We start from the raw sequence: 100,977 nt of genomic DNA on the forward strand, positions 1-100,977 counted from the left end.
GTTATCCAGGGCGAAGGTTCGGATCCCCATCTACCCTCAAGAGTTGCCTAACTCTGCACTGCTTTTTGGAATAGCTCTATGTTCCCTCTCCCAGGGGATTTGGTCAACTGGGCAGAGCACTTTTTTAGGGGAGAGGGATTCATGTTGTAGCACGATTCACTGTCATTCATGCAAAATCAGCATAATTTTAAGAGAGGGAAGTTGCTATCTCATGAATTATGAAAAAATGTATTTTTCACCAAAAATGGAGGCGATGAGGTCAAAACACACCCACACAGCAACCTGTTTCTAACAATGATCAGTTAATCTAAATGAAGAACTCTCCAGTTGGAGGAGTTTTGGGGATGTTTGCTTCCTTTTTAAAATGCTTTAAGGATTCTGGCTATGCTGGGTCTTTGTTGCTGTGTTTGGGCTCTCTAGTTGCGGTGCATGGCTTAGTTATCCCTTGGCATGTGGGATCTTAGTTTCCTGACCAGGGATCCAACCTATGTCCCCTGCATTGGAAGGTAGATTCTTAATTACTGGACCACCAGGGAAGTCCCAGGATGTTTGCTTTCCTGAGGAAAGATCTGGAAGAAATGGATGAGCCCCAGATCAGGGAGCCTGAGGGTCAGCCTTGGGAAGGCGCGCCTACCTTGAGCAGTGGTTTGGGGAGAGGTTCCAGTCCTTGGGCTCGAGCTGGGTTTATGGGGTGGAGGTGGGTGTGCCCGCCAGGGCTGGGGGCCCAGGGCGAGATGGCGTGACCTCCAGGAGGCCTAGCCCCAGCAGAACCCTCAGCACTCCTGCTCCTTTGCTGATAGACCAAGCTGCAAATCAGGAATTTATTAGGAGCTGAGACTCATTTTCCCACCCTTTATAGCCCTGATGACTCAGAGCCAGACTCTGGCAAGGGGCTTCCTCATGGTTTTAATTAGACAATTAATTTTTTATTGGGTCGTTTGATTTCCGGAGCCGATTCCACTCTCCCCCCTGTCCCCCACCTGCCTTCCAGCTGTGAAAAGCCAAGGGGAGGCCGGGGGATTCGGGGAGCATGCAGAGGAAAAATGCGAGGCCTGCCCTGGAGCTGATGTGGATTTCAGTGAGTGAGGAGGGGTGGGAACCCCTCTGTCCCCCTCAGCTGGTCCAGCACCAGAGACACTGTCCAGAGCTCAGCCCTGGGTTTGCGGGGCTGCACAAAGGCATTCCTAGCTACTCCCCGCAAGCTTCTCCCAAGCTGTTGGGCTAATTAGTAACATGGGGTTGGGGGGGCAGACAGGGAAATGTGTCCAAAATACCTTAGCGGCATTTCTGTGGTTAATCCTGGCCGTGCTTGGAGGCTGTTTACCCTCTACCCAGGGATTAGGAACCTGTTTGAGTTAGAAGGGCAGAGAGAGGCCAGGGCTCCACTCCGTCCTCCACCTGCTCGTAGGAGCTGGGCAGGGGCGCTGAGCCAGCAGGAAAAAAAAGTGAGAGAAACCTGTCTTCAATCTGTCTCCCTTTATTGATCTCCCTGCCGCCCAGCTGCTGGGCTGCTTTGGAATCTTGATCCTCTCCCTGCCTGCCTCACCCCTCAACGCTGCCCTTATGGTCAAATATCAACCTGCTTCAGAAAGGTGGGGACGAAAGAGTGGCAGGTGGTGTTTTGGCCGGGGGGATGGGCTTGGGCATGGAAGGGTCCCTTATAGACCATGCACACTCTCTCGGAGGAGAGGGGAGACCCCTCCCAGGATTCCTGATCATCTCCATCCTCCAGTGCCAAAGGGAATGGCTAGAGTCAAGGAGGAACTTCCCTCATAGAGTTCCGTAAGAGCGCAAGGCCAGTTTCTGTTGAGAGCTACGTGGGTTGGAGGCCTTGAAATGGAATTGCAGGGATCAGAGGACTGTTTCCTCAGGTGCCCTGTTGGTGGGGACATTGCCACTTGTTCCTGCACAAGGACTCCCGAAAACGTGTGGTCACATGTGCTGACATAGCCACTCAGAGCCAAACTAACAAGACCCCCGCCAAAGAACAAGCCAGGACACCATTCAAGGAGGGGACCCTCCCTGCCATCCACACTGTCCTCTAGAGGGAACGAACCCCTGAACTGGGGCACGTTGGGCCCATCCAGCACCACCCCCACTAGGGGCAGGGGGAGCACGGGCTTCCCTTGGGGCCCAGGGCTGGAATAGGCGCACATACTTACACCGGGTTTTGAGAGGCACAAAGATAAAAGGATCCGGAGATCAAAGAGCCCCTAGGAGCTCAGTGTGCAGACCTCCGGGTCTAGGATTTGTTCTGTAAAGAGACTCCCTTCTCCTTCTGCAAAAGCTCACATTGAGGGGTCCCTCTGTTAAGGCTTGTGGTGGTTCCATGCTCAGAGCAAGGGGACAGCATGAGGTGGGCCCTGCTGGGGCCCAGGCCTGTCTCCCGCTGACAGGGGCTCATCTCTGACCACCCAAGCCGTGCAGAACTCCACAGAAGGCGGGACAGGAAAGTGTGTATATGGGATTTGGGGGTGAAATGCAGATCAAGCCCAGATCATCCACTGACTTTTGTGCTTTCATGTGGCTCCAAGGTGGAAAGGATTCAGACCTTCCAGGACTCAGGGCACTGGGTTAAGGGGGCGCAGTGTGTGCATGGGGATCCTGAGCTGGGCACCTCTTGGCCAGTGAGAACAAAGGGGCCAGGGATGCAGGCAAATCCCCATCAGAGAAGTCACGTGTGTGTGAGCGTGTGTGGATGAGTGTCGATCTGCAGGGAGAGGGGAGAAAAAGAAATGGTGAAGAGCATAGGAGAAAGAGAAGAAATAAAATCAAAGGCCCTGAAATACAGAAAGAGAGGGCAAGCTAGCAGACTCGCACAAAGAGAGGCAGAGAAACATCACAGGAGCCTGGGGACTGGGCAGTGGGAGGCGGGGAAGGGAGAGCCCGGGAGGGTCAGCAGCCCGAACAGTTGGCCAGGCTCCTGCCCTGGAAGGTGGGCAGGGAAGGGAAAGGGAGGCAGAGAGAGCCCCCGCTGGCTGGGCAGGGCAGAGGCCGTGGAACCCACATCTCTCAGCTCCCAAGCAATCAGCCTTCTCCCCCTGCCCTTCTCCCCAAGCCCAGGGCTGATTGACGGGCCTGCAGCTTCTCTAGGTCTGGGTGGATTTGAATAATTAAGTCATCTGGATTCTTATGATTTACCATTTTCAATGATAAATAGACAGCGCCCAAGCCAGCCAGTTGGCAAAACTCTGGCTGCTAGTTATAATTTGTCAAGCTGCCAGTAGATTCATGTTTCATGCTAATGGAGAGAGACTCATTGACTAGGGGGAGGCGGTGACCCGGTCAGCTCTTTCCTCAGGCACCCCAGAGGTCGGGAGGTCGGGGAGAAAGACCGGGTGGTATGGATTTTCTGTAAGGGTCAGTGTAATTTTATAATAATTCAGCGGGTACACACGCTCTCACATACACAGAGGATCATGTATGCGGAGACGTGTTTGGATCTGTGCACCCGCCCCCCCGACGTGCACCTGCTCCAGTGCAGGCGTCTGGGTCCAGTGAACACAAGGCTGCTTCGGGAACACTCGTCCAGCCCCTGCACATGCACACCCTGCTGTCACCTTTAGGCATGTGGTAACACCAGGGCAAACCCGCAGACCTGTTCAGACGCCCAGAGAAACGTGACCGCCCACCCCCCTCCCGCGACATCTCAAGGATGGGAAGGCACCTCTGGGTGACCCTTCTGCTCACCATCCCAAACCCTTTATCCCACGGCTTCCACGGTTGCTGATCGCAGAGCACGACTCTTGCTCCTTTTCTAAGTTTTCCAGTGGGGGAAGGAAATGAGCCCTAGGGCCGTCTTGTTTTTCAACCGACTGACTGGGTCTCGGTAGCTGGGGGCTGGGAAGACAGAGGCTCTGAGCCCAGGCACATGGAAGGTGGCAATCAAAATCCAAGCTTTCTTTTCCATCAGTTTGTTTATTTATATATTTGTCCATACGTATTGAAGCCTCACAGTGGCAGGAATCCCATTATTGACTGTCATGACAAATCTGAGGTGGGGGCAATGTTTTGCACATAGTAGGTACGAAATAAACATTGGTGTAACGAACAGCCGCAGTTACAGACTGATCTCTTGGTATAGCAAACTACCTATTTCCCTTCTCTTCCTCCACCTCAACAAACCTTTACATCATCACTGGTTTGAGAGGCCAAAGAAGAGGTGTGGGGCTGGGCGAAGCCCCCTCGGTTCCTTGATTTGAGAAATCTGGGCCTTTCGTGCGATAACAATGCTGATTTTATACCAATGGAAGCAATCTGGTCTCAGTTTTGACCCCCAGATGCCCTTCAAATGGATCAATGAGCAAGGAAGGACTGAGGAAGGAGCCTGTGTCCTTCCTCCGGCCCAGAAGAGAATTTGAATTTGCTTGGAGTAGCTTGTGAGCAGGGCTGGAAGCTGCAGCTTAATACCATCCATCCATCGGCAGCTTTAAGGTTTGGTGGGGGCGTGGGAAAGGACTGGGCGACCCGAGGAGAAACATTTCATTGCCCTGTCCCCCAAGATCCCCACACAACACAGAAAAACACAGCAGCAAACTGAACAGAGCAGAAGAGGAGGCGGCAGTGAGCACCCAACGGCAGGAGCTGCTTCCAGCGTCAGGCTCAGGCGGGAAGAAGTGGTCGCAGCTGTCGGCTCTGCCCCGGAGATTCAAGATTCCGGATCCTGCGAAGTGAACTGGGCTCCCTCCTTCCCAGAGGGAGCCGGGCTGGGGGCAAGGAGGCTGTTCTGGGCGGACAGTCGGCGTTCCCTCCACCACCGCCAGGAATAAGAGGCCTCCTTTTTTTGCTGAGCTGCTGTGGATGGCGGTGGGTCCAGCTAATCAGGGGGCATTCCTTGGAAAGACAGCCAAGAGTCAGAATTGACCAGCTTCTCCATCCAAAGGAAAGAGGCCCCCTAAATGCACTGGGAATAGGGAAATAGTTTTTGCTTGTTTAATAGTTTGAGCCTCTGATCTGGCATTACTGACATCACCAAGGTGAGCTCTTGTAGCCCTCACTCACCCAGGCAGAGCAACGGCCTCGGGGGCACTAGCAACTCCACCCCCATGGGCAGGGACAGGTTGACTGTGGCCTGCAGATGGGTGAGGTGGGGAAGGGTTTTCTGGGGGTAAGCCACAGGGACATGACAGCAATAATCATGATTGATACAGAAAATGAGTTACTTCAGCCCGCACTTGATTAGCAAAGCTTACTCCCCCGTTTTGCCTTTCATCCTCCAATCCCAATATTTGCATCTGAGCAATGAACTCTTGAGGTCAGCGTACGTGTTAGCTTGTCTGAAGGTCTCAGAACAAAGCCTCTGGATATGAAGACACTACAAGAGCCCCAGCCTGGAGTAGATGAAAAGGGAGAGAAAGAAAAGGAAAGTACAGGAAGAAAGAAGGAAAGAAGCAAGCAGGCAGGGGTGGGGTTTGGGGGGAAAAGGGAGAGATAAAAGAAGGAAGGAAGAGCCTTGAGGAAGGGGAGGAAAGCTAACAGAGCCACACTCGAACTGCCGGAGTGAGGCCTCCCTGAGGGGAGCTGCAAGGTTTTACTGGGGACATGGCTTTCCTGCCGGTGGTTTGAGGGTTTCATCCTCAAAGGTTGCGCTGTCCATGGAAGATGTGCTGAACTCTGTGACCTGCCCCATCCCACTTTGGGGAAACAAAGGGGTTACCTAATCGGCTTTCAGTGGGTGGTTGCCACTGGATCCCATGGACAGGTACGGAAGCACAGGCCCAAGAGGCTGCAGACACACAGCCACCCCATGTCAATCTCTCCTACAGGCTGAATCTAAAGCCATTTGCCAATTAATCTGTGTGTGTAAGAGTTCAGTGAAACACTGCACACCGAAAGTCCAAATGCCTCGGGAAAGCATGTCCTCATTCTCTTTCTAGCGTGAGACGCTTTCGCTGGCTCCTCCAGTGTCTGCAAACCTTACAACAAGCTCCTTCTAAATTAATCTGACCCCTTCTGGCATGGAGAAATCCCTTGCCCTGAAAGGCAGCTTTCTGAGGCAGGGCTAGAGATGAGGCTGGCAAAGGAGGACGATTTTTCTTCTTACCAAGGGAGAAAATGAAGATGTCCCTCCTGGAATGGACTGGGCCTTACCCTCTCTCTCCTGTGCGCATACAGGCAGCCTAACCAAAGGGACAGAAGAACCCACCAGTGCAAAGGGTTTGCTTGACATAGCGACGAAACTGAGATCCAAGGTCACAGAGCCAGAGCATGGCAGAACAAAGCGGCCCAGTCTGCAGACAGTGGAAGTGGATCAGGAGACGGAGCCAGGGCGGATCTGAGACTCGAGCCTCTCTGCAGCCCTTCTTCTGCTTCTTGCACTGCTTTGGGAACCAGATCTTGACCTGCAGAGCATCCAGGCTGGCCCAAGGCAGGTGCAATGCAGGAAGAACTCCAGCTCTGTCTACTTTGGGGAGAAGCTAATCACAAGAGGCTGGCCTCCATCTCCACCTCCCCTGTGGCCCCGGCCTTGGTGGGGAGGCGGGCACTGGGGCCCGAGGAGCTGGAGAGGTGGTGGGAGGTCAGGATCCACTCCCAGGAGGCTGGGGTACTTGGGAGCCCCCACCTCAGCTCCACCGGCCTCTCTCCTCACCCCTTCCTCTCCACTCCTTCCCTCCCTCTGCTCCTCCCAAGTCTGGACCTCCTTTCTGTTGACCCAGTTCCCTCTTCTTTCTTTCTTTCCCCTTTCTCTGTGTGTTTATTCTCGATTTTCCTCCCTTCGTTTTCCTCCTGCCCTCCCTCCACTGTTTTCTCTTCTCTTCCTTCACTTTTCCTTCCTTCCTTCCTTTTCCCTGGCTTTCCTCCATTCCTCTCCATCTCTTTCTCCCATTCATTTTTCTCTTTTACTTTTTTAAACTTCTCTCTCTTTTCCTGCCCTTTGCTTTTACTTTCTAGCCTCCTCCTTTTGTGCGTGTGCTTTCCCTTCCTCTCTTGCTTTTCTTCCCTCCTCTCATACAACAAACAAATCTTGCTTCTTCATTCTGACTTTTATAACTGCTCCTTCATTTCATCTCTCTTCCCTGCTCCCTCCCGAGTCCCCTCCTCTGCCCTCACTACTGGGGCTCCCTCAAATCTTCTCTTCCCTCACCAGTCTTTTTGTTGTTCTCAGGGTTTTTTCCAGTCCTTTGTGCAGTTTCCCCAGCCTCCTTTCCATCTTCCATTGTTTATAAATCCTCTCTCTGAACAGGCAGAAGGCATAAACGTGCCCCCTCCTCAGGTCAGGGCTCTGTCCTGCATCAGCCTACCCACCCTTCACACCATTCTTTCTCAGCTTCCCTCAATGTGGGGTTCAGTTTCAAGGGCTCCCAGATGAGGCTGTTCACCCCTAGCTGAGAAGTCAGGGCAGGGTCCACAGCTCCCCAATACAGGCTTAGGGGACGCTCTGCCAAACTGCCATGACTCCATCAATCCTAGTATAAAAAAGAAAAAGGAAGAGAAGCAAAGAGTAAAAGAGAGACAGCTCTACAGACTGTGTGCGTGTGGGGGGCATGTTGGTGGAGATGGGGGAAGAGGCGGGAAAAGGTCTAGATTCATCAAAGAGGGAGGGGGCAAAGTCCAGACCCAGGCGCCTTCTCTTAGCTCACCCAGAGCTGGGACAGCTGGTAAAAGAAACCTCAGTCGGCTCCCTGTTAATTTTGGGATTGGGTGGGGATAAGACCTTCCATCCCATTCTTCTGTGCTAGAGAGGTGCACAGGGCCACAGGGTGGGAGGAAAGAAAAGGGCTTAGACTTGAATATCAGTCCCTTTCACTTCTGCCCCAGGATACGTCCCTCCCAAAGCCCATGTTCTGGAAACCTCTGAGTCCCTAGGTCCCCCTGTGGCTCTCTCAGACCTCTCAGCAGGCCCACTTAGGGGCTCCACCATGAGCAGTGTCGAGCAGTCCCTAGACTATCCGCAGAAAAACCTTGGGTGCAGCGAAAACAAACCTGGGCAGTTTGGCCACTCCCAACCAAAAGATGCGGGCCAAGCAGAGGCCAGAGGCACCACTCGCTGGAGGTGGGAATTTTCTCTCCTGGGATCCACAGCCCCTCCTGGCTTTTTCCAAGAAGCTGTTCAAATGCTCCAGCCACATCCTGCCTGGCTCCTTGGGTCAGACCCAGAAACCTCAGCACCATGAAGACCCTCCGCCCTGGCTGGGCCTCCCTTTGGCGGGCCCTAGAGTTCCCCGGGTGCTGCTAGTGCACTTGCCATAGCCCTACTCTCCCCGGCTTCACCAGACGGGGCACGCCAGCCCCGGTGTCCACACCAGCCTGCCCACTCTCCACCTGGGCCCCGAGTTCAGTCCTACTCGCTGCTCCCACCCTCTCTGACTCCCTTTTGAAGAGTCGTTTCCTCCCGGGACTTCGCTTGGGGAGGGGGACTGGAATCTCCGCCCCAGGGAAGGGGTAGGGGGTCTTTTCCTGACCCTCTACGTGGGCTGGAGGAAGTTGGAAGGTGGTTTTGCTGGGAGTGGGGAGGGGCGCTCCCCGGATTCCATCTTGGGGAAATGGGTCTCTGAGTCAAATTGGAGTTAAAAGGAGAAGAAGAAGAAATCCATGTCATTCCTAACTTAAAATCAGCAAAAGGTTCCCGGGGGCAGCAGGGGCCCCGAGAAGATCTCGAGCTGATGCTTTGGGTCGATACCCCGCCCCCTACCCGGGCAGACTACCGTTTGCGGCTGGTACTTCTCTCGCTTTCCTGGGAAAGCCCTTTGGGGATCTCTAAGCGCCTCTAAGAGTTTGCTGGGTGAGCAGGTTCGGGACCTGTCCGGGTTTTTATACATCCGTAATCAGCCGTGATGGAGAAATAAATGCATCCTTCCTCCAGTATAAGAAGCAGGGGCCCTCTCTCCCACTTCAAACCTCAAAACCCAAACTCTGCTCCCATCTCCATCTCCTCAAAAAACTTTTCTGAAGTTCCTGCAAGTTGCGTTTGGGGAAAGAAGTGATCACCTTCAGACTCTACGGGTCTCCAAGCGCCCTGTTTCTCCCATTCTCTCGTTTCAGAAGCATCCCTTTCCTCTGACATTGCCACCTTAGTCCCCAGACTCGGGTGAGGAAAGCTGCTCTGGCTCCACTCCTCTGCCAGTGGCTCCTCCAACCGCAGCCCAAATTCCACCGAGGTCGGGTAGATCAGTATCTGCCAGCAGAGGAGCCGGGATGCAGTGAGGAGAGAGGCAGAGATAGGGGAAGACAGTTTTCAGGCTACAGCGCACCCCTCCCAGACCCAGCTCACCTGTTCCGGCGGGGCTCCTCTGGATTTTAATCCATTCAAAAGTTTGTCGGTCTCTCTCATTGTCTGGGGAGGGGCGCAGACTCGGCGGTCGGGATGGGGTGGGCGCCCCCTAAGAGAGCAGGCGCCTGATTCAGATCGAGCCCCTGAGAAGCAGGACTCGGGTGCATTTTCCCCAAGGTGGGGGGCCCAAGCAGTGATCCGGAGAGAGGACGCTCAAGTGCCCCGGGTACCGGGTCAGACTACCAGCTGGGGACCGTCTAGGGCAGATTGGGCACTATAGAGAAGAAACCTGCGGAGCCGGGCAGGCTCGGGGAATTGGAAGGAGAGGGCCCTGGGTCCCTGGCGTCGTCCCTCTCTTCCTCCAGTTTGCAACCTCCCCGGTGTGTCCCAACCCACAACAATCCCCAAGCCCCTTCTGGGGCGACACTCAGGACCCGGACAACGCAGAGAGGGAGGGTGAGGGGGAAAAGTGACCCCTTTTCTTAGCCCCTCCCCAGGCCCCGCGCCACCGCTCCCCCCCACCCGTCCCTGCCCCGAGCCAAGGGACGTACAGAGAATTGCAACTAGAAATTCGATCGATTGGTACGAGGGACCACGTGGTCCGGTGTTGGCCAATGACCAGGCCGCCCGGGATGAGCTAATAATGGAAGCAATTTGTAACTTTCAGTAGCTCTCTAGGCCTGGGTACTGGAGGGAGGGAGGCGGGCGAAGGTGGGGAAATGGGTGCCCCTAGTACTTCCACCCTCCTCATTCGTGCGGGGCACCGGGATCCCCGAATCCTCTGTTTCCCCAACCCCGCAGGCACTTGCAGGGTCCCTCACCCGCTTCTGTCCAACAGCCGCTGCTCGAGAGCAAGGTAAGTGGGTCCTCCATCCTTCACCCACCCCCTCCCCCATCCTTTCTGGCACCTGCAAAAAGCGTTGCCTTGCTTGTCCCGTTAGACAGTTTGAATATGATTTTTTCTCTTAGTTGAAAAAAATATATAATCCTTTTGTATTTTTTAATATATAATTTCAGATTTGGGGAAAGATTAAGTTCAGGTTAATATACTTTCCTTAGAGGACGACTAGTACTTTTAGGATCAATTTTCTATTCTCTTCTTTTGGAGAGGAACATTCTATTTGAAGAGAGTTTACTTTAGAGATGAGTTACCCTTTTGTTTTTGCAAGTTTCACTTTTCTGATGGTGTCAAGTTGGTGCTTTTCTCCACCCCATCTTCCAATTTCAGCATTTACAAAGAACCGGTTAACATATTTCAAGCTTATTCATTTGTTTTTCTCCTCCCTCATTAGTTTTCAGCTGCTACTGAATCAACGCAATGGTTTTTTTCCTCCTAGTGTGGACCAAGGGTTACTTTTGTGTTGATTTCTCTTTTTGTTTTGTAAATGAATTTATTGTTTGGGAAACTCTGTGGGGGTGTGAATGAGGTCTCTTTTGATTCATTCTGACCCCTCTTTTTGAAGGACAATTTACTTCAAGTGTTGTATGCGTTGTCTTCAATTTTTATCTTTCAATTTTGATGTAGTTTACCTCTTCTATTAATAAAAGCCTGACCTGTTCTTGAAATTTAAAATTTAGTTTGTTAAACCATCTTTAAGATTTTAATGTTATACACTTCACCATTTTGTGTATTTCCTTACCCTTGTTCAGCCCCCTTTGCCCTCCTGCCTCCTCCATTTCAGAACTCCCACCCCCAACTTACACAATTCCCAGCATCAAATTCGATTCATCCCTGGGCAAGGAGGGACACCTGATAAGAAAATGTCCTACTTGTGTCAGAGCTTAAACTCGAGGCTCTGGGCACCTCTAGTCCGACTCCCCAAGCCAGCAAAATCAGGGAAAACAGAACTGCTATTTGACTTTTTAGTTTGGGACCAAGCTCTTTCTCCTTGGCTCTATTCTGGGCAAGTCTTTAGGACACAAAGTTGAATTTTTAGTTCTTATCTTGACCCTGAATTCTAAGCAAAGTAACAACAGATTTTTTTTCCTCCCTTAAATGTAAACTGTGAGCTCAGGGTCAGCCTCCTGGGACTCCTGCCTCCAGGGAGAGAGTCCCAGAAGAGAGACACAACATGTAGTTCCCTCTTTTACTTCTGATTAAGGTGGAGGGGGCAGGAGTTGGGGGACCCCATTTTGATCTCTAGCTCTAGCTTTGAATGGACACAAAGAATGAGCGGGCTGGCCTGGGGACTAGATCACTTCGGGTCAGTGGGGTCTGGTTTAGGAGAGTTTGGGGTAAATCCCAGCTCCAAGGACATTCTCTCTAGCATTACTGTGAAGTAAATCATCAAAGTAGTGTGATACAGTTGCAGCCTATTCCGATCCATTGCGGGTACCAAAATCAAATGATGAGAGAAATTTCATTTCCCGAAGCCCCGCCTCTGCTGACTTTGTCTGTGCCTCTGAGGGAAACAGCCCAACTTGGCCAAAGTAACATTGTCATTGCTCCTCCCCGCTCAGTCCCCAGCTCTGCCGTCACATTGACATTCCGGGCACATTCGGCCCAACCCCCGTCCCTGCTTCTCCCAAGTATGAATCTAAATTACTATTAATAAGGGGCCGCTCCAAGTTAATTGGCATTAAAAGAATTCATTTCAATTTGTTAATATTAAATGAACGCTCTGCACTTTAGCTCCCTTCTTCGCCCTAGATTCCCAGATGAGTGATGGGAAGTGGGGGGCGGGGGAGGACGAGGAGGATTTTATTTCTGACTCCAGCACAGTCCCTGTGGTGCCTCCCCGGGGGCATGAGATCCAGGCGCAGTGGGGGCCTGATTGGGGACCATCTGACGGTCTTTTTAGGTGAAATTTATCTGATCCCGTTGGAGCTTTGGGGGAGGGCAGAAGGGAGTTGAGGAGGAGGGATAGAAAGGTTTGTGGATGTTGTGGAGAGAGGGAGGGCTGAGAAGCGAGGAGCGAGAGGAAGAGGCAGAAGTGAATGGGAGTAGTTGGGGCACGAGGTTGGGCGCTGGTGAGGAGGGTAAAGTAGCTTTGTGAAGGAAGGTGCTAGTAGTTCCAAAACACCCCTAGAGAAGGAGGAGCTGGGGGAGGGTGGGATGTGAAGCAAAGCCGCTGGGGGTCCTGAAGTAGCTATCTCAGTGGGGTGTTTGTGATGAGATGAAATATCTGTACTGTTTCCACAATGCTTGGCACCTAGAAACTACCAAGAAACTAGCATAGTGGCTAAAAGCACAGATTCTGGAGACAGGCTGCTTGGCTTTGAACCTCAGCCCTTCCTCATGCTAGCTGTATGACCTTGGGCAAGTTACTTAACCTTTCCACACTGAAATTGCCTTAGTTGGTAAATGGATTTACTTGTACTAGCTCATAGGCTAGGTATAGCTCATAAGCTGTTTTGAGGATTAAGTGAGTTAATATGTGTGAAGTGTCTAGAACAGTGTTAGTTGTGTGGGAAGCACTGTACAAACTGTACAAAGCTAGTTGTTTCTGATGTAGCTTTTCTGAGCTGGGGAGTTTGGAGATGGTCATGGAACCTCTTAGAGGTTAAGGGTTCAGTGGGTTCTCTGGGATCATGAACGGGTCAGCCCTCTCACCCCATCCCTGGATCTGGTCTAATAACCCGGGTGCATGTGGTGAGGGCAGGGGGAGAGTGAGACCCGGCGCCCTGGGAGCTGGGACACCTGAGTTCTTCCCTGGCCTCTGCTTTGGCTCTTGGGTGGGTGGTCCCCTCTCAGTGCCCACAGACTTCAAACAAAGGAAAGTCACTTCCTTTTCCTCTGGAGGGCTGTGATGGGAGGATTGCTTTCTTGGTCTAATACCTCCCTGTGGTAGAGAATCAGTCCCCAGGAGTGTGGGTTGGGGGAGACTGGGTCGAGCAGAAGGGACTGAAGTTTACTAAGTACTGTCTAACCAGGTACCAGCCTCCACATCCCTGACCCCGCTGGAGAGAGCCCAGAAAACAGAGGTCCAAAGAGATGAAGTAACGCGCCAGAATCATAAAGCTACAAAGTGGCAAAGTTGGAATCTGAATGCTGACCTGCCTGATGACAAATCTTAACTTCCTTCCATTGCTGCACATTTTCTGAACAGAGAGGTGGGACTTTCTGAAGGGTTAGGTAGGACACACGTAAAGCTGGGACACGGACGAGGCCAGGACTATGGGGCTGCTGGAAGATGAGGGTGGGGAGTGGGAATGTTTCAGTCAGGGAAGACTTCCTGGAGGAGGGAAGTACAGATCAGGGTTTAGATAAGAGGGGAAGGAAGATAGGAGGTGAAGGAGAGGGATGGCAGTGGTGCATTGGTAGAGCAGGGGGGAAAATACTGGCCGTGCAAAGGCTGGGAGAGGCCAGAGGGTCTGGATCAGATTCGCTTTTCTGGCACCAGGTACAATCGGTTACCGTTTCTTAGTGCAGACTGTGCCAGGTGGATCTGTTACTCTTGTTTCATGCCTACGGTGACGCTGACAAGTGAGCTGCTCATTCCTACATCAAGAGGAGTCAGCTGAGGCTCTGAGAACTGAATCCCCACCTCAGGTCATGCACGTGGTAACTGGGTCTGCCTGGCACCAAAACCATACCTGGGCACCTGCAAAACACAGCTCCCCGGCCTGGTCTCTCCTTCCCTTCCGAGTTCTGGTCATCCTGCTGCCCACTATTTGTAGTCAGAACAGGAGTTGGAGAATAAGGTGAGACGGGGGCGGGGGGGCAGGGGGCAGTAGGGACAGAAGCTTTTCTCACATCTTTGTGAAAAAGATGGGTAATCTCCCTAGAGGAGGCCTCCAAGTCACTTCCTGGGACTCTGATCTTGGGGTGGATGGGGGACTTTATTGGGCATCACACTGTCCTCTGGACAATGGACTTGATTTCTCCTCCACAGAGGGAGGAGGGGCAGAAGAAGAGGGCCGCTCAGCTGGGGGTGGTTTGAGCCCTGGATTCAGACTTGCCGGCCCTCCACTAAGCGCCTTCTCTTCTTGTTCTGTGAGGGCACAGAACCCCCCAGCTGGACACTCCACTGGGCAGAGGGGCCAGAGGGGAATGTAAGTCGAGGAATGGCATCAGAGCCTCAAGATGTTGGTAAGTGCTTCTTTTCGTGAGCTGGAGCTGATGTACCTGAGACTGTACAGTTGAGAAATTTCTAAGGGCGAAACCGCGGTAGGATCGGATCCCAAGGTCCTGATCGACCAGGTCGAGCAGAGCCACCTGCCGTCCAGGATGGCTCCCTTCCAGACCGTCATACGATAAATAAACATGTTTTCTATTTGTGACTGTGTTTGAGACTTTTTTTTTTTAATAGCAGTTTTGCCATCATCCTTCTCCATATACCTTCCCACCTAAGAACAGAGATGGAAGGGACCTTGGAGATCATCTATGCTTGGCGAAGCCCCTTCCTGTCACCAAGGGACCTAGGTATCTTCCATCCCCACCCTCACTTCAACCTAAGAAGTTCAGCAGGACACCCGAGTTAGATGTTGGGTTGCTACATAAGGTTTTATTTGGAGAAGGAAAACCAGTTTGAAACCCCCTGGAAGTTCAATCTCCTCCCCCTATTTTTTTTAATTACAGACAAGGCCCAGAGAGAGGAAGTGACTTACCTAAGATCACACAGTTTTTCTGTCATTTGCTGAATCCAGGATGAGTTCTCTAATCACCATATCAGCTTCCTCAACAAATCACAAGGACAAAAACACCCCAACCAGGCAGGGGGGCCTGCATCTCCTCGGATAAATCTCTGGGATGGCCAAGCCATAGTTCCCTGATTTCCCCTGCGTCCTCCTGTTGGATGTCTGCCTCGGAGCCCCACCTCCCTGGGCCTGGGAACCAACGGGCTGCATCTTTGCTCCAGCCGCCTTCTCACCCAGATGGTCCAACACACAGAGCAGAGCCGGGCCAGAGCCAAGCTCCCTGCCTCCCTCTAGTCTTTCCACATGTATGTCTCCCTCCTTCCCCCACCCCAGCCCCTTCCTAGTAGCCCACCAGGGAGGAGAAGGGGGAAAACTGTAATAAATTTCCCCTATTTATACAAGAAGACAGAATGTTTCTCGTGCCAGAAAAAACACAGAAAGGGAGCTGTCAGGGGAGAAGGGACCCAGTCCCATACCTCTGGGGCCAATTTATCTTCCTGAGTCGTGGCTTGGGGGCTACCATAACACTGCCGGTGCCATCTGCAGGCTCTGGCTTGGGGGGCTGCCAGGACAGACAGTGCCTGGGCTTCGTTTTGGCCTTCCTGCTCCATCTCAACTGCCCATCTCCACTTCTCCCTTTCTTTTTTTTAAAACAAGTTTCTTGGGATATAATTCACACACATCATACAATTTGCCATTAAAGTATATAATTCAGTGGTTTTAGTGGAGTCACAGATACGTGCAACTATCTCCACAGTCCATTTTAGACCATTTTCATCACCTCTAAAAGGAATCTCATACACTTTAGTTAGCGCTCCCCCATTTTTCTTAAAGAAAAACATATTTGCCTGTGCCAGGTCTTAGTTGTGGCATGCAAGGTCTAGTTCCCTGACTGAGGATTGAACCCACACCCCCTGCACTGGGAGCCCAGAGTCTTAACCACTGGACCACCAGGGAGGTGTTTCACCGCCCTCTCTTTATCGCTCCATACCCCTGCCAGCCGTGAGCAAACACTGGTCTGCTCTCTGTCTCTACAGATTTCTCTCTTCTGGAATCTCCTATGCAGGGAATCATACACTATGTGGTCTTTTGTGACCAGCTTCTTTCACTTAGCACAGTGTTTTCCAGATTCATCCGTGTTGTAGCAGGTATCAATGCTTCATTCTTTTTTATGGCTAAATAATATTCCATTATATGGATACACGACTTTTGTTTATCCTCTTTTCTGCTGATGGATATTTGGGCTGTCAGGGAGACCTGGATTTGATCCTTGGATTGGGAAGATCCCCTGGAAAGGGGAAATGCTACCCACTCCAGTATTCTGGCCTGAAGAATTCCATGGACTATGTAGTCCCTGGGGTTGCAAAGAGTTGGACACAACTGAGTGACTGTCACTTTCACTTTCTACCTTTTGAATATTATGATTCTTCCTTAACTCTTATGTCTCTAGAGAGCTTGGACCACATAGAATGAGATCTGTGGGCAAAAATGGGCATATATATATATATATATATATATAGGAACATTACTCAGCCATAGAAAAGAAAGAAGTCTCTTTACAGCAACATGGATGGGCCTTGAGATTATACTAAGAGAAGTAAGTTATATAAAGAAAGACAAATATTATATGCTTATATGAGGAATTTACTACAAATAAACTTATTTACAAAATAGAAACATACTTACAGACGGAAAAACATTTATGGTTACCAAAAGGGAAAGGGGAGGGGCTAACTACAGGTTCAAGGTTAGCAGATACACACTACTATATATAAAACAGATAAACAGCAAAGTCCTACTGAATAGCACATGGAACTATATTCAATATCTTGTAATAACCTATAATGGAAAAGAATCTGAAAAAGTGTATATATACATATAACTGAATCACTTGGCTATGCATCTGAAACTAACACAATATTGTAAATCAACTCTAATAAATTTTTTTTAAATGTGGAGGCATTACTGGTTTTATTGTTAATTATTGGTAACAATAAAAATTGAAATTGTTCTAAAAAATAAAAACTCCAGTTCTGCCAAAAAAAAAAAAAAAAGAACCTGGTATGTCTTACATATGAGACTCCCCAATATCCAGGAAGGCAGGATCCTGGGAACATGCCTTCTTCTGTGTTAATTACATAAATTGTAATTACATATACATGGCTCACACAGTAGAGAAATTGTCTGCAATGCAGGAGACCCAGGCTTGATCCCTGGGTCGGGAAAATACCTGGAGAAGGAAATGGCAACCCAGTCCAGTATTTTTGCCTGGAGAATCCCATGGACAGAGGAGCCTGGTAGGCTACAGTCCATAGGATCACAAAGTTGGACAGGACTGAGAACTAACGCGTGCATAAGCTGAATATACATAAGCTGGCATTTTCCTTCCTCTGTAAGTGACTGAGGGAGAGCACCTCCTTCCATTCTCTAGTCATTGTTTTTGTAACATTGTTATTTGAGTCATTTGCTGTGCTCCTCAGAGTTGGGAACGCAAACCCTTCTCCAGGGATTTCAGAGACACAGAGTAGACGAATGGACTTCCACCCACTGGGGAAGAGGTTCCCTGAGTCCAGTCTCCAGTGATCCTCCAGTGTCTCGCAGCTGAAGGAAGGTTGTGTGCAGGCTCCAAGATCAAAGGAACATTCTGTTCTGGGAGGAGTGATGGAGCCTAGAATGCAGGCCTCCTGCCCCCACCTCCTTAGCCCATCTCAGTGTTGCACACCTGGAGCTCCACCCTTTCACTCACCTAGCAAATACGCACAAAGGATCCAGTGACCCCATGAGCCACTGCCCGTGCCCTCATGAACCGTAATGGTGAGAGTAAGATAGATGCAAGTGAGCGAAGTGACGAAGGTCTGTAAACATTTGTTGTAAAGCAAAGGTCTGCAAATATTTGTTGAACGAATGAATGAACAAATGATGTACTTACTATGTGCTCCATAACAAAAATGTAAACAAAGCAGAGTTGTAAATCACTTTTGCTGCCACCACCTTTTGCAGTCTGGAAAACAGCGCTACTTCTCCATCTCTCAGAGGGGTGGTGTACAAACAACACAAAATATCAGCTAATAACAACTACCAAATATTGGACTAGCCATGTACCAAGGGACTGATATATCTCACTGATTTCATCCTTTTTTTTTTTTGGCTGCATTGTCCAGCTTGCAGAATCTTAGTTTCCCAACCAGGGACTATACCCAGGCCATGATAGTGAAATCACCAAGCCCTCACCACTGGACTGCCAGGGAAATTCCCTTCAACTCTTTGAGTTACATATAATTAGCTCCATTTGGGGCTACCCTGGTGGCTGTCAGTAAAGAATCTGCCTGCAATGCAGGAGACCAGGGTTCCATCCCTGGCTTGGGAAGATGCCCTGGAGAAGGAAATGGCAACCCACTCTGGTATCCTTGCCTGGGAAATTCCATGGAGAGAGGAGGCTGGCAGACTACAGTCCATGGGGTTGCAAAGAGTTGGACATGACTTAGTGACTAAACCACCACCATCCCCATTTTGAGGATGAGAAAAACTGACTTAAAGAGATTATGTAACTATTTGAGATCACATTGGTAGTAGTAAGTGGTAGCACATTCGTATTGGACTCTGGAATGGGTTTGTTTCCATTCCCTGCTCTCCAGGACAAAGACAAATACATTTCTTTCTGAGGCCCTGGCCCAGAGGATCTGGCCACTCTCCGCTGTCCTGCCCCAGGCTGGCCTCTAACCCTCCCGCCCAGAGGCAAAGTGGGCTGACATGGAGGTGCCCTCTCCTCTCTGGAAACTTGTGTCCACTGGCTACACCTGCCTTGTGGGTAGGAAGGGAAGGACCAGTTTTGCTTTCAAAAGCCAAGCTCTTCCAGCTCTTGCTGTGTGGGAGGGACCGCGAGAGGTCTGGATGTTGTCAAGCAAAAGCTTTAACCACCCAAAGAGCTGATGATGTTGACAAGAAGGGGACCTCAGCAAGGCAGATAACAAGAACCTGAGGACTGACAGCATCCGCCAACCCCTGCTCAATCAGGAACATAGACAAGCTTGACGACAAATAAAAACTCTAACAAGTTCTAATTTTCATACGCACTTGTTCACTTCTCACAGCAAACAGAAGTATCCAAGGCTAGACTTACTACCCAAAAAAAGTTTGTGAGGCTAGAACCCGAGTGTCCCGATCAATTACACATAATGAAATTTATGTAGAGCTGACCATGGATCATGTATTCTGTTCAATATTTCATGGCTATTAAACTCATCTCTTGCCCACCACCATTCGAAGTAGGTATTAGTATTCTCCGCATATGTTTTTTATGAGGAAACTGAGGCAGAATCGTGAAGCATCTTACCCAAGGTCGCACAGCCGGCAAGTGGCAGGGCAGGGATTACAAAGCCAGCCGGCCGCCTGGCCCCCAGAGTCTGTGCTTAATCGCTCCACCAGGTGGGCCTGGTGCAGTGACTCCATTTGGGAACTTGAGTGTGTTTTCCCGGCTGCCTCCGCCCCCTTCCCCCTGCCTCCCTCAGTCTTTATGGCCCATTGGAAAAAGCAAGGCAGAGATGTGGCTCCCAGGGTGACGATCCTTCAGCTCCTCCTTGGCACTGTCACTCCCGTCTCCCATCTCTTGCCAGGGGCTCCAACCGGGAGTACCACAGACTGTTTGCCATGGATCAAGACTTCTCCGGAGAAAGCCCACAGGAAGGCTGCTGTGAGAAATGAAGTCACTTGCTGTTTCCCCAATTCCCTCATCAAGAGGAGCCAAATGAAGTCACGGCACGTTTGAATGGGGGCTGTCAAAGCACAGCCTCTGGCCAGCTCAGAGACAGACGTGGGCTCGGGCGGCCAGGGGCTGAACGGCTGCACGGAAAATCTGAGGTGGTAGACGGTTGAAATAAAGCTCCTGTAGGAGTGTTACGTGTGATTCACTCACCAGGGCTTTCTGATGGGGGCCCAGGGTGTGCACATGAGCTGTGAATAGGCTTGTTCACTCATTTACTGGTTATCCCCTTATTGGTTCAATAAGTTCTGATTATGTACTTCAGAGGCACCATGCTGGATGTCCAGGATGGGCAAGACAAAATCCCTGCCCCAAAGGGGCTGCAGTCCGGAGAGGGGAGGCAGGAGCGAGATCAGTGGTTTGTATCAAGTACTGAATTGGCCTCATGTCACCATTTGATATCACTACCCCCAAAACTGCCCTCCTCCTCTCCTCGCCCTGTGATCGGTGCAGCCCCTTCCGTCCAGCTTCTTTCTGCCTGATTCCATCTTCCTGTGAGCTGGGTCCCTGCTGGGCTGCAGGCAATGACAAGAATGGCAGTAAAGCCACAGAGATAAGGTTTCAGTGTACTAAGGGAATCCGGTGAAGCAGGCGGGGTGATGGTGTTCACCGCCTTTGTTCTCTGGGTCGCCCTGGCCCCGGAGGCTGCTTGGTGCACACGGCATCGCTTGAGTCCCTGACTTCTCAACCGGTCAGGCTTGGCCAGCAGGGGTCCTGGCAGGGAAGGGAGCGAGGAGCTGAGATATTTGTCTTCCCGTCCCCTGCGGTCTCGCCCGCCCACCTGCCTGAAGCTCTGGCAGGGGTTGTGGTTCCTCAACGGCCCCATCTTGGCTGGACAGTCGCTCTCCCTGACCCCATTTCAACTCTCCTTGGTACCTCACCAACCCTTATTGGCTCCCTTCATTCCATCTGTGCCTTGAAAATCGTATCATTAAACTCTCTTCAGTGAAACCCTTTCGAGTGTGTCATGGATTTGCTGTTGGGACCTTGACTGGCTTGTCTGGGTGGAGGTGAGGGTGGTGGGGACAGGCAGGTTGGGGTTCCAGGTGAGCTTTCTTCTTCTTCTCCAAGGGCTCCCTGGAGGAAGAGAGAGTTTTGGACCAAGGAATGGGGGACGACTCTCTGTTGAGGGTTTTCACGGTTTTCCTCTGCTGAGGAATCACGGCCTGGAGTTCTCTGGAAAGCAGAATCAAGAGGTGGTGCAGGAAAGGGCAGCAGGAGGCCTGGTGGTTGGGCCAAATGGAAGGAGATTATGACTGAGGACCAACCCTAGGGTGGCCACTCTGACAAGCTATCTTCTTAAGCCTTCACAGTTGCACTGAGTGCGTGCTTAGTGGTATCCGACTCTTTGCGAGCCTGTGGGCTGTAGCCCGCCAGGCTCCTCTGTCCATGGGGATTCTCCAGGCAAGAATACTGGAGGGGGTTGCCATTTCCTTCTCCAGGGGATCTTCCCGACCCAGGGACGGAACCCCTGTCTCCTGTGTCTCCTGCACTGGCAGGTGGATCCGTTGCCTCTGAGCCACCTGGGAATCACAACCCAGTGGCGGCTGCTCTGACAAGCTGTCTCCTTAAGCCTTCCTCACCACCTTAATTCCTTCAAGTGCCTTGTCCTCATTTTACAGGAGAGAAGCTTGTGGCCCAGAGAGGGAAAGAGGAACCGGAAAGGAGCATCGCTCTTCTTCAGTTGCTGTCCGTCAAAGAGAAGCCTCACTTTGTAATCAAGAGATTGGCAGGGAGAAGTCTCGGGATAAGTGGCAGTGTAGCACTGAAATCTGGAGCCAGACTTTAAGCTGTGTGATCTTCAGCATGTTACTTGACCTCTCTGTGCCTCTGTTTCCACAGGTGTAACAATGGGGCTGATAATAACAACACTCCCTCAGAGGGTTGTGGAGACAGTGAAGTAAGCTTAAGGTTATGAGGTCCTTAGGAAGGGCTTCCCTGACAGCTCAGTTGGTAAAGAATCCTCCTGCAGTGCAGGAGACCTGGGTTCGATTCCTGGGTCAGGAAGATCCTCTGGAGAAGGGATAGGCTCCCCATTCCAGTATTCTTGGGGTTCCCTTGTGGCTCAGCTGGTAAAGAATCGTGTGCAATGTGGGAGACTGGGGGAGACCTGGCTTTGATCCCTGGGTTGGGAAGATCCTCTGGTGAAGTGAATGACTAACCACTCCAGTATTTTGACCTGGAAAATTCCATGGACTGTATACCCCATGGGGTCACAAAGCGTTGGACACAACTGAGCGAAGTTCACTTTTCACTTAGGAAGTGCAGATACATAGTGTAGCACTATGTGTAAGTGTTTAAAAAAAAAAAAGGAGGCTTAAGCTTTCTCCTTATTTTCTACCCCTTCTTATTGCCTGCCTTCCCTGCCATCCTAACAAGGTTCTGAAAAAGGGTGAACACCTGCCAGGAGTCCATAGACAGGTCTGTTGTTCCCCAACCCCTCTGTGGGCGTGATTTTCCATACCCTGGCCCCACATATCACCATTTTGGAGAGAACAACAAGAACCAGAGAGACCCAGCTGGATCATCCGCACCAGGACCCCACAGCCAGTGGGATCAGCCTCCATGGGAGCTCAATGGCCCCCTCCCGCCAGCCGCCCTTGACTTCCAGAGCTGCGGGGGGCCTGGGAGCGCTTGGAAACAGCACATTAAGCCCCGGTTTGTGGGAACTTTAATTTAAACACAAATTAGAGAAGGCAAATGACTCTGGCAGCTAGATAAGCCATCCCGGGAGAGCAAGGACTAAGCCAAGAGAATCAGCTGAAGTAAGGCCTGAATTTAAACTCTGTAGACACCCAGAGGCCTGGGGTGGGTGGAGGCTGGAGGTCCTCGGGGAGGAACCCTGGAAGCCCCACAGCCGAGCTGCCTGGCTCCGGGCTCCACACCAGCCGCTTCCTCCTCCATTCTCTACATTCCTTTTCTGCACAGTTCCAGCCCAAGTCCTGAGTCTATCTCTACCCGCTCCCACTCTACTCTTGGGGAGAACTCCATTCCTTTATTTCATCTCTCATCCGTCTCTGTGACCGACTATTCTGAGAAAGTTCAGCTTGTTGTCTAACCTCTATCTGTTCTACTACAGTTGGAGCCTAATGTGTCCTTAGTGGTGGCGCAGGGGTTTCTATTCAGGAGGCAAATGTAGGGTAGCAGAAATAACCTTGATGCTCAAAGGCCTGTGTTTATTTCTCTGAGTCTCGTCTCCTCATCAGTACAATGAATGTGTAAGAGGATTTTGAAGGCCCTGTGCGTTCCGATTTTTCACGGGAGAATTGGAGGACAAGAACATCCCAGGAAATATCTATTGTTCTATAACCCAGGAATTCCCCACTGTTCTAGAAACATTGGTGGGTATTAGAGGTGGGTGGGGAGAGCAAGAGCAGTCAAGCCTGCCTACTGCTCTGTGGGTGGGGTCTCCAGGCTTTGCTTCCATCCCTTGGCACACAGTGAAGACCCAGGCCCAGGCCCGGGAGAGGGGCTGACTTTCCAGTTCTGTCAAGGCCTGCTGAGCCCAGCTCTGTGGGGCTGTGTCTGCTGAGATGTCGTCACTGTCCTCAGGGGTGGAATCGACATATGTTCCCCCTGTCACAGCACCTGTGAGGGTGGCTGAGGGATGGCAACCCCCAAGAGGGCGGAGTTCCACCCTCTCTGCTTAACCTTGAGAAACCTTACTATCCTGCATTTCCGGGAGGTGTAAAGTGAAGGCAGAGGGGGCATGTAATCAGAGCCCAGAGCCCTCCCACCACCCCCTCCCCCCGCAAATGGGAAGCTGCTGTCCTTCAGAGAATGCAGAAGAGCACCTCTTGGCTACAGCAAGAGAGAAGAGGGTCAGACCACAGGTAGAACTTTCAGATTGGATACTGGAGCCGACTGTGACCCCAAGAGGTCATCCCAAAGGGAAAATCCATGACCCTTGGTCTCAGAGGGTATCTGTGAGGCTTGGGTTACTGACAGGGGTGAGGCAACGACCCCAAAGGCGAGTGCCAGCCTGTGACTCAGGAGTCAGAAAGTCTCTGTAATCAGCATAGAAGGACCTTGGCATTTTCTCTGGCCCAAGGTCCTTAGGCAGAGGTGGGCAGCTGCCACTGGGGCCCAGGGCCCAGCTGTGTCCCCACTTTGCCCTCCTCCCCCTTCCCGTGTGTCTGGCTGCCCCTGGAGCCCCAGGCCTGCCCGCCATCTGGGCAGCTCAGAGGAGAGTCCACTGCCAAGGGAGTGCCAGCATTGATTTATAACCCACAACCTTGGCAGGCTCGGCTGTGTGCCCGGAACCTCCTTTGCTCAGGAAAGAGGCGCGCCTCTTAAAGGGGCAGTGCAGTGGAATGCGGGAAGTCCAGGGCGAGTGCTGAGGCAGACGGGGGGCTGGGGAGGACAAACCCCACCCCTCAGACTCTGCTGACTGTCATCCCCTAGGGAAGCTCCTCTTCCGACCATCACGTCCCTCATCATGTACCTCTTTGTGGACTTAGCCCAACTCTAATGATTTAGTTTGTTTAACCTCAGTCTCTCCTGATAGACTGTCAGCCCCATGAGGGCAGGAAGCAGAGCCATTGTGTTCATCCCTGGATGCGCACCCAGCTCTGCGTCTGGCATGTGACGCAGGCTTAGGAAGAATTTGTCAAGTACAGGAAAGAATAAGTGCAGGTGCCTGTCCATGAGGTGTGGAGAGGACCGTAGCCTTCCTGTTGCCCACTATGGTTTTCGAGACCCTGCAGCACCTGCCCCGGCTTTGATGACCTTTCTTTCAGGACCCTCCCCGACCCCTGTCATGCCAGGTGTGACCAACAAGACCAACTTGTTACCCGGATGCACTTGCCTCTCCCCTTTCCTTGCGTCATATATACCAACTCTTTCATACCATGCTTCTCATTTTCCTTCAATCTTTCTCTAACTGTCTATAACATCAGCCCCTCATTCAGATACTGTTTCCCACACCACTTATCATCAGGAAAGTGCTTCATTCATTCATTCATTTGTTAAGATTTTAGAGTGTCTATTCCATGCTAGGCATCAGGTGCTGAGCATTCATGTGTGAACAAGGCAGGCATGATCCCTGAACTCTGAGACCTTACATTTCAGGGGACGAGACTGACCGCCCCCCCAACATAAGTAAGTAAATACATAAACGCAAGTTGTGATACCTGCTAAGAAGAGGGTAGGGTAAGTTGGTGGAATGGGGCCCCATTACACTGAAGCGGGGTCAGAGAAGGTTTCTTTGGGGAAGCAGAGAATTTAGGCTGATATTTGAGGGGGAATAAGGAGCCACGTGAAGAGTGAAAGAACAGCATTCTAGAACTGGCTCAGTGCCTGAGTGTGCATCGCAGGGAGTGGGGGTGGGGAGTTTTTCCAAACTATACACCCTCATTTCCCCCGCTCCTACTCGTTCAATAGGGGAGGACCATTGTTTAACATCCTTGGAGAAGTGACCTCACTTGGAAACTGGCTAGAAAAACAATCTCAGGTTCCAGTCTAGATCTACTGAGTCAGAATCTGTATTTGAATAAGACCTCTAGTCATGCATAGTAGGCACAGGGGTGTTGAAGAAGTGCTGATCCAGAGAACACCTCAAAGGTGGGACAGTGTGAGGCCAGCCCTGGGGTGGGCAGGGTTGGGGGCAGTTGCTGAAGAATCTGGATTTGATCCGAGATGGAGTGTGAGAATGTACACGTTTGTGGATGTGCCGTGTGTGTGAGTCTGTAGGTAACTCCAGCCCCAATGACCATGAGACAACTGAGGTTTTATATCTCCAGGCCATTTTCTTCCCACAAATGTGGATTACTGGGGATACATCTTTATAACACCCCTTCTTCGTACTGAAGCTGTAAGTCAAGAGGAATTTTCCAGCCTCCGGATGGGGGCAGGGACACCTCTGGCGTAAGGCAGGGTGAAGAGATCCCTTGTTCCTGACCTCCGGCAATCCATTTATCTGACCTGAGTCTCATAAGCACATACTGATGAGTCCAATCGCTTGCTAATGGTTATGAGCTGAGACCTGGGGATTTATGGCAGAGGCCTCAGTGGCCACAGACAGGAGCGGGGCTGTGTACAGGAGACCAGGCTCTGCATGGATTCAGCTCATGGAGTCCCATGCCCAAGACCATAGTGGGAACATCACCAGCTATTTCATTTGGGGCAAAGAGCCCTGCGCTGGGCAGGGGAGGTGAAATGATCTCTGACTGGGGATGTTCCAGGGATGAAGAGTGAGTGTCTGGGAAACCAGCCCAGCATGGCTGTGTGTGTGTGTGTTTGTGTGTGTGTGTGTGTTGTGGGGGGTGGATGGAGGAGGGAGTCACTGGAGAAATGTGCACTGGAATTTGAGCCTGTCAAGCTAAGTTTCAGATCCTGGCTCTGTTGTTTAGCAGTGTGTCACTTAGACAAATGGCTAGTCTCCCTGAGCCTCATTTTCCCCATGTGCAGGTGAGAATTATAATACAATTCCATAGGTTTGTGAGAATTCAGTGAGATAATGTTTGCAGGAGCTTCCCTGGCAGTCACCAGTTAAGACTCCACACTTCCAATGCAGGGGGCGAGGGTTCAAATCCTGGTTGGGGAACTAAGATCCCACATACCTCATGGCACGGCCAAAAAATAAAAACAAAACAAAACCCTAAACACTAATCGTAGATCAAGAAATTAGGTTTTGAGCTCTGCCACTAACTTGCTGGGGTTCCATCCAGCATTGGTTCTGTCCCCAGAGTCCTCACACACACACACACCCTTTCTGGGTTTCAGCTGCCCCAGAGATATTAAGAAAGGTCTAGACCCAATGTCTGTCCACACCTCCCAGCTTTGATGTTTCGTGGTTCTAACAAGGACTTCTTGAGTTGGAGAGCTGGATGGCTATGCCTCATACTGGCCATATGGAGTATCTGCCACTGTGGCCTCAGAGACCAAGGTAGGGGTGGGAGCTGAGCAGAAACAGCACCCCCCTTTAGTGGTGCATTCCTGTGTGCACTGTGCTGGGCACTATAGTGGGGAGGTCTGGAGCAAGAGGTGTGAAAGGCCCAACAGAGGGTAGGAGGCCAGGAGGGAATGGATAGAAATGCCTAAACCATTTGTGCCTTTTGCACAAAATAGCCTCCTCCCTTCTCTTCTCACCTCCTCCCCACCCAAGACACAGAGGGCACTCACAGTCACAGCAGACCCTAACTCCTAGCAGAACTAGTCTCACACAGAGTCTGACCAAATGGGGTAGAGAACACCCACCGCTCAAACGACATGGGTAGAAACCTATGGATTCCTATACCACAGTGCACAGCAGGGTCCTCAGCCCTTCCCCTATCCCTTCATCCCACACTGGGAACAGTCTGGAGCCAGTCTCTGTGGGAAACAGACATTAACACTGAACCAGACTCGCAGACCCTGCCTCTCTTCCATCCTCTGGCCCCCTTCCCCAAGTGTTAGCTTTCTGATCTGCAAACCCTGGAGACCTCTAGGACAGAGACAGCTGTCAACTCAATGCTGTTTACTGAGCACATATTATATACTTGGGCCTCGGCCAGAGCAAGGACTGAGGAAGAAATTTAGACCTGATCCCTTTCCTCAAGTTGCCATAGCCCAGTGGAGGACAGATTTTCAACAGTAATGGGAAAACAGAGTGCCAAGGGTCAGTAATGTACATACAGGACAACAGGTAGCCAACCCATCCTTGAGAGAAGGGGTGAAGTGAAAGGAAGATATTTGAGCTACTTTGTAAAAATGTTTGTTATGGAAGATTGAGAACACCTACAAAAGTGGAACACTATGGTACGCCACTGTATCCTCATCACTAGGTGCAGAAAGGATCACTTCTGGTTCAGTTCAGTTCAGTTCAGTAGCTCAGTCATGTATGACTCTTCCAGACCCCATGAACCACAGCATGCCAAGCCTCCCTGTCCATCACCAACTCCCAGAGTCCACCCAAACCCATGTCCATTGTGTCAGTGATGCCATCCAACCATCTCATCCTCTGTTGTCCCCTTCTCTTCCTGCCCTCAATCTTTCCAAGCATCAGGGTCTTTTCCAATGAGTCAACTCTTCGTATCAGGTGGCCAAAGTATTGGAGTTTCAGCTTCAGCGTCAGTCCCTCCAATGAACACCCAGGACTTATCTCCTTTAGGATGGATTGGTTGGATCTCCTTGCAGTCCAAGGGACTCTCAAGAGTCTTATCCAACACCACAGTTCAAAAGCATCAATTCTTGTGCGCTCAGCTTTCTTTATAGTCCAACTTTCACATCCATACATGACTACTGGAAAAGCCATAGCCTTGACTAGACGGACCTTTGTTGGCAAAGTAGTGTCTCTGCTTTTTGATATGCTGTCTAGGTTGGTCATAACTTTCCTTCCAAGGAGCAAGTGTCTTTTAATTTCATGGCTGCAATCACCAATCGCAGTGATTTTGAAGCCCAGAAAAATAAAGTCAGCCACTGTTTCCACTGTTTCTCCATCTATTTGCCATGAAGTGATGGGACCAGATGCCATGAAGTGATGGGACCAGATGCCATGATCTTCGTTTTCTGAATGTTGAGCTTTAAGCTAACTTTTTCACTCTCCTCTTTCACTTTCATCAAGAGGCTCTTTAGTTCTTCACTTTCTGCCATAAGGGTGGTGTCATCTGCATATCTGAGGTTATTGATATTTCTCCTGGCAATCTTGATTCCAGCTTGTGCTTCTTTCAGCCCAGCATTTCTCATGATGTACTCTGCATAGAAGTTAAATAAGCAGGGTGACAATATACAGCCTTGATGTACTCCTTTTCCTATTTGGAACCAGTCTGTTGTTCCATGTCCAATTCTAACTGTTGCTTCCTGACCTGTATACAGGTTTCTCAAGAGGCAGGTCAGGTCGTCTGGTATTCCCATCTCTTTCAGATCATGGGGTAACTATTCTTCTGCCCCCTCCATACCCCAGGGGCACCATTACTTTGGATCTTGCTGGAGGAAGAGCCAAGTGCAGGAGGAACACTGTAGACAGAAGGGAATGCAATGCCCAGAGCCACTAAGCAATTCCTCTGACTATGCATCAAATTCAGGCTGGACCAGTAGGGCCAGAGCTGTGTCGTAGCACACGTGCCTCTGAGCCATCTTTCACAAGTGTGACTTGTCACTTTATGGAACTAGGAGTCTCTCGAGGCAAGTCTTCTTCAGAGCCAAGGAAGCGCAGAGCAGACCCGTTGAGAGCTGGGAGGGAGGCGAGTACCGGGATGAGGCCTCGCGGAGGCAAAGGCCGCAGGGCCTTGGCGGTCTGGATCGCGAGGGACTTATGCACACCGGCACTCATGGGCACGACGGGCGCAGCCGGGCCTTCCGCCCCGCGTCGGCGGCGCGCGGCCTTAAATATTACCCCGGAGTTTTCAATTATCTCTTCTTAATGGATTTGCAGGGGCTCTTTCATCAAGCGCGGGGTGGCTGGGTGTGGGGGTGTAGGGAGCGCGCGGCGAGGGCTGGAGCTGGGAAAATGGCCCATATTTCAATATTAAAGCCCTTTACGATCGTCAGCAGCATGAAAGATGCTGCAAATAAAACGGAGCCGCCCGCGCCAGCCTCTCCATCTCGCAAGTTTTAATTAACGCTGAGGGGGAGGCGGCTGCCGGGCGGGGTCGGAGCCGGGCCATGAGCGGATCGCGGAGCTTCGTGGATCCCCAGGTCCGAGCGAGAGCAGTAGGGATCCCGCCCGCATGGAGGGCCCGGCGGGAAATGCCAGCAGAGCTGACGGAGGCGAAGGGGTCCGGGAAGAGATGGGAAGGTTTCTGGGCGTCTGACCAGAAACAAACACCGTGCAACTGAAGGCAAATGGCTCGTGTTATTAAAGGGGCGGGGGCCCAGCCCTCCTCAGCGTCCTTCCTTCTTCCTCTCAACAGCAGCCCCCAACTACAGCAATCCCAAATTGGATCCCCACCCCACCCTGTCCCCGCCCGCCTCCCCCCACGGTTGCCTGCCGCCCCAACTCTGCTGGCCTGTGGCCCTCGTTTCGGGGAGGCGGACACGCTTCCTGTGACCCAGCGGCTCCGGGCCCCGCCCCTCACGGCTCCTGCCCGGGACGTCTGCTTTCTCCATCACTCTCCTGGAGGGCCCCGTTCTCCAGGCGCGGGGCAGCGCTCACAGAAGCGCCACTGTTCTGCCTTGGCAGCGGCCTGGCCTGACAGCTTGTGCCTGAGCAGCAGACCCATCCGTCAGGCGGGAAGGATGGAGCGACGTCCGGCTGCCCGCTCTGAGGACTCCCCTGGGAGCCACCTCTGGCCTTCGCCCAGACTCCTCTCTTCCCCTCTCCCCACTCCCCCAACCCCATCCGGAACTGCCCGCTCGGTTTATATGAGTACCTATGTCGTCTCTCCTCACTCCCCTCTCACCTTACACTTCGGGCCTGGAGGCTGAGGCCCAGGAGAACCACCTCTCACGGGTCACATTTAAAGGCCCTTCCCCTACCAGTATGTTTCTTCATCGGAGAGCATAACTTTGGCTTAAAAGGATCCAGGGATCTCAGTGGACCGCAACCAAAGTTAAATCAACCAACTCAGGGCTTAAACCGAGGACTTTGGCAAACTCTTTAGAGTGGAGGAATTCGAAAAATAATACAAATAATAAGACACGGTCTTTATTCCAGGGTACTTTTGTTGTTGTTATCATTGCTGTTTAGTCTTTAAGTCGTGTTCAACTCTTTTGCGGCCCCATGGACTGTCCGGCCCCATGGACTGTCCGTCCGTATGACCCTCTGTCCATGGGGTGGCAGAAGAGTGGGACACGACTTAGTGACTAAACAACAACAAAATTGTCTACGGACTTTCCCCGGGCCAGAATATTGGAGTGAGTACTTTATGCCTCCTCAGATGTTTTGCAGAAATCAAGTGCACTTCTCATTGTACTAAGGAGCTTGCAAGCACCAGATGACAAATTCTAGGTTAAAACAACAACAAAAGAAAACATCCTCTTCTGCTTTCTCTTGGTATGTGCTGTTTTCTTCTTGTCAGTTTGCAAGGATCATCTATTAAACCTGCCTAAAATAGTGCATGGTTAGAGACAGAACTCACACAACTCTATGGAGGAACAAGTACAAACTACAGATGCTTTTGGGATTAGAAAGAAGGGCTGAAAATTAAATTTCCTTGGGCTCTTTGATGATGCTAGAGATTGAAGTGAGTGGGGAGGGGCCCTGAAACAACCCCTTCTCTGAAGGAGTTCACCCACATTTGGGGTGATCAGTAGGAGAGATATCGGGACCCAGCGACTTGTCTAGCACTTTCTGTTGTCCCGTTAGAATGTTTGAATCTATGGTCATTGAAGGCAGGAAGGGTCCCACAGCTTCAACCACCAGCCCTAACACAGTGGGGAGAAGAGAGAGAAGCAAAAGATTCTCTCCTCTACCCAACTTGTAAGGGGAGAAACCAAGTTCCAGTCACTCAAATGGGGGAGCTATTATTGAGCACGTACTATGTGCCAAGCACTATACAAGGCACTGAAGATCCAGAGATAATCAGGGCATAGTCCTTGTCAACAAGATACTCACAGTCTAGTAACAGAGACCACTCATTCATTAAGAAAAAAAGTCTTGAGCACCTACGATGGGCCAGGTAAAGTTGCAGGCACTAAAGATGCAATAGCAAACAAACAGACTTGGTCCTTGCCTTCTTGGAGCGCAAGACTTGATACAGGAAGCAGGTTCATAATAGGCAGTTAGAATTCAGGGTGATGTGTGCTATGAAGGGGAAGGGAAAGTTGCCATTGAAGGCATATAAGGGGCACCTACTCTGGTCTGTGAGGGGGCATGCAAGGAGGATGTGGGGAAGCAATACCAAAGTTATCCCAAAGGGTGCATGGAAATCAGGGACAGATCAGCTCAGCATGGCAGGGTGTTCTGGGCCAGTCTGTCCAGCATCCCACCAGGAGCTGTGGTCAAATCAGGCTCGGGTCGTTTCTTCCCTCTAGGCAGGGGATGGCACTGGTCTGCACTAAGGCAGCTCTTCCGGCAGCAGCAGGGAACACCAGATGATAATCCTAACAAAGCCAGACCAGGGAATGAGGTTATCAGTTTTCCTTTTTCTGCTGGGAAGCTTCTGCCTCAGGGCTGGGTTATTTAGGGGAGAGGGGAGGGCAGGAAGGCTCTGTGGAGGGTCTTAACTCTTTCCACCTCCTTCTCACTGATAGCAGTTTTGAAACAAACCAGATTTTAAATAAAAAGAAACAGGTGATCTGTCTCGCTAGCTGCAGTGAAATACAAACCAGGTCAGTTAAGAATTGTCTTTCCCGTACTGTTTCTACCTTCCCAGTTCTAACCAGCTTGCTATACCAACCAGGGGGCAGGGGTGAGGTAGCAATCAAGAAAGGGTATTCGGGAGAAGAGAGCAGCCTTGATGAAGGCCCAGGGGCCAGGGCACCTGTGGCATCTTTGGGAAACGGCCAGTCCTTCATTGTAAAGAGTAGGTTGAAACAAGTTTATGAAGGCCCAAGATAGTAGTCTTTTAAAGGAGTGGGGACAGTGAAGGACTCCTGAGGATTTTATGGTTTAAATTTTGAAAAGTTTTTGTATAATTTAAGAAAATAGAATAATGTCACACTCTTGTACCCACCATCCAGACTTCAGGTTTTATTAAGCTACTACTGACATTTCATCAACTTTGCTTTGGAATTTTTTTAAATAAAATAAACAGGTCATGACATAAAACTGAAGCTCCTTTTTCCGCTCCTAGTACCACTCTCCTTCCTACCCAAGGTCCCACCATCATAAATTCCTTGTTTTGTTTTTTTAACCGCATACATAGATCCATGAATAGCATACTATATTGCTTCAGTGCTTCTTAAAAAACCATCCAATTGTTATGACATAATTTACAACTTGATTTTTTCACTCTGAATTTTTTAAAGTTAAGTCTTCATTTGAGGTTTTGGCAAAGCACCAACAAGGGTAGACTTGGGTTTGTAAGACCATCCTGGTGACTAACCAGAGGGTTCCAGGTGATGGGGAGTACTGAGGACAGTAACAGCAGAAAAGAGGGTAACACACTCTGAAAGTGGAACCCACACATCAGGTCACTGATTCACAAGCTGATAAGGGCAGGGATTTGTTTTGCACCTGGTGGTCTTCAGCACCATGAACAGGGCCTGCCTCACTGAAGATGCTCAGTAAGTATTGGCTCAGAGAGGTTGATGGGATGGAGGAATCCAGGATGACACCCAGATTCCCGGCCCAACATGACTGACCCGATGATGGTTCCAGCCTCCAAGATGAGGGTCCCAAGAGGCGAAGCTGGATTGCTGAGAAAGGTACATCCAGAAACCGTCTTTCTGGGCAAGAGGCAATGAGACAGCCACGCACAGGAAGGCTAATGTTAGGGAACAGACCAGACTTCCGGTTCTCAGGATTGCTGGCTATGAAGGATTTGGAGGGACCCAGAAGTTGCAGGGGGAAAGTTTCAGTCCTTCTAGGGCTGAAAAAACAAACAATTCAAAAAAGTAGTTTCCTCAGAAGGCGAGGAGTGCAGGACCCAGCTTCTGCATTACCCACAATGAGAGTTTTGCTGCCCTCTGCGCGGTGGGTACCCACAGCCCATTAGCTAAGGCAGAGGAGGAGGAAGAAGGTGTAATAAGTGATTCTAGAATCATAAAGACCTGTCAGACGCCCACACTCCTAACTTTGCTCCCACTCCATATTCATCAACAAGATGGACGGGCGGGGTGCTCACAATTGCTTCCTAGGGACTTATTCTTGACCAAATCCAATCTCTCTATTCAGAGAAGGATGTGAAATATAACCTGCTTTCCTGCTCTTAAGACCCAGAGTTCTGGCCACCACCTCGAAAGGCTACCCTCTGCAGAGAGCTCCCCCAAAGCCACTGCCACCCCTCCCTTTCCTCACCTCCGCACCCCCTGCCCCATCCCAGCCATTACCTACTCTCTGCTGCCAATTCCGTCTCTACACAGAGACCTGCTCAGTCTCATTTTTCTCCTCCTCTGACTCACTGCCTTCCCCTGGAAGCCTCCCCTGCCTGCCCTTTCTCTGCCCCCAGCACCAGTTTCCTGAACTGACTCTGCCAGCTCAAGGCTTCATGCTTATCTGTCTCAGATCCTCTTTTTAGACCCTCACCTGGCCTCAGAGGTCTTTGGGACCTGGGTATGGCTAAGTGGCCTTTTCCCACATCATCCCTGGGTTTAGGGGGGCAGAAATACTTTTACCATCCCCACTGCCCTTCTCAGGGTGGGGTGGGGGGACCAGAAGCTCACTTTAGTTTTGTCTGGTCTGGCAGAACAAGGCATTTCCTCCTCTCAGAAATGGAGCTAAGTCACTCAATTCTCTTTCCTGAGAGTATTTGCAATTTAGACTTGTTCTTTATTCAAAGAACTTTTAATGTCATGAAGTAGTGGAGTAGGTGAGAGAAAAATCTTGACCCTGGTCAGCCCAATTCTCTAAGAGCCTGTCATTTTATGGGGTGGTGGGATCCGCCTGGATCCAATCCTTAGAGTCACCCAAGGACCAATCCAACGATCCTCAAACTGGGCTGTGGCCAGTCCCCTTCCACCTTAAACTTGGGCAGGCTTCTGATATTTTTTTTTCTTTCTTTTTAAAAGTTTAATTTATTTATCATTTATTTCTGGCCGTGCTGGGTCTTTCTTGCTGCTTGGGTTTCTCTCCGGTTGTGGTGCTCAGGCTTCTCATCGTGGTGGCTTCTTTTGTTGCAGAACTCGGGCTCTGGGGCACACGGGCTTCGCTAGTTGCAGCCCTTGGGCTCAGTGGCTGCGGTTTCCTGGCTCCAGAGCACAGACTCAATAGTCATGGCACACAGGCTTAGTTGCTCAAGACATGTGGGATCTTCCCCAACCAGGGACCCAACCCTTGTCCCTGGCATCGGCAAGCAGATTCTTTACCACTGAGCCACCAGGGAAACCAAGGCTTCTGATTTTTATCAGAATCATGAGAAACGCTGGACTGGAGGAAACACAAGCTGGAATCAAGATTGCCGGGAGAAATATCAATAACCTCAGATATGCAGATGACACCACCCTTATGGCAGAAAGTGAAGAGGAGCTAAAAAGCCTCTTGATGAAAGTGAAAGAGGAGAGTGAAAAAGTTGGCTTAAAGCTCAACATTCAGAAAACGAAGATCATGGCATCCGGTCCCATCACTTCATGGCAAATAGATGGGGAAACAGTAGAAACAGTGTCAGACTTTATTTTGGGGGGTTCCAAAATCACTGCAGATGGTGCTGCAGCCATGAAATTAAAAGACGCTTACTCCTTGGAAGAAAAGTTATGACCAACCTAGATAGTATATTCAAAAGCAGAGACATTACTTTGCCCACAAAGGTCCGTCTAGTCAAGGTTACGGTCTTTCCAGTGGTCATGTATGGATGTGAGAGTTGGACTGTGAAGAAGGCTGAGCGCCGAAGAATTGATGCGTTTGAACTGTGGTGTTGGAGAAGACTCTTGAGGGTCCCTTGGACTGCCAGGAGATCCATTCTGAAGGAGATAAACCCTGGGATTTCTTTGGAAGGAATGATGCTAAAGCTGAAGCTCCAGTACTTTGGACACCTCATGCGAAGAGTTGACTCATTGGAAAAGACTCTGATGCTGGGAGAGACTGGGGGCAGGAGGAGAAGGGGATGACCCAGGATGAGATGGCTGGATGGCATCATGGACTCGATGGGACGTGAGTCTGAGTGAACTCCGGGAGATGGTGATGGACAGGGAGGCCTGGTGTGCTGTGATTCATGGGGTCGCAAAGAGTCGGACATGACTGAGTGACTGAACTGAACTGAATACTCCCTACAGAAGTTGTTTTTTAGTTGCTCAGTCGTGTCCAAGTCTTTGCAACCCTATAGAATACCACGTTGCCACTCTGAACAGAGAGTCACACTATGCAGACTTCCACCTTAAACAGGAGGTGGCTCAGCATCACTCCCAGAGTCCTTTGACTTGCCCAGTGATTTGAGGATCTTCCTTAGTGGGGAAACTCTGGGGACTTTTTTCTCTCCTCTTTTTCACCTGGACTCTTAACATTTCTCTACAATCAACATGTATTATTTACACTACATGGCAGAAATCAACACAGTGTTGTAAAGCAATTATCCTCCAATGAAAAAGAAATAAATTTAAATTTCAAAAAGAATAGAGAAGAAGGTAGGATTTTAGAAAGAGCAGAAGTTAGCCATGGTGGCAGCAGCTGCTGGGTTGGTTACAGAGCCCCAGGTAGGTGTGACCTGTGGGTGTTCTATAATTGGTCAAGGGACACTCCAGGGCCTTTTGGGAATATGAAAGCCCTGGACCCTGGGCAGCCCCAAGGCTGGGCCAATAGAGGGCACCCGCAGAGGACTAGAGTGGGTCCTAGGAGGAAAGGAAGAGAGGAAAGAGTCCATGAGACCTGGAGGGGCAAATCCCTCCCACGGTCATAAAACTTAAAAGTATCCAAGTGTTTGGCAGCCCCTGGGTTTTTCCTTAAGAATCCAACCAATGTTAAGTATTCTGCTTTGCCATCTTCTATAAAGTGTAACTTTTCACAGGGTTTATGGTTAGTGGTTTGGCTTGTAATTATTAAACAGGAAGGAATCAGAAATAAGTTGTCATAAATTTAAATTGAATACTTTGTGTTCTTAATGCTAAACTTGAAGGTTAAGCTGTGGAAACAATTGTGTTTGTTTTACTCTTTTAAAGAGTGACTAAATCGGAAATCCTGGCTCTTGTCCAGGCTCTGTCCCTGACACGAGGATTCTCAAGCTTTTCTGCCAAAGTCCTTTTAATACTAGAGAAGAATGAATTGGACCCCAGTGGTCTGGGAGCTCAGGCTTCCCTGGTGGCTCAGCAGTAAAAGAATCCACCTGCAATGCAAGAACTGAGAAGATAGGGTTCGATCCCTGGGTCGGGAAGATCCCCTGGAGGAGGACATGGCAACCTACTCCAGTATTCTTACCTGGAGAATCCCATGGACAGAGGAGCCTGGAGGGCTACAGTCCATGGGGTCGCAAAGAGTCAGATATGACTGAAGCGACTTAGCACACACGCATGGCCTGGGGGCTCAGCTTGAAGGGCCCTCACCAAGGACCAAATTCTTTTGATGCTTTAAATTTTAGCTTTAAAATTGTGCAAAATTTGCATTCTATTATAGAGTATATATATGTTTTCTCATAGTATATTTTTTATGGCTTCATGTCTTCATATAAAAATGACATTTGCCATCAAATAACCTCTGTGGTCCTCAGGGAGGCTTCTCATGTATCCTGTGATACTCCCACCAAGCGGCTTCTATACCCCAGGTGAGAAATGCTTCCGTGTGTGCCCTGCTCCCCTAGGAAGTCCCTTCTTGATTTGATTTTTCATTTGTCACACTCCCTGCCACTGTCCCAGGTTATAGCTCTAATGACTACATTTAGTGAGCACTTACTATGCACCAGGCTCTGGTGCCAAATGCTTTATATGGATTACGTCATTTAAATTCTCAAACCACCTGAAACTCGGAGAGGTGAAGTGACTTGTCTAAGGTCACAGAGCTGTCAAGTGGCAGAGGGAAGGTTCAACCACCGCTTGCTTGGAGTCAAGCAGGCCGAGGCCACTTGCCACCTTCCGGCTGCAGCACCTGGCTGAGTAGCAGCGTCCTGAGGAAGGAGACAGCTGTGGGACACCTGGGAAAAGCAGAGGTTTAGTACAGGAGTCAGAAAAGCCAGGTTTAGGTTCAGCTCGCCCCTGACTAGCTAGATTCTTGAGGGATCCTCTAAGCTTCGGGGTCCTCATCTATTAAATGGGATGAAATAGTTTGTGAAAAGGACAGTGGAAAAAAAAAGGTGAGTCTTGGAGTCTGTATCTTAGATTCCTTTCTTGCGCCTTTCTTCCTTTGGTGACTCTCTGGAAGACACCAAATCTCTAAGCCTCTGAATGTGGAAAATGACTTTCACCTCAAAGGACTGCTATGGGGATTAAAAACCATATGTGTAAAAAACCTGGGACAGAGTTTGGCATGCAGTAGTTGCTCAGTAAATGCTCTCCAAGATTAAACCTTACCATAGTATCAGTGGTAGTATCCATATTAAGAAATTGTGATTATTAAAATGAGGGGGAAATGTGAAAGAGAAACAACAAACCAAAAGATAAATCCCTTAAAAATAAGGAACTGGAGAAGGGTCTGCCTTAAGGCGCCCTTGAATAGCTCTGCTGGTTGCAGGCCTAGAGCTGCCTTTCACTGAGAAACCTTTAACATTAGTCAAAACCAGAGAAGGAGACACATCATGGTTTTGAGCAGGGGGGCTTGGTCTGTTTTTACCACGTTCTTTTTCCATGTCTACTCCATGATCCCAAAAGAAACATGCCTTTAACTCATTCCTACCACACCGGTGCCAGGCGCCCAGAACACCCGCATACAGGCCTCTCTGAGGAAAGACACTGAACCTCCCTCTGCCAGCCAGCCTGCAGGACAAAGCCAGACTGTGTGCCAAGAGAGATTCTCAAAGTCTCCACCAGGTTTAACATTGACTAAGTCTGACTCTGTGATTTGACCAACAATCCCTTAGTGTGGGCAGGATCCCACAAGACCACTTGAGGGTGTCTTGACTCCCATTAAAGGGGGCCCCCGACTTGGTAGCCACACAGGGGTACTTCCCAAAGTCCAAGTGATGGGGACTCTCTCTGAAGGGACCCCAGGCTTCAACCCAAGACCACCTTTCATCTCCCCATCAGGCCCTCACAGTCTGGCCCTCAGGGAGTTTGCCAAAGCAGGTATGGCTTCCTGGGTGGCCAAGACGCTGTGGAGGGGGGCTCTGCTCTCCCTGGGCCTTTCCCCCTTAAGCTGGTGTCCCAGGCACCTCTCCCAGTTTGGAAAGCAGATTATTTATGGTTTATTTTTGACACCAGATCATCGCTGCCCAAGTTTCATCAATTTGTCACTGTTTTTATTGTCAGCAATTGCCCATAACTGGAGCACATTTAAAATGTCATTGATCTTGGTATTACAGTGTCATAATCTGACAGTAATAGGTGTAGCCAGCACAGGAAGCCCAGGCCCTGAGATTGATGGTGTTCAGCACACCAATTATATTCTGTCCATCTAAGTGATAAAAGAGTACGTAGGAGGCATTCAATAGATAAATTAGATATCGCTCCCAATTATGTCCCTTTATTTTATGGAGTCATGTGTTCCCTTTAGAACCTTTTTTCTTCATTTGGCTTGTAAAGGGGTGCTACTTGACCCCCAAAGACGAGGGTTGCTCCCCTGCCTGCCCCACTTTGGGTTTAACCCTGAATCCCTCCCTACCTTCTAGAAGTTTCTCAGCTGGGCTCTCCCTGGAACTCAGCTGGGAACCTCCCCAGCACAGCAAGTGGTCACAGGTGTTAAGGGAAGGAGCTGGAGGTACTCGAGTGTCTGGTGGGGGGGCGGGTTGGACCAGGCCTTCGGGAAGGACTGGGAGAGCTGGTGACATTTTTCCTTCAGGTGACTCTAACCAAATAAATGAGATTGGGAGAGGAGCATTCAATGGGTTAGGGTCCTCCAGCCCTAACACGAGTGCCTTCAGATTAGGCAGTGGCCTTCAGATTAGGACAACTAGTTAATTGTTACGGCTGACGAGGAGAAAGTCAGTCAGGAAGCTTTCTGTCTTTAGGAAGTGAATTCATCCATACCCCTGCCTCCACTCTAGCTCGAGTTGAGCCAATTCAATTTCCTTGGAAGGAGACCCCAGAATCTCCCACACCCCATTCCATCGAGATTAGATGCCTTCCCCAGTTTGACAGGGGAACCTGGAGTGCTGCAGTCCATGAGGTTGCAATGAGTTGGACACGACTTAGCGACTGAACAATAAAAATAAGTCTAACTCCTGGGCAGGCAGTGGGCTCCCTGCTGGAGAACACACCCTTAAAGCGGCTCGGTTCCGAGAGGAGAACTCACCTGAGGCCCGAAATGAGAGGCAGGGGACAGAGAGAGAACAAGGGTTCACTTTCTTTGGGGCCTGGCTTATAAGAACCTTAAACTCTGAGGACAGCCTTGACCTGGCCCAGGCCCCTGTTCCCCCATCCCCCCATATCCCCCTGAAGCCAGCGGGGAACACAGAGGAGACCGAGACACCAGGTGGTAAATAGCGATCCAAGTCCATTTATTGAGCTTTGTAAGAGACAGTGTCCGTGGGCTGGGTTGTTCCCTGTAGCCTGTTGCCATCTCAACTGTTATAAATAATCCTGGCACTAAGTGTGCTGTTACACTGAAGGGAAGTTGTTCTTAGGGCGTGAAACCTGAGAATATGGGTCAGGGGAGGAGGGATGATGGGGGACAGGAGGAAGAGGTGGGGAGCCATCACCCCGAGGCTCCTCAAGTACAGTCCTGAGCTGGTGATAGATGAATTTCTGGAGCAGTGGATGGCATTTCAAGTGAAATGTTTATAGGAAATGAGTGTGATTTAAACAATGTCTTGGCCGATAAACACCAGCCAGATGGGGGGAGAGGGCCAGGCGAAGGGTGGAGAAATCAAAGGCCCAGAGGGCCCCAGTATTAAGCAGCTGTCTGAAGCGCTGCTCAAATACACACACTAGCTTTGGTCTTAACATGTTTTTAAGAGCTGGTTATGATTTCCTCGAGGGCGGCTCAGATTAAGACTGGAGTGGAGCCCCCAGCTGAGTGCCTTCAATAACTGTCCATCACATCCTCTTTAGAGTCAGCAGCCTCCTCCCCTCGGCCCAGGGAGCCTGCGACCGAGGAGGGCTGCCGGACTGCCCTGCTCACCAGCCTCTTCCTGGGCAGCCCTGAGGCCTGCTGACCTTCACACCTAGATGCTGGGCAGATTCGGGGGGACGGGCACTGAGCTCCGTGCCCAGGGAGCTCTCAGTCTTCAAGGCAAAAGAAAACATACAACCTAGAAAAGAAGAGAGAACATGAAGAGAGCAGAGGATGGAAGCCGAGGAAGGGAAAACTGTCACCAGACTCAGAATCTGGGCCCTTCTCACCACGTTGACTGCTGCCACCCTGGTCCGAGCCACTCACCTCTCACCTGGATTAGTGCCAGAACCTTTCAACAGGTTCCGTGCATCTTGACCCACCCTCCACCCCTGCAATCCATCTCAACACAAAAGACAGAAGGCCTATTTAAAATGTCAGTTCAAAAAAAAAAAAAATAAAATGTCAGTTCAGTCAGACCTGTCCTCTCCATTCAGAATAAAAATCAAACTCCTTAAGACAGCCTCCAAGGCCCTGTGTCACCGGGCCCCTCATTGCCTCTCTAATATCATCCCTTCCCCTCTTCTCCTTGTTCCTTGGCCTCCAGGCTCCACACACTTGCCTGGCACACACCTGCCCCAGGGCCTTTGCATCAGCTATTCCCTCTGCTTGGAGTTCTGTTCCCCAACATAGTTGCGGGACTAACTTACATCCTCATCTCTAGGTCTTTATTCAAATACTATATTCTCAGTGAGACCTCCTTGACTAAAATATTTAAAATTGCAGACTTCCCCTTCATCTTGATCCCTCTTTCTCTGATTTATTTTTTTCAGTAATAACTTCTACCTAATATATAATATAATTTACTTATCTAATAATGTATTGTTTATTATCTGTCTCACCCTGCTAAAATGTAAACTTGACATGGGTGGGTGTCTTTCTCTGTTTGGGTCACCAGTGTATCCCAAGAACCTAGACTAGTGCTCAGTAATAATAACTGCTTAATGAGTAAACACAAAAGATGAGATTTGGAGGGAAGGCAGGGGAAGCCATCCTAGGATGGGGTCCACTTATGTCTCATCACACTGCAGGCCATGAATGAGGACCAGAGCGGGAGGGGAGGGTCAAGGTGATGCCCACAAGTGCAAGAGTTGTGCTGGGCCATCACTAAAACTGGGGGGATTCTGTTGGCAAAGAGACTGGCCTGGATCTACCCCCTGAATCTGGGGGAAGACTTGACTTTATGTTGGAATATCATCACCTCAGTGACCAAGAAGCACTGTGGGATAATAATACCAAAGGGATGTGCCAGGCAAGAACGAAGTGATTGGAAATGATGGGTGGATGGGAATTGAGAGGTCTTCAAGGTGGGGGAGGGTGTATGTTATTGTGTATGTTCATGGAGGGAGGAAATTGAGTCGTCATCTCCAAGAGGACGTTGCATCTCCACTGAGGGCAGAAGCCAAAACCATGAGCTGCACCAAAAGTAAAAGGAATTGGAGTCAGACATCCAGGAAGACTTCCCAACAGTGCAACAGGCAGGAGAGGGAAGGCATGGAGACTGGTTCTCTGGAGAACCTGAGCAGGACCCAACTGGGTGATGCCTCAGCCAGGTGAACACTGAGGGTCCTGGGATGGCAGAGTGGGGACTTAGAGCCCTGGAAAGGGCTCCTGCCTCGGCTGGGACCCCTAACCCCTCCCTCTCACCTGCAAGGCTTCCGAGCTCCCAAGGCATGCAGTCATCTCAGCAGGGAGGGGTGGGGGAACTGAAGGTACTTGGTCCCCCCAGACCCACCAGTCCAGGTGTGTCCCTTTACCCCTCTCTCCCAAACCTCTGTGCTCAACTCAGCTTTGTGGTGGCTTTAGGGTACAAGCCAGGAGAAGGAGAAAATATCTTTGGAGGGTTCTACAAGCCAGTGGTTGCTGTGGTTAGAATGGAGAGAGGACCTGGGTGGCCTGGCAGTCCTGAGCATGTGGGAGGGAGACTTACTTGTCACTGTATAACTTTTGATGCCTTTTGAGTTCTCAACCATGTATATGTATTTCCTATTTGAAAAAAATAAGATAATTAAAATCAGACAGAAGCAATGACAACAATAATAACAACAACAAGAATAGATCCAGGGAAGTGAGACTGCTACAGCACCGAGGGGCAGTAAGGGGTCATGTGTCCAGACTGCCAGTGTCAACTCCCTCTCTTGGTCTTTAATGGCCCAGTCTCCCCCTCGACCTCTCCGTGTTATGCACAGGGCTGTGTGTATGCTACCAGTCAACCTTCGGTGAGATAATTCTAAAGCTGCATGGTCTAAAATGTCATCTTTGTCCAGGGAGTCATCTCTTTATGCAGCTCTCCTTTCTTCCCCACCCCCTCACACACACACACACCCCTGGTCTGGAGTCTGATCGCTTATCCTTCCCTTCCTGCCTTCCTCTTCTCCAGCACCCTCGACCACAAAAGTAGCTCTCCCCTGAAATCTGGCCCTGCCCCAATGAGACACGTGACCTTGAGCAAGTCATTTAACCTTTGTGCGCCTCTGTTTCTTCATCTATAATTGAGGATCGTGACCTTCCTCCCAGGGCTCTTCATGAATCCATTTGTACAACAAGCATATTTTCTGTGCCAGGTGCTGCACCCGGCACTGAGGATCACATGAGACAATGTATGTGGAGTTAGCGCAGAGACAGAGTTATTGCCATGGCTTCCTTCTTTGGATGGTTTTCTGGCCTGAGTGTTTTAACCCCCTTGACTAGCATGCCCTTGGAAGAATTCACTGTATACTCCCAACCTCTCAGCTTCCAGCACTGCTCCTGGGGTGAGGCTGACATCCTTCTCTGGATAAAGCATCAGCGGCTGCAAAAACAACCTCTTTCCCAGGCTTTTCCACTTGGAAGAGTCAGACACAACTTAGCAACTAAACAAGTCCTGAGGGCATCCCTTTGCCCACAAGAAGGAGTAATGCTGAAATTTATCTATGGCCTTTAGACTGGAGCGTCAAGAATCTCTCTCTTGTCCTGTAGGGGCCCTGTCACTGGGAGTAGGGGCTAGAAAGGGGGTACTGAGAATCTGCCCCTGTCCCAGCTCTGTTCATTTCTCTCCTCTACTGAGCCTCAGGCCTCTTCAGGAGCCAGACTCAGAGGCAGAGGCTGGGATTGGAAACTCCCTCACATTTGCCTTCCTCTGAGTATAACCTGGGCTGTGGAGAAAGATGAAACCTTCTCAAAAGACAATCCCTACCTCAGCACATATAGGAGCTGGTTTCAGAGAGAGGAAAGAGAAGTTTCCAGAGCTCTCAGAAGGAGGTTGTCCCCACTCCCTGCTTGGCCACTGACGGTTGGGTACCCCTGGAAAGGAGGAGTGTTTACTTGTAGAAAGAATGTTCTGTTTCAGTCCTGGTCATGACAAAATCCCACCAAAGTGATGATGAAGGACCACAGGGATGGAGGGATCAAGTTGAGACATATGGGGGGACTTCATGATTGTCAGGAAACAGGTTGAAGGAGAGAAGCTGGGGTGGGTTAGCAGGAACCACTCAGATACAGTCAGTCCAGAGGCAGGAGGAAGGATGGGATGATCTGAGGGCTGCCAAGGATTCAGGGATTCCATGACATTGCAGAGCTGGCAGGGACGGGAGAGGAGGCCAGAGAGATGGGCGTTCATCCGTGTCTAGAGCACAAGCCCCGTGGATAGGAACCAGGCTCTCTGGAGCCCCCCAGCATGTCAGCACCAAGGCTTATACAGGCAGACCAGGGAATCTGACTGCAGTGGACAAGTCTTTCCCTGGCAGATGGTGCCAACTCCGCACTCAGGGAAGGACAGCTGCTTTAGAGTCTCAGCCGAAAAAAGTGGTTCCAGACTGTGGGACCAGGCAGTACTTCTTCATGTTCAACCTCAAGCCTGCTGGTTTTGATCTTATGGCAACCAGTGAGGTTTGCCCATCCCCAGAAGATAAACTGAGCAGGGAAGGCTATGGGAGAGCTGGCCAAACTCTGGGCCTCACTTTCTCCCTCTGTAGAATGAGGGGCTGCGCTAGACTATTTCTAAGGTTTTTTTCACCCCTGTGTATCTGTTCCTCTTCCATTCTCTCTACTTCCTCGATTTTCTCCCCTTTTAAGTCCCTGTCTACCACTTAATGGGGCTTCCCAGGTAGCTCAGTGGTAAAGAATCCACCTACCAATGCAGGAGACTTGAGTTCCATCCCTGGGTTGGGAAGATCCCTGGAGAAGGAATTGGCAACCCACTCCAGTATTCTTGCCTGGAAAATCCCATGGACAGAGGAGCCTGGCGGGCGACAGTCCATGGGATCACTTAAGTCAGACACTGAGCAAAGAATAAACAAGTCCCACTTAATCCACTGCCTTCCCTATCTCAGTCTCTCCCCTCCCCAACCAACCCTTTCCCATTTTCCTCTTTACCCGTAAAGAGTGAGAGAGGTCACCCGAGCTGCCTTGCTCCGTCCCTGGAGCCCTGTGTGTTCTGGGTTCCCCTCCCCCACCGCTCCCCTGTCCTACTGCCCCCTTCCTCGACCTTAAGACGCCAGAGCCGGGAGACTGGAAGACCCCCTACAGCAGCCTCCGCCTTGCCCCTGCAGCGGCCCCACTGCGGGAGCCCGGGTCCCCAGCCCCCCAGCGTGGCCAGCCCGCCCCTCTCCCAGCAGCCGGTGCCGCTGCGCGCCCTCACCCCACGCTAATGCGATCTGGAGAGACCCGGGCGGGCGGCGGGCAGTCTGGCCGAGCGTCCCGGGCGGCGCTGATGGATGGTCCCCTGACAGTAATCGCGGAATGAGGACGCGCTGGCGACGCTCTCGCCCGAGGCCCCGCTGTTCGGTGAGCCCTTGAGTCCCTCCCTCCCCAGCGACGGCCTCCCAGGCGCTGTCCCCATCCCACTGGACTTTGGGGATGCCTGGCACCTCCGGGTGAAACCCGAAGCGGGGCTTTCCCTGCCCTGTCTCCTCCTCAAGGCACTGGTTTCTGTTCGGGGTTCATCCTTGGATCTACTGCTTCTGTGATTCAAGCTACCCATCTCCTTGAGCCTCAGTTTCCCCTTCTGTATAAGGGGAAATATGGTCCTTATAAGACTGGAAGGAAAGTGTTAGCAGCAAAGGAGGAAATGCTGTGGAAAATTATCACTTTTCCAGAAGTAGAAATCGATTTTTACTTTTTATTTCATGTTGCTCAGAATCATCTGGGCTAATGCAGGAAGCTGAATGAGAGTTGGGCGGATATTCACATGTAGACTGTATGTTCATACAAGAACACAGGTCACAGTGCTTAGGGCTGTCTAACAAGTGTATTTGAACGTAAAACACAATAGTATCAGTGTTGCTTCCATGTCTTAAGAAGCAGGTCAGCAGAGATATTCCTTCTGAGGTGACCACCTCAAGGCCCACCTACCCATTTAAGCCCCAATCCTCTCCAGTCTTGGGATCCCCTTCAGTCAAAGGCTGGGCTGACTGAGGGCCATGAGGAGAAGATCCCATTTGGGGAAATGTTCCTGGGCCATCTTCCAACCCCTTGCCACTCCAGGTGACCTTGAGCTCTAAGGCTCCTCTGCTCCCCCACCCCAGGGTATCCCCCTCAGGCAAGGGCCCTTTTGAGAGCTGGGGGCAAGGACCCAGAACCGATTACCATTCTGAGAGCACACCCAGACGCCTCCTCACTCCCTTTTAACCTTTCCCTCTCGTAGGAAGCCAAATTGAGTTAGTCTTGAGTTTTGATTTAATTCCCGAAATGGAGTCATAATCTGTTTAGTGTCCTTTTTCCCAAGTCCTGAGTACTGAAGTGTGTGTGGGGAGAGAGGGGGAGTTAATGAGAGAGCAGCTCTGTGGCTTGTGGAGAACCTCACACGCTTAACCTCCAAACACCACTAAACAGCAGGAGACACCAGGGCTGAGCTGCCGAAGGCCACTTCTGGTATAATGGGGATCAAAATGAGGATGACTAATACTTGTTGGGCACCTGGGAGTGCCAGTACTGAGTCAGGCACTGCCCGTAAATTTCACACTTAAGTACCACAGTTATCTTCCAGGTAGGTACCATGAATCCCTGGAGAAGGAAATAGCAACCCACTCCAGCATTCCTGCCTGGAAAATCCCATGGACAGAGGATCCTGGCAGACCACAGTCCATAGGGTTGCAAAGAGTTGGACACAATTGAGGGACTGAGCATAGGTACCATGAATAGTCCCAACTTACAGATGAAGAAACTGAGAGTGGTTAAGTAGCTTACTCCGCAGCATCCTATAGCCATTATGAAACAGCAGAGCCCAACTTTGAAACTATCAAAGACCACAAAGCCTGTGCTCTTAAGCCCATCCTGGGGTGACCCTGGGCTAGATACTCAACTGCTACAGGTACCAGTTCCCTTATTTGCATAATATAGATAATAAATGGAGGTAATAGTATACTCCCTTCACAGAGATGTTGTGTTGATTAAATGAGGTAAGGTATTCACCGCATTCACAGGAAGCATTCGATTAAGTGCCATAAACTTTGGGGTGGGGTTGGGCAAGGGAAGAGAGACAATGCAATGTGATGCAATGGGGTGACTAATCATTATACATTGTCACTATTGATAACAATAGTTATCAGGTGTAATACTCCTGGGCACAGGCAACCCTACAAGGAAAAGATCGCTATGCCTGTTTTACAGATGAAGAAACTGAGTTTCAGATAAATTGAGTAAATTTCTTAAAAACCAATTGGTTAATAAATGGCAGAACTGAGCTTATATTCAAACACTGGGCCCTTGCACTCCAAAGCAGGCAGCTCCCAGCGCCCCAGGGTCACCAGAGACTGGCCTCTTCTGGGGGAGGTCAGGGCTAAGGCCAAGAAGCCCGAGTTACATCTTCTGCCACCTGGGACCTACCTGATTTTCTCAGATGAACAATGTTTCTTTAAAAGAACAGGAGGAAAGTAAAGAAGCAGCTGAGACAGTTTCTCCCTCCCTCAAAGCCACTGTGGGGCCTCCCTCCCCTTCCCTCTCCTTCTCTCTTCCCCAGTTTCCTCTGTGCTTAAGTTTGTGGCCATTAAATAGAAGAGGAGAAAGTTTGAGCCAGGCATGAAATATTTATCAGTTAATTACAATATGCAGATTCTGTTCCTGGGGGTGATTTGTCTTTTTGGAAATATAGGAAAAGATCCTGGAAACTTGTATCCTAATTGCTTGGCCTATTATTGTAGCAACCAGGTAGAAACTCCATTTACTATGTAACTACAGATTTTCCCCACTAGCTGCCTCTCCCTCTGTCACTGGTGGTCTGGGGATCATATACTTTTCTGATGAGGGAGGAACCTTGGAGGGGTCCATTTGTCCATGCCCCTGTTTTCTCTTGGCGTGGCCCCTTTCTAAATCCCAATAGTTGTAAGAAATGAAAAGGATCAAAGTCTGAAATTCTGCGATCTCAAGTCAATCCTAAGTGACAGCCCCTTGCCAATCCCACCTGAAGCGATGTGGCTGCTGAGGGGCCCCCAAGTTGAGAAGAAGTTCTAGGCTGAGTACCCTTCCTGCTGTACTTCCCGTTACACACCGGAAAAGGGCAACATGGCAGCTTTCTAGCACCTCTCATGTCCCAGGGCCCGTACCTAATCCCTGGCTGCAAATTAGCATCACTTGAGGGGTTCTTAACAATCCAGAAGCCTGGGCACTACTCCAAATCAACCAAATTAGAATCTCAGGAAGTGGGACCCAGGCATCAGTATTTCTTAAAGCTCCCGAGGCAGTTCCAATGTGTGGCAAAAGATGTGGCCCTAGAGAGCTAACAGAAGAGAGTGGCTGCTGGTGTAGGGTGCTGCTTATCTGCACGACACCATCATTGTTATCCCTCCCTTTTAGATGCTGGAGGAGGCAATTCCTTCACTTTTATTGGAATCTGAAGAGCATCTTTTTCCCTCCTTACAAGAAGCTTGATATTAATAACCACCATTTATCAAGTTCCTGCTGAATGCTTGGATCCATGCAAATAAAATTTAATCTGATCCACACAACTGTTCCATAAGGTCAGTGGGTATGTCCATTTTGTGGATGTCTAAGACAGGTTAGGGAGTCTGCCTAAGGTCATACAACCAGCCAGTGACAGAGCTGGGACTTGAATCCAAAACCCACGCTTTTAGCTACTCAGTTTCTCAAAGCTGGAAGGGAAGTGCTTCCTAGCTGGTATCTAGGGAAGGTCCTAGGGAATGTATTGCGGAAAAGGGTAGAGAGGGGCTACACGTGGACGGGGCATGAAGGAAAGAGTGGTGGTGGGTGGAAGAGGCTGGACAGGGTCTGTGGGGAAGGGCTGAGGTACCTGAAGGAGGGTGTGGGAAGGAGCTGGCAGTCGGAGAACAGCAGGACCAGGACCGCTGAGCAGAGCCCACCATCAGGACCGGGTGGCTGGGATGGGGAGGGAACTTGTGTCAGAGGAGGGGTCTTTGTGAGGCCCGAAGCAGTGAGGAATGCCCGCCATGAATACTAAGGGCAAGAAGAAGAGAAAGGGCCAGAGGGGGCTGGGTGATGTTTAGCTGCTGGGGTGATTAATGGGGGTGAACGGAGGGTGAAACTCAAACCCTTCGAACAGAGATGGTGGGGAATGGTTGTCCAAGAACAACAGTGCACTGTTTCGTGGAGAAAGCCAATGTCCAGAGGAGGGGCCGCTGGGGAGGATGCCGGGCACAGTTGCTCCTTCCCTTTTTTCCCAAGGTCTCTTTATTTGCCATCAAACAGTAAATTAAAATATACTTGCCAGCTCCAGGGGACTCTCTGGATGGGATTCCTACCTGCCTCCTGGCTTGTGAGAGACCCAGGGACGCTGGGGTGGCCTGAAGGAAGAGCAGGTGAAATTTGGGGTGGTGGCTGAGATGCCTCCGAGGACCAGCTCCACTGGGGCAGGAAGCGGTGATGCGCTGGCTGGGCCACTGGCTTACCTGGGACCAGGCAGCATGGAGAGATGCATGGGGGCCGGGTCCCCAATGGTGGTGTTCTCACAGCAGCCCTTGCCTCCGGGAGGAAGAGAGGGCTTCTTTTCCCTGAGAAAGAGTCGGGGGAGGGAGGAGGGAGGGCCCTGCTACCAGATGTTAAGCTGGGTTTGAGGAACAGAGGGACAAGTTATGGGAAGTGGGAAGTCTGAACCCCTCTCCTCGTTTCCTTACTTCTGTCTCTCTCTAGGTGCAGCTGGGGGAGCTGCCTTGCCCTCCCCATCGCATTTCCTCATTTCCGGAGGACAGGAAAGGCAGGAAGAGGGGATGAAGAGAACTGTCTCAGTGTAGAGGGAGGTGAGCTGCAGGCAGGCATTTAAAGGGAAATTATCTCTCTGGACAGTTTTCTCTCTAGGCCATTACAGATGTGAAGCAACTGATGGATCCTACTTCCCCACCCCCAACCGTCCCAGGGTGTGGTGCCTCCTACAGGGGAGTGAGGTGGGGGAAAGGGAGGTCAGGAAAAGGAGCCCAGCGTGCCTTCAGGGGTCCCCAGAGGGCTGACAGAAGCCATCATCCCCTCAGGGCAGGGGAGGCAGACCACTCATCCCTGATCCCAAATCACTTGAACATTGCACCTGGGAGTCCTGTCGCCAAATCTTAGTTCCTGTCTCCACACAAGGTTGGCCAAGATGCTTTTCCTGTTGGAGTCTTGGGTCTAGTCCCCACTCTGTCTTTCTAAGAGCCAAGCCTACAAAGCACTTTGAAATCTGAAGTTCCTGGGAGGTGGTTTATTGAGTGCAAATACTCTATGCCGTGCACCATGAGGCGATCATTCCACATGGAGGCTGAGTTCAAGGGGCTGGCCTTAGTTTGCTTGTTCTGAGGGCAGGGGCTAACAGAGGCTGCCCTGTGCTTCACAGGGGAGAAGGAAATCAAGGAGCCCACTGGAGGGCAATGGTCAGCACCAACAGTCTTAATTATGAATTAATAATTTATAATTATTCCCCACTTGCAGACAAGCACAAGCCCATTGAAATGATTTCCCAGGGAGGAATACAGTTGGAGGGGATGGGAGGGGGACTTCAGTACAGCCATCACTTCCCTAGAGGCCCTTAAGTTCATTCCTTTGCTTCCCTAGCCAAACATGGAAGGCATTCATTAGCTTCCTTGGCCGGTTCCTCCCAACAACTATCCCCACCTCCCCCCCAAGCCACTAAACATAGTACCACACTGCCTCCAGCTCTTCCAAAGCCAGAGGGCCATCCATGCCAGAGAGACCTGAGAACTGGGATTCTGGACTTCTGGAGTCCCTCTGTTCCCTGCTGCCTGTTCTACTGTTTATATATGGGGTGTGGGAGGGGCTGATGTGGCTAGCCTCTGGCTCTCCTCCTTCTTCTTTCCATCCTCCTGCAGATTGCCTAGGAGCCCTCAGAGGGTGGCAGAAGACCTCTCCAACTTTATGCAGGAAGGGAAACAGGAAGCACCCCTTCTAGTGTGGATGCCCTTAGTTCCTGCTTCTAAATTAGAGAGCCTGATCCTGACCTCCTAAGAAGATATCTGCTGCTGCTGCTCCGGGGAAGTCTAAGTCACTTCTACATGGCATCAATTATGGTGAAAGTGTTAATCGCTCAATTGAGTCCCACTCTGTGTGACTTCATGGACTGTAGCCCACCAGGCTCCTCTGTCCATGGAATTCTCCAGGCAAGAATACTGGAGTGGGTTGCCATTCCCTTCTCCAGAGTATCTTCTCTACCCAGGGATCAACCCAGGTTTATCTGCATTGCAGGAGGCTTGTTTACCATCTGAGTCACCAGGAAGCCCAGCTATAGTGGTGGGGTCCAAACAGGGATAGGGAGGCATACCCAGCACCAGACCCAGCTCTCTGCTGCTCCTCTTCCCAACACCTACAACCCCAAATTCCCACTTTGGGGGATTAAAAAAAAAACTTAAAGGAACCTCAAAGAGCTGCTCAGAAACTCTCAGCTCCAGGGAATCCTCTCTCTCTCAGGGAATCTGAAAAGGAGAGGTTGGTTCTTTTATGCATTCACTGCCTTACACCATGAAGGGGCCTTATCTTTTGGTCCTTGGGTGATCCTTGACCACCATCTCTGATGTGGAATCACCTTCACAGTACTGGAAGAAGGAATGAGAAGATGGTGGAGGTGCATTAGGAGATCTGGTATTAGGGTTTCCAATCCCCGTTCTAGAGTGTTCCCATCAGCTTCACCATGTACCTCAAATGTGCACGTCAGGCTAAATCTACAGGTTGAAGGGAGTTGGGACAACTGGAACTTAAAAGCACCCTTTTCCAAATCTGTGGTACAAGGGTGCCCTTGAAAAACTGCTACAGGCAAGGTGGACGGTCAGCCAAACACACTGGGTGGGCATCACACACCCACCTCAAGCTCTCTCTTTCCCTGATCCCAGTTTTGGTCTCAAGAGGAGGATTAGTTAGGTGTGATCCAAGTTATCCAGATAATTAACTGTGGAAGCACCAGTTTGTGTGTGTGCTGTGTGCGTTTTAATGCCACTCCTTTGGCCTCCAAAGAGGCCAAAAAAAAAAATCTGTTCCTTAGCTCCTCCTACTTTCCATGCACCTCCTCTGCTTATACCCCAAATCCTAGCTCCGGAAAAAAATCCTAGAGGGGCAAACTTTCCTGATTTACCATTTTCCCCACCTGCAACCCTGTCCCCTCCCCCTCCCCAATTTTTTTTTTCTCTCTTCGCTTCTTTAAAAAAAAAAAAAAAACGAAGAAGAAGGAATTTTCAATAGTCCCACTTGTCAAGCGAAGACCATCTTTTAACCTTCAACAGCAGCGAAAGCCGTGTGAACTCTCGGTGAACCAAGATTGAAGTCATAAATCACGCGTACAAAGGCGGCTGCGGAGGCTGGCGCGGGCTGCTGCACCTTTAACGCTTTCTGGGGCTGACAGGCGGCGGCCCAGCTAAAGTTCACAGCGCCCGGGGAGGGCCCGCCCCCGCCTCCCCTCCTCCCGCCAGCCCCGGCCGGCCCCGGCCGGCCCCGGCCCGGCCCGCGCGCGGCAGCCCCAGCCCCGCCAGGGAGGCCCCTGAGTTGCTCCCGCAAGGGGAGAGGGAGGCGTTTTCCCTCCCGTCAGCCGGCTCCACGCCGGCCGGTGGATCTCCGTCCCCCGCGCCCCCCCGCCCCCCGCCGCCAACTCAATCCACCCCCTTCCCTCCCTGCTTGCTTTATTTAAACAGGCAACTAGATCCACACGGACACGATAATTCAGCTGGTTTTGTCTTTGGCATTTTCTGCAGGACCCCAAGAGAAAGAACTTCCACTCCCGTTCTCCCTCCAGAAGTGGCATCCTTCATCTCTGTCTGTCCAAGCCAATTATACAGATCCTTGGAGTTCCAATAGGGTCTGAGTCATTGGAACCGAGAACACCTGGCTGAAACATGCCCTGTAATTAGAAAGGATTTTTTTTCTTTACCGTTTCTTTCTTCTCTTTCTTTTTAAAAGAGGTCTGGAATGACCGCCCTTGACTAGGGTGGAGAAGCTGGGGTGAGGAAAGGGAAGACCATCACCAGGGCCCAGCTTGCGGCCCTTTGCAGACAGATCTCCCCAAGTCGGACTTGCTTCCTTTCCTCGGCCTCTCGGTTGCCTCGCTGCCTCCTCCTCCTCCGTTCGTTTGGTCCTTCCCCCACTGTCTTCTCCTCTTTTTAATTAAAGTTCAGTGACTCCACTTGCCTCTCCTCTCAGAAAGCCGAAACCAGACAGCCCAGCAACCGCGGGCCGAGCGGTCCCAGCACAACCACCGGCCCAGCCGGCTGGGCCTCCCCTGGCCCGCCTCCCTTCACCGGCGCCGATCTCTGAGACCCCGGTCCCTGGGCCATCCACCATCCCGCAGGTGTGCAGCCGTCGGCCTGGGGGATCTGAATGCTGGGCCTGGGACAGGAGTATCCTCTTACTCTAGACCCTCATATTGCACCGGAAAGTTAAGAGGGTGGCTGGGTACACCCCGACTCAGGCATCCTGCTCCCCAAAACCCGTTGCTGACTAATCTGATATGACAAAAGCCCCGTGATGGATTTGGTATATGTTAATTCACAATGCCCTTTCCTCCAGAATTTAACTATAAGTTAATACACACCGGAAACCACGCGCAAACACGCTCGTTAATGGGCTTAGGTATTAGCGAGTCCTAACGATGCATACAAATGTGCTCTGCCTCTGTAGGCCCCTCAAGATTTATGGGCCTTGAGCTCTCTGAAGCTGTAAACAAGGAGGAAAAAAAGAGAAAGAGAGAGAGACTGGGGGGGGGGGCGGGGGGGGCGGGGGGAGAGACAGAGGCCTGACTCACCCCTCCAGATTCTGGGAGAGAAGTGATCTTTGCAAGTGGATTCTTACCTATTTCCTTTCCTTGCAAGCTTGCTGTGTGGGTTTTGAAACTGGTCTGGGGGTGGTGTTTGCGGCTGAATGCTGGTGTGCGTGGGCAATGTTTTGTTTGTGTGCTAGGGTAAGAGCATGCCAGCCTACTGTGAATTGCTTTTCCAGGGCCTGACTATAAACAGGCATTTGTGGATGTATACCTGTGTGTGCACCATGCTAGGGGGGTGTGTGTGTGTGTGTGTGCGTGTGTGTACATGTGCACGTGTGACAGGCCTCCCTCTGGGCCAGGCTGCTGCTCCCCCAACCCGCAAACCCAGGGAACAAATCTCTAACAACAATCATAATAACGATAAATAATAACAATAAAAACAGTAGTTAACAGTCCCTCCCTGGCAGGATAACAATAAAATGCAAGAGGAGATATTTTGAGGAGGGGACAGGAGAAGGAGTCATGATCACAGCAACCCAGGGAGAAAGAAAGGAAGGAAGTTAGCTTCTTCCTATGCCCTTGTGGGGCTGGGTTTGGGAACCCCCTCCCCAGACAAGGTCCTCCCGCCAGAGGAGGAGAAGGCGAGCCTGCAGGCCACTCTCTGTTTCTCTTTCTCCGGTTTTGCTTTGTCTGATCGGGGAGGAACCCCACGTAAGAGGAGGGTTAGTAGCTCTGGGGATTCTTTGGAACCCCTGTTTTAAAGAGGAATTAAAGCATATAGGGTCAGGCCCTACAGGAGCAGAAAGGAAAGAGGCGATGATCACAGCCAGGGTCCAGGCCCAGCGAGTGAGCTGCCGAGGTGCCCGAGCTGGAGTTGTCCGAGAGGACCAGCCGCGGGCAGAGATCTACGCTGAAAAACATCTATGGCCTTGTCGGAGAGAAGGGAGAGCTCGAGGCAAGACCAGGGAAGTTGCCTTCCTGGGGTCTTAAAAAAAAGAGAGTGAGAGAGGGGGACAGTGAAAAAGAAAGGAGGGTTTGAGGCACGCAGAATTTTCCTTCTCGGGCTTGGAGCGGAGAGGATTTCCATAAAGGAAGAGAAGCGCAGGGTCCCGGATACGTCCACATCCGCCTCATTCTATGCAGGTACAATTTTCTGGTCATCTTATGAATTTATGTATTGGGGGGAGGATGGAATTAGAGGGGTAGAGATGCGACCTACGCTCTCTCGGGGGAGGAAGCCGTCCAACAGTTTCGGGTCTAACGAAATCCCCCTTTAAAAATAATCGTATGCAAAAAAAAAAAAAAAAAGAAAAGAGAAAGAAAATCAAAAAAGGAATACAAAAACAAATTAGCCAACTTTAAAAAGAGAAATAAGATAAAATGTTCATAACAAGTGATCTTTAAAAAATGATCATAACAAGAAATGATCATAACAAGAAAACTTTAAAAAAATTTTAAGTCACAAACCTTAGAAGGGGTTTGGATTCTTTTTTTAACAGCCGGTGACCCATCTGGTCGGAAAAGAGACGGAGAAACACTTTTCACTGAGTCACTTCTTTAAAGCCAGTGTAGACACACAGATTCGAAAGAGACCCTCGGGCGTCCTAGCATTTGAGAACCGTGCGGAGTGGAGGACATTGCCATAACCAACCGGGCAAAATAACAATAAGAGGAAAGAACTGCGGTCGGTGGAAGCACTGAGCGCGGAGCGCGCAGAGGGCCCAGGTTTGGGCTCCAGGCAGCCGCCCGCCGAGGCAGCTGCTCCGGGCGACGGGGCGCGGTGCGGGCCGGCACCGGCAGGCGACCCCGCTGGGTCTCAGCCTCCCCGGGTCGGCCTGCAGCCCTCTTCTCCCAGCCTCCGCGGCTCTCCTGGCTCTCTCGGCTTGGCTGCCCGGTCGGTCTCGGGGTTTCCTTGGTGCGAGGATTTGGGGCCTAAGACTGGGGACAGTGACTCAAGCCAGACTCTGCTTCATTTTTTCTCCCCCAGGCCTCTCCACTTGCCCAAGCTCTCAGCCACCGGTCGGCTGACTTAGAAGGGGCTTCTGGGCTGCTCCCACCAACTCCTGCCTGATTTCCCAAAGTCCAGCGACCTCCAGTCCTCTTTAGGGGGGAAACAGCACCACCCAAACACCTCTGCACTGTGTTCTCAGCAGGAAACTTACGAAGAAGAAGAAGAAGAAAGGCGGCTTAGAGTCCTGTTTACATCTCGGTCTACACATCCCTTGGCGGCTGGAGAGTTTATTTATACCTCCCACTATAACTCTCTCTGTTTGGAGGCACTGGTGGCTCTATTGACAGACTGATGTCTAGAAAATATTGCTCTATCTCGAACCATACCTAAATGTGCTGTGGTTGTGTTTACAGATTTATGCTTGAGGAAAATATAATTATTTCCATTGTATTTGTGCATATACAGTAGTTGTAAGAGCAGATTTATATATAGGAAAATATACGACTCTCTTCTAGCCATCCAGCTTTATGGACATTTGATATCCTGACAGATTTACAGCTCTGAGCAGCTATATAGATAAATGTATATCGTTGGAATTATGTATCAGGAGATATATACTTATTGATTGTGATATAGAGTAGTTAGAGCACTCACTTAGAGCCATATATGGCTCTGGAGATATTTCTATATTATTATCACTATATATAGGCATATCTATTTATAACTACATAGTTATAAAAATAGACATAAGTAATTATAGTCCTATATGTACATGCTGCTATCTCACAAGAGTTATAGACACTTGTGAATATAACTCTATAGAGATATCTGTATGTATATAAGGGTGTAATTATCTCATGATGTGTGTGTATTTGCGCTTAGGTCAGTCTATCTCTGTTCAGGCATATTTATACGCAGGGGCTGGGAGAGACTTGTTCAGGAAATGTTTTCAGAGGGCCAACAGAGCAGCTGTATCTGGCCAACTAGGAAACCAGCTAGCAGAGTTCTTTACTTATGGAGGGATGGAGTTACAGGAGGGTAAACAGAGCATGGGAAGTGTCCAGGAAAGGAGGCAAAAGGAGGGACACTGGGGCTCAGCAGGGATAGTCAGAGAGGAAAGAGGTAAACAGCGAGCACCCACTGAGAGTGGGACCAGTTTTGTGACGGGCTGGCATAGGTGGCACGGAAGGGGAGGCAGTGAACTGTCCTACCACCCAGATGGAGGTAGGATGCCCTACCATCACCACTGATGGAGTCAGGGAACAGACCTTGAAGGGCCTTAGGTTTGGCTTTTGATGAACCAAAGATTGGCTACCATTCAGCCCCTCTCACAGGCCTGGTGCCTTCTCTTGAACCCTAATTTTGGGGTCTCTAAGGAGTAGGCTTTAGAGATGAAGACATTTAGGAGGGATGGAGCAGGAAGTGGGCACACTTTTGCCCCTGCTGCTCTCTGGTAATACGGCCAGGAAACCAAGGTAATGGGACCCCATACAGCTTGCTTTAGCCTGGGCCTCCTTGCTCCTGAGGAGTCTGGTGGATGGAGGGGTGAATTTTTCAGTATTGGGCCTATTCTGATAGGAGTTTGGGGAGGTCCTCCCCACCCTCCTTCTCTGAGGCCTGGGCTTTTGGGCCTAACTCTCCTCCTTTGGGGCCCTTCTGATTTGTTGGTCCCCAAATTGGGATTCTTAGGGGCCCCTTTAGCTCCCTAATAGCCCTGCCTTGAGCCTTTATGAGGAGAATTTGACCTTAATGAGAAGGGAACATGGAACTGAACCCCTGTCCCTCACTTCTTTTCATCCACACAGCTCTCCAAGCAGCCCCTTCCGGATGCCACTGAGCCCAGGCTCCACAGTTCTTCTGCACCAACCATCCCCTGGGAAAAAAGATACTGTCAACCTCATTTCATTATTTTTTGAAAACCTGGGAGTTGCAGGCATGTTTGCTGAATGGTTTGCATGAAGGAGTTTCCTGGCTCTTAGTTTCAGCGGCCAGCAGGGCTTCCAAGATCTTTAGGATGCTGGAAGGGAGTGGAGATCCCTCAGCTGGAGTTAAAAGCCAAGCACCAGCCTCCACACACCCCTGCCCACTAGATTGGAGCTTCAGAGCATGGACTCTCTCTGACGCCTGGCACAGAGGGGTTGCCCAATAGGTACTTGTAGTAAACTGAATGGCAACCAATTCAAAGGCTTTTGGCAGAGGGAGTCTCATGTTTCCCAGCCACTGGCCACCACAGGCTAGGGCATCTGGGTGCATGGACTGGAGCCTGGCTGGGGGATCACATGGCCGCTGGCCACAGTGAGCTCCGCTGGGGCCAGTGGTTAGTGCCAGGGCAAGAGAGTAGCTCCAGCCCTAAGATGGGAGGTTAGGGACTGGAGTGAGGCACCTGGAGCCAGGAAATAGGGGAGGGGGCAAGTCAGGCTCTGCCCTCTGCCCTCAGTCTCCTGATTTTCCAGAATCCCAAATATATATTAAAACTAAACCAGAGTCAAGACCTGGGCTGGGCTAGAGCTGCCAGTGGGCCTGAGAGGTCCAATGAGGAACACCACCTGATCTATTAGGAAATATACAAATGAAATAAACATAAATCAGTTGGAGGCAGTTAGCCTGGCTGAGGAAATGCCGGGATGCTTCAGCCCTGCTCTGTGGAGCTACCAAACTGATCAGAATTAATGTTTAAAAAAATCTGAAGTGGGGCTTCCTGGGTGGCTCAGTGGAAAAGAATCCACCTGCAAATGCAGGAGACGAGACATGGGTTCAATCCCTAGTCTGGGAAGATTCCACATGCCACAGAGCAACTAAGCCCGTGCACCACAAACGATCGAGCCTGTTCTCTAGAGCCCGGAAGCCTCAATTACTGAGCCCAGGTGCCACAGCTACTGAAGCCCCCACGCCCTAGAGGCTGTGCTCTGCAACAAGAGAAGCCACCACAATGAGAAGCCTGTCTATCACAACTAGAGTGTAGCCCCCACTTGCTACAACCAGAGAAAAGCCTGTGCAACAGCAAAGACCCAGCACAGCCAAAAATAAAAATAAATAAAGTTATTAAAAAATGTTTTTAACTTTAAAAAGGTTCAGATTTTCTGCTGCAGTAACATTTAGGTTGTTTCATATAGTTATTTCTTAATTGTCATAATCCCCCTGCTTCCTTCTGGGAGTTGAGGGCAGGCAGTCACTGGCATGAGGAGAAGGCGATGGCACCCCACTCCAGTACTCTTGCATGGAAAATCCCATGGACTGAGGAGCCTGGTAGGCTGCAGTCCATGGGGTCGTGAAGAGTTGGACATGACTGAGCGACTTCACTTTCACTTTTCACTTTCATGTATTGGAGAAGGAAATGGCAACCCACTCCATTGTTCTTGCCTGGAGAATCCCAGGGACAGGGGAGCCTGGTGGGCTGCCGTCTATGGGGTCACACAGAGTTGGACACGACTGAAGCGACTTAGCTTAGTAGCAGTCACTGGCATCGGGTGAGAGAGTCAGGTTCGGAGATCCCCATCTAGTGAGGATCCAGGCCTGCAGGATCCCATCAAGGCTTGAAGCAGGGATGCCCCTGCTTTGGTTTCTATTTCCTCTAAGAACCCTTAGAGGCAGTCTGCCTGGGGTCTGGATAAGGGACTGAAGTCTGGAGAGTGGGCTAAGTTAAACCTGGAATCTCATTTCTAGTCCCCCAGTTTTTGACAGTTTCCTCTGCAGACAATCTGTACCCCCACCTTGCAACACCTAATGCCCACCAATGGATTGTGGCTACTTTCTTTACGGAAATGCAGAGAGAGAGTTGAGGGGCTGACATTTACATATGTTTGCCTAAGCTGGACTCTGGGCAGGTGTCTCTAGGCTCAGGCCAGGAGGTGGGGACGGTTTGCTATAAACCTCAGAACCTGCAGGGTTCAAATAACAACTGTCTTTGGCCAAAAGGCAGGAAACGAAGAGACCCAGGCAGTCGACTGTACATTGTTGAGCCTGGAGAGGTTGGGTCCCTTTACCTGGGCTGGAATGACTGTTAGCTGTTTCTGGGTCCCAGAGCCCCTTGAGAAGCTGATAAAAAACAATCTGCTCTGTCCCCAGGAAATACACAGTGTGGACGGTCGCCAGGATGATAGGGAGCTGGGAAGACCAGGATCTCTGGGTTGGGTGTCCCTAATTGATATATTTATTTACCCTTTCTTTCTGTGACCCATCCCCAGTTGTCTGCTTGTTGTCCTCTCTGAGTCCCCTTGCTTGGGAGTCAGAAAGTTCCTCTCAAGGTACAAGCCCTGCCTTTCTTGGCACATACCTTTTCCTGCTTTCCAGCCCGATCACAGGCACCAGGCTGAGGCCTTGCACGTTTCTGCAAGCTCCTTATCTGCTCTCCTGCAGAAACCAGGCAACTGGCTGTTAACTGAAGCCTGGTCTCCTCTGCCCAATTACTCCAGTAATTCCTGAGGGTGGGGAAGTCTGGGGGCATCTTGGCAGAGTGGAGGCCTGGCTATAAGGGGACCAATTCCCATCTCTAGTGGAAACTTGGATGCAAGGAGCAAGTTGCAATTGCTATAATAATAGTCATAATAATAACAATAATAATTTATTTAGCATATCATTAGATGTGTATTTACTGTCTTCCCTCTGCTTTTTTACAAGTGTCTCTTAAGGAATTCTCACAACACCCAGGGGAGACAATAATAAGCTAATTACCACCCTTTAGCTCCCTCTCCTCCTCCCATCCACAAAGTCACCCTCTCTGAGATGGAGTGTTTACCGAACCCCTCCCCCAGTGATTTACACCTGCTTAACAGTCTCTCCAGTCCCAATTCTTCTCTCCTGTTCCCAGCCTTTTCCATTCCTGTTCGGGAAGTTTCTCAATAACAAGGAGGAGAAGAGTTGTAAGTATTAATATTGTCTTCCTGACATCACAGTGATATTTAGGATAATGTGGGAGGAATCCAGTTCTTACTTCTCTGATTGCCCTTTTAGGGGGCAGAAACTGCCTTCACAGTTTCTAGGCAGATCAGGGTAAAGAGAGAACATGTGCTGCCATGATGCCAAAACATCTGAATCAGTGTAGGAGGATGGCCAGTCCTGCAAACATAGCAACATCAGGGGCCTTCAGACCTGTTCAGACCAGATCTCGGAGGTGCCAGGCCCCACATGCCTATTGGCTTTTTTGGCAATAGAAGCCACAGGGGCTTCCCTGGTGGCTCAGATGGTAAAGAATCTGCCTTCAATGCAGGAGAGCTGGGTTCGATCCCTGGGTTGGGAAGATCCCCTGGAAAAAAGAATGGCAAACCATTCTAGTATTCTTGCCTGGAGAACTCCATGGACAGAAGAGACTGACAGACTACAATCCATGGGTTGCAAAGAGTCAAATACGACTGAGTGACTAACAATTGTTTTTTTCATCTTTTCACAGATTATAATTAAAACACAAACCAGACACATGTTTTTGGATGACAGCTTCTAAAAGGCCCCCAGGAATCCCAGTAATGTGCAGAGCACACTCCTAGTTACTCAGTGCTCAGCCCCAACCCTGGGTGGAGAACTGACACTGCTGTCGTGGTAGTCTTGGTCAGAGACAAAGCTGCTCGGCCAGTCATCGAGATCCTGGGTGTTGCTGCTTAGACAGCCGGAACGCTGAGGGCAGCCCTCCACCTCTCTCCACCCAAGTACACAAATGCTCCTGGAAAGAAGCCAGTCCAGGGTGGAGGGTGCAAGACTCAGATAAAGTCAGTATCAAGGCAAACTGGAAAAGTTAGAATTGCATTTACTTTTTGCCTCTTTAAACCCTAGGTGACACAGTGGCCCTTCTCAACAGGTCCCCTAGCTCACTGGGTGTCTTTTCTTCTTTCTCTGGTCCTCGTGTCTTTCTGCTGCCCATACTTTCCACTGTATGCCTCTGGCCTTCCTATATCCCCAGTCCTATCAAAGCTTACTTATCCTGAGTCCCAGCTCAGTATCCACGGGGTAAAAGCCAGATTGCCAGATTAGGAAACCTTAACCAATGTGTGCACATGTACCTCCTCCCAGGAAATTGTGTGCTTCTAGGTAGGGGTCTGCAGGAGCCATTGCGCAGGTGGAAAGAAGTAGCTGTGATGATGGAATTTCAGATCCATGGCAGGTGGCATCATACAGATTTGTGTGAGGGTGGTGTACGATTTTTCTTAAAACCATATCATGAAAACAGCCACCCATCCTGTCTCTGGGGAAGACCATCTTTGCTCTAAACCTAAGGTTTCCAGGCTGCTTAGAAGAGTCTAGAATGCATTCTTCCTCTTTTATCACCCATTTTTGAGAGGTCAGACTAAGTTGGGGAAAGACTGGATTCCATGCAGTGAGAAGATTATGCATGAATTATCAGGGTCGGGGCTTCTGATTTGTTCCGAATATGGTAATTATTCATTCCATGACTCAGTCCCAATTCATGGGTAGTGTCCTGAAGCCCTCTCAATACTCATAACTATAATAGTTTCCATTTATAGAGGATTACTATATGCCAGGTGCTTTATACTGAATTTGATGAGGAAATGTAGTCTCAGAAAGGTTAAGTCACCTGCCTAAGGTCGCTTAGCCAGGTTTGAACTCTGGCTGTGTGTTTCCCCATCTGCTAGGTTTTCATAGTTCCAAATCATGCCTCCTGGGTTAAAAAAAAAAAAAAAAACAAAAACAGAATATAACCAGGGAAAGGAAAAAAGCATTTGTTTAAATAGTCTGACATCCTCGGGACGTGCAGAGGCGGCCCTGTGAGGAGCTTCTGGCTTCTGCAGTGGTAGACTCAAGTGCACATACGCTCAGGATTCCCATCGCCCTGAATTCTACTTTATTGGCAGTCTCTGATTTTTTCTTTCAGCATGATGACTAGCCTTACCGCTTAGAGTCCAACCCTTTCCCAAGATTGGAAATAGACCCAGAGTTGAGGCACCTCATCTCTAGTGGAGTCCTTGAGTTCCCACTTCCCCAGGCAGAGTCTAGCTTTCTTGTAAGGCTCAGCCAACGTGAAACTGAGAAGCATCTAGAGATTAATCTTCAGAGCCCCTCGTCTCCCTGAGCATCCCCGCTAAGCACTACTTTTCTGGTTCTAGCCTTGTTTGATAAAGTATCCCAGCGGTGCTTTTGTATTTTAAAGGATGTGATGTGCAGAGGACTGCACTTAACACCATGTGCTCTAACGGTGGAACTTAAGGCATTTCAGTGGCGGGATAATTGGGGAGGGGGAAAACAGAGCTTTCCCAGGGGCTTTATACTGCATCACTGCATAAGGCTGATCCTGCATCTCATTATCCATTAACTTCAGATGAAAGCTATAAAATTGGATCCCTTTATTCTGATTTTTGAAGCTAAGCAGAGTATGGGCTGATATTTCTGTTTTTACCTGGCTGCTGGCATCCTCCAGACATCCTCCCCATTGTCCTGTCCCATCTTGTCTTTGCCTCCCTCCCCTCAGGGGCAGAGTCCTCAAGGGAGACAGCTCCCCATGGTGTGTCTGCAGGGGCCCTGTGCGGAAGGTTGAGTTGTCAAATGAGGAGACACCACAGCTAACACCCCCACTCCTCCAACCCCCACCAACTCTGGAATGAAGATGGAGAGTTTTCTGTGCCTGGTTTGGTTCACAGAGACACATAGTCCATCATTTGATTTGCTACAAAGAGTATTCCTTCCCTGCCCCCCAGCATCCTCTAGTTTTTGCTTAGAGTTTCAGAGCTGGAAGGATCTGAGTGATAACCTAATCGAACCACTTCATTGTAAAGGAAGGGAAACTGAGGCTCAGACAGAGACCAGAACCCAAGCATTCTGATCCTCAAACCATCCTTCCCAGTATACCACCCTGTACCTGGCTCTCTTTGCATTTCAGCTAGATACTTTTGTAATTTCTTCCTCCAAAACCCAGAATTTGAGCTTGATTCCCATGGCAGAGAACAGAGACCAACCATCATGATAATGTGGACTTTCTTGTTTGGTTATGGCCACTTTTTTGGCACATGCCTTATCATACCCACACCACACTCCACAGTCCCATTGGAGTCCATCTGTGATTTCTGTGGAATTAGAAAGTGTTAGTCACTCGGTCATGCTGACTCTTTGTGACCCCACAGACTATAGCCTGCCAGGCTCCTCTGTCCATGGACTTCTCCAGGCAAGAATACTGGAGTGGGTAGCCATTCCCTTCTCCAGGGGATCTTCCTGACCCAGGGATTGAACCTGGGTCTCCTGCATTAAAGGTGGATTCTTTACTGTCTAAGCCACCAGGGAAGCCCTGTGAAATTAGAGGGCCTCTCTAATAAACAGGGGAAGACCCTGTTTCTGTGCCACCGTATGTGTCAGTGCCCCTCAATCCACTCTCTAGAGCTGCCCAAGACCTAGAGAGGGGCTGAAGGTCTCAGGGCAAAGAGCAAAGGGATAAGTGCACATTATATTTTGCCTCTGACATCCTACCTCCAGCCTCAGATAAGGAAAAAGGCTATCTTGAATAGAAAGTTTTTCCTTAATATATCATCAAGCCTTCCTCAAGCTCCCGAGGAAAAACTCTCATTGTCCAGTTCTGAGGACTGGAGGCAAGGGAAGAGGGTTGAACTTAGCACAAAGAATGCTGATGATATATAAGAAGAATTTGCCAGTCATGAACATTGTTAGACACCTGTGTTCTCTGAGCATATCAGGTAATTCTCAGCCCCCCGAGACAGTCAAGTTAACCTCACATGGTTCCTTCTAGTCCACAGATTCTGGCTGGAAACTTCCTTTCCCCAGTGTTTGGTGGTCTAATTCCAGAGTCCTCAGACAGTGCTTACTCAGTTTACCACTGGGCTTTGGCTCCGGAATACATTTTTAAATCTCACGTTGGCCCCAACCAACTTTCCCACCTCTAAGGAACCAAACAAAATTAAATCAATTCAGGAACAAAATTCACCAGATCACTTATCAGTTTGATGTGGGCACAATAGCACTGGACTAGGGGGTCTAGGGACTTGATGTCTGTTTTAGGCCTTGTGTGACCCCAGATTCCTGTGTTGAAGTCTTAACCCCTCGGTACTGGAGAATGTGACTGTATTTAGATCTGGGGCCTTTAAAGAGATAATCAAGACAAAATGAGGACATAGTGGTGGACCTTAATTCAACTTGGCTGATGTCCAAGGAAGAGATTAGGACACAGAAAGACCAGGTGGACCCCAAGACCATGTGAAAAAGACCATGAGAGAGGCCTCTAAAGGATTCAACCCTACCAACACTTTGGTCTTGGACTTCTAGCCTCCAGAAATGTGAAAAAAAAAAAAAAGTCTATTGTTTTAGCCACCTACTCTGTGGGTAGTTTGTTATGACAGCCTTAACAAATGTGGTGTCTAGATGTGTCTCAGCTGTTCATTCACTGTGTGACTCTGGACAAGGCATTTAAAACTCTCCGCACCTTAGGACTCCCCTAGTGGTCCACTAGGTAAGACTCTGAACTTCCCAGGCAGGTGGGGCATGTTTGATCCCTGCTCAGGGCACTAAGATCTCACCTGCTGTAGGGTGTGGCCAGAAAATAAACAATGAAACAAAAAAACAAAACCCAAAAGCTCTCCAAATCTCAGTTTCTACATGAACTCTAAAGCTTCCTTCAATAGCTAACATTCTGTGATTCCACATGAAAAGAAAGCGCCAGTTATGATATACAGCTTTTACTGTCTTGCCAGTGTTATTACTTATAAGTAGACACAGCTCCAGATACAAGCACTCATGCAATCACACACAGCCTTGCATCACAACTTTTTTCTTCCAAGTGTACAGCCACGAACACAGCCCTTTCCTCTTTCAGATCTTGGTATACATCCAGCTTTCAATGCAAAGCCTTTCGGGTTCCCTGACCCTCAGGTGCCGCTGGTGCATCTTGCACAAATTGGTTGAAATGAGAACATTTTAATCAGTTGGCTGGTTTGGGTGAACGTAGTGCCAAAGAGCCCCACTGGTTTCTTTCTGTTTAATTGATGGGTCCTGTTTTTAAACTGTCAGATTCTGCCCATCGTTTTTGACTCAGAATCACTGTGTGGCCATGTGAGGCCTAGTCAACCACCTGATCAACTCGGTTCTATCACCATTATTCTTTGAATTGATTGGTAAGTTCACTCAAAAAAATCAAACCCAGACAACTGACAGCCTCACTCAGGCTCAAAGAAAGCACTCTCAGTCATGTCTATAAGATACCAAAATACCCACTTGGGTCAATCAATTCCCCCAAAATATCAGGCTAACCTATAGCTGTAGTACAGAGTAGGCAAAGCAATGTTCACTCATCAGCCTGCAGTGACTTGCAGTCTGTACGTGGCTAGCGCCCTTCTGTTCTCATCAAGCTGACTCATTAGAACAAAGAAGCACACGTTCATATGGACACATACATACCATGCCATACTACCCTTAGCCTTTGTCTTTCTGGGAGAGAGAGGATTGAGAGATAGAAACCTTGTCCTAGCAGGAGCAATGGGAAGCCCTTGGGACAGTTTCTGTTAGGTGCGCATTTGCATGAATGTGACTCAGAGTGTAGCTTTGGCCAATATTTGCTAAATTTATAGGCTGAGAGGGAAGGAGCCAGCTAGAATGGGGCTTGGCCAAGTTAACTGCTCATGTGTAAAAATGGCCCAAAATGCATTTGCATGTCTCTGAGCTTTTGTATTTGGCTTTTTGTATATTTTTTTCCATGACGTGCATGTTTCTGTATCCCTGCATACTCACATATGTCTGAATGTTTGGGCTGTGTCTCTGTGTTTTCCCACACACCTGGGTGTACATCTACTTGTACATTTGTATGTGTCTCTGAATGCTTGCATGTGTTTGTACACGACCTGTGTATGAACGGGTGGATTTGCCTGTGCCTCTGTGCATATCTCCTTTTGGGTTTCTGTATAAGGATGCTATTACATGTATCTGCATGTCTTTAGAGATCAGTAACTCCAATGAGACTTCAGACATCTCTCAAATGCCTGGCAAGCCAAAGGTGAAATCTGATGCTGGAAATGGTTGGGCAGGCCCTCTGCTCAGACTCCCTCTGGCTCAACAACTATTTTCTTCCAAGATGAAGTCTGCAGAGTCTTCCAAGGGCCCCTTCTGGCTGCTTCTAGCAATCCAGACCTCCACAGTCCCCTCTAAGTCCATTTTTAATGGCTCTAATGAGTAGAGGGGAGTTTCTGGAGGTGAACTGGGATTTTAAGAGAGAAATAAAAAAGGAAACTTCATCCTTTCCTTTCCATTTTCCTCATTTTCCCTTATTAACATTAATCAACCCTGAGCATGAGGCATAGGGAAGGCAGCTGCTCTACATTTTTTAGACCTTTCTCACACTTTAAAAGCGAAAAAAATTTGCTGACATTTTTCAGGTCAGTATGATAATCATACTGTAGTTAGGTTGTTAAAAATGATTTTACCTTTTAGAGATATTTATTGAATTGTTTACATAAGAAACAATGTGATGTCTGGGGTTTGCTTAAAAGTGTATGAGGACGTGTTGAGCTCAAACTAGGTGAAATCAGATTGATCATGGGTTGATCCCTGTTAAAGTGGGGTGATGGGCATGTGAATGTTTGATTATATTATTCTCTCTTGATTTTGTTTTGATTTTTCCATAGTATGAAAGAATCACTTTCTCACAGACATCTTCTATTTTTTCCCCACTGCACTCTCCATCTGGAGATGTAGCTGAAACTCTCATTATTCCCCCCATTATGTGGATGAGGAGGTGGAGGGCCCTCACCAGGTAAGTGATTTGTCTAAGGCAACTGGGAGTAGAAAGCCCTGACTAGAATTCCAACAGCCTGCTCCCCACCTAGGGTTCTTCTCATTGGACTGTGCATAAACATGAACCTCATGCAGTCATAAAACATAGAATTTGTGAATAAATCCCTATCAGATTAATGAAATTACTGAGGCTCCAGTTGCTCATACATTTGCATGGTGCTTACCTAGACAAGTATATGGACACCCAAGGGTTCCACATTTGCATCTGCAGAGACACATACACACCTCCATTCATACAGCTATGCGTCTCTCGGTTATACACTTGTAGATCACTTATTTTGAAAATACAGGAGGTTGTGCATGATGTCTATGGTAAAAAAAAAAAAAAAGAAAGGGGATCAGATTGTTACCTCCAGGTGTGCCTGTTCTGTGTGCTCACATGAAGAACTAGGCTATCTGCACACCCTTTGTGAGAATGTACCAACAGAGGATTTGAAAGGAGTAAGTGTCCCTAAAATGAGATCAAGCCCAAGACCACAGACACACAGTGAGTTTTGTAAGGAAGGAAAACCATTGGCAAGCTGGTGCCTTGTGCCTCTCAATAAAATTGCAACTTCACACACAGGGATACAAGATTTTTTTCCCTTTCATACATAAATATGTTCAGATAACTAAAATCATCACATATACTTTCATAAACAGTGTATGGCACCCAGCTACCTTCATGCACGTGTTATACAGCCATGTCTTCAGAGGGAGGATTCCTGCACAGTGAGCACAGGTGCTGGAGTCAGAGGACAGGAGTTCTGATCTCCGGTCCACCACATCCTGAGCATGTCATCTTCAGCAAGTCACATCACCCCTCTTTGGCTCAGTTTCCCCCTTGGAAAAACAAGATTGGTAGGAATAGCTAAGTTGCCCAGGTCAAACTATGCTAAACATAAAAACTATTTTTTTCTATAAATCTATATTTTACTCTACATATTCACAATAAAATAATGAATACCCACCAATAACATGTATAACATATAAATATTTGTTTGCATGCATGACAATCTATTTATCTAACTAATTTAAAAATATGGGATAGAAAAAATGAGTAACTGCCTAAGATAACGCAATTCAAATACAGCCTGAACTAGTGAAATGACGATGAGTCTTGGAGTTAGAAGCAACAATCAACGGTGAAAAAGATGTTCAATATAGTTATATGGCGTGAGTTCTGGTTCTTCAAGTGTGGCCCAAGGATCCCTGGGGGTCCTGGATATCCTTTCGAGAGTTCTGTGAACTCTTTTCTTTTCCAATATATATCTGCATGAGGCTATGTACTTCATATACTTCAAACAGACATTGTATCACAACAACTTGAAAGGAGAAACAGATATGAGGATCCAATCACTTTCTATTAAGCTAGACATTTAAAAGATATACTTCAATGTAAAACAATGATATTCTTCTCACGAAACTGTTTTTTAAAATATTTTTTTCAAAAGAAGTTATGACATCCAATTAAAATTTTGTTAAAAGTTATGACAACATGTGACAGATTATCATTGTTTTAAAAGACTTTTTTTTTTTAAGTTCCAGTTTTCGTTTCTAGCAGGGTAAATATTGATAGGTATGACCCATATAAAAAGAACTCTTGGAGATTCTAGGAATATTTAAGAGTATAAAAGGGTTCTAAGACCAAAAAGTTTGTGAACAACTGTCAGAGCCTGTTGCTGCTGGGGTCAAGAACCTAAGCCAAGACCAAGGCAAGTAGCAAAGCCCAGGTTAGGTTCTGCTCACCCTCAGGCTGCTGCTGAACCCACATCCTCATCAGTGCTCCCTGCCAAACTCAGTCTCAGCCTAAAGCAGTGTCCAAGTTCATCAAGAGCAGAGAAATGCTTCACAGCGCCCACTCTGGGGTCAGGCAAGTCTCATTGGAGTCCTGGTTCTGCCAATGGGGCATATCATTAGCCCCTTGGGCCTCACTCAGCTTCCCCTTGTGTAAAATAGGGACACAACTTCCTTGCAGTGTTATTATAAGATTCAAATGAAATAAATTTAGCACAGCACCTGGTACATAGTAAGCACTTAAGAAAATGCCTATTATTGTAATAATAATAACAGCTAGCACTTACTGAAACCTTACTATATGCCGAGCACTCATCTAAGTGCTTTTCGTACATTTATCCACTTAATCCCAAGGCAATTAAGAACCCTAGGAGACAGTTACTGTGCAGTTGCTGCTGCTATTGTGGTGGTGGTGGTGGTTTCCCAGGCCCTGCCTATAAGCAGAATAGTGTAGATTGAAGGGTTAGATAAATGTTTGTGGTTTTGATTTAACTTTGACATGTAAGTGAGAGCATTAAGTGAGGAATCTGATCTTCCAGGTATCTCTGACTCCTGCCTTCCTCTTATATAACCACCCCAGGCCTCTGGAGCCAAGTTGTAGGATCAAGAGTGTGTCCTCAGGCCACATGGCCTTCAGCCGAAGGGGCAGGCCTTTTAAAGCAGTGTATGAGGAAGAGAGGACAGCAAAAACCTCTGTCACCAGTAACATCAGTGATAGGTCAAAAAGCCTACTTCATAGGTGCTATACTTGGGATGTTATTCTTCTCTATCACTCAGAGCCTCTCCGCACACACGCACACATGCACACATGCAGACCTTTAGCAAAATCACCTCCCATGCATTTATAAACAGAAGAAATGAATGTGTTGAGGTCCATGCCTCATGCTTGTTTTGACAGTGTACCTCTAGGCAAACACGTATGCAGAGAGAAAGAACTGTATGAAATTATAGAGTGCAGAGAGAGACTCTCTCCCCAGTTTTCCCTCTTCCATCCTGACTAATTAGCAAAGATGCTGTAACAAAATACAGGCTTTCATCTCCAGTGTCTTTCTTAGATCAGGTTCCCCCAGAGACCATCCTGGCTGGTCTGGGTCTATCCAACCACCTGGAGTGGGTGGGGAGTTCAGTTGCCTCTTATTGTCATGGTAACCGAGTGGCAGAGCAACGGGAGCATGAATCTGGGGCTTTTGGCCAACCACCGATCTACAAAGAGAGAAGAGGGGCAGAATCCCAAGCAGGGCTGAATCTCAAGACAGAGCTAGAAGGAAGGGATGGAGAAGGATTTAATCGTTTCTACTGGTTTTCAACTGTGGGTACTAGGGCAAGGACCTTGGGATTATTCCAGTCTGGTGCTCTGGGATATAGGTGGGTTCTTGCTACAGACAGGTCTAGCAGACAGAGTTCAAGAGTCTTGGGCTGGCATTATCCAGACTAAAATCCAACTGGACTGACTAAGAGGATAAGACAAGCTATTGTTCACCTTGATTAAGTTTACCACCCTCTCCATCAAGCTTTGAAGACCACATATTCCTGGATATGAGTGGAGGCAAGGAGGATGTGAGGCAGTCATTTCTTGGCTTCTTTTTTATTTTTTGGAAGACAGAGAAAAGAGACCCTTCCGTGTGTATAGTATGGACAATGCCTTGGCCTCCTCCATTAGATTACAGAATTCTGGGAGGTATTGAGGGAAATGCTAATTGCTCAGAAAATGAGTTTGCAATCAAGGGAAGAGGCAGGGGAAGGTAATAAAGAATGACCAGAGAGAGAGGTTAGAAAAGGCCATCTCCCCTCTATGGTCAGAATATGAAGGTATGTTCAAAATCCAGAGTCCAAAAAAAGCCCAGCAGAGAATTGGGGCAATAGTCTAAATAATTCAGCACCAAACCCTTCGACTACAGTGCTTCTGCCTGAATTTAATGGATAACTGACCCAGCAAGAGAAGAGACTGGTCCCTGGGGGCCAAGACTCAAACTGTGCAATTCCAGGACCCTCTCCAGCTGAGAGAATGAAATGAAAGGGACCGGGGGTTGGAGGGGTCTCAAGGTTTGGCCTCAAAGGTCTCTGGGCTCTGAAGTAGCAGAACAGGCTAGAGGCCAGAGGCCCTCCATTTGGGGGCTTCTTTGCTAGAGAGGGAGGGAGGGAGAAGGAGGGAATGAGGGGAGGGGGAGGGGCAGGCAGGAACAGATGCTTCCAGATCTAAAGGAATAATTTGAGGGGGGAAGGCAGGATCAAACGGAGGAAGAGGAGGGGGAGGAGGGGAAAAAGGAAAGAGAACAAAGGTGTGGTGGGGATTGGAGCCTCTTTGGTGGAATTCGGGTGAGACAGCTAAGCCAACATCTGCCCTGGGGCTATAAAAGCTTGTTCTATTTGCTGCTGGCCCAGGGGCCACTCTGGAGCAGTCAGATCGGTCCCAGAGGTCACCTGGACTGGAAGCTCAGCCAGGAACCTTTGAACCTCAAATGTCCCTCCCAGATTGCCGCCCCCTACCTTTTGGTTCCTCTTCTGCATTCTCAGTGGAGGGGAGTTCCAGGAGGAGCACTGGAGCTGGGGGCTGTCCCAGAGGATTACTGGGGGATGAGAGGGCAGAGGAGCAAGAACCAACTGGAGGAAATACGGAATATAGAAAGCAGCAGGAACACTAGGCTTCCTTGAAAATGCTGAGCAGAGACAGACAGACCCGGATAGAACTTGAGGCAGTCACATCCCCAAATGGTTCAAAATCATCAGAGACCAAGTCCAAGAAGAGAGGTTTCCAGCTGGGAAGCTCAAATCTCCCCGTTTCCCCTCTGAGCGGGGTCAGGCAGCAGAGGGATGAGGTGAGGTGTGGAGAAGGGCCGGTAAAAGCAGGAGCAAATGCCCATGGGGAATATTCCATACCTCCTCCGTTTTCTCCTCTCCCCAGCTCTTCTCTCCTCTTGCTGGAACTCAACCCCTGTTCTGTAACCTTAATTACCAAGGTCTGTTCCAGCTGAGTGGAAAAACTCCACATGTAGAAAGTTACAAACACTGTGTTCCTGCCCAAAGGGACAGAGTCAAAACAGAAGGCAGGCAGTCCTGGGAATGGGGTGACACCTCAGAACAAGAACAAACTGGTTGGGGGCCATCTCCCTCAAGTGACTCATTCCCACACCCCCATGGATAACCCAGCCCTGTCCCCTGCCCATGGGACTGGAGGAGGTGCCTCCCGTTTTGTAAGAGCCCTAATCCTAACCTGGCATTCAGAGACAAAGGCCAAGGGAGGAGGGAGGCAATTCTTCACAGGATTTGGGGCTGAGGTGCGGGGTGGACCCACTCTGGGCCTGGAATTCCTCTGACACAGGAGAGACTGTTGGTTTGATGACCTGGGGATTCTTCGGGGTTTGGAAATGTTTCTTCTACTGACTAAGATCTCTCGTCTCCATCAGTCCCCACAAAAATCTTGTGAGAGGGTCTCATTTCCTGCTCTTCTAAGTCAGAGAAAACTACCCTTTCCTTTCCAAAGGAAATAAAGTCTCCTTATTTGGTGGTGGGGAGTTGGTCGGTCCAAGAGCAACCCAGAAGCCCGCTCCATTTTCCACGAAAAAATGGAAGGTGGAATGGGGGAAGCAAAGGGAGCTTGGGCTCTGAAGGGTGAGTCCCGGGAGGTAACCCGCTCGGCGGGCCACGCAGCCCCCGGCCCCCGCCCCGCGCCCTATTGTCCTCCGTGAGAGCTGGGGGTCGTGACCCAGCTGAAGGCGACACCGCGCCCGCAGCGGACGCGGCGTGGAACCCCGAGCAGAAGCCGGGCCGCCTGTCGGTCTCTCGCGGTCTTTGTCGGGCTGGTCCCATTTCGGCTTCCTCCAGACCCTGGCCGCTGCCAGGAGGGGAGCGAGGACCCCCGAATGCAGGCAGCTGCTTTGTGCCCTGTTCTCTTAGGCCCAGCTTCCTGGGAAGCCAGAGGCACCTCTGGAAGCAGGAACCTAGGATTGAGCTGTTTGGCAGAGCCTTCCACATGCTGTGCTTTTGGGTTTCTCCACCCCAAGTTCAAATATACTTCCCTCTCCCAAACTCTCACACTGCAAAGACAGGGTCAGAAAGGAGTGAGTAGAGGGGCACTTCTTTGGACTGGACTCATTCCCATCACGGTTGCAGAGTGGATCCTACAGGACCCTACATCTCAGGGAATCTGGCAATTGCTGATGGGGACTAGGAAGTTAAAACAGTCCCTTTAGGTTTATTAGACTATGTAGCCCTTACTCTTCCTCAAACATCCTCTGAGACTCTTCCTACCCATCCTTGTCTCCCCTGCCTCCTAATTCATCAGTTAGCTGGGCCTGCAGGCATGGTTGTGGTTGTGGGCTTGGCTTCTGGAAGGACCCTGTTTGTTCAAAGAAACTACAGAGCTGACACCAGAGAGAAGAGCAGGAAAATCCTGAGGCATAGAGGAGAGCCAAGCCAGAGAAGAGGCTCCTGGACTTGGGAGGCAGTGAGCAGACCTCGGTTTCTCTCTGCTCCCCAAGTCCAAAGGGGATCCGAGTTCCGGGAACCGTACAGATTTTAAGGCGGCTGAGAGAACCCTCCAGGTGTCCGGTTCAAACAGTGCACATAATCCTTTTTAATTCTCAAGAAGCAACTAAAACTTGGATACTCAAAGCTGCCACATGCTGCAGGAGAAAAATCAAATTGGGGCTAGTGAGATGGGATGCAGAAAAAGCAGGCCAAGGGGGGTGGTCAGTTCCATCAGAAAGACTGGTCACAGGCAAAGACTTTTTTTTTCCCTACTAAATCCCCTAAATGTTTATTTTGGGCCACTACCCACCCAGATAAATCAAGCTAACAGATTAGGAAGTTCATAAAATTGTATTCTTAGGTAATGATATCCAGAGAGGTAATAAATATTCCCGCTGCGCTGATGGCCACTGAAGTTGGGGGTTCCTCCATCTTTTTCCAAGCCTAAGAAGAATTTCTTGAAAGGGGAACATTTTCATAAAAATTAGCTCTCCAAAGTTGGGGTGCAAATAGAAGCTGTGGAAAACCATGAGAAGTGGCTTTGTGAACCACACTTCCCCAGGACTGGGCAGAAAGCTGAGAAAAAGATGGTAAAATTGCCCCAGCAGGCTTCTCCTCCCCACCATAGCACCCCCTTCAGAGTCAGTCTCTCCAATCTTAGAAAAGCAGACAAACCGTGCCTAGCAGAGGGTACCCTGGCCCCAAGCTCCGGAGAAACCCTTAACTGTTGTCTTCCTTAGCGGTCCCCCAAATACACACAGATACATACATCTAACAGCGGGAAGGCGTCCCTGGATTGCAATCGGCCAAGTCTATGCTCAAAAAAAGCTAATGCATAGATTGCAGAGAAAACTTTGTAGGAAACTTCACACAAGCGGCAGTGAGAGGCCCTCAGACAAGCAAAGTTCCTCAGTCCTTCCCCCACCCCCGCCCCTACCCCCAGGCTCACTTTCTCCACTCTTTCTCTCTTTTGGGAAACAAGTTTCCTCGTTCCCCAGGTACACTCCTTGGCTCAGATACTCCATTTTTTCCCCAAGCAGAAGTTCACCGCTCCTGATTGGATTTCCCACCTTCTCTCCCCAAGACGCAGAGTTGAAATAAAAATTGAATGGCAAACAGAGACAGAGTTGAAACTGCTGTGCTCCTCGGCCCCAGAGCATATGAGTGCTAACTACTTACATGTCAAGGGGATTTTTGACCTGTGGGGATCTCCTGGTGCTTGGAGAGAAGGACCTTGGAAGATTGGTGTTGCCGGTTTCACCCCGTCTTCTTTTTACTTAGCCATTGGAGAGACAGACACAATAAGCTAGCAGGCATTCACGCGCCTTGCCTCTCCCATTACTCGGGGCAAGAAATCCCCAGCCCCACAGAAGCTGTGGCATCCTGTCTGGAGACAGGGGGCTGAGCTAGGGCTGGCTTGGGAGGGTCGGAGCTGGGGGTGGGGGAGAGGTCAGAGGCGCTGCCGAATATAAAGGCGATGGGAGAGAAAATGCTGTGTCCTCCCCGTGAACCTGGGCTGCGTCTTCCCCACCCTCCCCCAGGCTTTCCCCCACTGTTCAATCCAACTTCAATAAAAGCCCCGACCCTCAGCTTCCCAGTGAGACTGTAGCAGCATCCAGTGGGTCAAGGCAGCTAGAGCTAGGGGCTCAGGTTGGCCCCCTACACTGGACATCCCGCTCATCTCCGAGAGCCTGATCTCATTCCAGGTGGTCAGGTCCAAGGCAAAGGAAAGTTTTGGGGAAAGAGCAAAGAATGGAACCCACTGGAGGGAAGGCCAGAAGCCAAATTTTTCCAAAACTCAAATACAAGAGGGTTTAGTTTTATTTGTCAAACTATGGATGTCTGATGTTTCTGCTTTTCAGATCGAGAAGGACAGAGAGAGATACACAAAGAGTGACTACATGTGGATGTGTGAGAAGAGAAATTTAAAAGGAAGAGGAATTTAAAACGGAAGCTCCTAAAGAAGGAAAAATAAAAGAACTGTCCCAATCCTTTTACACTGCTTTTCTTGAACAAGAGTGTGCACCTTTAGCAAGTTCATCTTAATTTCCCTCCCCTGTGTTCATCCCTTTCACTTCAGGGAGGAGAAAGAATACATTCCCCTGAAACCAAGTGAGCAAAGTTAGGAAAAGATTATGAATCTTAATTTCCATTGCCTCCTATTTCCATCTTAACTTCCTTAAGGGATTGGAAAGACTTCCAGGTCCCCCTCTCACACCTTCCCTTTTCCTAAGAGCAGCTAGATCCCCTTTTCCTGCCCCAAAGCCAATTGCATCAAGATGATGGGAGCTACAGTCAGATTTGGCCCCTAATTCACTTGATTACATAAAATCACTCCAGATAATTGTTGGCCCTGCTTCCTCACACTGTAGGCAGCATGTTTTGCTGTCCCCAGGGCACCATTGAGGGAGGGGAAAATAGACCTACAGGACCCCAGCACACACACACACACACACACACACACACACACACACACACATACACACACACACCCAGCAAGTGGTTCAAGAGGAAATAAATCCAAAGCATATCAAACAGATATTCATAACTTGGTTCCTCTGTTGCCTTTCACTCCAGAATTTGAGGAGAGAGGAGAGCAGTACCCATGGCTTCCCTACTTATCCCAGATCTCTTCTCCCTCTCTCTTCTACTGCTGACAGCCCTCCATCCTGATATATGGATAAACTGTCGGAGAAGCTCACCAACTACCTCTTCACCTTCTCCCAACAAACAGCAAAAATTCGAGCAGGCCTTGCTCAGAGCCTGGTCTCCAGGACTAGAATTCTTTGGAGACTTGACTTAAAGTAATCATTCAGGCAATCCAAATCAGTTTTTTTTTTGTTTGTTTTAGCCCCCAAGGAAGCAATTAAAAAAATTTTTTTTTACAAGCAGGAAGCCTTGTTCCTCCAATCATCTCCAAGCCCTATGGAGACCTGGGAGGTTGTAGGAAGAAAGGTGATCCCCCTGCCTCTCCGTGTGTCTTTTCTCAACATCTAGCAGGTCCATGATAAAAGTTGGGGGGGAGCGGGGAATAGGAGTGCTTCATTATCTCCAGGCATCAGGCTTTGAGGCCTACCCATGCAAGAGGGCCTCCCAGGCCTCTGGCCTCCACTTCACCCTTCTTTCCAAGTCTAAACAAACAGAAAAGCCATCCTGACAGGTCACTTTGCTGCTTTAGAATCACCAGCTCAAAATGTTTCTTCTTTTATGAGAACAGGCAGGTTGAGAGGCATCTTCCTAATCCCTCATCCCCAAAGAACTCCCCAAAGATGAAAACTCTTCTTCGTCCCCACTCCCTAAACTTGCCTTCTAATCTGCAAATTAGGCAGGCCTACTCACCACAGGGAAGGGAGAAGAGAGGAGCCAGGAAGAGACAAAGAAGGCACCGTGCTTAACTCTAGAAAAGTGAGACCCCCAGGAGAGTCTGGCCCCTACAGACTCAGGGAGGGAGTACCCTACTCTTCCACATCCCCTCTTCTGACATGTTCTGCCCCAAACCTTTTGCTGGATCTTCTAAGGACCTTGGGAAAGTGGAGTTGAGAGTTAAGATTTGTGTATTTGCTTAGAGTAAACTTCAGCAACTCTAGAGAGAAGGTGGGATGTTACCAGGCCAGAAGGAGGAGGGGGAGAAAAAGAAACCATCAGACACTGACGTAAAACTAATTCACATCCACTGGTTTATTATTGATCACGGGGCATTTCACATCGACACTAAAATTCTTTATTGCAAGTTTTACAATAATCAAGTAAATTCAGTCCAAAAACACAATAACCACGATGGGGGGTGGGGTGGGGTGTTCTACCTATAGACTGCCTCTCTGAACTGAAAGTTCATTTTTATTTCCTTTTGGCTCCTCAAACTGAACAGCTCTGAGAGGCTCTCCAGATGCATTTAGCTTTGTCTGCTGTCTTCCCCCTTATCCTCCCAGCTCCCCCCAACAATAATACAAAAGAACTTCATAGCTTTGTTCTCCTTAAAATGACTTCCCCCTCACTAACCTCCCCTGGTGCATTTTCAATGCAAAAGGCCTAAGGAAAGAGGGGGGAAGGAGGAGGAGGAGTACTGGCTTAAAAATCTCTTTCCTTTTTTCTTTTCCTCATTTCCCCTGAAATGCACCCAAACCAGACCATCACACCTTGCAATATATAATTTTTGCAGTTTTTTCCCTTAAAAAATAAATAACCCCCCAAAATGGCCTTAAAAAAAAAAAACAACAAAAAACCAGCAGGTACCATGCTAAGACAACATCACATGCTTAAAAGGGGTCCTTAACAGTGGAAAGGAGAGAAGGGCAGGGGGCTTGTTTATCTGTTTTGTCTGTTTGGAATTGACAAGGGGGAAGGTGGGAGGAAGAGAGAAAAGAACCAAAATATATATATATATTAAATTCTATAAATAAGAGTCAATTTGTGTGTGAGGGGAGGATGGGGGGCCTGGGATAGGGGCAGGGTGTGAGTTATGTTTTATAACCTGGTAATGTCCTCTGCCCGTTGCTGCTCCGGCGGCGTGGCGCTCTGGGAGTGGTCTTCAGAAGTGCCCGGGGTGGCTGCGGAGAGGGAGCTGGGCGCAGCGCCGGCCGGGGGCGCTGACCTGACTTTGGTGTTGGGGAGTCGGTGGTCCTTCTTCCATTTCATGCGGCGGTTCTGGAACCAGATTTTGATCTGCCTCTCAGAGAGGCACAGCGAGTGGGCGATCTCGATCCTTCTTCTTCGGGTCAGGTAGCGATTGTAATGAAACTCTTTCTCTAATTCCAGGACTTGCTGCCGGGTGTAGGCTGTCCTCGAGCGCTTGGGTTCCCCTCCGTTATAATTGGGGTTCACTGAGGGGAGGGGGGGAAGCAAATAGTGGGGTTCAAAGGCAGCAGGCTCCCCGCCCCCCACCCTCACCCCATCCTCAGCTCTGTTGGAACAGGAGGAGGGGGTGATGGAAATAAAGTCATCAAGCTAAATGGGTTATAAAGAAGTTGAAGGGAGCTGGAGACTTTGTAGTGTAATAAGAGGGGAATCCTCATTGTAACGACACTGAATTATTTATGCGCCCTTAGAAAGCGAGCATAGTTTTCACACATACATAACAGATCGTAGCACATGGCTCGGACTGCCCAGAGTAGCTAAGCCATAAAATTTATGGGGGATGTAATTACCCATTCTCGCTCGTAAATCCAGTTCAATTGTGCTAACCCAGAGTCGCTCCTGGAGAGAGAGGGGGAAGGAGAGAAAGGAGGACGGGGCCGGCGGGGGCCGAGGAGGGTGGGGAGCGCTGGGGAAGAGGGGAGGGGGAGAGCAAAAAGCAAAGTTGCCTACCCGTGCTAACGTGGATTTTTTTCATCCATGGGTAGACTATGGGTTGCTTGCTGGCGGCGCTGGAGGGATGGTCAGGGGCTGGCTGGCTGCAGGCTGGCGGGGCTGGGGACGGGGAGGCGGAGGCGCCTGAGAGAGGCGCCGGCTCGCAGAGCGGCTGTGATTTCTCGGGGTGGTGGTGGCCCGCCTGGGCCGGCCCGTGGCCTCGCGAATTGCCCGGCCCCTGGAGACTGGTGCAGCTATACTGGCGCTCAGGGTAGCTAGGGCGCGGAGGCGGTGGTGGGTACAGCTCCTGGTGGTGATGCTGGAATCCCGATTCCCTGGTCCGGCCGTAATATTCCGGACTGTGTTCAGGGATGTAGCTATTTTGCGAATATTCTTCGCATGGAGGAAATTTCGGATCGATGTAGTTAGAGTCCATCAAATACGAGCTCATGATCATTAATTTCTGGAGTGGAAAATAATTTTTCTCGCTTTGTCGTTTTTCTGCTCCATAAAGCCCTCCTACTAGCTAGCGACCCTGTAAAGTTACTTTCACCATGTGACTCCGCCGGCCAATCACACGGAGCAACCCAGTCCCCGGATAAGGAACCGAATCGCTTTATTCAAAATGTATCCAATTTTTTTTGTGTGTGGTGGTGGTGGTGGTGGTGCTGGGGGGTGGTGGTGGTGATGTGGGGTTAGCTGGCAGGGGCTGGGGTGCCCCCAGTACACACCCCTCCGACTGACAACGCTCCCCTGCAAAAGGAGATGGGAAGCCCCCAGCTCCTTTCCAAAGCCTGGGCATTGGGAGGCTGTTGGGAGGCTGTGATTCAGCCCCCTCCCAGAGTCTCCCTTTGAACCGCCAGTGTACCCCTCGGGCCTCGGCTCCTGAGCTTTTCCAGAGGTCCTCATTCATGGCGATTCTGCCTCAGTCTGTGTAGGTCACGGGGCAGCGCCCCTCTTTCGCAGGAAGAGGAAGTTGAATGAGGACTGGAGTGGAGGTTGGATGGGGAGGGGCCCAGGCTGAGCCCAGGAAGCTGGTGGGCCTGTGGTACCCCCCCCATCCAAGGAGACCAGAGTCCAGCCCTCTTCTCCATACACACTCACCCAACCCTCTGGCCAGGGGGCCGGCGAGGCAGGGTCCCAGCTGGACCAGGCAGGTAGAGGCAGCGGGATGCAAATGATTCTGACGTCATTTCTGGAGGTCTGGGGGTTCAGCCCCCGCTGAAGAGAGACAGGAAGTGGTTGGCAAAAGCATAGTTCAGAAGCCTTGCCCTCCCCAAATGCCCACTGACCCTCCCTGCCCAGCCCAGAGCAGAGGATCTCTTGTGCTGGCAGTTGTCTCTGCTCTCCTTTCTGCCTGGCCCGCCGCTTTCTGACAACTACCTCCAAGGCCGGTTCCCAAGGACTTGGGGCAAGGAGGAGAGCACTCTGCCAGGGGCCAGTCCCCTGGGATGGTGCCCAGCCAAGGCCCTGGGAGCTCTTCCTTCTCCATCCCCACAGAGGGCAGACCTAGCTAGGAGGAAGGCCTGCATGAGTAGAGTCTGCTTCCAGCCAGGGATTGTATCCATGTAACACATGTGTTTACATGTAAACACGAATCCCCAAGGGTCAGCTCCAGGCTGCCTTCCAAAAGCTGAGGGGTAAGCTCACGAAGCCAGGGAGACTGGGCGGGCCTTGGGGGTCTCCAGTCCATTCCTGGGCCCTCCCCTCTCTCTTGCCACCCACCCACAGGAATAGCCTCGATGGTGGGGTGGCAGGGCCATGGAGGAGGGAGGGGGCAAGAAGAACTGCTTTCTGACACTCCCCACCCCCCCAGCTAGGGGTGGCCACGTCATGCCACCAATTCTAATTAACTGATCCCATAACTCAGAGTTGGTGGGGGTGGCAGAAGGGAGAGCCCAGGGAGGGAGCTGGGTCCCCTTGTTGCACTTGATAACAATTATAGTTTAAAATCATAGCTTGCCGGGGCTCGGCTATATTTTACTTGATAACAATAAAAGTGACACATAAAGTTAACTGTTTATGTTTTATTTATTAGACTAAATCTGCCAGCGGTGGTAGGAGCGCTTGCCTCGTCGCTACAGCTTTTATAGGGCTGTAAAACGTCATAAATCAGTCTCGCGGAATCGCCCGCACTCTTTGTGTCGGCGGCGGCGCAGGGCTGGCGGCCGCTGGCTGCCTGCTCCCTCCTTTCCACGAAAAGTCGTAATGTGATTTTTTTCCCCTCTGATTTTATTATTATGATCGCCGCTGTGATTAGTCAATCTACCTTTAATTCGCCGCCCTACGCTGCCTCCTCCCAGCCCAGCCTGGTTGACACTTGAATAAGTACCTTTTAAAACGGCATAACAACTATTTGAGGGTTTAATTAGAACATCTGCAATTAAGGGAATGAGGAGGGGAAAGGGAAAAAAATAAAACCGTTGTGAGAGGGAGGCTGAAGGCAGGAGATTCCCAACCTGTCTCTCACCACCTTTGGGATGCCAGAGAGGGTTCTCCCTTCCAAATTAGGGCTCACCCTGAGGCTGGAGAGCTGGGCCACAGCAGATGCCCCAAAGGACTGATTCCCCCTGCCTGGGCCGGTGGCCACCTTTCTTCCTGCCGTGTTCAAGCCCCCCCCCCCCCCACCCAGGCTCACCAAGAGCCAGTGCTCAGGAACCCCTGGAAACCTCTTGCCCAGAGGTCAGTGCCCACTCGCTGCCACTAGATGGGTGAGAGAACCGGAATTCCCTGGAGGCTGACCACCTCTTAGAGGCGATTCTCAAATTTCCAAAGTTGGTTGAGAAAGAACTGCCCACTCTTATCCGGGACCCTCTGCGTGTGAAGATTGGCTGGTTTGGTTGGAAGAGGAGCTTGAGACTGTGAGAAGGTGAAGGCTGCTGCTTAGTTGGTAGTGATTCGGGGTTTATTACTGGTGCTGGGGGGTGGGTTAATTACAAGTTAGAAGTGCCAAAGGGAAACCAATGCTGACTGCTGTCCTACATAAAAATTCTGAACCCAGCCCCAGCCCCCAACCTGGGGAGAGGCAGAGCTCCAAGAGCTCAGGTAGGGTGGGGGAAAGGTTGCTGAAGGAGAAAGCCTTCCAGCCCCACCCCCATCCTCCCTTCTAGGCCTGCACCTGGATCAGGCTGCCCCACCCTATGCTGGCCAGGAATAGTCTCACCTCCACCTGGCTCCCCTCCTCCCAGCCCTCACCGTCACCTTCTACCAGCCCTGCCCCCGCCTCAACTTGCTTTTCTTCCTTTTTTTCACCCTCTTGGGCTTGCTAGGAAGTCTTTTCCAAGGCATGGCCCATCTTACACCCCCACTCCCCAGGATTCTGAGCTCCTGCAGGTGGGTCGAGGGAAGGGAAGCACGAAACCCACTTTCGGCCAGTGCGTGTAGGTAGATCCAAGAGTTCAGATGCCTTCAACTGAATGTCAGGTCCATGTGCATTCATACTATTTATATTTATTGATGTATTAAGTGCCTCCTTATGCAGCCATAAATACACGGAGTTTTCTTTCCAGGTTTGCACAGCTAATTTGACATTCAGGTCCAGAAAGTGAAATCTGGGAGATTTCCCCAAATTTGTCCACATGCATCTACATCATTTACCAAAAACACTCTCTTTGGGCTCCTATATCTCAGTAGCAAGAAAGTCGCCTATCACATGAAGAAAACAGCAAGCCAGAGTCCACTACACAGATACACACATACAAACATTTTCACCTGGATATTACTGCGAGCATAGAAATAAGATCTCTTCTGAGGACTCCTGTACTTAGCATTAGCTTAATGGGTTGGGGGGGCACTAAAGCAGCTCTTGTCCATGATGAATCCTTGTATCTCCTTTTGTGTTTCGCCCTCCTGGCTCCTCAGCCCAGGGATCTCCAACCCCTGCTCTGCCCTCTACCTCTCTCAGCCCCAGTTTTATTTTTTTTTAATTTTTTCTGATCACCTTTTGCCAGCCTCCAATCACTCTCCGAATGCTACCCGCACCCCCCCCTCCATATTCTTTCTAAATCTCGATCTGGTTTCTCTTTCGGAAATGTGTTTTAGTACAAAGCGCTTCCCTTCTGACACCGCTGAAGAAAAATATGTGTCCATTGTGTGCGAGGCCTTATTGTGCCCGCATTACCATACTGACCGTTGGATAACCCATATTCCTCCCCTCCCCAGTAACAAGCTGCCGGCTGAGAGACCTCAGCGACTCCACTGATTCTCTGCTGCATTAAAATCTCACCTCTCAGACTCCCTGGATTTTCCTAGGGAGAAAAATAGTGAGAGCCAACTCAGGATTTGGCGGGCAAAGAGAGGGAAAATGAGGTGTCATTCCTTTCCCCACTCTCAGAAGGACAGGATGTGACTGTGCGCGCGCGTATATGGTTTTTGTTGTTGTTTCAGAGATTAAACATTGCAACACGTCTCTTTCCTCTTCCTCAAATAAATTTGACTTTTAGATGGTATACCATCAAGTAATTCATTCCATTTTTTTTTCTCCAAGCAACTTGCAAACCCCAAAATAAAGCAAGGCTCCCATTTCCCCCCGCTGTGTGTATATATGTATATATGTATGTGTTTTGTCCCCTTCTAATGCCAGCAGGCAGGGCTAATGTATGCAAAAGAATATGCAAATGCTTAATTGATTTTTTTCTTAAATCTCTTGTCAGTAAAAGTAATGAATTGGTCTAAAATGATTTTAATAACCCAGACGTGTCACCAGAAAATACTCAACCTTTTTTTTCTCCTGGAATCGCTTATAGTCTCAAAACAAAAAAAAAAAAGCAATCATGGAATGTTAATTTGCCCCCCTTTAAAATATTAAAGATGAATTTTTCCTGTTTGTTCGGAGACCATAGACAGGGTCCTCTCTTGAATTTCCCCCTCCTTGCTTTGCCTTCCTTGGAATTCAATTTTCCTCAAATCTCATTTAAAGTGGCTTTTTAAAAAGTGGCCGCATTTTAATATTGGTTAGACAGAGTGACCTGCATTTCACCTCGGGTGTTTGACTTGTTCCAATAGGTCACTGCCATGGGGTTATTGATGGGGAAACTCCATTGAAATTTGTCTCTTCGCAAATGGCCTTTAGATCTTCCAGTGAGTTCAATAACTAGTTATAATGTGGAAGGGGAAAAATGAAGGCCCTGGGCTAACGAATTTGATGTTTCATTTTTATGCTGGAGAAATTGTTAGTTAGAGGTTGGGTTCCCCATCCTCTTCTTTGCTCATCCTGGCCTCACTGACCCCTGCTCCCTACTCTCGTCCAAGGCTGCAGGATTATATCTTCTTTAAAACTGGGGTGGGGGTGTCCCTTTCTCTCCTTGATGAAAGCTTTAATTCTTATTTTTGTTGTTATTGAAAAATTCTGACAGTGCTGCAGGAAGCTTGCGCTGCTGGGTATTTCTAACTTGAACTTTCCTGTTAGAGGGGGGTGAAAGGACTTTTACTTTTAAAGCACTCTAAATGTGGTTTTGAAAGATTTAGGAATTAGGCTGGCTTAAGGTAGCTTCCAGAGAGCTGACCTGGTGCTCCCAGAATTAAGAAGCTGATAGGAAGGTGGGATTCCTTTTGGGGTTGATGAGGGCATCTCAAGATACTCTAATCTGTTCTTGGCCTCTGAGCTTCCAGGGATTCGTGGGTTGAGGAACCCTGGACTAAGGAAGGCAGAGACAAGAATAGAGGGAGAATTCCATGGAGCAGGCAAGAGAATCCTGGGTCTCCTCCAGAGTCAGAAACAGAATTCATTAATGGGGACTTGGCCCGGTAACTGCTTGCTGAACTTCATAAGGGTGCCTGGCAAAAGCCCAGTGCCCCCCAAATGATGCGTTTTCCTGGAGAGAGCAGAGGGGAAATGAATGGGGTGGGTGATGAAGATTTTATAAAGTGTCCCCTTTTTTCCTAGAGTTCTTAAGGAGTGGGGGAGGAAAGGGCAGGGAAAGGGAGGAAAGGTCTTCATTTTATTCTCCCCAGTTACAGCTAGGTTGGAGAGCTAGTGACTTCTCCAGAGAAGCCTCTGTGAGAAAGGGCTGTGGAGAGCTCTTCTTTGAGGCTGACCCAGCCATACCCAATCATTACCATCATTAACCTCAATAATAACAAGAACATCATTCCTTCACAAACAGAGCTCCCTGTGTGCCTTCTTTCCTTCCTCCAGAAACTGTTCTCCTTCCTTCTCTGGGGTCCCTGGGACCCCTAAGGGATCCAGTTAGCTCAGGCCCAAGTTTCCCCTTGATAAGCCTACCCACATCCCTTCCAAGCCTCCCTCCTTAGATAAGAGTCATTCCAAAGGCAAGCCTGGTTTCCCAGGTTGGGGGAATCCAGACGAGGGGAACATGTAAGTGCCTGAAACTAGGGTACCACCTTCCTCTATCCCCTTAAACCCGGAGGCAATGTCTTGGTGCCACCTGCACTCTCAGACAAACTTGCCTGGACAGATCCGGGCACTCCTGGGATCTGGGCAGCCGTTTTTCACTGCGTGCCGCAACCCCATAAAAAATGAGGGAGCCCAGGAAAGGCCCATCGGTCGGTTTCAGGATCCGGCCTGGAGGAGGACACACAGCCTGCTCTCCCCAGACGAGCGGGAATCAATAGCGATCTGTGATAAACCTCCCCGCAGCCCCTCGCGCTCCGGGCCGTGGCGGGCGAGCCCCATCCCCGGGCCACTCACCCGCCTCGGCCCATACCTTGGCCGCCTCCTCGGAACCCGGGACCCCCAACCTCGGGCCTCGCCCTCTCCCCGTTTTAATTACGTGATTGATTTTCGCTTTGGCCGCGCCGGGACGCCTCTACCTTCAGACTGTTTAAATTTTTCGGCTCCCTTTCTGCATTTCCGAGTCCTCTTGAAGGGCCGTCATTTAGAGACTGGCCCTCGGGCGGCTGGGTCGGGGCTGGGCTGCGGCCTCGCTCTACACTCCAACGAAATGGTCCTCCGGGGCTGGGCGGCGCGGCCCGCTCTGCAGCCGGCCCACCGCGCGGGGCTCCCACACTGCGCTCCTGCCCATCCGCTCTGCTGAATTATTTTGTGCTCCATTATTCTCTGATAGAAAAATATTCCGGGTTGGAGTGAGCACTCCACGCCTAGGCTCGGAGCCGGGCTGCTCGGCTTTTTTGTGTTGTCTCTTCACCGGCATGAAGTGTGTATGTCTGGGAAGGTCAGGATGGAGACCCGAGGAAGCGCGATGCCCAGGCTGCAGGCTCGGCGGGGAACTCCAGCCGCTACCCCAAAAGACCTGGCCCGGCTGGCGGCCCAGAAGCGCCGGAGAAGCGGATTCGGCTGCAACTTTCCGCCACTCGGCCCGCGTGGAACCGCAGGGCCGGCGACCCCAGCCCGCAGTGGGCTGTTGGGTCTGATTTTCTCCCCACCCCCAGGCAGAGGCCCCAGCACTCCGGCAGCCCCAGCGGGCACCCGAGCGGCCTCTGGGAGGAGGCACCCGGGTCGGCAACACGCGGGTCATCACTACACCGGAGGGACCGAAGGTGAGGCGAAGAAAGGGGAAAAGGGGAGGCATTTTCATGGACGGGAAGACCAGATTTGGGGTGGGGAGAGGACGGGGAAGACGCGAAAATTTAAAAAGGAGCCCCTTCTCCCACCGTGGCTGACTTTCCCTGTCTCTCCTCCGGACAAAAAAAGAAAAGAAACCCTCCTTTTTCCTCCCTAAACTGCTGGTCTCCTGCTTAATCTCTCATCTATTTACAAGTAATAAACACTTCTCTGATTATTCTCCCATGTCCTGTTCATTCTTTGATCTTTTCCAACGAGGCAAACTATGAGTTACTATTAGCCCTATTTTATGATTCTGTTTTTTCCTCAGGGAGAGGAGGGAGTTGGGAATGTCTTTCTCACTGGGGAAGAAGTTCAGGGAAACTTGAATTGATCACAACCTTCTCCCCTGTCCCCCACAACCTGCAACACCCCAATCCTTGCTCCCCCAGCCCCCCTTCCCCCGCAGCAATGTTGCTGGGTAAATAAGAGTCCGCCTGCCTGGCTATTAGGATTCTGGAGACGTTGGCATCTGTAGCAATCATTAGTCAAAGCCGCGGAAGCCGAAGGAGCCGAGGAGTTGGACAGAAAAAATCTTGGAAATGATATACAGGAGCCGCGGAGGCATCAATCCCCGGCCGATAAGAGCTCGGCTGCCGGGAGTGAGGCAGCCGCTTAATTGGGCCCTGGGCACCAAGAACAATTGGGGAGGAGGCATTTATGGGTAGGGCAGAGACCCTGGCACCATTTGGGCACCCTCCAAAAATGGGAGACTTAAACATCTTTCCCCAAATTTCAAAGGCCCAGTTGTGTTGGGGAGACTCATGCTTCCCTCCCTCAACCTCTCCACCCTGGGACCCAAGAGGAGCATAGTCCTAGGACTCTTTCCTTTTCTCTCCCTTCTTAGCTGCTGTTCTGGGAGGTCCTGCAGGTTGGGGAGACTGGGCTGGGATTTCAAGTCACAGGGAAAGCCTGGAGAGAGCTGTGGTCCCTGGAGTAGGTTTTCAGGAGGCAGCTAACTCCTTTGGACTCTATTTGGTGTGAATCTTGAAGACAGCAACAGAATCACTCTCTTTAATAAGCAAAACAGCCAGAAAGATATTTGTTCCCTATCCCCAATAAAGACACTCACCTGATGTCTTTATTGACAGATAGAGAGATGAATTAAGTTTATATCCTTCTGGAGGGAGATCTATGCCCCTACATATAGATACATGTATTATGGAACCATCTCTAAATATACTTTCAAATATTTAAGTTTGCAGCAAAACTGCAAAGACTATAAAGATCTCCAAATATGTAGCTTCAATATGTAGCTATTTTATGAGTTGGGGCTTTTGCATAAATCTAGATAAATTTTTCAAAATAGAGATTGAGCAACACACTCAGAGGTTTTTTTCCAACCAAGGGGAAAGAAAAAGCTCACCAAATATTCATCCAGATATTTAGGGAGTGCTGTACCAATACATCCCAGCCTAGACATCCAGCACTGTAGAGAGACTGGTAATGTGCACACAGAAATCCGACAGAGGACTGCTATGTTCACTGTGGATCTATAAATCTAAAGATCTATAAATCTGCATTTAAATGTGGAGTAGAGAGAGATGGAAAACATATATTCTATTATACACGGAGCGATCTATAAATATATTTTCCCGTATACAGCTATGGAAGTGCTCAGCTCTCTTTAAAGGCAGTGTATTTGCATCGAGCCTTAGGAATGAGGGAGATTCTCTGATGCTTGTGGGTTTGGGATGCCCCAACCCAGACTTCTCTGGGAAATGAAAGAGCGTAAACTGGAGCCTGTGCAAGTAAGTGCTAAGAGGGCCCAGGAATTCATATAATCTATGGCTTCATTTCCAGCATATGGGGCATTTCTCTGGCTATGGATAGGAGCCCTTATGTCTGGGCCTGAAAGCATCCTAACTTGTAGCCTAAACTGAGACAGAGGTAGAAGCCTCTTTACTTCTTTTCCCTTTAGCTCCCTAGCCCAAAGCTGGCAGAGGGACCCTTGAGAAGCAGGGGTGTCTTTAGGAGGAAAGGGTCATTAACATTACAAAATGGAGCCATTTAGATAAAATGCTTTTTTCTTTTTTTTTTTTGCTACCGTTCAGTTAGTAGGGAGGCTGTGGGCTTTCACTCACACCCCAGCATGCATCTTAATTACATAAAACCCAGTCACTGACTGCAGAGAGTTTCCTCCATTCATATAATGCTAGACGATGCCTCAGTCCCATCCCCTCTCTTCATGAGCTCTCTCTTACACACCCGAAGTCCCACCTTGTCAAGAAGGGTTTGGGGCTCAGGAAATGCATCACAGGGAGATGGCAGCCCCACAAGAGAGTAGTGGCCCCAGGAGTCATGGTATCTACCACCAGGCTCAGAAGCTGATTACCTTCCATGTTACTTCTTTTTTAACTGAGGGGTTGGGGGAACCAAAATCTGCATGGGCAAAAGAAAATGAAAGATAGTATGATTTTTAAATCTGGAATTTTAAGGAGAACTATGGCCATACCACCCAGAACATGCTGAATTTAGAGGGGTCAAATCACCAATGAGCCCTTTTCTTATTAGAGGCAGAGGATTTGGGGGACCCTGGACTTCCTTTGATTTTTCTGCTTTGGTTTACTGGGGAAAGGGAAGTAAGAAGGGCCCCAGGTGGGCTTGGGGAAGTGCAATCCAATCTAGTTGGCCAGTTTGGGGGAGAGTGATTTACAAAGCAAAAGCTCAAATGCTACTTCCTGAGAAGTCACCAGATCAAAACAACCTCCTCCAGGTTTTATGACCCACCACTACTCCCAACAGGAAAAGCACCCTCAATAAAGCCTCAGCCCACGCCCCCATCCTCCACCCAGAGGAGGGGGAGAGACACAATCCAAAATGAGGGACCTGACCCTTACTCTCTTCACTCACACACATACACACACACACATACACACTGGGTTTTCCAGCCAGAAAATTAACTTTTTAAAGAAGCATTTTCTAGACAAGAATTTTCTCCACTATATGAGCAAAGAAGCAGCCCTGAGATATTTGGAGTTTGAGGCTGAAGAGTGGATTTGATCAGATAAGGATCTGGCCTCATGGTCCCACACTGCCTTCCAACCCCCTACAACTCAACAGGCCAACAGGACACTAAAGATCACCGAGAGCCTGGCTGCCACCCTCTGTGGAGGCTGCTCCAGGGTTTGGTTTTCCAGGGAAGCAGAAAGGAAGAAACTCAACAGTTGCTTGGGTCTTGAGGGCATGAGTGTGGAGGGGGAGGACAAATGGTCTTCAGGCTGGGCTGATGGGAAGAATGGGGCAGGACAGGGAAGTTAGTTTAAGGCTGGTTTACTGTGTCCCGCCTGGGCTTCTGACCTCTTTAATTCCATACTTGGCCACATACATATACTTTTGTGTGTTCAGGTGTGATGTTCTGGGCCAGGGGCTGGGAGAAATGGGAATCTTTCACGGGCAGAACCTAGCCTCCTCTAGCTCTGTCAGAGCTGTGGCACATGCAGAACTAAAGCGATCCCAGGGAATTAAGCCCACACATTCCACCATCCCACCCCCTAATATGGGGCTGCACATCATGGCAGAGCTTTCTCTGTGTTTGAGTCAGCTGTAGAGAAGTGGCCTCCTTCCTGTACTTGCTCCCCAGCACACCCAGAGCCTTCTGGTCAACCTTTCATTGTAGCTTCTAAGGCCTGGTCATCAGAAGCCAAACAAGGTCCTAGACAGCCCAACTTCCCCAAGTCCTAAATTTCATCTCCTTCTCACTCCCATCCCCACACAGTGGATCTTCCTAGCAGTGGAAGAAGAAAATGGATCCCAGAGTTCTATAGGACTCAAGGACAAAGAGATCTCTATTACTTCAGCTCCTCAGTCCAGACTCCTTGGGCTCCTGGGGCCCTATCAAAGCAGTGAAGGGAGGTATCAGAAAAGGCACACCATTCAGGTTTACAAATATCTAGTAAAAAGGATGAGATATTCCTGGCTTCTAACAGCTAGCCTCTTCTTCAAATTGAATCTCAGAAAGCCAAAGAGCCCTAGCTTGGGGTCCTGAATCCATATTCTCCCCCTTCTCCACAGCTAAGGGCTCCAGGGTCTACAATCCCATTGAGGAGGAGGCTCAGAATAGCGCTTGTCTCTTCAGGAAAAGAAAGCACAGAACTCAAGGCCTGGACAATGATGTTTCCACTGAGAAACTCAACCCAAAGTAATTACACAAAGAGAGGGAGAGGAAAAGAGACAGATAAAGTTGACCTGGATATTAGGAGGGGCTGAGGCAATAAAAGCTCTCTTCCCAGTGCCTGCTTAGAAGGAGCCAGCCATGCCCTTCCCCCCTTCTTGCCTTACTTTCATGGAATCTGGAAACTCCAGCATGAGATATCCACACTAGAGGTGAGGATTGGTCTTAGACAAGATTACACCATCTACCAGGGAAAAATAAGTTTGTGTGCCCTAATTCTAGTTCATGAAAGAAGTCAATAGAATGGTAGGATTGAAGGTAACTTGGGAAGTGAGGGCCCAGTGGTTTCTGAGAAGAGCTGCCCTCCCTCTGGCTTTTCATTCTAATCCTTCCCACCTGGCCTGTGGCATTGTCCCCAAATCAGCCCCACCTAGAAAGCAAACTACCATGGGGATGCTGACAGAGCCCAGCTCAAACTGGGCTATCCCTTGACATCCCCAGAGGAGGTCTTGGAGGTCTGGGGGCACCACCCATCAGAACTCCTGCTGCTCTGTCAGCTCAAAAAGGGCAGGAGATCAGCAGGGAGAAGAGGAGGTTGCTGGTGCCGTTGGGGGCGGGGGGCGGGGGGGGTGCCCAGGATGGTGCTGGAACTCAATCAGAAAACTAACCCTGCAACAAAGCCCTGGAGACTGAGGGATGGGGGGTGAAATGCCTGGGTCTGGACCTGAAAAGCAAGTCAGTTGGCTCAGGGCCCAGTCCAAGTGTTCAGGAGACACAAGCACTCCTACCATACACGCACACTGTCTACACCATCAGATGTTTTGCTTAGAAATAGTTTATCACCCATTGCTTATTCTGACCTGACCCATGTAAATATAAACACTAAAACCTACATCTTCAGTGGCTGTGTCCTTTGATAGCCATTGGCCAGGACAAAGCAGCAGCAGCAGCGGCATATCTTGTAAAAAGAATGGAAAGGAAGGGGACTTAAATCCATCAACTGTTTCATATGAGATCAGTGAGGCAAGGGTCCTGGTTTTCTGTGCTGATTCCCTTTTCCAGACTTGAAGTTACTCAACAAACTAAAGGTACCAAACACAACTTTCAAAAAGTCTCCACTTTTGCTGCCTTCCCCAACCATGCCAGAGGCACTTTGATAAAGCTAGTGACTTCTGGAGCATTTCCAGGAAGAAAATTGAAAGAGATCGCTTCTAATCACTCCACCTGTGCTCAGAAGGCTCGGAAGAGGAAAAAAAAAAAAAAAACAACGAAAAGGTGTGCAAGGTGTCTAGGGAATAATCACAGAATTTGAATTCAGGGCTGGAGTTTGCATCCACACCCACTGTACAGCCTAATCGAAAGGGCATATCTATAAAGTTCAGGGAGTTGGGTAGGATCACACAGGAGAACATGGGAGTACTGCAGAGGATGCCCACACAACTTCCAGTCCCAGTACAATTGAGATTGACCTCGAAATACAACTTTGTTAGAACTAGAGGACAAAAGCCGAGGACTCCTGAGAGCTGGGTAAGGGACAGAGGGAAGGGGCTAGAATATTCTCAGCATCACTTATTCCCTTCACATCATAGAGAGGGAGGACCCAGAAACTAAAGAGGGTGTGGGGAGGCAGGAGGAAGAAGAGAGCAGGGAAGGGTGAGACCCTTTTTGGCTGATTGGTTAGTGGAGGCCATGTGACCCTGCTTAGCACATTTCTGATTGGTTGCTTGACCTCTTCTAGGGTTAAAGACCTAGAAACAATATTAAAAGCTTTCCAGGTTAGTTGGGGCACCTGATGGACTGCCCATCCCCCTACTCTAGAGAAACCTCAAATTCCAGTGTGGGGGAGGGGTTGGAGAACCAAAAATTTCAAGACCTGTTGTACTACTACTTCCATTTCTATTAGTCCTACAAAACAAAAGAAGAAAAAGGAAAAAAAAAAAAAAAAAACCGCTCTGGCAAATTATTTGAGAGGAAGGAGGATCTATTAAGCGGTGATAATTACATGGAACTTTTGAGCCTAAGAAACAGGAAAAGAGGACGAGGAAGCTATAGAAACCCTCCAAGAGATGCTATGTAAGTCTATAAAATAGAAACACGCTCACCCCGCTACACAGAGCTGACAGAACTAGGCCTGAGATCTCCCCAGGAGTGAGGAAGGTGGGGAATCTTGCCTGGGTGTGGAAATTTGGCCCTGCTTAAATTCTTTATTGAAGACCATTAGATTTGCTCCCTGAGGTACTAGGGAGGCCAGAGGGAGGGGAAGAGTCAAGTTATAGACCAAGGGAGACTCCCATCTCCCTGCTGCTTGAATGGAAAGTTTCCAGAAACTCTCCAAATTGGACTAGTGGGGAGGAGGAGAAGGGAGGAAGGCCCATAAAGAACAGGAAAGTTAATTCTCCACTGGGCCACTGGAAAGAGTCCGTTGGGATCCTACCACTTTCCCGGAACATAAAGGTGTGGGAGGCTGGTGGGGCAGGTGGGTTGTGAGGGACTGAGAACCCAGAGGGGAGGCTTCTGGACTTCTCCACCAGGTTGCCTGTGCTCCTCACACAGGCGACAGTCCCCTGAGGGATGCGGCTCCAGCTCTGACGCCCAGTGCCCAGTGGCTTTGGATCTCTGTCCCCTTTCACCCTTCCAGAGTCTGCCTGGGCTCCCTGCCTCTGCTTGATTGCCTGCTTCTGCCTCAGTCTCTTGGGCGGCAGGGGCTCAGTAACAGTGTGCTCTTCCAGTCACCCAACTGCACCTCTCCACACCGCAGGCACCCAGTTGCTAGCCCCCAAGGCAGTCAGTCCCTCCAGGAGGCTCATTCCCTCTCCCCATCCGCTCCCCTTCCCTTTCCCAAGACTTAGACTCTACACCCTCGAAGGGCCGCCTTTTGGCCCTGCTTCCGAATCCCTGGCCCCTTCAGAGAACCTGAGTTCCTAGGTTGTCAGGTAGGGTACACACTCGCAGGTGTGGAGGACACGTGCCTCCATGCCTGACGACACCTCTAGGAAGGAACATTCCTAGAAATTTGAAGGGAGCCCAAGCCTGAGACTGGCCCCAGGGCGCAAACCCATATTGGGTCCTGAAGGCTCCATCCCCCAGAGGCCACTCTCTCCTCAGAGCTGAGGGACTTCCCTGGCCAGGCTTAATAAAGATGTTGCCTCCACTCCCACACCCATTTATACTCCACTCACAGCAGGAGCCTCCTGGCCTCCCAGGCCTAGTTTTACCTCAGGCCAGTGCTGGGAACACCAGGAAAGATCTCAACAGCTAGAGGGAGAGCGAGGCATGAAACCATACTGGCCCCAGACTGGCTAAGACCCCCAGACTGTGGAGACTGGGACAGCTGCCCATTTAGGCCTGGTGGTGAAGAAAGAATGTTTGGGGACCCCCTGGGCTCCATCCTCTACCTTTAAAATGCTTCTGCCGTTTTCAGGTCGCAGGCTCAGTGGTCTCACACTCTCCTTCCCTGCCCCCCTCCCCAGCTGCCGGCCCTGCCTGGACTCTGGGCCACTGGCCAAGGCTGAACTGGCCCCTCCCCAGGACAAAGGCCCCCGAGGCCCTTTGCGCTTGCGCCTAGAGTTTACACAGTCCTACAAACACTAAACATCCCTGTGTCTGCCGCTGTCTTTCTTCCCGATTGAGAAGGGAAAGGGGGTCAGGGAGACCTAGTGAAGCTCTAAAGAATCCAAGTCTCTCTTTACCCCAGTTAACTTGCATTTGGAGGAACTAAGGGGCTGGGAGTGGGGAGGGCTGGTCTGGGGAGACAAACACCCCCATCCTTCTATCTCCCAGCGGCTTCCTCTCTTTCTCTCCCACCGTGGCCTGGGGAGGCCTTCTTCCCCTCCCCTTAATGAGTGGGAACTGCCTCCTAGCTGGAGCGGGGGGGGGGGGGCATTAAGTAAATGGGAGAAAGGGTCAGAGAGAGAGAAAATTAACTTACAGCGTTTGCCTGGGATTCATTTGCGAAGATGTAACCTCTCTCACCATCATCCCCAGCGCCGTAATCCCCTCTAACTGCCAGGCCCTCTGTCCTAGCATTAAACCTCACCAGCAGCTGCGTGGCTGGACAGTTAAGATTATATATGATGTAAATATATTGTGGGTTTGTCAGCTCTCCCTACACCATAAAACTTGGTTTAATGACATCACGTGGTCCCCCAAGAGCCACTCACGGGCTTGCCTTCAGGCCATTCACATAAATAACCTCCAAAAGTTTCAAACTCCTAAATTCACATAGAAGCCATGTGTATTTCTCTAATGCTCAGTTACACTAAAAAGCCCTTTTGCTGCTCCTTTGCCCCACCCCCACACCCCCTTGCAGGGTGGGGAGGGGGGGAGGAGTGGATCCTTATTTATTTACTTACTTATTTCCATAAGGACCTGTCGCCTTCAAGGTCGTGTTGATATTTTTCTTCCTATTTTTTTTTTTTCCTCCTCTATCCTCTAATTGTTCAGAGTGGGCCGTGTACCCCTCTTCCCACTCCCCCGGGAAGGTAAGTCATGTTTCTTCCCCTTATTTCTCACTGCCAGAGGGGGTGGGTTCCAGGGTAGAGTGGAGAAGCAGGCTCCGTGGTCTCTGGCCAGACCCAGAAGCCCCTCCATTAACTCCCCAGGAGCAATGCCAAACCCTGGTACTTGAAGATTGTTCTAGGAGGCTGGCTGGTAGGGGAACCACCCCAGACTCCAACGCAGAGGCCTCTGCTCACGGTGAAAGCAGGGGTCTGGGCTGCACGCACTCCCAGTGCAGGGGAGTAGACTTGTGGCCTCTGTCTAGGTTATGGTCGCTGATGCCGCTGAAGCAGAGGCTGGGGCCTGAGCGCAGGCCTGCAGACTGTGACAGAGGGTGGAAAACGGGCTGGCACGGCTCTGTCTACCCAAGTCCTCCAGCTCCTCCAGGGAAAGAGGCCCAAACCCTGTGGGGAGAAGGCATCTGTGCACCCTGCTCAGCGGGTCTGTCACACTGCCTCCACCCCTGGTTTTCCCCCTGGGGTGGTGCATCCCCCCCCCCCCGCCCCCGCCGCCAATGGGGAGGAAGCACAGAGCCTCTCCCCTGGCAGTCGGGGAGGCTGGGGTGGGTGCTGGTGGGTGCCACGGCCTCTTTCTTAGTTAACTGTTACCCACTGGAGACGCCAGTGCTTCTCCATGCTTCACTGCTCGCCCAATAGTTTTACTCAGCATGGAGAAAAAATTAAAATAACTCCCTGAAGAAAATCACACATTTTATTTGAGAGGAAGGGGGCTTGAGAGAGATGAGTTAGTGCTGGGCTGGGTTGACTGCTGTGAGCTAATGGAAGAGAGACATTACGGGTGCCCTAACCTGGTGAGTGCTCTGAGAAGACGAAGGGTGTAGCCAGGGGTGCAGTTCAAGAAACTTGTGTAAGACCTCCTGTGTGTTAGGCATAGAGTGAGGCAAGGCTCTTGGATCTTTCCAAAAAAAGACAGACTGGCAGCTTAGGCAGTAGGATGCAGAGGAGTCCGTCCTTATAATAAATCCAAGTAGCATCAGCATTAATAATCATAAATATTCCCCTTCCCCCTCCCCAGATCCTCTCTGCTCCCTCTCCCTCTTGGCTGCTGGAACAGCCGACGAGCCCAGCTCCCGAACTGGCCCCTGCCCCCCAGTGCGGGGGGCCTAGGCTTGGCTCCAGGAAATTACCCCGTCGTGGGAGGCAGGAGAGGAAATGCAGTAAAGTTTTATGGACCCTTCCCACATTTGTTTCTCCCGTAAAGTACTTCTTTCCTCATCCCATCCCAGGAGCCTGGGGCAGAGCAGTTCTGGGCCTAGGCCAGCCTCAGGCACCACCTGAATTCTCTGCGTTTCCCCCTTCTCTTTAGCTCCCCCTCCCCCTCCACACAAAATCTCTGAGACTGAGATAAATGATGGCGGACCAACAGACGCGACTCAGGCACTGGTCTACGCAGCTCTTTTCCCAGCTAATTGTCTGCATAGCCCTAGGCTCTAGGAGGTAGGGAAGACAATCTGAACATTTCCGGCCAGGCAGGTACAAACTGCAGGTTGCCCCACTGCTCCCCCAGCCTCACCCAAAGTTCACACACTTCCTCCTGCAGTGCCCCTCTACCAAACAGTACCAACTGTTTCTGAGCATCGTTTGGGAGACCAAATAGGCCCCTAGACTGAGAGCTCAACCCTTCCTCTTTGTCCAGCGAGGTCCCTCAGGGACCACCTAGCCTTGAGAGAGCTCTTCGAAGGCCCAGGAGGGCCCTGAGTCTGAGCACCTCGGAGCCATGGATCCCTGGTCCCTGCAGATTAGCTCTGGCATGCAATGCGTGCAGCTGCCAGTCTAGAGGCCTCAGATTCACCCAGTCAGGGTGGGAGTGGGTACAGAGGCCTGAATGCTTGGGACAGCCACACACAGCACAGGAAAAGGCAGTAGAGATGGTCTGGGTGCCCTCCCCTTCCCCAAGAGGTTCTTCTTGGAGCTAGGGTTAGGAAAGGAGCTCAGTTTCACCTGCCTCTACTCAATGCTCCTAGACGATCCTAAAATTCTTTTGAAGGAGCCGCTTGAAGGCTGTGGGCCTCCCCCAACACCCCGCAGCCCATTTAGACACTTTTCCCAATACATGCCCCCCAAACAGAGGAGCCACTGTATCTTTCGTCCTGTTCTCTCTTTGTCTTTATTTTGATATGACAAAATATAGTTTCAGGAAAGATGTGGAGTTAATAAATAGTTGGACAATAGCGATGGACAGAAGGACACCGACGTGGCAAGGACTACTGGGCAGCCAGGAGCCTCTAGGACCTTTGTAGGGTCTAGTAGCAGGGAACCCCAATAGTTGAGCTAGCTAGCGGTCTGAGGCTGGGGGCCTGAGAGGGCATGCAGAGAGCGCAGGCTGGACAGGTTTCTGGGTTTTGGGGTTGAGGGGGCGCAGGTTTAGAGAGCATAGGGCAACCGAGGGGGCCCTAGGCAGACAGTCATCTCCCCCTTTCATATGCAGATCATTAAAAAAATGAGCATTCAGTTGAGTGGCTACAAAGAAGCACCCCGAGATGGTGCCGGGGTTTGCCAAGCACAACCATGCTCTCACCAAGCCGGCAGCCCGCCTGGCCCGCCTAAGCCGGAACAAAGGAGAGGGCGAGGCCGCAAGGTCCGGGCGTGGGGCCTGCCGCGGCGGCAGGGCCCACCTGAACCCCGGCGGCCCACGCTGGGGCAGGAATTCTGAGAGGCGGCCCAAGCCAGGTTTGCTCAGCACCAGCTCCTGTGCCACAGCCGTCTGGGGGTCCCCTGCGGAACTTGCCCCGGACCTCGGTGCTGAGCAGAACTGAGGGGAGTCCGGTCGGCGCGGGCAGCCCCGCGGGAACCTGGGGTCGGTGGGGATGCGCAATGCCAAGGGAAAGAGCTTTTGTCTGAGGTGGGGAACCGGCGCTCCAGCCCCCGTTCTTGCCCCCAAGATATCTAGAGAGGAAAAACCGACAGGGAAAGGCGCGGGACCGAAGCGGGCTCGGGGTGCTCTCGGCGGGCCTCCCCGATGCCTCTAGAGAGCCTCTTTGCTTTTCATTTTGGAATCTTTCTTCCACTTCATCCTGCGGTTCTGGAACCAGATCTTGATCTGTCTCTCGTTGAGACACAAGTTGTTGGCGATCTCTATGCGCCTGCGGCGTGTGAGGTAGCGGTTAAAGTGGAATTCTTTTTCTAGTTCCAGAGTCTGGTAGCGCGTGTAACTGGTTCGGGACCGCTTGCCGTCCGTCTCTGGAATATAAACCCCCCCAAGCCAGGAAGGGGTGAATAGCGTGCAGCACCCCAGCGTCCCCATCCCAGCCCCAGGCCCCCACCCGCGGCCAGAGGGAGAAGACGCGACCGGGGCCGGACAGGCCCGGCGGGCCGCAGGCGGGCCCGGCCCAGCCCAGCCTGGCCCCGGGAGAGGAGCCTCCGCCCAGGCAGGAAACTTTCCGCCGCAGCCTTCACTCAGCAGCCGGAGGGGCTGGGGGTGGGGGGAGAGGGAGACCCAGGCTCGGACCGAACAATAAGCACCCTCGAGATCCGAGCACCGGGGACCCCCCTCCCGCCCCTCCCGAGTCGCTGGAATCCTCCGGAGCCGCAAGCGGCGGCCGAGCCGGCTCCGCAGGGGAGGGAGGAGGGACCGCGGGGGGATCCCCGCTCTGGAGCCCCGCGCTCCTCACCCTTCAGATCCCTCTATTTTTTTAACTCCCTCCCTCTCCCCCAAAAATTGAATATTGCCTTTTATACACGTTTTGTTCCTATGATCCAATTATGTCGTCGTAAATTTGGGCGCACACAGCCTCTAAGCCTTTTAGTGGACAGTTTTACGAGCCATTGATGCCTGGATCGTAAAATTTATGGCCGCAGGTTTTTTTTCTTTATTTGCCCCGCATGGCCTATAAAACCCAGGCGGACCCGAGCGCGCAAAATGAAGTCCTAAAGTTTACCGTGGCTCATGTGCAGTTTGGTCATCCACGGGTAAATCTGTGGCGCGGCCGGTGGCTGGCTCAGTCCGGCAGGCTGCCCTGTCTGCGCCTGCTCCTCTTTGATCTCCCCACTGCTCTTAGCTCGCTCCTCCAGCGCTGGGCGAGCCGCCTTCTGACTGTACATCCCGGGGTTCAGAGGAGCCGCTTCATCTCTGCCCAGAGCGTGTCCCGGAGCGGCTGCGGCGCTGCAGGCGGGGCGGTCGGGGTGAGCCCGGGGGTTGGCAGCCATGTCTACCCCGTGGAGAGAGTTGGAAGGCGCAGGCGGTGGGAAAGTGATGCTTAAGTCCAATCCGCCGTAGCAGTACCTGGATGCCTGCACCTCTGAGGCCGATCCATAGTTCCCACAAGTTTGCATGTTATAGGCAGGGATATTGGGGCTCTGCTTATAGAATGAATTGGCTACGTAGGAGCTCATGGCGGGGAGGGCCCAAAAAAAATTTCTGCACCCTTTTTGATTAAGGGTGATTTGTGACTCTTTGAAGTTGAGGGGTTTTTTGTTCTCCAAAGTGCACAATTTATAGGTGGAGATATCTCTTTCTTTATCCTATGCGCTCTTCCCAAATAAGGGAGCCTTAAATAGAGTCACGTGACTCGAGCGGCCACTCATAAATTTGGCTTGATGACCTCCGGGAGGTTAGTGATGGAAGCCGGCGAAACGCATCTTGATATGTTGGCAAAGCCCAACCAAGGGGGAGAGGGAGTGAGAGAGAGAAAAAGAGAGAAGGGGGAGAAAAAAAAAAAGGTTCTTGGAATTGGGGGGTAGCCGGGACAACAAGCCCACAGCGACACCTGGTGCCTACTTTCAGGAATTGCATCCTGGCTCGCTGGCTGGCCTTCAGGCCTCTCAGGATTTTCTACCCTGTAAAGGAGAAGCTGGGTGTTGCTGCAATAAACTCCTGAAATGGCCTTTTAAATTGTATTTAATTTTAACGGGAGATAAGGCTTCACCAGGACGCGCAGAGCGTTTTTTGATAACGGATAGCCCCATCCTCCACAACCCCAGGGAGTTTCAATGTTCAAAAATATCTGAGAAGGGGATTGAGGTAGGAGAGCCCCAGCCCAGACTGGAGGAGTCTTATCTCAGGTTCTCTAAATCAAGGGTCCAGGTCCTTTCCTTTGAGGTCCCGGAGCCCTGATACTGCTGAAGAGGTGCCTGTCAGGCTGAGAAAGTGAACCCAGCCTCTGGAGAGGTAGACAGGATGCCATGAGGAGTGGTCCTGGGTGGACAGAGCTAGATAGAGGGCTCCTGGGACTAAGATTGCTGGGGACTTTGGGGTGAGCCTGGAGGTAAGGAGCCAGGGGAAGATAGGTAGGCCTCCTCATCACACCAGGGACTCCAGAGTGACATCAAGGCAATTTTCAATTATGTGGGTGGGTGGGTGAGTGGCTAGCTGCGTAGGTAAAGAATCAGACATAATGAACTGGAGGACTGCTCTACATCCCTGTGTATGACCCTCGTGTGGTACCCATGCCAAGTATTTTGGATGGAAATATGTATGTTCATTGAGGGCATGGAGAAGCAAAATTCAAGCTTCCACAAATATTATATGAGCAGGGCAAAGGAAAAAGCCTGTTTTGTGCCCTTTGGGGAAAAGGCCTCTGAACCAGGCTTTCCAGGGACCTGGGTTCAGAAGGTCCAAGGGAGAGCAATTTCTGAGCTATCTGGAGGTCTCCCAAAGGACCTGGCTGGGGGCAGGGGGCTGGGGGTGGGCAGGGCAGGCGCCTGGGCCACCTTCACAGCCTGAGACCAAGGCCTCCGCAGCCATTCGGCCCCTTTCCGACCCCCTCCCCTAGCGCCAAGCCTTATTCTTTCCTGCCTGTCTCTCCCCAGGAAATCTCCGCCCCTGCCACGAGAAGCCCCCCTTCGGCCCCCCCGCTGGTGGAGGCGCTGGAGGGGGCGCTGGCGGGGATCTGGAAGGTCTGGAAAACTCTGGCGGATTTTTTTCCCTCCGGGAGAGACCCCCTCAAAACCTCACCCCCTACATCCACTCAGGTTTCTCTGGCTGGGCTTAGGAAAGACGGCCTGAGCTGGGGAAGGGCTAGGGTCTGGCTGCGCTCCTCGCTGGCCTAGTTTGAGGGGAGAAGAAACAGTAAGGAAAAGACGGGCTGGAGAAGTAAGGAAGAAGGAATTTGGTCCCGGCCACGTCAGGAGTCCCAGAGCAGGCGAGAGCTCAGTTTCCAGGCTTTCTTTTCCGAGATGTCCTTGAATCGTTCAGGCCCTGCAGAAGGGCTCAGATCCCGGCGGTCTGCTTTTTCCCCTCGGCTCTCCGCCTCCGCCACGTTTCGCAAGAATCCTGGCGCGGGCCGGGGGCTGCCCTGCTGGCTCCGGCGCCTCCCTCCCTACTCCCGGGAGTGGGCGGGGGCGACCTGGGGCCTGGATGATGCG

General features: G+C 50.2%; 1 protein-coding gene and 4 long non-coding RNA genes across 7 annotated transcripts; 2 read left to right on the forward strand and 3 right to left on the reverse strand.

Annotated features, from left to right (window-relative positions):
• Positions 1-3,898: 3,898 nt before the first annotated feature.
• LOC105611014 (uncharacterized) lies at positions 3,899-9,766 on the reverse strand. Its single transcript, XR_003588781.2, has 3 exons — positions 9,212-9,766; positions 8,929-9,115; positions 3,899-4,833 (listed from the first exon to the last, which is right to left on the reverse strand). It is a non-coding gene; the product is annotated as an uncharacterized LOC105611014 (long non-coding RNA).
• A 110-nt stretch (positions 9,767-9,876) lies between these two features.
• LOC105611015 (uncharacterized) lies at positions 9,877-16,752 on the forward strand. Its single transcript, XR_001434355.4, has 3 exons — positions 9,877-10,067; positions 13,085-14,576; positions 14,733-16,752. It is a non-coding gene; the product is annotated as an uncharacterized LOC105611015 (long non-coding RNA).
• Positions 16,753-39,556: 22,804 nt separating this feature from the next.
• LOC105611011 (uncharacterized) lies at positions 39,557-71,688 on the reverse strand. 3 transcript variants are annotated; one of them, XR_009600221.1, is made up of 5 exons: positions 71,646-71,688; positions 67,653-67,814; positions 44,307-44,413; positions 42,125-42,180; positions 39,557-40,333 (listed from the first exon to the last, which is right to left on the reverse strand). It is a non-coding gene; the product is annotated as an uncharacterized LOC105611011 (long non-coding RNA). The 3 variants fall into 3 exon arrangements; XR_009600220.1 differs by having other exon boundaries at positions 44,307-44,452; XR_009600222.1 differs by having other exon boundaries at positions 43,370-44,452.
• Positions 53,815-86,229, forward strand: LOC105611012 (uncharacterized). Its single transcript, XR_001039102.5, has 3 exons — positions 53,815-54,454; positions 55,299-66,951; positions 75,098-86,229. It is a non-coding gene; the product is annotated as an uncharacterized LOC105611012 (long non-coding RNA).
• On the reverse strand, positions 76,890-99,080 carry HOXC5 (homeobox C5). Its single transcript, XM_004006281.6, has 2 exons — positions 98,553-99,080; positions 76,890-97,854 (listed from the first exon to the last, which is right to left on the reverse strand). The coding sequence occupies exons 1-2, from the start codon at positions 99,004-99,006 to the stop codon at positions 97,640-97,642; spliced, it is 669 nt and encodes a 222-aa protein (XP_004006330.2). The 5' UTR covers positions 99,007-99,080; the 3' UTR covers positions 76,890-97,639.
• Positions 99,081-100,977: the final 1,897 nt, after the last annotated feature.

Source organism: Ovis aries, chromosome 3, assembly GCF_016772045.2.
Source record: "Ovis aries strain OAR_USU_Benz2616 breed Rambouillet chromosome 3, ARS-UI_Ramb_v3.0, whole genome shotgun sequence".
Lineage (NCBI taxonomy): Eukaryota > Metazoa > Chordata > Mammalia > Artiodactyla > Bovidae > Ovis > Ovis aries.

Bases quoted from the DNA above. Each gene is read 5' to 3' on its own strand.
- HOXC5 (XM_004006281.6), bottom strand. From the start codon at position 99,006: ATGAGCTCCTACGTAGCCAATTCATTCTATAAGCAGAGCCCCAATATC. The intron at 97,855-98,552 runs GTAAACTTTAGG...TTTATATTCCAG, and splicing joins CAAACTGCACATGAGCCACG to AGACGGACGGCAAGCGGTCC.